At 34.7% G+C, this 130,228-nt stretch overlaps 12 protein-coding genes and 2 long non-coding RNA genes across 20 annotated transcripts; 7 read left to right on the top strand and 7 right to left on the bottom strand.

The window, feature by feature from the left end:
* Positions 1-3,893: 3,893 nt before the first annotated feature.
* On the bottom strand, positions 3,894-4,680 carry LOC108221313 (uncharacterized). Its single transcript, XR_010292339.1, has 2 exons — positions 4,402-4,680; positions 3,894-4,177 (listed from the first exon to the last, which is right to left on the bottom strand). It is a non-coding gene; the product is annotated as an uncharacterized LOC108221313 (long non-coding RNA).
* A 5,985-nt stretch (positions 4,681-10,665) lies between these two features.
* On the bottom strand, positions 10,666-12,157 carry LOC108223507 (phospholipase A1-IIdelta). Its single transcript, XM_017397807.2, has one exon. The coding sequence runs from the start codon at positions 12,014-12,016 to the stop codon at positions 10,781-10,783; it is 1,236 nt and encodes a 411-aa protein (XP_017253296.1). The 5' UTR covers positions 12,017-12,157; the 3' UTR covers positions 10,666-10,780.
* Positions 12,158-26,708: 14,551 nt separating this feature from the next.
* Positions 26,709-27,365, top strand: LOC108222046 (uncharacterized). Its single transcript, XR_010291827.1, has 2 exons — positions 26,709-27,019; positions 27,103-27,365. It is a non-coding gene; the product is annotated as an uncharacterized LOC108222046 (long non-coding RNA).
* Positions 27,366-28,059: 694 nt separating this feature from the next.
* LOC108220432 (uncharacterized) lies at positions 28,060-31,131 on the bottom strand. Its single transcript, XM_017394199.2, has 3 exons — positions 30,689-31,131; positions 29,644-29,712; positions 28,060-28,835 (listed from the first exon to the last, which is right to left on the bottom strand). Exons 1-3 carry the CDS (start codon positions 30,917-30,919, stop codon positions 28,227-28,229), a joined length of 909 nt encoding a protein of 302 aa, XP_017249688.1. The 5' UTR covers positions 30,920-31,131; the 3' UTR covers positions 28,060-28,226.
* Positions 31,132-33,721: 2,590 nt separating this feature from the next.
* LOC108220011 (eukaryotic translation initiation factor NCBP) lies at positions 33,722-38,552 on the top strand. Its single transcript, XM_017393643.2, has 6 exons — positions 33,722-33,973; positions 34,750-34,845; positions 35,474-35,578; positions 35,700-35,777; positions 37,622-37,741; positions 38,088-38,552. The coding sequence occupies exons 1-6, from the start codon at positions 33,857-33,859 to the stop codon at positions 38,217-38,219; spliced, it is 648 nt and encodes a 215-aa protein (XP_017249132.1). The 5' UTR covers positions 33,722-33,856; the 3' UTR covers positions 38,220-38,552.
* A 434-nt stretch (positions 38,553-38,986) lies between these two features.
* On the bottom strand, positions 38,987-41,142 carry LOC108221987 (tubulin alpha-3 chain). Its single transcript, XM_017395859.1, has 5 exons — positions 41,030-41,142; positions 40,603-40,811; positions 40,079-40,278; positions 39,441-39,949; positions 38,987-39,296 (listed from the first exon to the last, which is right to left on the bottom strand). Exons 1-5 carry the CDS (start codon positions 41,140-41,142, stop codon positions 38,987-38,989), a joined length of 1,341 nt encoding a protein of 446 aa, XP_017251348.1.
* Positions 41,143-41,931: 789 nt separating this feature from the next.
* Positions 41,932-49,764, top strand: LOC108222825 (superoxide dismutase [Cu-Zn] 2). 4 transcript variants are annotated; one of them, XM_064093463.1, is made up of 7 exons: positions 41,932-42,103; positions 42,185-42,286; positions 46,866-46,961; positions 47,079-47,110; positions 47,306-47,375; positions 48,560-48,613; positions 49,419-49,764. In XM_064093463.1, the coding sequence occupies exons 1-7, from the start codon at positions 42,022-42,024 to the stop codon at positions 49,481-49,483; spliced, it is 501 nt and encodes a 166-aa protein (XP_063949533.1). In that variant the 5' UTR covers positions 41,932-42,021; the 3' UTR covers positions 49,484-49,764. The 4 variants fall into 4 exon arrangements, with proteins under 4 accessions (XP_063949533.1, XP_017252238.1, XP_063949534.1 ...); XM_017396749.2 differs by having other exon boundaries at positions 41,936-42,103; positions 47,300-47,375; XM_064093464.1 differs by lacking the exon at positions 49,419-49,764 and adding an exon at positions 49,135-49,379 and having other exon boundaries at positions 41,936-42,103.
* A 2,817-nt stretch (positions 49,765-52,581) lies between these two features.
* On the top strand, positions 52,582-71,253 carry LOC108222824 (pre-mRNA-splicing factor RSE1). 3 transcript variants are annotated; one of them, XM_064093461.1, is made up of 15 exons: positions 52,582-52,916; positions 53,323-53,457; positions 53,645-53,724; positions 53,878-53,961; positions 54,089-54,176; positions 55,474-55,628; positions 55,776-57,762; positions 58,749-59,059; positions 59,322-59,637; positions 61,514-61,669; positions 61,849-61,990; positions 63,090-63,166; positions 69,211-69,350; positions 69,703-69,811; positions 70,631-71,253. In XM_064093461.1, exons 1-15 carry the CDS (start codon positions 52,746-52,748, stop codon positions 70,826-70,828), a joined length of 4,149 nt encoding a protein of 1,382 aa, XP_063949531.1. In that variant the 5' UTR covers positions 52,582-52,745; the 3' UTR covers positions 70,829-71,253. The 3 variants fall into 3 exon arrangements, with proteins under 3 accessions (XP_063949531.1, XP_017252236.1, XP_063949532.1); XM_017396747.2 differs by having other exon boundaries at positions 59,319-59,637; XM_064093462.1 differs by having other exon boundaries at positions 52,776-52,916; positions 53,638-53,724; positions 59,319-59,637.
* Positions 71,254-73,676: 2,423 nt separating this feature from the next.
* LOC108222547 (putative disease resistance protein At1g50180) lies at positions 73,677-77,275 on the bottom strand. 2 transcript variants are annotated; one of them, XM_017396458.2, is made up of 2 exons: positions 76,023-77,275; positions 73,677-75,622 (listed from the first exon to the last, which is right to left on the bottom strand). In XM_017396458.2, exons 1-2 carry the CDS (start codon positions 77,041-77,043, stop codon positions 73,881-73,883), a joined length of 2,763 nt encoding a protein of 920 aa, XP_017251947.1. In that variant the 5' UTR covers positions 77,044-77,275; the 3' UTR covers positions 73,677-73,880. The 2 variants fall into 2 exon arrangements, with proteins under 2 accessions (XP_017251947.1, XP_063949025.1); XM_064092955.1 differs by having other exon boundaries at positions 73,677-75,610.
* Positions 77,276-90,654: 13,379 nt separating this feature from the next.
* On the top strand, positions 90,655-91,315 carry LOC108221312 (uncharacterized). The gene is made up of 2 exons (XM_017395200.1): positions 90,655-90,950; positions 91,057-91,315. Exons 1-2 carry the CDS (start codon positions 90,655-90,657, stop codon positions 91,313-91,315), a joined length of 555 nt encoding a protein of 184 aa, XP_017250689.1.
* A 5,058-nt stretch (positions 91,316-96,373) lies between these two features.
* On the bottom strand, positions 96,374-97,812 carry LOC108219971 (F-box/kelch-repeat protein At2g44130). The gene has a single exon (XM_017393581.2). It carries the CDS (start codon positions 97,631-97,633, stop codon positions 96,608-96,610), a length of 1,026 nt encoding a protein of 341 aa, XP_017249070.1. The 5' UTR covers positions 97,634-97,812; the 3' UTR covers positions 96,374-96,607.
* A 9,638-nt stretch (positions 97,813-107,450) lies between these two features.
* Positions 107,451-111,813, top strand: LOC108220636 (histone-lysine N-methyltransferase ATXR4). Its single transcript, XM_017394448.2, has 7 exons — positions 107,451-107,868; positions 109,080-109,135; positions 109,446-109,572; positions 110,148-110,217; positions 110,317-110,496; positions 110,783-110,854; positions 111,342-111,813. The coding sequence occupies exons 1-7, from the start codon at positions 107,509-107,511 to the stop codon at positions 111,458-111,460; spliced, it is 984 nt and encodes a 327-aa protein (XP_017249937.1). The 5' UTR covers positions 107,451-107,508; the 3' UTR covers positions 111,461-111,813.
* Positions 111,814-116,881: 5,068 nt separating this feature from the next.
* LOC108221011 (fatty acyl-CoA reductase 2, chloroplastic) lies at positions 116,882-120,124 on the top strand. The gene is made up of 9 exons (XM_017394913.2): positions 116,882-117,490; positions 117,766-117,869; positions 117,945-118,144; positions 118,238-118,338; positions 118,543-118,756; positions 118,851-119,012; positions 119,115-119,196; positions 119,285-119,682; positions 119,820-120,124. Exons 1-9 carry the CDS (start codon positions 117,100-117,102, stop codon positions 119,983-119,985), a joined length of 1,818 nt encoding a protein of 605 aa, XP_017250402.1. The 5' UTR covers positions 116,882-117,099; the 3' UTR covers positions 119,986-120,124.
* Positions 120,125-120,695: 571 nt separating this feature from the next.
* On the bottom strand, positions 120,696-124,364 carry LOC108220272 (lipid phosphate phosphatase delta). The gene is made up of 8 exons (XM_017393999.2): positions 124,017-124,364; positions 123,777-123,872; positions 123,614-123,688; positions 123,386-123,516; positions 122,859-122,962; positions 122,644-122,772; positions 121,502-121,617; positions 120,696-121,264 (listed from the first exon to the last, which is right to left on the bottom strand). Exons 1-8 carry the CDS (start codon positions 124,179-124,181, stop codon positions 120,854-120,856), a joined length of 1,227 nt encoding a protein of 408 aa, XP_017249488.1. The 5' UTR covers positions 124,182-124,364; the 3' UTR covers positions 120,696-120,853.
* Between the last annotated feature and the right edge of the window lie 5,864 nt (positions 124,365-130,228).

The raw sequence follows: 130,228 nt of genomic DNA, 5'->3' as shown, positions 1-130,228 counted from the left end.
TTAAATCTGAATTTAAAAATTAATTAACCTGAAGGGAAAATTAAAGAACAATAAAATCTCTAGTGTTTCTTTTTATTTTATATTTACAAGAATGAGGTTACATCCACATAAAACAATCATTTGCATATTTATTAGGTTATGGATTTAATTAAGTATTTATTAAGTTAGCACAAAAAATAAAGTATGATTAATAATATTGTATTAGTATTTTGATTATGTTTTTGAAAAGTTGATCACACAAAATTTTCAATTTTTTCACAAAATTTAGATATTAATTCCCATCTTATTTTTGATTTTTTATTAATATAATGTAACTAAATTATTTTTTTCCAGATGTATACTTATACATATATATACTAGTATAAAATTGGGGGCCTCTTAACATTGGGGGCCTTAGGCGGTTGCCTAAATGGCCTGTACTATGAGCCGGCCCTGTTCTTGAATGCCAACTCTTTCTTAGTCTTGACCTCACAAAAATCATCCTTGATGGTGCATACTTCTTCTTGAGTCTTCTGCTGAGCAGAGTGTATATATTTGATCATTATTGTAGAAGCTTTGAGATGAGAAAGAATATCAGGATATGTAATGTTGCTCTCGGTTGTTTTTAGAAGTTCATGATTAATAATATGAGAGAAATGATGTATGAGGGTGCTTCTATATAGCTCTCCATTCCTCAAATCTTAAGTTAGTAGCCACAGTGGCAGATCTGACTATTAAGTTAGGGGGGTCAATTTTTTTGTAAAAAAAATTAAAAGGGGTCACAAAAAAATTAAGGGGGGTCAATTTCAATTTTACAACCTAAAAATATGTAAAATATTAACAAACAAAAAAATTAAGGGGGGTCAGTTGCCCCCTCTTGCCCCTTCTAAGATCCGCCTCTGAGTAGCCACCTTAAATTATTTAGTTAAGTATGGAAGGATTAAGGTATTCATAGTATAAATTACTTGTAATCCAAGCTGGGTTCAAGTTGGTTAGCTTATTTTCTTTTATTTTCTCCGCAACTATTTTATTTGATTAATTTGTAAATTATGTGACAAATTCGTGTACTTATGCACCTTATAAGAACTAATCTTGTATATTTTGCTTGATGTTACATTACCGTCTTTGGGAGTTGAGTATCGTTTTTCACGTATTTTAATTATTTTGCTAAGGCGTATTTAAACATTCTTATCTTCAATATTTCAAAATCCAAATAACATGCCAAAATTCGGGTCGGACTTCTTCCAGGTTAAATCAAATTTTGGATTTAGATTTTTAATGCAACTTCAGACATGAATAAACTACATAGTACCATAATATGGCTGATGAGTATAACATAAATAAATACAACAAAGTAAGCAAATCTTATTTTTTTTTTTGTTCCTGTTACGAATATCATGTGGCAGGCAAGATAGACAAAATGGACATGTAGATGTTAACATACAAATAACCAAAGTATTATTGATGCAAGTCAATTATAACCTATAGTGGGGACTTCAGATTCATTTAATATGAACATAATTCGGATTGGAATATTTTTAATCCAACTTACTAATTTGTTCGTGTTTCACGCCTAGTAAATTTAATTTTCTGTGCAATCAGTTGTATCCTCTTCAATTTTCACAAAAAAAAAAAATAAAAGTTTTTTTTTTTTTGAAAATGAGAATAAATCTTAACGAGAATCGGAAATTCACCGTGATAATTCTTTTATTTAAGAAAGTTTATTATCTAACCGTCGGACATGCAAGATGACTGGGGAAATTTAGACAATAAAACCATAATGTCCGAAAAGAAAAACTGGTCTTCTTCCAAGAATCCTGAAAATAAAACAAGAGAAACAAGAAGAATATAAGTCCATACATTTAGCAGATTATATCAAAATATTCCCACAATCATGATAACTCATAATTGAGACAATTAAACTCTGAATTAAGGCATGATAATAAAATATTAACGTCCTTAATTAAGACATAATTAACGCCCTCAAATAAGGCACAATTAACGCCCTCAATAAAAAGGCACAATTTACGCCCTCAATCAGGAGGCCCAATTTACGCCCTCAAGGCCCAATTTACAACCTCAATTAAGAGGCACGATTAATTAAGCAAACAAAGTTAAGCAGAATTGAAATGCTTTACTACACAAGCACAGATTTGGATCAAGACACAGTTAAAATCAAGTAGTATGAGCTAAATACAGAGTAGTCACACTGTACAAGAAATCAAAAGCAATCAGCACATAGGACATGTATATATAACAATACAGTTTAACTAGTGAATCCTTATTTAGAAAACAATAAGATTATAACCAACACACAATTAAGAAATTCACAATAATCAATACAATTTAGAGATCATAGTTAAAACTGCATTAATAATCCTGATACACTAGTAAGCTTGTAATAAATAAACAAAGGACAAATATTGTTTACTATCAAAGAAGTTCATCTAAAAAATTATCACATAAGCAGTTGAAAATTAGTCAAATAAAAAATAGTAATATACAGTGCTGCAGAGATTGTTGATCAAGGCAGACTATACACACACAATCCAAGCACATAGACATAACATATAACATATAGTAATAAGAAATGCGAAGCCAACAAGTGATCAAGTTTACTGCAAGAAACAAAACACACAAGCTGTCCAAGCCAATCTCAAGAAGTCCAATACCCAATCAGTATAACTTTATCAAACAAGAACACATTCTAATCACCAAAATCATAAAATTGAATATTAATACAAATTGATCAATAGAACGGTAACTCTATCTACAAGCCACTAAGGGTTTAGAACCCCTCACATAGGCCATGGCCTTACAACGCATGGACTCACCTGTATTAGCCCTTCAAAGGGCTAATAATCCAGCTGCGGCTTGAAATTAAACCACAAATGCATTACTTGTCTGAGTTGCCGAGTTAACTCGGTGAGTCGCCTTCGAGTTCGCCGGTTCTGGAATTACCACCTTCAGTTTGATCTTTGTGGTGGCTTGGAGAAGTAGGACTCATCGATATTTGACTGAAAACGTCGCTGGAGATCCGCAATCGCCGTCGTCGGAGAATTGAACTGATTTCAATTCGTTTGGAAGCAAGACGCTGCGTAAAATTTCTCTTGCACCAAACAAACAATGTGTTAATCACACAATCCATGAGGGAGAGTTAAGATAGAGATCAAATCGAAAGAAATAAAGAAGGGCGATTAGGGTTTTAGAGTTCGAATGATTTGGAAACGGATATATCGATATATATATATATATATATATATATATATATATATATATATATATATATATATATATATATATATATATATATATATATATATCGATTGAAAGCTAAAAACACAAGGAACTCGAATCCATGAAATGATTGAAGAGACAAACGAAAATGAAGCCTGAATTGTAATTAGATAAATCAGGGTTTGAGTCGCCTTCGATTTGGGGATCGAGAGAGGCTGGTGAATCCTTTCATATCTATCCACAGGTTCAGCTCTTTTGTGCCAAACACAGTCTGATTAAATTTATATAAGACTAAATTGCACTTTAATGGCTTGTATTATAAATTTTTTGCACGTCAATGGCCGACGTTTAAGAGTCAGCATTTGTGTGTCTAAAGAAGTGATTTTTAAGCAACCAAATGGCTCCGCACTCTCTCCGTTATAAGACCTTTAACGGACGTTTGGTTTAATTGAAATAAAACATAATTCAAAGGTTAAAGCTTCCATTTACCAAACTACCATATATAAGTTTATATACATACTCCATTTGTTCATTCAGATTCGTAAATATATTATCATTGAAGCCAATCCTATCTCTCAGCTCAACAACTTTTGCTATTGTTGTTGTCGAAACTTGATGAGATTCATCAAAAGATTTAGCTTTGCTCAGTGCTCCTGTTTCGAGCACATACAGGGACGGAACCAAGAATAAATTTTGGAGGGGCAAAACCATACATAAAAGTTCCTGTAATACATTACATACTTCAAAAGCCTAGAAAACTATACTAAAACATGTTATGCAAGCTGAGATCGACGATTTTTCATCTTGTAAAACATGTCAATGATAGAATCATTATCAAAATTTTCAGCAACTTCTTTCTCGATGTAAGTAATCAAGTAATTGTGCAGAAAATCATCCTCCATTTTGTTCCGTAATTTAGTTTTGACAAAGCTCATGGCTGAAAAGGCACGTTCAGTTGTAGCTGTCGAAACAGGTAACGTCAAAACCAACCTGATCAATCGATCAAGAAGAGGATATATATCTGACTTTTTTGTCTTGTTTAATAGCTGGCAGAGCTCAGATATAGTAGTCAGAATTTGAAACTCAGGATGTTGGCTAACATCAAGTATATAATGTTCAAGTTGAAATTTTAAATGGAGTTTATCATTCTCTGAAAAATCATCAGGATAGTAAGAACAGGCTAACCTGCAGATAGCTTCAATGTCAAATGATTTATAACAATCTGTTGGATCCAAAGCTGAGCTCAAAACAAGGAGTTCTACTGTATTTTCTGGAAATCTATGATTTAATTCATTTAGCTGAGAATCGATGGTAGCTAGAAATATATCAACACGAAAGTGATGCTCAATAGTAATAGGATCTCGTGAACGTCCTCTGCCAGCTCGATAATGATCACCCATTTCAGGAATTTCTATTTCATGACTTGCACAAAACAACTTCACTTTCTGAAACATAATATCACATCCTTCAAGCTCTACAACATCAGTATGCAAGGTTTCTACTTGATCTTCTTCAACATTTTGGGTCTCTGATTTTCTCTTATAAAAGGAATGTAGAGTAGTAGCTTTCCTTTTTGTTGTCATTTTCTAGTTGTTACAAATCTAATTAAGTATACAATACAAAACAATTAGGAATTGGATATCGAAACCCTAAATCAATAGGATTATAGTAATGATTTGATTAATTAGTAATAAAGATAAGAAGATCTTACCTTGATTTGTTACCGGAATGGAAGATATGTGTTCTTTAATCTGTCCTTTTTGTTATTTCTTGAATCTCAGACACAGAGTATCTGTTTCTTGAGTCTAGGAGAAATGGGTTATGTCATGTATGTATCACTTGTTCACTTGTCTCTACTTTACTGATAGTTTACTAGTTTGTTTTATAAGTATTTTAAGGGTGTGACCGTGTGAGTCTGTAGTATCTGGTTAGCATTGTCCCAAGTCCCAATAGATGTCCACATGCTTTTTTAATTTGGGGGGGCCAATGTTCATATATTTTATTAGTTTAAGTGAAGTATCAAAAAAATTTCCCAAACTTTTACATGTAAACTTGCAAAATCTATATGTTTTGGGGGGACAAAAGCCACCCCCTGCCCCCCTCCCCTTCCGTCTCTGAGCACATATCCTTTCTCTGCCATGGCTTTCACTGCATCTTGAGCCAATGACATTGCTTCTCCAGCAGAAGGAACTTAAAGAATGCCTTCCATAACATGCTGCTGAGATAGTTGTATAACATGCTGCTGAGATAGTTGTATAGATGTTAATAAAAGGAAACAAGGTTAACGTGGAATTATAGAAATGACAGAAAACTGTACAAACAACTCGCTCTCAGCAAAAGTAAGAATTAGCACTGCCAATAAACAGGAGTCTGCGCAAAAGAATGAAGATAGAGAAATCCATCATCCTGCGGTTTACTGAAGATGGAGAAACCCATCGTCCTGCGGTTTATTGAAGATTTATAACAAAAACTTCATAGATATTTCTGACTCAAATTTTATTCTTTTTGTAAACATTTTGCCTGATGCGGAGTGTTCAATATATGATAAAATGAGCACTGGAACAACTTCATACATCAAAACTTCTAGATTTGATCATCCTGGCCTTGACAAACTACTTGATTTTTTTTTACAATACAGTTTTTATGGAGTTGAGTTTTTTGCGGACTTATGTAGGCATGTAGCTGACAAATTCATTCTAACTTGAGAAAAAATTTGAAGTAAATCATTACTTTAGCACAACACAAGATAAAACACCAAGCATCTAGATCCTTGATTAGAATAGTGCCTTCGGTTAGAGTTGTTTAACTTCTGTTCTGACTAGCACCCTAGCTAATCAAAATCACAGGAAGGTAAAGAGTCACGTTTCCATCATCTGAGGGGAATTTAAGTAGCTGAGTGAGATTTGAGTAGTTTGAATCCTGAAACATATACTAGTTAATAGTTATTATTAAATTTTATATTATTTTCTACATCTGGATTCAGATTCAGTGAACATTTGAATGTTATTCATTAGCTCAGATCATTTTTTACTTTCAATTTTCTGAAAATCTTCTGTTTAACTCTTATACAAGGGTTATAGTACTAGGGAGGTGAGGTGAAGGTAATTTAGGATAGCAGTTGCATCTCTCTTTCGCATTTATACAGTGTGTTTAAAGAATGGCGGAATGGCAGAATATGAGGTAATATTCAATAATTTATCTTCAGTTTTCTGTTCTCCTGCCCAGTAAAACATAGGATTGTTTTGCATACTCAAGCAGATGACATATACATGTATATACACACAAAAATAAACCCGCTAAATTAAGTTCCCAAAACACCCTTCATTCCGTTAACGCCGTGTAGACGAATCATGTGGATCCATTTAATTGCTTAAAAAATATTTTTTCAGCCACACAAATGCTGACTTTTAAATGTTGGCCATTAACGTGCAAAAAAATTATAATACAAACCACCAGAGTGCAATTTAGTCTTTATATAATTCATCAAATTTTTATTCGTGAAGTGCTTCTTCATCATGGTCTAAAATTTGGTTAATCGACATTTATGTCGTTTGAGCATCTATTTAAGAATAACTCATGAAGATTACAAATTAATCTATAAATTTTAATTTGTTTGATCGAAACTTGCTCATTTAGTTTTTTGGAAAACATATGAAATGAATTGAATTCAAAACTGAACATTTCCCCCCGGATCCAAAAAAAAAAAGAAGTTGAAATAGCTTGTATAACATATAAAATTTGCCACTTGGTAAACCATCATTTCATTTAATTAGACAGAACAAGATCACATAGCAATAATTGAAAATAACAAAATTTTGCGGAATGTCAGAAATGAACACTGAATTAAGCAACATTGTTGGAACAACAAACATACAATTCAACATCAAATCTCTCTCATATTCAATGACCTATAGGAAGAAAAACCAACACAAGGACATAAAATATACATATCTTCGATGAACTTATCTATAGCATCTTGCCTATTTTGGGACATCTTTTGTACGAAGCTATGTACTTCACATAGATAGTTATATGCAAATCTGATGTTGGAACTCGCAAATGGACTCTATTTTTCAAGCCGAAAAAATCTACCCGTGAACCTGGTTGATGCATGCTCTAGTTCTTCAGTGAGAGATGCTTTGAGCTTAAGTTCCTTTTTCATCTTTCTCAAAAGTCCCTTTAATGGATCCGTGGGCAGCGGCGAATCCAGTTTCGAAAGTAAGGTGGTCGTACATATTATTTTGTAACAATAATCAGTTGGTTTACGTTAATTCGTTAAATTAGTTATGTTGAAATCAACTTTAAAATTTAATAAACATGTTATGTACAACTTGATTAGAATGTTCAATACCTAAATCATAACACAAAAAATAAAATTTTAATATTCAGATATGTGATTTTTTACCGTTGCACAACATTTCTTTATCGTATCAAAACATTTTCTCTACCGCATCACAACATTATCTATGATACTAGTAGTGTTATGTTTTTCCTCAAATTTAGTACTCTACTTTACTCAAAAAACTATTACAAAACAACTTATCATATGCTATTCATTCACTTAGAAAACTAGTGCAATTGGAGGATATTAACGAATACTGAAGCCCCTGAGCAGCCCCGACGAAGATCCATTCGATGATAAAAAAATGTCATTTTCTTGTCTAAACCACCACCCATATTTGGATTTCGAATTTTGCGCTGCATATTGTGCCTTACTCGAGGCACTGGAAGTTAATACACCTGAGAGGAGATCGTAGGTTGTTGATGTTATTGACGGTATTCCGATGTTTAAAATGATGCTTCGTGCTCCATGTCGTATGATAGCAGCAAAGGTACATTGCGTATATTATTCGGGTATGTGGAATTCGATATGATATAATTAAAGTGTCGGATTTGATGTTTCTTTTACAATATAAATTTTTGACATGGATAGAGTGTATTTTAATTATAGTAATTTGTATACAATAAAATTAAATATAAAACAAATTAAAATTTTATAACAATTGTTTTTAGAAATAATATTTTTTTGAATTTTAATTTTGATTATTAATTGAAATTCATATATTGTTGACACGGGTGAACAGCTGGCCCCATTATCATTAGTTATAAAAATGATTACGAATGTGGACATGATATAGAGGATTCGTTGATATATTTTTCTAATAAAAACGCGTGTCTTCCCCAGGCCTCACCCCTAGTCGTCTTCTTTGCCTTTACTTTGTTTTTTTTTGTTAAATTACTTTGTCTTTACTTTTTCAATGTACTCGTAGTCATAACCTTCATATTTTCCGAAATTTTTAATCTGTTGAATTCTTATCATCACCATTAAACTTCACAAAGAGCTTGTGAAGATGCATCTACTGTCATTTCCAGGACTTTTAAACAATATGTTGCAGTTAAAATGATGGTTTGGTTAGCCCTTGCACCAACTATGACGCCGATCCATGGTATTTGATTACGCCCAAAAAAGACCATCACCATACCGCTACTTAACTTATCGGCAAAATCTTGTATAGTGAAGTTGGGTGCAGGCCAGATCGTGAACGTTTTCGGGGCCCAATAAATTGAAACCGTTTCACGGTCATGTACAATCAGTTAATCATCAATATACTTATATAAAGGAGAAGCATAAGAGCATCTCCAATAGACTCTTAGAATCACTCTTAAATATAATATAAATTATTAGATATTAGCAATTTAGTGTACATGTACTCCAACAATGTTCTTTATATCCACTCTTTATTTATTTTTATATTATTAAAAGTACATTGAACTCATAAAAAGACAAAAGAAAGTGGAAAGAAAGAAAGTAAGTGGAACAAACTTATAATATAATATTAGTTAAGAGCTATCTAGTAGCTCCTACAATTGAGGAGAGAGAAGAGACTCTTAGGCTTTTAAAGAGCCTCTAGGAGTCTCTTGGAGCTCAAAATTTGGCATGACTCTTTATTTTTTAATTTAAGAGCTCAAATAAAGAGCTTATTGGAGATGCTCTAAGGCGTGTAGGTGACGCCTCTCAGATAGCTCGCTTCTATTTTTCTAATTTGCTAGAATTTTTGGATGAAAAATATCAAAGATAGCTCGGTTCTATTTTTCTAATTTTCTAGAATTTTTCGATGAAAAATATCAAAAATTAAAACTACCTTTTTTAGTTTCGGATATATTGGAAGCAAGTTTCAGAACTATCTTTTTCAAAATATCAACAATCAAATCTACCTACCTTTTTTATTATCAAAAATAAAAATTACCTTTTTTAGTTCGGATATATTGGAAGAAAATTTCAAAATTACCTTTCGCGATATATCAAAAAATAAAAACTACCTACCTTAATATATATCAAATCAGAATTTGAAATTTCTTTTCAATTATTTTGATACCAAAAAAGGCTTACTTCTTTTCCAAGACTGATCATATTTTTGGAAAAGGCGTATTTTAAAAACTGAAAATATTTCTGATAAGCCGGTATTTTTTCAAATCAAACCCTATAAATTAAGGCTGGGCATCATAAAATTTAGCATAAACAATGTTTTTGTGTCTATTTATCTTCGCTATCTAATACAATAATGAGTTACACTATGTCATATGCTTTGAATAGCGATAGAAATAATTGGCTGATAGGAGCAAGAGTTTGTCGGATGTGGGAGTCGACAAATCCAAACGCGAAAGGAGAGTATAATCTTAACATGATATTGATGGATGAAAAGGTCAATAAATTAACTGTTAGCGATATATGTCTGTTGGTTATTCTCTTATAATATTTGATTTGTTTATCGGACATGTTTGTTGTTATTAATTTTTATATGGTTTACTTTGTATACATGAAAATAGTATTCATGCGAATCGGACATGTTTGTTGTTATTAATTTTTATATGGTTTACTTTGTATACATGAAAATAGTATTCATGCGACATTTTCATAATATCTGTTTGCTCGTTTAAGCACCTTTTAAGTAAAGGCCGTTAGTTTATACAATATTAAAAAAACAAAGTTAAGGCAAACAATGGTAGTTATAGACCGTCATATCATAGATAATGATGTTTTTGTGCACAACCAATCCAAAAAAATTGGAGGAATGTGACAATGTTAGTGAGAACATGATTATTTTTTGGGAAAAAAACACAACTCAAATTACGATTCGTTGTGCTTTAAATCGTAATACATGTAGAAATTTATTTTCATTTTTTCACTCATGAATTATAGTCTAATTTTTAAATTTTACATATTAATATTGGTATTGCATCGATAAGTTTATAATATAAAATTTATTTTATTCTAATCATTAATATAATTTTAATAGACTGTCATAATTTTATTTTATTCTACAAATATTAATATCAAATAACTAAGTATAATTTTTATAAGACGTTGCAACGCGCGGATTGTCAACTAGTTATATTATACTATTACAACCTATAATCGCTTCCACGTAATTGAACTTGAGAAAACCATGAATTAAGATATGTAAAGGCATTATTAGAAACACAAACACAAAGTAAACAGGAAAGGAAATCACACCTTACAGAAGCACAACTTAAAAATTCACAACAGATTATTATTGAATGGTCAGAATTCAGGGACAGGCAAATCCTCGTCTGCAGGGGGTGCAAAACCCCATTCTCCATTCTCATCAATAGTCATCCCTTTGTTCTTCTCAACCCACCAAGACCCAGGAATCAAATACTCCTCTTTCAGGATTGCACTTGACTTATTCACCAGAGCCAGACTTCTCTTCACCTTCAACTCGAACTCTCCCTTGTCCCCATTCCATCCATCCACAATATGTAACATGGTCTGCAAATTATGCCAGTCACCCGGGCTCTTTGTGTCTTTCAAATTAGGTGATTTTCGGGTATCTATCAACAACTCCACACCTGTGTTGACATATCCGAGCAAAATACTGGGATACAAGGGAATAAGATCAATCTTATTCCTTATATGCAAAATCTTCACATTTGCAAACTCTTTTAGTTTATCATTAAAACGTTTGTCCCCAACTTGCGGAGAACCAAAAATGAATGCAGAAATAGGCACAGTAACACCGTTTTCAGCCAAATCAAAGGCGGATACCACGGATAAACTGGCACCAAGACTGTGTCCTGCAAAAGTGATGCTCACATTTTCACCTTCATATTTTTTCAGTAACTGCGTGATCTTGCTCATAAGCTGTGCTCTGGCACTCAGTTTCGTGAACTGAGAATTCGGATCGTCTGAATTGTAAATCGTCAGCCAACCCTGCATCACTTTCGGCAGATCATCATCCTCATCACTACTACTACTAGCATTTCCACCACTCAGCTCCTGATTCTTCTGGCTCAGCAACGGCCTAGCGGAGGCAGGCTTGGGATCAAACACATTGATCCACTCGTAGTCCCGTGTGGTCCCCCTCCAGGCCACGTAGATTTCCCGCCGGCCTAAGGCGGCACTGGCCTCATCAGTAGTGGTGGCTATGTATCCGATCCAATTCGACTCCCGGTCCCACGCTTCGCGGGACCGGGACCGGAGGAGGAAGGCCTGGCCGCTGCTAACCTTAGCAGTGGCGTAGAGGAAGCAGGCGACTTGATATTGAGACGCATTTGTGAGCATGACTTTCTGAAAAAAGTCCTTTTTGCCGTAGCGGCTGCTGCCGCAGTACTTGGAATTCTCGTCGTTGTTGAAGGCGTCGTAAGTGGCTTGGCAGAAGTCGCCGCAGCGGAGAATGAGGTGGCGGAGGCTGAGGTCCAGGGGGTTGAGAAGGCCTTGCCAGTCTTTGCTGCCCATGAGTTCCGGCCATGAGGTCTCTGTTTGTGTTTGAGTTGTCATGAAAAATGTGGAATGGTGTTTTTGTTGAGGAGAAAGCAGAGGTTGTAATGGTTTTGGGTGGATAAAGTTTATATGTAAAGAGGGGCAGTTGTGTATGGAGGATTGAAATTATGTGAATTGCATTATTGTAGTGTAATGTTCACAATAGAAATTATGTGAATTGCATTATTATAGTGTAAATGTTCGTTAGTGGTTTTGGTCAAACTAAGTGTTCTTGAGTAATAGTCTTGAGCATGGGTCAATTAGGGTCCAGATTAACTACGTAATCCGGATTAAATTATTCATCCACTGGATCAAACTAAGCTAAAAGCAGCCAGCAGGTTAGATGTATGATTAGGAGCTTGTTTAACTGAATTTAAAATTGTGAATTATAGAATAATTTCATGTCATTTAATTTATTATGATAGATCGGGAATTTAAAATATCAATGGGGATAATTTTACTTATTAATGATTTATAAGTAATTAATAAAATATCAATAAAATAAAAATGATTTATAAATTATTTTATCACAAAACTTTTTAATTATTTCTATTTTTTGACGAACTTGGGGCTTCGAACCGGACAAAACATGCGCTTTAGAACACGGCCGCGGACCTCGAAAGAGTCAACTTAATATGTAAAGGGTTAGCGATGGTTATAGTTGGTATAATGATGATGATTCCAATTTTAACCCATGATTTAAAAGTTAAAAAATAATAATGATCATATTTTTTGGGGACAGAAAATAATGACGGACAATAATCGAGAAACATCAAAAGAATGTCCGTCAAGAAAATCATTCATTAATTACATTTTTGACCATCCAGCCGCGTAAAGTTTTTTTTTTTTTTTTTTTTTTTTTTTTGACAGAAATACACTTGCTCGTATCGATATACGCCCAGTACTCCGAGGAGTTTCTTTCATTCAAAAAAGCTTATCATCTAACCGAAAGACATGAAAATGTCTCCGGAAGCTTAGACAATAAGACCTTAATGTCCGAAAAGAAATCGTCCCAATTTGTAAGACCACGCCACCTGAAACAAATACAATCCATTAATAACAAGAAAAATAATAATAATAAATTTAATAATTAAATCAATATAGATTATCAAAAGAGGGTACAAGTAGAAGAAATGATATATATAATATATTTGACAAAAAGAAAAAAAACAAGAAAGAAAACAGAATAAAAAATATATCTAACCAAAGGGAGACCCTTTGGCTAGATATATAACAAAATAAATAATAAATAATTACTGAGAATAATTAATAAAATGTAATAAAATAAAACTATAATTTTCAAAAAATATCTAAAATTTTTAATAAAATTTAAATTAAAATTAATAAACAAGCCAACAAAATGGCACCAAATTGCCGATTATTAGGCCAAGAATATACGCCATCAATTATGGCCACCCATATACGGTACGAACAAAACCATGAATCAAGACTGCAAATAAATATACACCGGTTAACAAATTGCAATAAACTCTAATCAATGAGAATTAAAGCATTTAGAGCATATATTTAAAAGCAATTACTCGATTAGCAACAATCAAGTGAGTCAAAATGGTAAACAAGCCACAAAATGGCATCCAAACTTGAACAAAACCATTAAAGGCACAATAAAGTCATAATTAATGACTCCCATAAATTGTAATAAATATTCATAAAGAATATTCCCAATTACAATCACAATTTAAAAGTAACTATTCTATTTAAAGAAACAAATAATGAATAGTCAATAAAAGAGAAACCCGTAACTAAGACCAATCCAATTTAAAAATAAATTATTGCCTAAAAAATCAACCAATCATAATAAATATGGATTGAAAAACGTAACGGATTCGACCTTCATTACATACATTATAACAAACACTAGTCCACCATCACCGCCGACAAAAATGTAAAAATCACATAGATCAATATCCCAGAGCAACAATCATCAACACTTCAACAGAGATCTTATAAGAATGAAACCTTTCTCAGAGAACAAGCCTGCTAAACAACATCCACTCAACGATTGCACAACCAATTCACAGCAATGACAAGAAACCAACAAGACTAGACTATAATCATCAATATATAACACACATAGATGGATAGAATACACACATAATATACATAAAAGATGCGCAAAAAAAGAAATTTTGAATACAAAAACACATAACAAAACCCACAATAAACTCATTAAAATCAACAGGAAAACCATGAAAAGATTGTACCTTGATCATGATCAAACATATAAATCCACTTACAAGATCAGCAGATGGATCTATGGTCAAAATCTTGACAAATCAAAATGAGGCCACCCCGCCCTAGAGTACCCGCCCCTGAGATAATCAGAGTGCCAAGTTGTGTGACCTGCAATAGTCTCTGAATTTCTGATCACCTATTATTACAAGATAATAACCCAGGTCTGGCCTTGGACCAATTGGATATCCAAGGTCAGAAAGTAAAGAATCAGGTGAAGGCAGGAGCTCAGAACAATGCTACTAGGAATAACAAGAAGAAGAAGAAGATAGCAGATGCATGTTTCTTTCACATCTGCAACAGAGAGAGAGTGTGTGTGGGGGAGAGAGAGATGGAGGGAGGAAAAATTGAGCTTCTTTTCGTTCAGATTTCATGAGATTAGCCGCGTAAAGTTTAAAGACAAGAATACGAGTCATTTGCCTTTATTTAAAAAGATATTTAAATACACATAAGTGAAATTTTATTTTTTAATTTATTTATTTGGATAATTTTATATTTATAATTTATGAGATATAAAAATTAAATTTATTTATATTATAAATTATATTTTAAAATAATAATATATATTTATATAAAATCAAATTTTAAAATAATCACAAAATAGTTATGATTTTCAATCACTCATTTTCATTTTCTGATCTTCTTGCTTACAAAAAATTGATATATACTTTAGCTTTTAAGCGACAGGAATAAATATATTCTAAATTCTAAAATAAGTGAAAAATTGGGCTTAAAAAGCCCAACCACAAATCATCAATATACTTATATAAAGGAGAAGCGAGGGGCGCGTATGTGGCTCCTCTCAGATAGTTCCGTTCTATTTTTCTAATTTTTTGGAATTTTTGGATGAAATCAATATACTTATATAAAGGAGAAGCGAGGGGCGCGTAGGTGGCTCCTCTCAGATAGTTCCGTTCTATTTTTCTAATTTTTTGGAATTTTTGGATGAAAAAGTATCAAAAATAAAAACTACTTTTTTGTTTCAAATTAATTGATATGATATATATCTTGGCATAAATTAATCTGATTCTGTTTCAGATTATTTAATTAAGGAAAAGAGTAGGACACAAGTCTCTCTGCGCCTATAAATACCCCTATAGGTTGTTGGGTTTTGAAACATTAAAACGCAACCTTCTCTCAGTACCACAACGCTATCCGCTTGTGGTGTCGTTCTTATGCAACGACATCGTAATCTATTTTATCGTTCTACATATACGGTGAGGGGGTGAATACGCATTATAAACAATTTTTCTTTGCCTATTTTTCTCCATCTAATACAATAATAAATTACACTATGATAGATGTAGGGATGGCAACGGGTCGGGTCGGTTCGGATATCTGTGATATCCGAACCCGAACCCGAAAATTTTCGCCAAACCCGAACCCGATCCAAACCCGTTTGGATTTGAAAAACGAAACCCGAACCCGATCCAACGGATTTCGGATCGGGTTCGGGTTTATCCGAACCCGAATTTCTAAAAGAAAAAATTACTGATAAATGAACTACAAGACCTGAATTGGAAATTGGAATCAAGGTGGAAGGCAAACAATAAAGCAACACCGAGTTTAAACATCATAATATACTCCATAATAACATGACACTGTACTTTATACTTCGAAAACAAACCACAAAATCAAAGTACAGTGGAGTTGGAGGCGGAGGCGGACATGGGTGTTGTAGGCGGAGGCGGACAGTGGAGTCGGAGCCGTAGCGGCGGAGCTGGACAACAGAATCTTAAGATATAGGGTTCTTGTGTTTTTGAGATAGGCGGCGTATGAAAATTGAAATTAGGGATAGTGTGTTTTGAGAGGGGCTCACTCACAAGTCTCACAGTCACGCTGAGAGTTTGAGAATTGAGAGTGGAATGGCACGTGACTAACTCATGAGTCAGTAGGCACTGGTAACGTACTATAATATAAATTAATAATTGAAAATATATTATATATGTATAATATATACATTATGGTCTAAAAAGTAATAAATAATATATATAACATCTATAATATATATAATATATAATATATATTATTCGGATTTTTTTTCGGGTTTCGGGTTCGGATCGGATTTGGATTTCGGGTCGGGTTTCGATACGGAACGCCTAATATCCAAATCCAAATCCAAACTCGTTCGGGTCTAAAAATCAAATCCAAATCCAAATCCAAATCCATAATATCGGGTTCGGTAATATCCATTCGGGTCGAAACGGTCGGGTATCCATTCGGATCGGACTTTTCTGCCATCCCTAGATAGATGTTTTGAATGGCGGTAGAGATGATTGATTGAAAAGAGTAATAGTTTGTCGGATGTGGGAGTAGACTGCTATCTCATTAATTTAAATTGATGTTTTGGCGGACAACCAATTCAAAGAAATTGGAGGAAGGAGTCACTAAAATACACCTGCATGGATTGGAATTCATACGTCCCCGACACGATTAATGTTCGTATAACTAAAATATAATGTTTATTCCTATTAAAATTAGGGATGGTTTTGGAGTTGCTTCTCAATATCTTTTTGACTTTTACGCACTTATGTTTTTGCAAGTTTACAGTTTGTTTTATTGGTCAATCAATATATATGGCTAAATGTCAATCACATCTATTAAAGAGCCGTATCTTTTTTACATGTAGGTCATGGTGTATATGTCTAAAAGTAGTGTTTGGAAATTAATGATAATGTTAGTGAAAAACATGATTACTTAAAAAAAACACAACTAAAATTAAGATTTATCATGTTTTAAATCGTTAATTATATGTAGAAATTTATTTTTATTTTTCACTCATGAATTATAGTCCAATTCTGTAATTTTATATATTGATATTAGTATTGGATCGAAATGTTTATAATATAAAATTAATTTTATTCTACAAATATTAATTTTGAATCATTAATATAATTTTAATCGACTGTCACACATTTATTTTATCTTACAGATACTAATTTTGAATCATTAATATAATTTTTATAGGCCGCCGCAACGCACGGCTTCTCAACTAGTTAGCTATAATTTTCTGAAACTCTATGATGGTCTCGTACTGTCTAAACGAAGTCTGCAGAATTTAAAAGGGTCTTGTTCCCTACCAATTGATTGTTGGAAAGGAGTTATTTAACACACTGTATGAGGGTTGTTAGATTTAGATTTCAAGAGCTCAGATACAATCTTGAGTTTTTAATATATCCGCAGATATTATCCGCGAAAAGGGAGTTGAAAGGAGAACTCCCTTTCCGCGGATATTATCCGCGGAAAAGAAAACTTCTATTCTCAAAATATTTATAGCGGATATATTAAAAACTTAGATTGGATCTGAGCCTTTGAAATCTATATTTAATGGCCGTTGTACATTGTGTTAGATAACTCCTTTCCGGCAACCGGTTGGTAAGGAACAAGACCCTTCTTAAAATACTATTCCCCTGCCATTTTTCTTTGTCTTATCTGACCTTCTGTGATCAAATTGACCGGTAAAAAAATATTTACTTCGATATATCTCTAAAAATTAAAAAACAAGTTTTAAAATAGAAATCCGTATTGTTGCAAGATAAATAATGGACCACAAACATGTAATATTATACTAGAAATCATGAAATCTAGTCTAGTTACGTGACTGAGGTCCTCTTTAAGGGCATTTCAACTAGTATATATTTGTGATTTATTAATTTAATTTCGTGAAACATACTTAATACATCGGTGATTAAGCTGTGATTCATTAGTGATTTGCGTAGTTTTCAAGTCCCTTGCTCGTGTATGTATCGTGTATGGATGGAGAGAGTCTTGTTCCTCGTTCCGCAAATTGCAAATTAAAAATCCAGTTGGAATATCACTTGATTTTAAACAGAATAACACTAATTATTCTGAGAACCTAACTCCGCCTCCATCTTCTCCGGTTTTGCCTCCACTCAACTCCATGTTCGTCGAGGAAAACACCAACACTAGATCTTCATGTTTCACTTCCCATTCACTTGCATATACTTTGATCTATACACACCTACTCATTCTCAATTCTACCTGATAGCTAAAAAACCTGTAAGCTAAACTACGGCTATGCATTCGGTTTTTCCTACTGCCTACGGCTAGACTGTAAGCCACCCCTGAAACTTATATCTATGGAGCTTCACCACCCTTGCGGGATCATCCGTAGGGTTACGAAGATGATCTCTGTCTACTTATCAAGAGCATGAACAAAGAGATACAGTGGATGATATTAGCAGAGCCATGAACCTTATAAACAAGTCTAAATGATGGCACGACATCTCCTACAGGGCACAACATCTCTTACGGGCTGCAACTCTCTACGGCGAGATCGTAGCCCCCTTCCCTACGGCAGCCACGTCACCTCTCCATCACCTGCTTGCTCCATCACCTGCTTGCTTCATCACCTGCTTCCTGTTAGTCATTCCAGAATTTCTGGAAAACCCGCCACATGTAATCCTAGCCTTTCCTCGTCACCTATTCTACCTCTACAAAGGAGACACTTGTCCTCTATTCCTGAAACTTCAGATGGTGACTCATCTCCATCATATTATAAAAGGAGAAAGCAAGAGCAAGATGAAGTCAAGACCGGACAATAGCCAAAAAACCTTAAGGTGATGGCCGTGATACGTTACAGCATATTGAGGAAGTTTTCATTGGCCATCAGTTGGCGCCGCTGCCGGGGATCGGCATGCTAACCTGGTATTACACACCACTATACTACAACGACCTCACTGAAATTATCTTGCAGTACCACAACGTCTAGGTACAACTTAGGCTAGAAATGAACCTCTTTGATCGGATACTCACCTGGTCATGATAATTAATATCGTGAGCATCACTATGCCGTGCCTCGAGAGAGGCCTCGTCGGCTTGGATCCCAAGCCGAACAGTAAGTATGATCTCTTCCTAACCAACCAATCTATACCACTTTGAAGCCAGACAACTATCAGTCTTTCTTTGAAAAACCAGAAAAACTAGTTCTTTCCGCAGCGGATCCTGATTATGCTCTAAGTGGTTTAATTAGCCCCTGTAGTTTCCCACCTTTACTTTAACATAACGATCAAGGCTTCCATTTACACCCATAGCGGGAAGATCTCCAACTTTCACCACATCGACATACAAGTAAGGCGATTTTTACTCTTTACGTAGCTCATATTTTCTTATTTCTTTCGTTGCTCTTTCTCCATGCACATATTTTATTAATTGCCTTGCCTGCAGTATTTTTTGTATATATATATATTTAACAATCAGGATATTTGTCTGGGGCTTTTACACAAAACTTGAATTTTATATTATTATGAACACACAGTCCGTATATATGAAATGACAACTTAGGACACACAGAGGTTACGACCAACCTTGCTGCTACAAGCTTCTTGTTACATGTATTTATATGCAGATGCTTTTTCTCTTATTCTTGTTGCGGATGTATTGTTTTTTGTTATTGTCGACATTAATATTACTTATCGCATTGCTGTTTAGTACATTTGCATCACTGCAGCTTCTTTCATTTGCGTGTCACTCACTGTTTTTTTTTTTACCTACTTTTATTATGTTATTTATTGCTTTACTTGTCTCATTGATATATTTTTGCGTCTGCACATTACTTTTCATCTTTTTATTTTACAACTTATTATTGTTTACGTGATATTTACATATTTTGTTATCACATTCTTTGTGTCGCATTTAATTTTCACGGTTTTACTTTGTTACTTGTTGCTGTTGCAATGTGTACATTTTTTTTTTTTTTTTAATTTACTTTTGCTAGTTGCTTACTTTGGCGCTTGGTCCTTCCATAACACATATTAATTTGGCCTCTTATACACTCAGTAGTTTTACATACATTTTGTCTTTACACTTTGACATGTGTTAAGAATATACATACTTGGTTAGAAGCTAGCTACAAGGTAATGACACTGCAGTCTATAAGTTTAGGTTGAAGGGTTTCCTAAGACAGTTCGGATGGTTCTTACGACATTCTATTAGTCTAAGAGTGTTCACATGGAGACCTAGTGAAGAGGGGCACATGACATGCTTAAATAATCCCGTAGGTTGTGAAGTCGTAGCCCGTGTGGGAGATGTTTTGCCAAGTTGCAGGCTAGCCATCTTTAAACCTTTCGGCGCATCGCAAAGACGTAATCCTGTAGTGTTACCATGGCAGTAGGGATGTGAGAGTTTGTAGGGAATAATGATAGGTTAGCTTTGGAGTTACGCAGGGGATTGGTTCAAAAATGCACGTACTATAAGGCAGCAATGCCTGAGGGAACGTGCTTCCCGTAGCCGTAGTGTATGGTTTCGCCGTAGGCCGTAGCAACACAAACAAACTGTTTACACTCACAGGATAGCTACAGCCTTTGTTATCTCACCAAAGCTACAGCTCTTTTTCCTCTCTCTAGTTTTTATTTTCTTCACTTCATTATGTTTTTACAAAACTTGTATATATTACAAATGCTCTGGAAACATGCTATTTATGGGCCGTAAAACAAACACATACATCAACTTAACCTATCTTATTTTACGCTTTGAGAATACGCATCCACGAGCACTGGAACCATGCAACACCCATATGTAGTGTTAGCTACCTTTTATTTAGCTAGCTCTAATGAACCGCCAATATGAGCAGGAGACTGCGGCTGTAATATTTGAAAGTCTTAAACTTGATCCAGAACTTGTGTACTTGAGCTGCCTACCTTGATTCCAGGTTTTTAGCTCTGTTATATGAACTGTACGCGAACTCTTTCGTATTATACATGAAGCCACCTTTTGTTATGTATTTAAAAGTTGCTACCTTTAACTATTACGTGTGAAAAGTTTGAATTTTAACATACATCACGTCCAGTGCCTCATTTCTTCACATACACACATGCAATAGCTAGGCTATATCCTTTCCTTCTGAGCTTTAACTCCTTTGCTATCTACCATCTTATTCACTCAACTGGTGTTTTCTCCTACAGAAAGACAACCTTATTTATAAGCTTTGAGTTCACATTTTTACATAACTACATACCTCCCATTTTTCAACCTTATACATATTAATGGCTCATCCTGTTTAAAGGACATCATTTCAACCTACAGCCTGTTATTTTAACCATGAGAAACTATCATATTTTTTTTCTTTTCTTACGCACGGCCACCTGTTATTCAGAAATTAATTTCTGTAACATTGTCTGCCTATATATAGTGAACTTTCCAATGCACAGCAAGTTCTTTATTTCATTGACATTCGTTACTTTCCATGATTTTTTAATGGTGTGCTTTCTTATGGCATTGGATCATTATACTCTTGGTCATGGCATTTTGGTTAAATGTTACATTCTTTAAGTAGTTCACATAATGTTATATATAATTAGTTAGTCTTAAAATCACTGGCATCGTTATTACAGCATATGTCATTTATTTTATTCAATTATGTAGCTTTTATACAATTTCCTTGTTATAATATATTTCATTTATAATCACATTATTTCTTATATACATTTGTTTGCATAAGTTATATTGTGGACATCCTACGCCAATATAAGTAGCAATAACTGCTACGGCTACGGACTGTTTCATCCTACGCCAATATATGTAGCAATAACTGTTACGGCTACGGATTGCTGCCTCCTACGCCAATATAAGTAGCAATAACTGCTACGGCTACGGACTATTTCATCCTACGCCAATGTAAGTAGCAATAACTGCTACGGCTACGGATTATTTCATCCTACGCCAATATAAGTAGCAATAACTGCTACGGCTACGGATTATTTCATCCTACGCCAATATAAGTAGCAATAACTGCTACGGCTACGGATTATTTCATCCTACGCCAATATAAGTAGCAATAACTGCTACGGCTACGGATTGTTTAAAGGCCCTGCGGCCATCAAAATATATACATATGTCTGTCCTGCATCAAAATATATGCAATTATTATTATTTAAATACCTTTTTGCTATATTCCTATTTATTCATGTTAAGTGTTAACACACCAAGGGGCAAATGATGATGCCTCCCTTTTTCTTTAAAATGGTGATGTGTTATGTTTTCTGCAGTGTATTTGCATGAGATTTATGTCATTAGAGTAACTCAATTATCTATAATTCATTTTAATGGTGGACCACTTTTACAAACCTTAATCATTTTGTATATAATGGTGAATTGTGTTTCGCTATAGTAAAATACTGATATCGTGACACACATATTTAGGCACTTTAGATTAGATTGAAATCTTTTATTTAAGAGGGTGCTTTTTTATATTCAATTTTGCTGATATCAAAGCATCATACAATTATCATGATAGGAAGAATTCCTTGCGTTCGATAAATGCAGATAGGAAAAATCATCTCCACTAATTTCTGCAAAAATTATGGCAAACTTTGAATTAGTACCCCTAGACCCTAAAGGCTGGATCGAGTGAGAGCATTCTACATATATAGATATGAGATGAATATTGCATTCATAAACATTTCTTTTTCTTGAACCAACTAGCTCGGTCATTGGAACACATCTTTCATCAGTAAGAACTCAAGACTTACATCCTAATGTTTTTCCTTCAGATATTGTTAATTTTGACAGGGCTTTTAATAAGGATATATAGTCTCGCACAGTCGCACAAATCACTAGATATTCTTCTTTGGCCGGCATACTTGCTTGTGGGTGTCACTACTATTTTTGCAGTTGGACTCATCTCAAGAAAGCAAAAAGACTTGTCTAATCAATGCATGAATGCACTTACGGCTTTAAGCATCGTGTTTGCAGCCTGCTCCTTTTCTTCCAGTGCACCTTGGTGTTTCGAGTCCCCTCATTACTTTTACCCTCGAGGATATTGAACTATGACCCAGGCATCTATCTGCCTTGTTTGCACAAACATTGCTATTGCTTACATTTTCTATGAGTCTATCCGACCTGAAAACATGAAGATTGTATCACTGCTAATGTTCCCGTGTTGAATCATCAAGTATGTCGGGCGCACATATGCTCTGTATCGTGCTAGTGCTAACACCTCCTGTGGCTCCATGCTGAAGGATCCTGATCCGGAGCCTAACTACGCGGAACTCACAAGGGAACACATTTTCAAATAAATAAATAATAATGAACTCCAAACCAGAATCAAAATGCTTCCGCAGCCAGATAGTCATAGAGTGATTAAAATAATCAACAGAATGAAAACAACTAAACAGGCGCCACTAAAAGTAGCACAATATGCTTCTGGCTACTTCACTAAACTTCAAAAAAACTGATTGTGGACCTCATTTTTAGTTTCCCTGGCTACGGACGTTTCCTTTATTTTCTTATCTAGAAGTCAGATTATATCATTATATATGGCTATGGCTACAAGTTGGTTTATCATGTCTTTGTTTTCCACACTTTCTTAACACCTATTTTAGCCAACATACGTCATCCACCAATAGCTACGACTTGAAATGGATTATTCTGCATTTTTAACTTAAGGTAATTTCGATATCAATTTATAGTAAAACCAAAGATATTCTCTCATGACTATAATTTTAAATCTTCATTACTAGTTTTTCTCGCGATTCTTGTTTACACATGAGAATCCATATATAATATATATATAAACTATTAATACTTAGGTTGTGAAAGATTCGATTAGAATACTTTTTTCAAGACAGAGTTTATATCATAGCTTTGTATCAGTGAGCTCATCAACATGTTGTCACAGTCCTATTAGCAATCGCAGAAAACTTTATACAGGTTTCTCTAGAGTGTCTAGAAGGCATGCAAACTTCTGCAACATATATTTAATTTTCACCTATTTATTTGGTTCCTACGGCTTCCTAAAGAAAGCCTAGCAACCATAGGGGCATCTGATAGCTAAAAAACCTGTAAGCTAAACTACGGCTATGCATTCGGTTTTTCCTACTGCCTACGGCTAGACTGTAAGCCACCCCTGAAACTTATATCTATGGAGCTTCACCACCCTTGCGGGATCATCCGTAGGGTTACGAAGATGATCTCTGTCTACTTATCAAGAGCATGAACAAAGAGATACAGTGGATGATATTAGCAGAGCCATGAACCTTATAAACAAGTCTAAATGATGGCACAACATCTCCTACAGGGCACAACATCTCTTACGGGCTGCAACTCTCTACGGCGAGATCGTAGCCCCCTTCCCTACGGCAGCCACGTCACCTCTCCATCACCTGCTTGCTCCATCACCTGCTTGCTTCATCACCTGCTTCCTGTTAGTCATTCCAGAATTTCTGGAAAACCCGCCACATGTAATCCTAGCCTTTCCTCGTCACCTATTCTACCTCTACAAAGGAGACACTTGTCCTCTATTCCTGAAACTTCAGATGGTGACTCATCTCCATCATATTATAAAAGGAGAAAGCAAGAGCAAGATGAAGTCAAGACCGGACAATAGCCAAAAAACCTTAAGGTGATGGCCGTGATACGTTACAGCATATTGAGGAAGTTTTCATTGGCCATCACTACCATATCTCACCTCGTCGAACATACCCCCGTCACCGCCATCGATGCCGATATCACCGCTCTCACTGCCAACCCCGGTGAAACTACGCCGCCTGAAACTACAGCGTCATCCTGTTACCTTCTTATAAGACTTTGCTCAAATAATAACTTGATCTCAAATAGATAAAATATTGAAGATAATATAAATAAAATAGTCTTGATATATGTAGTTAATGCATTTCAACATCAAGTTAAATATTTATGTAGCTCAAATTATTTGAATGATACATTTATATTGAAGAGGTCATTGAGTTTAAGTCTTTAAAATAATAATTTGTTCGCTAATTTGTTCGGAACTAGCTAATTTGTTCGCTCTCCATCAACATATATTTGTTCCGCCTAATATATATATAAGTAGATATTTGTTAAAGCACGAAAGTTACATTCAATTAAACAATATATTCACAATTAATTTTAGAAGAAAGTAAAATTGTAAAAAAAACTTATAAAAATAATATTTTTGATAAATACCGTCTTTTATATTAATCTTTCAAATATGTATACAATATTATAATCATGTAGATATTTTTCATTATTCTTTCAAATATTTTTTTTTTTGAGAGAATTCTTTCAAATATTTATTTATGAATGTTTATAAGATTTTTATTTCCATGACTATTCAGATAATATCACAGCAGGAATTTAATAAGTACACTGGACAAGCCAAACTCCACTAACATACTTTCCTTTCTGCAGGCCACAATAACCACATGATCGAATGTGAGTTTTTTCCTGGCCTATCAATTTCAAGGCAACAGTTAATTCGCTCAATATAAAAGTTTACATGATAGATCTAATATTGTTAAAAGAGAAAAATCGAATTTAACTGGTGAAGTCACGGAACAAATACTAATCAAAGATTAATTAGATTGATCAGAGATTAAGATTGAGATTAATAAAAAATTTAATTAATTTGACGAGTTACGTGACATGAATTAATTAATGATTAATCGCGATTATTCACCTACTTCTGAAATATAGAATAAATCCGACCAATTTTTTTTGGGGTTAAATAGCTAATTTATCACTGACCTGGCTGAAAACTTGCAACTGAGTCATGTTATTGAAAAAACTTTCAAATGCATTACCAAGTAATTAAAAACTTTCAAAAGTATCATTCTCCGTCAGTTCCGTTAAGTAATTAACGGAAAATTCAAAAACATTTTTTTAAAAAAAATGAAAAAATCCGAAAAACACTTAAAAAATTCAGAAAAATTTGGAGAAAAACAAAAAATTCATAATAAATTCAAAAAATTCTGGAAAAAAATTCAAAAGTTCCAAAATATTCTGAAAAAAATTCAAAAATCTTAAAAGAATTTGGAAAAATTTGAAAAAAATTAGGTGGCAAGTTTTTTCTTCGGATTTTAGAAAAATTGAAAAGAATAAAAAAAAGTTTTGTAACCTTCTGTTTTCCATTTTTTTGATTTTTTGATTTTTTTTATTTTATTCAATTTTTTTTAAAAAAATAATAATCATACTTTGTTGAATTTTTCATGATTTTTTTCAATTCTTTTGATTTTTTTCATTTCTTTTTTGAACTTTCCGTTAATTACTTAACAGAACTGACGGAAAATGATGCTTTTGAAAGTTTTTAATTACTTGGTGATGCGTTTGAAAGTTTTTTCAACAACATGACTCAGTTGCAAGTTTTCAACCAAGTTAGTGATGAATTAGCTATTTAATCCATTTTTTTTTTTACTCACCGTAAACAAGTGAGCCAAGAGGCAAAAATACATGGCAGCCGATGGAGTTGGTGGGCACAAGAATTGACCCCGTAAACCTGAGCTCAACTGCACACACGCCTTTTTTCAATTTATTCCACCTAATGCGTTACATACACACTGTTCTTTTTTTTTTTTGGAAAAAACATACACACTGTTCTTATTAATTATTTATTGACTTTTAAAATTATTTGTAATGTGATGCTCTCCTAGTCTTCCTTTATAATTAAAAAGAAAATAATAATAATAATAATAATAATAATAATAATTTATTTGGAAACATCATTGACAACACCAAACAAAGACTTTGCTGCATCATCTCTTTGATATCATTATCCCATTTTCTTCACATTCTCAATACCCAATCTGACAAAAACACACACATATATTCATATATTCGGCTCTTCGATAATCGCCGGAATTCAAACTCCGGGATCTCTCCGTCAGAATGTGTCCGATGAGGTTCATCTTGGTTTTTTTCTCCGCTATATTGGCCGGTTATATGGCGTGGAGGACCGTCCGATCTACCCCCGATTCCGATAAAGAAGATACCAAAGTTGCCAAAGTTCCGCGGAATAATTCCAGTTTCACCAAGGTGATTTAATTCGTCAATTCATTTTTGTACTCTAATTTGATAATTAATTATTGAAATCTGAATTTTCTTGAATTGGGTTCTAGATGATGCAAAATGGGTTCTGGGTATTCGTTGACATGGCAAGTGGAAGATATTTGTGGAAGAATCTGAGAGAGATGAAGAAAGATGATAAAGTTGTTGCTTCTTAGGAGGAAACTGGAATATTAATCAGAAATTGATAGTGGAGAACATGGTCTTTATGTTGTCTATGTATAATGCTATTATAGTTCAACCTCCTCTTAAGTTGTGTGTATCAACTTTATTGTTGTATGAATATGATGATTTTTATGTGTATTAGGCATTGAGACTTGAGAGAACATTGGTTGGATATATGTTTGATCAGAGTTTGTTAAGAATGTTATTATAAACCTGCTTGATCTCCAGGAGCCCTCTGAATATATGCTTGATCAGGGCTTGTTAAGAATGCTATCATAAACCAACCGTTTAAAATTTGTTTGAGTGGTTTTAACCAATTAATTGGATGAAGAAGAAACTCATTGGCTGTGTTGACTTGGATGCAATGAAACGAGAGTAGAATGGGAGGAACAATTATATAAAAATTTTATTAAAAAATAAGAAATATGAGATCACAGTAACAAATATGAAACGAGCAGAGAATGGAGGAAAAATTATATAAAAATTTTATGGAAAAATAAGAAATATGAGATCACAGTAATTAAATATGAATGAGTTTAAATTTCTTGTGATAACAAACATAAGGAACCATAATGTAGAAATGGAATTAGCATATTTATTCCAAATCATGTGGGTTAGAATTCTAGTTAAAATAGCAACAATGGAATGATTGAAAAAATGAAAATTATTGATCTTTTCTCTAATCAACACCATGTTAGAGTACAAAATGAATTCCATTCTCCTTCCATTCCATTCAATCCAAGTGAACAATACCTTAGCGAACTCTGTTAAATTTTAAAACTTGATGATTGTTTTACTTTTTCCAGAGAACTGATAGTCAGAATTTAATAGTAATCAGGAGTATGTAGAAACAATCAACTATGTACTACTATGACATATGATTTCCAAACAACATAGCGGTTATGTACACATATTTTAATCTCTAGAGCAGCAGAATACACTTGCTAATTCTCATGCTGCTTGTGAGAGGACCTGAGTACCATTACAATACAAAAGCTGAACATTTCATGTTTTAGTTTACTTCAGCTTGCAACTTAAGTGACATGTAAATCAGTGTAAGTAGTGCACCTTGTGGAATGGGGGCGATTCGTGCAAGATTTGAGCCAATCCACATAGCTACAACTACTACAGCAACTAGACTACTGCTGGTTTTTCCACAAACCCAACTAGCAAATGTGAGGCACATAGTAAGTAAAACACCAGTTTGCCCTCCCAACACCCATGCAATTATGTGACCCATCTTATATCCACTATCTAGCTTATGGTCAAGCAAAGCCATGAGGCTGCTAAACGTAAGAGATAATCGGGCTCCAATGGTTTGCATTAAAAATAGAGAGAGGAATGCAGACTTGAGAACTTCACCAAAGGATCCCCTCACTTCATTTGGAGTTCCTTCTTTCTCGTCTTCATCATCATATGTCGAATTATCCACTCCCCCATATCGCCGTTCCCAGTATTTTTCCCGTTGCATTCTTCGCCTAAGATCAGCCCACCTATATACCCTTACTCCATCTTCAAATTCAATTTCAAAATCCCAGCTATGCCCCCAGGATCTGCCAGGGCTCTCTTCGAATTGAAATGCTCTATCATACTGTCTCCTAGCTGTATCATTAGATAATGTCTGCAATATAGAAGGCATTTAATCATTCCATAGATCAGATCTTAACCCAAATCTGAATAAAATAAGCCACACTCAAGTCTCCTAGTGAAACCAATGCACCTAAAATAACGTCACTCCTTGCTAGCTACGTCTACCAGCAGATTACAAAGATGTATAACTCCCTTTTAAGGATCTTGCACACAATAGTTTAACTGAAAATGTTTGTAATCATTAAAGGCCAGCCATTGCCAACACAACATCTCTTGTCTTGCTATTTATTATGTAGGAACTACCAAGAATACAAGCAAGTGCTCTACTTGCATATCAATAAACAGGGTCTAGCAAGAGTATTGACATACATGTAAACATTCAGTATATAAGCTTATTTGATAATTGATGTAAAAACAAAGAGCAGCATAATTTGCTTAAGCTTTTTGGTCAAATGGCACCCACTAGATAACCTGGACGACATTCTGATTTTTTTTCTTATATAAATGAGTTCAAAATCAAAAATGTTATCAGCAAACTGTTAATGTTAAATGCTGCGTTTTCAAAACCATAAGTTCCCAGAATGCAAACTTCAACCTCCATTCTGGGAACATGTTTCTAGAAGATTAGACATCAGCTAAAACCTTCAATCAGATTAGTAAAATCTTAAAATTGACAGCAGCATAAGCCAGCATCGTGGTTTTTTTCATTTGACAAACTTAATCAAGATGCAAATATAGCCTGGTCAATTTATTTTAATATTAATCGTAAATTTAAAAGTTTAAATCATTTACTAAAAACATCAGTCGACAACTAAATACTCGGAGAACAGAATGCTCACATCATATGCCAGACGTATGCTTTTAAACACCTCGTCAGCTTGGGCCTCTTTGCTAACATCAGGGTGATACTGTTTCATGGAAAACAAGAAATGTAACTTCCCAACATAAAAGAATAGTCATCTTAGAATTGAACTTAATGCAGCATTATAAGAAACAACAAAATGGCATCAGAAAACAAAGAGTACGGATATAACGCCTACACAAGAGCATAAGCAAAATCACAAAAAGATGCCAAACTAGAGTTGAGAAAAATTATCATGATCTCGTCTCACGATACTGAATATCAAACTCGAACTTCGAAAAAGTCATCTGTTAGAGAAAGTCCAATAGGTTACTTAAATGAACTCCTAAACTCACATTTAGGTAATGTATAAAAAAAAAGCGCTCCAACACTATCCTAGTGATTACCTAGATCACTAGCACATCCCCAAATTTCCTAGCTATTACCTACTTTCAGGTTACCTCTAGTCATTACCTATTTAATATTTATGAATAAAAAATTCATCTCTCCTTCTTTCTTTATCTTTTCCCTCCTCTTCCCTCTTCTTTGTCTCAAATTTATTATTAAAATAATAATAGGGAACAAAAAATAGGGATTGCTTTAGGAGTTGACACTAATAATATATTCCATAAATCATTAGGACTCACTAAGACTCATTATTTTATATTGTTGATAGGTAATGAGAGAGGTAACCTATTGGACTTGCTCTTAGTTATTGATTAAACTAGATTACTGTTTCACCAGGTCCAGAGACAACACTTGTAGAGCTCGAAATCAGTTTTAGAAAAACCTATTGTTTCTCACTTGTAGAGCGAATAAGTGCTACTTAATTCGCTAGCTTAAGTGCAAAATGTACCTAAATCAATTAACAATCTTGAATTTTCAACAGTGTCCGTAATAAAGTTTAACAAATCAATCAAATTACATGAATTAACTGTGTACAAAAACAAGAACTAATTAGGTCTCAATAAACACACTAGCATAAGTGAAATATATATTCACAAACAAAAACTCATATCTAACAAATGTAAATACATGAATACCTTGAGAGCAAGAGTACGATACGCCTTTTTGATATCGGCAGGGGACGCATCGGGAGACACACCAAGCACGGCGTAGTGATTCTGATGAGCGGTGGCTGACGTCACCAGGGAGGAGCAAAATCGACGGTCACGCAGGAGCAGGGAACCAATCGGACGGTCACGATGAGTGGTGAATGAGGCAGAGCCATCGATGTAGGTAGGTGTGGGCCCTAAGAAGCGATAAGACTGCATAATTTTAACTGAATGGATTCAATTGATTAAAATAAGTGACGTCATAATCGTCTCGTGATTCTAAATTGTTCAGGAGATTGAGGAGAGGAAGAAGAAGACGCCGAGAAGGGGAAGCTAGTGTAACTGCGGGTCATTTATCAACGCATGTGTGCGATGTGCCAGTGCCACTAGCGTTCCCAAAACCACCTCCAAGACTCAAATTGAGGGAACATGATCTAAAATGTGATTTTAATATTTATTTTTTATTAAATTTTGAAATTATAAAATATCTTTATACTTTCGAGTTGGTTCTTATTTTTACATGTTACTGGTCATCTTCTATCATCAATCAATCATCAATATATCAATATAAAAGAGGATGTAGAGCGGTGACGTGGCGTCTCTAAAATTTTACGATTCAATCTTATAATTTTCCTAAATTTTGGATAGAAAATAAAATTATAATTAAAAAAATCAGGTTCAACGTTCAAGGATTCTAAAGATAATACAATTTTATTTGTTGATAGATTAACTAAACTGGATATGATATAAAATACTTATCATTAAATAAGTTTCCTATCAACGGATATTGAAGGCATCCTGATACTTTCGAGGGGTCGTTTGGTTGGGTGGTAGCAAAAATCAGGTATGGGAATGAAATCAACCAAACTCATACCTGGTGTTTGTTTGGAATTTTTTTATTCTCATACCCATACCTAAAACCCCTCATATTATGAGTTTTTGAGACTCAAGGGGAGGGGTGAGTATGAGATGGTGGTATGGTTTTCATTGTTAATGTTGTTTTTTTATTCTTCGAAAAAAATATTGATAATAAAAAATATTTATATATACAAATAAATGTTATTAATAATAATAAAAATATTTATAATTTTTTTCTAATAAAATGATTTAATTTAGTTAATAATATTTAAAATTAAACTGATTCATTCCAACACTCAACCAAACATGGTATCGGAAATGATACTCTAATCCCACACCACCCAAACCCGATTCCTCATTGCAAACCCATACCGCTCCACGAACCAAACGACCCCATCTTATGCTTGATTAATTTTTATTGGCTGGAATAGAATGAGTCATTTCATTTGATTATTTAACTATTCAATGGAGGGAATTTAATTTTATAATTTTTATAAAAAATTAGTTTTTAAATTTAAAATAGAAAAAAATAATGATGCAGAACACATAAAACAAATATCACGTAAAAATCAAAAACATACATAAAAATTAAAAAGGAAACATTGAACCAGAACATGTCTCAGGTTCACATTTCATAATAATATGCATAAAAGTGTTATTCTTCGGACCAAAATAATAAAGTCTAAGACGATTTGATATAATGTAACTAGAAAGATAACGGAAGATATAATCTGATCTCAGATCTTGTTATTTATAATGTCCTTGACAAATACTACATTGTTGTATTCTTCTGCGAGTGCTGTTTTCTTCTGCGGGCTGCAATAAACAATATCATCAAATCTTTGTGTGTGTTGTATTCTTAGCAAAATGAAGTTTTTGCAATACCTCGAATCTTAAATTTTTTGAAAGTTTTTCATTCAGTTGCTTCTTTTCAGCAACTAGAGAGGAGTACATCTCTATTATTCTCTGCATTAAGTGTGTCTAGTGTTTGAAAGAAATATTTTTTGTGGACTTTTGTGGTTGAATCCGTATATGAACCTGGTTTTTCCAGTGTTGTAAAAAGCGGGAATCGGACTTAGTCGGTGAAGGCACCGTCCGGCGATTAATCGGATAATCGGAGATTAATCGGAGTGATTAATCGGATCATTAATCGTAATCAATTTAATATTTTTTTAAAATTATATATATATATATATATATATTAATATAATTATATATAGTATAAATTTATAGTCATATAAAATCAAAAAATTAATGATTTTTTATAACACAAAACATGCCTTTATATACATATACAAGTCCAGTCATCTCATATATAAACTTGAATTTAATTAATTCTGCGAAAGAAGATATTGCAAATTTATGTAATTATAGTTTAGAAGCTAATATTAAAAGAATGAAAGATAATTAAATTTAAAGTTTTAAAAAAAAATTCTTTTTATTTTAATTTTTTTAAATTCACCGATTTTTGACCGACTTTTTCCGATTAATCCCGACTTTTGACCGATTAATCCCGATTTTGGCCGATTTCCTAAAAAACGATTTTTTCACCGATTAACGCTTAATCGAGACGGTGGCCGACCGAACAGCGATTAATCGGCGATTAATCCCGATTAATCGCCGACTTTTAGAACACTGGGTTTTTCTCTTTATTGTTCATTTCTGACGTATGTTGTGAATTATTTCATTATAATTCATCAATCTTGCTTAAAGTTTCATCTGAGGATATTAATTGTTTTAATTAATTAATTTTTAGTTGTTTTGTGATATTAGTATTGGCCTGCAAGACACTCATTTTCGATCTTTACAACCATTTGCAACTTATAATGCAATTAAAAGTTATTTTAACAAATTTTTTCAAAATTGTATTTGTGGTTACATATATAATTGACAATCATTGTAAATATGATTGTAAATATAATCTCCATATTTTTGTAATTTTTTTTTAGAAAATGATATTTTTATGATTTTTATTTGGAAAATTGTATTTTTATAATTTTTGTAAAAATTATAATATTTTTGGGGAAACAATTCTAGACTTAAATATTCATGAAAAAACTCCATGATTCTTACCTAATTTAGTTCTGCGGTGAATTTTCTCAAAAAGAGTTGAAAGGGGAAGGAAATATGAATTTTCAACAAAAAGGAAAGAAAATGAAAGATGAGAGGCTATATAATATTATATATCCAAACCAACCCTGCCCCAATGCTGTGTCGGGTTAATTTGGGTGTGAGCAAATTGAAAAGCTAGGGTTTTGGAAAAACAGTGACAGATAGCATCAATTGAATTCAATAGAAATGGAATTGATCGAGAAGAAAGAAGGCGAGAGCGGGGATCAGTCATCTCTCAACAACGATAAAGAAGCTGAGGAACGTCAAGCTCGTGACCTCAAAGCTGGTTTTCACCCTCTTAAGGTCCTCCCTCCCTCCCTCTCTCTCTCTCTCTCCCTCCCTCCCTCCCTCCCTCTCTCTCTCTCTCTCTCTCTCTCTCTCTCGTATAAACAGCCGTTCAAGCTATCATTTGTTAATTATTTATTATTTTTGACATTTCCGCAACAAATAGATGTGTTCAAATCTTCTTTTACATTCTTATTAATCAGAAAAAGGTATGTTTTGAATTTATTTATTTTGTTAATTCAGGGAGGCCGGTAAATATACTTTTGATGTTTAATTGTTATATTTTTTAATTAGGAGACTAGTAGATTCTAAATGCAGAGTAGTTGTTGATCGGTTTTTATTAGAAAAGTACCAGCTCGAATCTGGTCTTGTAAATTTTTTGGAGGAGTTTAAAGGATTTTTCCGGGGCAGTACATTTTGTCCGTCTTTGATGCAATACCTAGAATTTGTCAGATTTCCATAGAAACTGTTCAGGTCTGCATATAACTCAAACTATATAGATTAATTAGAAAGCCTGGATTATTAGTTATCTGTTGTACAGTGTAAATCTGTAAATATATTCAATGTTGTAAGGTTGGGACTGTTCACAGAAGATCTTCATAAAGCAGCAAATGATATATCTGTGTAAGAAGAATGTAAAGGGGATAACATTACATGTAATAGCATTGACTTTAATTATATTTGTTTTGAAATATTGAAGTTGCTGTTGGACTTCCATGTTCTGCCGATGTTTAGACACATCTCATATTATTTGTTGAATTTGCCTCTAATATATCTATTAATATGATAATCAGAACAAGTTTGTACTGTGGTACACCCGTCGAACGCCAGGAGTTCGAAGTCAGACATCATATGAAGACAACATAAAGCAAATAGTGGATTTTAGTACGGTAAATACTTTTTTGCTTCTTGGTTTTGTTAGGGCAAGTCCATTGGAGGTGCTAAAAGTGATGGTATATATATATAATGTAGCACCCACCAAAAAATGCACACTCCAATTAGATGCTAAACTTGGTTTTAAAATAGCGAGATTCTATGCTTGGTGCTAAATATAGAACCAAGTATAGAAGTTCTAATTTAAGATCACAAGTCACATTTTAGTGTTAAAATATAATACTCCCTCTGTTTCATAATACATGTCCACTTTTGAACAAATTACGCATATTAAGAAAAACTAACTTTTGTAGAAAGCTTTCATTTATTATCATATTTATTGCATTGACCAAGTATAATATGTGGGATATAATTGATCTAGGAAATATAATTTAGTAAGATGTGGTATAAACCTCATCTTGGAAATACAAATATTAACTACACTCCATTGAAAGTTGAAATGGACAAGTAATTGAAACATTTTTTTAGTTCTCAATAATGGACATGTAATATGAAACATAGGGAGTAATAGCTGAACATATTTTAGCACCGCCACTGGACATGCTCTTATCTTTTGTGCTACATAGTGGCATAACAGCATTTTGCAACTTGCTTATGTTGCATCTGAGAATGTTTGGACTCCAGGTTGAAGCCTTTTGGATATGCTACTGTCATCTGGCACGTGTATCATCATTGCCAAGTCCTACTGATTTGCATCTTTTCAAGGAGGGAATTCGGCCACTATGGGAGGTGATGATCTAGTTTATTTTGGGGATGTAATTTTTTTCCCTTCATATATTGAATTGAATTATTTTCTTTAGCTTCATATGTTATTTGACTGTAATATATTAATCAAAAAAATTTAATTCAGGATGCTGCTAATTGCAATGGTGGCAAGTGGATAATAAGGTTCAAAAAGGTCGTCTCAGGTCGCTTCTGGGAGGATCTGGTGAGTAATTAATATTGTTACCGGGTTTTTCGAGCATCTGATTTTTTCATTTATAAGTGAGTCGATGAAGTCGAGATCATGTTAATAATTTCCTTTAAAATGATTAAATATCTGAAGATTGTATGCATATGCAATGAACCACGTGGATGTTTTGGATTCGGTTGCACCTAGTTCTTATGAAAAAGTTTCTGCTTGTGAGGTTGTGATCCATTTGAATCTTAATGAGGATGTTAGATCTCTCCTAAAGCAGAACTTGGTCATTTTAAACTTGCTATATTTCTCGAGCATCTGAACTTTTCATTTACAAGTCGATCGATGACGTCCTAGAACATGTATATGATATCTTTTATGTTTTAAGCGATTAAAATTTCTTTAGATCTTATGCATATGCAATGAACCCCTTGGTTTCAGACTTGTTTCCACTTAGTGGTTATGACAAAACTTCTGTTTGTGAGTTTATGATCCATTTGAATCATGATGAAGACGTTAGACCTTTCCTAAAGCTGACTAGTCTTTTTAAATTTATGAGATAGTAATGAAGCATATTCTATCTATGTTTTTAATATGCTCTGACCCCAGTTATTGGTTTTGAACTAGATTACGGAACAAAGTTGCTTTAGACATGTACCAACTTTTTACTTTTCAGGGATGTAAACTATGAATATCATATCTATCCAGAATGAACCTGTTTTTGACATCAATTTGTTTTGCTATTGGACCCTTTCTTATAAAATTAGTCAAAATATACACATAAAGAAAATCCTTAAAAGTAGGAAGAGGTTTCAATAGACAACCAGGGTGTCTTGTCATGAAGCCTTGATCTGTAGAGCATACTATAGTTCTATTGTTGCAATTGCATGTTTGAGCTTCTTGAGGTCTACGGGGAATTATTGGATCCTTCATTATGATCATGATTATGCTGATTGTGAAGATTGGACAAAATGTTATTCTTGTTTACTGGGTGCAACAACTGTAGGTTTCTCAATTTTGGCATATTAACATCAGACTAAACTATACGTAGGTTATTAGTCCTTCGGGTGATATAACCCACCACCATTTCTATTCTATGGTATCTAAAATCTTGGGAAGTAGTGCTGTAAATGCTATTCCCTCCGTTCCTCCCATTTCTTTACGAATGTGTTGGGCATAATGCTATTCCCTCCGTTCCTCCCGTTTGTTTATAAATGGGTTGGGCATGAAGATTAAGAAAAAATATATAAATTAGTAAGAAGGAGAAAGTAAAGTGGTAAAGTAGTGGGACTGATTGATATATAATGTTTAAAGTGAGTATAGTGGAGGAAAGTAGTGTATGTAGTTAATTTTTATATTATAAAATTTTACTATTTTTGGTAAGTTTTGAAATGTAAAGAAGTGGAGGGGACATTCCGGAAAGGAAAGTGCAAAGAACTGGTTGGGACAAAGAAATTAGTAGTTCTCTAATGTGCCATAACTGAAAAGTGAAATGCGGAGGATAATAATGATAAAAGGCTGGAATCCTGACTTCATTGGAGAATCATTTAGATTTTAATCCTTGGATAACTTGCATGTTCTATTGTAGATTCACATGGTCCATATGTTTCTGTATTTGCACCGTCCATATCTTTCTGTAGTTACAAGCCGTCTGAAAAACAGATTTTTTTTATATAACCGAAGTTGATTAATATTACAAGCTGATACTGGTAGATGTGAAACCTGTATCTTAAGTGCATTATGTATGCACTATATCTGCTTTTAATTATGTGCCACTTGTTCAGAGTAAAATGTGACAACCAGTATTAATTATCTTTTTAAACATCTTGTGAAGGTTGTTAGTCTTTATGTACTAACAAATTTTGCACGTCTAGGTTCTGGCTTTGGTAGGTGGGCAACTTGATTATGGTGATGATGTATGTGGAGCAGTATTAAGTGTCCGTTTCAGTGAGGATATATTGAGTGTGTGGAATCGCAATGCATCTGACAATCAGGTCAACCATTGTTTTAGCAATTACTGTGTAGCCACTTTATTTAATCCGTCCCACTCATTTCTTTACGGGTTTTTTTTCACTGCTTGACATGTATTTTAAGGTGTATATAAAGTATAGTTTCATATCTTATTTTTAAAATTTTCTTTTTTTCGTGAAAATTTGAACATTAAATTTTTATTGAGAAAAAAAATTTGAAATAGTTTATGAAACTATACTTTATAAGAGCTTTAAAATGCGTGTCAAACCCTTTGTCCCAAATGTAAACAATCAAATGGGACTGAGGGAGCAACAATTAGTAATTCATTCCTTTTGAACGAATATACTAAACTTATTTTAAATTAACCAGGCTGTTATGTCTTTGAGAGATGCTATCAAACGACACTTGAAGCTTCCTCACAGCTATGTTATGGAATACAAGCCACATGATGCTTCTCTGCGAGACAACTCATCGTATCGGAACACTTGGTTGAGAGGATAGAAAGGTTCTTGTCACTTGGTCACCGGGATACGAAAACAGTGTTGCCATATTCAATCAATATTGTCCTGGGAAATTGTTATGGTAGTTAAGGAACTATAACACCACTACCAAATTATTTTTCCTGGCCAGATCTGCATCTTCATTATTAAGAAAGGCATGCGTAATTTAGATCTTGTTATGCCTTGATGTGTACCCAACTACCGTGCTTTCAATTTCATATTTTCAATGAACTTATTTTTCTGCAAGGTTGTCTATAGTATTCTGCTTGGTTGCTTGGAATAATACATACAATTCTGGGATATTAAGATATCTTTACATAATGGTTTCTCAGTACTTGTGCCCTAAATAAGTCTTTGCATATCGTGAATTACATGCACTGTCTATTTCTTTATGCTTTCCTCATTCCTATTCATCTCTTTGCACCTTGTTTTTTGGATGTCTTATATTTTCTTTTCATTTAGAACTTTTTAAAAATAGTAATATTTTATAATATAAAAATTATTATGACTCCCTATTTTTCAATTGATATTAATGAGTCTCGATATTACATTCATTTTTTTTACTCTTTCAAACTATTTTATATGTTTTTATTGACTTCTGTGCTCAACCTCAATATAGAGAATTGGGTGATATGGCAACGTTTATGTTGTATCCCTTGCAAACATATCTGAATCCAAAGTACTAAATTATCAATGCGATACCCAATTCCCATCTGTTGAAAACCACTTAAATGGTGACCAATGTCAAACCAACAATCACTTGAGAAACTAGTACTCTTCAGCTTCCTCTTCATCAGCTCCTTCTTGCCCAACTTCCTCATAGTCTTTCTCGAGTGCAGCAAGATCTTCACGAGCTTCCGAGAACTCACCTTCCTCCATGCCTTCACCAACATACCAATGCACAAATGCCCTCTTAGAGTACATGAGATCGAATTTGTGGTTGATTCTAGAGAACACCTCGGCCACAGCTGTGTTGTTACTTATCAGGCAGACTGCTCTCTTCACACTGGCAAGGTCACCCCCTGGTACCATTGTTGGAGCTTGGTAATTGATCCCACATTTAAATCCCGTGGGGCACCTTCAGTTTTTCAAATTGTCAGGAATCATCGTTTTCATGATAATCAAAACACAATTTGGCCTATGAGCATGCAAGTTCATATACATGACATGCTGTTGTATACTAGTATTAATAAAGATGGCTATTTGATCCATGAGTTCTTACCAATCGACAAACTGAACAGTCCTTTTCGTCTTAATGGCAGCAACAGCACTGTTAACGTCCTTCGGCACAACATCTCCACGATACATCAAACAGCAAGCCATATACTTGCCTTGCCTAGGGTCACATTTAGCCATCATACTTGAAGGTTCAAACACATCATTTGTGATTTCAGAAACAGAACCTTGCTCGTGGTAAGCTTTTTCAGCAGAGATCACCGGGGCATAAGAAGAGAGCATGAAATGTATACGAGGATAAGGTACAAGGTTAGTTTGGAACTCGGTGATGTCTACATTTATGGCTCCATCAAACCTTAAGGAGGTGGTCAGAGATGAAATAGTTTGAGATATTAGACGGTTCAAGTTCGTGTAAGTTGGCCTTTCAATTTTCAGGGCTCTTCTGCAAATATCATAAATTGCCTCATTGTCCAAGAGCATTACAACATCTGCATGTTCTAGGAGGGCATGAGAAGACAAGACACTATTGTAAGGCTCCACAACTGCAGTTGAAACCTGCAATATCAAAATTATCATCAACAACTATCTGAGCTTTAGAACATGATCTGTGAAAAAATATGATTTGGGATCACTTATATATAAAGTACAGATTTCTTCCAAGACCACTAAGAAATTAACTATCACCTGAGGGGATGGATAAATATTTAAGCCCAATTTCGACTTTTTCCCATATTCTACAGACAAGCGCTCTAGAAGCAAGGATCCTAGCCCAGAACCAGTGCCACCACCAACAGCATTGAATACCAAAAATCCTTGCAAACCAGTGCAATTATCGGCCAGTTTCCTCACTCGATCAAGGCATCCATCCACAATCTCTCTGCCCACTGCACCAAATGATATATATCATCATCTATATAAACTAAAAAGAGATATTAATAATGTTCCAGCTGATATTATGTATTGTGTTGAGGCAGATTTGGCCTAAGTTTATGAAAACTTTGATTTCAAAAAAAAATTGAGCACGATTGGATAGCCCAAGTGGTGGGGTTTATCCTCTGTTGTGGACACCCGGGTTCGACTCTGACTCATCCCGAGAAGTATTAGAACAGATACTCATTTGTAATGCATATAGGCCTAAATTGTCAAAAAAGAAGAGATATTAATTGGTCCAGAGCTACAACAATTTGCGCAGTGGAACAGAACATCACCTGTATAGTGTCCCCTTGCAAAGTTATTGGCTGCATCCTCCTTGCCAGATATAAGTTGCTCAGGATGGAATAGCTGCCGATATTTTCCCGTCCTAACCTCTCCGATAACCGACGGCTCCAAGTCCACGAATACAGCTCTAGGCACATGCTTGCCAGAACTGGTTTCGCTGAAGAATGTACCAAATGAGTCGTCTGTTGACGAAGCTTCGCTGGAATCAAAGAAATTCAATCATTAAATAGAGATAATAAACAAAGTGCTAGAACCCCAAAATTCTTTTTCTTGCATTTGAGTTTGATATGCCATCAAAAGTATAAAAAACTACATTAATACATAACACATTTTTTTGCTATCAAATACAGAAGCTCAGGTGATTAAGAACTTATCCGCTTATGAAATTAACATGGCAACGGGAAAAGGGTGACAAACCTAGGCATCTTGCCATCAGGTTGAATGCCATGTTCAAGGCAATAGAGCTCCCAACATGAATTCCCTACCTGAATACCAGCTTGTCCTATGTGTAAACTAATGATCTCTCTCATTTTTTATTTTTTTTTAAAGCTATCTAGTTCTTTTTAAAATATATACCTCCATGTTATTAATGTTGAAGCTGGAAAGAGCTAGCACAAATGAAAGAAAAGAATATAAAGATAGTTGTTTTTGTATCAAGCACATTCATTTTCATATCAAAGAATGGAGGACGTGATTTTTTATCCGGACATTGAGACCGACCCACCACTTGGCGCCAACTTCACTATTTCCTTAATTCTTTCTCTTTCCTCTTCTATATTTACTAGTCTTTTTTTTTTTGATGAATTTCTAGTACTAGCAAAAAGATAGATAGTAATTGTTAATTATGCACGATTCATAATATTATTGTTACTAATTTAATTCTATAATCGAATAAATAAATCCAAATTAACCACTAAAGGTGATTTTTTAGATTTTGATGATACAAATAAAATACAGTATATATAAGATTGCACTTCACAAAATATTTTTAAAAGAAAATCAATCACAACCGTTCATTCTAATTAAAGACACAGATGGTGGGATTTACCATCTTAATTAGTGCGGAAACCATTGTCCGCACGAAATAAACAGTTTCAATATAAACCTCGATTCTACTGTACGAATTCGAGTTATATGAAAATTTATCTATTATGTTGAATTAATCATGAATTTTATTGGTTTATTCTAAGAAATTATGTTTAAATTATTATTTTTCAAGAAACAACTCGCTTATTTTACAAAGTATTAGTAAAAAGTTCAGTAGAAAAATTATGAACAAACATGTGAAAAAAGTCAATAATATTATATGGTTTAAGCGGCCGTTTGAGGGGATAGGGGGGAAATAATAGACACATACATACGCAGAGTGGGACAGAAAATAGTAAGAAGTTTGAGGAAGGTGTGAAGAAATGGGGAGTGTAAAAGCAGTGGCGATCATCTCCGGCGATAACAACGTCGGTGGGTCCCTTCAGTTTGTTCAGGACTCCTCTGGTAATCTAGAATCTCAACTGTTAAGTGTTTGTATATACTCAATCACCTGGTGAGCTCAAGTAAACTGAAATTGAAAAACAGGGGCCACCCACGTGGAAGGGAAGATAAGAGGACTATCTCCAGGCCTTCATGGCTTCCATATCCATGCTCTTGGTGATACTACCAATGGTTGCATCTCCACTGGTACACACACACTACTCTTTTTACCCAATTTGCATCGAACTGTTTGTTAATGCTTCAAATTATTAACTGTATATTTACTGTTTTCTATTACTAGTTGTATAGCAATTAATTGTTTATGTTAGTTCTGAGCACGATTGGATAGCCGTGGGTTTATCCTCTGTTTTCCGAGGACATCCGGGTTCGACTCTGGCTCACTCCGAGAATTATTAGAACATATACTAATTTGTAAGATATATAAGCCTGCATTGTCAAAATTGTTGATGTTAGTTTTATGTTCACTTATTTACCTTCCTAGTTTGGAGTTAACGGGCAAAATAACAGTGGAACGCAGTCTTCATCTCAACCTTTGATTCCAATGTTTAAAGGGGATAAATATCATCTTTGGAGTCTTAAAATGAAGATTATGTTTAGGTCCCAGGAGTAATGGGATTTGGTGGAGGACAGACATAATGAACCTGATCCATCACCGGCTGTTCGAGTATTTCTTGAAGTCAAATCTGAGACTTTCGAGTATTTTAAGAATATAAGGCTATAAGGGAGAAAGAGCCTGGATGTTATATTAAAACTTTTCGTACAAACAGAGGTGGTGAATTTGTTTCTAAAAATTTTAACAGCTATTGTGAGATGTATGCGGAATTCGAAGAGCTAACTGCACCTTATACTCCACAGCAAAATGGAGTAGCAGAGCGCAAAAATAGAACAGTTCTTGAGATGGCAAGGAGCATGAACATTTCATGCTCATTATGAAGTATTTTTGGGCAGTGGCTGTAGCAACTTCAGTTTATTACATTTCTCCAACAAAAGCAGTCTTTAACAAGACTCCTTATGAAGCATGGAAGAGAAAGAAACCAGTGGTAAGCCACTTAAGAGTATTTGGTTGCATAGCTTATGCCTTAGATTTGTCAAATTCTCGCCAAAAACTTGATACAAAGTCAGTAAAGTGTGTCTTTCTCGTCTATAGTAATCCCTCAAAGGCATATAGGCTATATAACCCCATAAATGGTGATGATTATTAGTAGGGATCTGAAATTCAACGAAGAAAAAGCTTATATTGAATGACAACAATCGAAAATCATCGGCAGTTCATATGGCCCCTTTTTAATGCAGATCTTTTTGATGAATATCCGGAGCCAGAAATATTACGCATAGATGCAAGCAATAGGGTTTCACCAGTGAGATATTCTCGAGATACGCCTCAAAAATTTTGCTCATTAAACAAGATATATGCTTCATGCAATTTTGCTTTATGTGCTTCTGATCCGGAGTATTTTGATGATGCTGCAAGTAGTGAGATTTGGCAGAAAGCCATGGCTGAGGAAATGTTAGCAAGTCAAATGACACATGGGAGCTGGTGGAATTATCAGAAGGGAAAAATATCATCGGTGGCCTGAAGTGAGTATATCGCACAAAATATAATGCTGCTGGAGAGGTTCAGAAGCATAAAGCTCGTTTGGTTGCTAAGGGGCATGCACAAAAGCCAGGTGTTAAATGGAGTGTTTTCTCCTGTAGCACGTTTAGAGACAGTGAGAACTTTTCTTGCTTTGGCAGCCCACCTTAACTTTTCTTGCTTTGGCAGCACGACTATAGTGGCCTGTTTATCAGTTTGACGTCAAATTGCCTTCCTCAATGGAGATTTGGACGAAGAAGTGTATGTTTCTCAACCTGATGGATTTATTTTGAGTGATGAAAAGCATAAGGTTTACAGTTAAAAAAAGAGGGCCTTATATGCTTTAAGGCAGTCTCCACAAACTTGGTATAATAAGTTGGATTTGTACTTTCTTGAGATCGGATTTGAAAGAAGTCCAAGTGAGCCTACTCTGTATGTAAAAAGACAAGGTAATTCTGACTTGTGTGTTTATATGCTGATGACATGATTTTTATGGGGTTGAATGAAGCTATTGTTGTCAATTTTAAAGCTTGCATGATGGAGCAGTTTCAAATGACAGATTAGGTTCACTTCGTTATTTTCTTGGACTTGAGGTGATACAGAACTCCAGTGGAATTTTTATTTCACAACAAAAATATGCTACTGATCTACTCGAGAAATTTAATATGCTGAACTAGGGCTGTCAAACGGATATTTAGGATACAGATATAGCTATATCCGAATTCCAATCTGGGAACTGAAAACCGTATCCGAATTCGCATCCGGATCCGGAAATATCCGGGGAAAAAGAATCCGTATCCGATGGATATTATCCGGATACGAATAATATCCGAATCCGAACCCATTACAAAAGCAGACAACACCCACATAATCAGAACACAAATCACTCCAGTCTTTTAAACAAGCAAATAAATTACAAAAAACAAATCAAACATCGCCGATTATACAAGCACAATTCACGGCTCCATGTTCCAACCTATAGCTCCAGGATATAGCCGATTATAACTGCATAGGACAATAGATATTGTTGGTTAGATACTAACCTTTTTCATTAATAAGAATTTAGAGTTAGGCTTGGCTCTTGAGATAGGATGAGATACTGAGGGAGACGAAGCGGGTTTACAGTGGCGACAAAGTTTTGTGTTTGCGGCGACGAAGTGAGGCTTTTTCGGGGATTGTTAAAGACTGATACAGGGGTAGGGTTTTTGTCCTTTTGGGCTTTCGGGTTTTAACTTTTCAATTTTTATTTTAATGACTTTATTTTTTTAAATGTTATATTTTTGAATAGTAAATAAAATGTTTTAATTTTTAAAGTTGAATCTCGAATTAAGTTTAATAGAAGATGAATATGCTTAGTTTATTTTATAATACAAATATTATTATAAATATATTAAGCCAAATAAAATATTATATTATATATAAATATAATATTTATTTATTTATTTATTTTTTGGATTTGGATATTTTTGGATTCGGATGTGCCTATATTCGTATCCGTATCCTAAATACTCGGATTCAGATACGGATAATATCCGGTTCATGTCGGATACGAATTGTATCCGGGTTTTTTTCGAATACGAATACAGATATTCCGGACGGATATCGGATTTTTCGAATTATTTTGACAGCCCTATGCTGATCTGTAAGCGAGCTCCTATTACAAATGAATATTAGCGAGAAAGTGGCAGCAGAAGATGTTTAGGAATGGCAGATGCAAGACGTTACTGCTGTTGGGACAATCAGATCGTGATGCTGAGTTTATGATATCTAATTAAAAAAGTTCGAACAGAAGATTAACCTTAATCGCTACGGTGCAAGCGATTCAAATCCACATCTTCTGTTGTATTCCTTGTGTGTTCCTTGATTCCCCTTGAGTGAAGTGTGATCTTCGATCGTCTCAAGTTTTACCTCTCTACTAGCTTTGGTATCTTGGACCCTAGTTCTTGGTTGCCTCCTTGTATGGATGTTCTGAAAACCCTTTTTTTTTCCAACTTCCAAGACTAATAGAGAATAAGAATATATATAGGCTACAACAGGTATCCTGGATAATTAGGTCGGGCCTTCCAAAAACATTCCGGGCCAAACCCAATGTTATTACATATTAATTCAATCCACTAAAGAATTAATATTTGCACTACCTCTCCCACCATAACCTTTATTTCAAACCGTAGTATTATTGGAGGTATAAATTACTTGCGTCATACTAGGCCAGATCTTGCGTTTGTTGTAAGTGTAATTTCTAGATTTATTCATAATCCTACTCAACATCACTATGGGGCAGCAAAACAGATTTTGGGGTATGTTGTTGGAACTATGGACCATAGAATTTGGCATAAGAAAGTGCCAGACTTCAAGTTGGTTGGTTTTACTGATAGTGATTGGGCAGGATGCCTTGACGATAGGAAGAGTACTTCAGGCTACATATTTTTCCTAGGATCTGCACCTATTTCCTGGTGCTCTAAGAAGCAAGTTGTAGTTGCATTGTCGTCTTCAGAAGCAGAGTACATTGCTGTTACAGGAGCAGCTTGTCAAGCTGTATGGTTACGCAGATTACTAGCTGATTTGGTTCAAGTGCAAGAAGGTTTCAATGAGATTTTCTGTGACAATGAAACAACAATTTCGATGACGAATAATTCCGTTTTTCACAGTAGGACAAAGCATATCGATATACGTTCTCATTTCATCTGTAACTTGGTTAATGATAAAGACATAGTTCTGGAATATTGCAATATGAATCAGGAGGTTGCTGATGTTCTTAAAAAGTCTATGTCACTTTGGCAAAAAAAGAAAAAAAAAAAGTCTATGTCACAAGCTAAGCATCATTTCTTTAAGTCTCAGATGGGTGTTGCAAATATTTGAAGCAAGGGAAGTGTTTGTTAATTCTTCAAATTATTGACTGTATATTTACTGTTTTCTAGTACTACTAGCAATCTTGCCCGTGCATATAGTAGTAATTGTTGATGTTAGTTTTATGTTCAGTTATTTACCTTCCTAGCAGCATTTGTAGCATTTATTTTAGCAGTTCATTTCTGAACTTAAACAATATATATTAGTCTGATATTCTCTCTGCAATTCACTTTACTTCTCCAACACAAACAACTCTATTTCAGCTTCTTTGTTTTCATATGTTTAAGGGTCTTGCTTACTTTTTTTCTTTTCTAAGTGAGCTGATTTTTGAGTTTATACTTTCAGGCCCACATTTTAATCCACTTAAGAAAAACCATGGTGCTCCTACTGATGATGAGCGCCATGCTGGTGATTTGGGGAATGTCGTTGCTAATCAAGATGGTATTTTGATATTTTCCAGTTTTACATGCCCGCACACAACTTGTTAATATAGAATCTTAAGAAAGTGAATAGTTTATTTGTTGATTTTACAGAAACCTATGTTGTTTAACATTTCAGGGATTGCTGAGGTCTCCATCACAGATACCCGGGTATATTATGTTGTGTTTATTCCGTCTATGCTTCATTTTTTTATCTATAAGATCAGCATCAAAAGATGTGTACATAAAGTGAAAATACTATTAAATGTTTATGTTTAGAATGTAAGGTTAAACACTCCGTATTTTGATTGACTATTTCACATATTTCCCATGTTTTGAAACTTCTCTTTTACACTGTAGATTCAGTTAAGTGGACAGTACTCTATATTGGGGAGGGCAGTCGTTGTGCATGCTGATCCTGATGATCTTGGTAGAGGTAAATGCTTTGTTAGTATTTTTAATTATACAACTAGACCACTTTTTACATGTTTGTGAGTTTGATTGTGAATACTATAATCAAAATAGATACTATTGTTACTTTGTTAGCTGATAGACAATCGACTTTGCTGCATTGAACATAATAAAAAAAGGAAAATAATCATCTTTAACGAGATAGTTTAGTTTGATAATTATTGCTACTGTATAGTAAATTTTGGATAAGTGTAGAGGTTTCAATATATCTGTGGAGTCATTTGGATTTATAACTTAATGAAATGGAATGCTGTTTCACTTTGCTTCCTGTCTCAGTTTTTTTCCCAGTTCCCAGAGTTCTATATGTAGTGGCAAGGGTGAATCTTTAGACTTTCAAGTCTGTGCTTTACATTGCAACTTGTCATCTTCTTCCCCTTTCTCTTTTTTCCTAGTAATACCAAAAATCATTTTTTTTGCTAGTTAATTTACCTTTGCTCCCATTCGTGTACTCCTTAATTCTGGATGCTTTTAGTCTTTGGAAAGATTCGAGCAAATACATAGTTGATTTCCGGAAAGACAATAAACTAGCAATTTCAAGAACCCTGTAAATGACCTTCTACTTGTGAAGAGCATGAACAATCTATTGACTTGAAATTTGTTGTTTTACAAGCTGATGCGTTAACTAACTCTTCATATTAGTCTCGTTCGATCATAGAAAAGAAATTACAAGAGTGCGAGCTTAAATTTCAATGACCTAGTATTGGCATTTAGGGTATAGTTTACAAAGTTTTTGTAAGAACGTGACATTTTTTTTCCAGAAAAATCATTGTATTTCGACTTTAATGAAATTATTTTACAGCAGAAAGTTCTTCACAACCAAAGTTATCAAAGGACAGGTTTTATTCTTCCCATACCTCTAGGAGCATCAAGATGTTGCTCTACATACAGTTTTTTTTTATCATGATTAAAAGATAGTGAGTTCTGCTTGAAAACCCCGCCCAATAGCTTCTCATGAAATAGAAATCCATTCCTGTTTTCCTATTAACATATGATTGCCACAATGTCCAGAATTTTGTTGCCACTTGAATTTACCTATTTTTGCACTGCTTTAGTGCTTTTAGGAACCTAGAAAAAGTTGTACCTTTCACAATGAAGTGGCAAAGTGACACCATTTACTTACTTGATCTATGATTTTTACTTTTTTAACAGGTGGCCATGAACTCAGCAAGACAACTGGGAATGCAGGTGCAAGAGTTGGATGCGGTAACTAAGTTCACAACTGGTCCTATGGCATTTTTGTTTATACTTCTTTATTTAGATATCTATTTCATGTGGTGGCTCAAACTATGATCGGGAAAAACTTTAGATGTGGCTAAATGGAAATCTTAGATTTCACCTTGAACTGGGCGGCCCCTTGGGAATAAAATTGATTTTAAATTTGAACTAGTTGCCAACGTAAAGAACTTTGCCAACATGAAGAACTTTGTCGTCACTTCTGTCTTCCTTTTGTGGCATCATGTTTCTGATTGTATATTCTGCTTTGCTTCCTTTCCCAAAACATTAAAATTCTAGAGCCAAAAATGCAATGCTCTGACAAAATCTCACTTTTTCTCCATTTTCTGCCACTATGAATCCTATAACATGTTCTAAACCTAAAATCAACCTAAGTTTCCCCAGAAGTACTTGGTAATTTGGTATGCGCCTTATCTGCTACAGCTAGTAGAAGTACTTGGTAAACTGGTATACACCTTATCTGCTACAATTATTATGTCAACATTTGGCAGGTATAATTGGGCTTCAGTCAGCCGTGTAGGATTCCTTGCATGGATAGTGGATTCATGAAGTTTCATTCAGGCTTCTTGGAATGTTATATAACAATGTAGTAAACTAATTTACCAAGTGACTGGCAAAGTTCAAGATAATAAAATAGATGAATACCAAAATACCAATTGTTGCATTGTAATGGGCATACAAGTTTGTGCGCTTGACCCTGATCTTTCTTTAATACGAGCTCGCGAGCATTTCTATATGTACATGTCTAATGTTCACTCGTTTTCTCCTGTCACAGAGCTGCTTACTTTTGAATGTGCATTCAGAGTACAGAATCCATTTGACTTTGGCATTGGCCTTTAAAATCCCAACATCATTAATATGGATGCGTTATATTTGTGGCTTTCATGAATCGTCTGCAGACTGCAAAACTGTGTAAGATCGTCTAACTGATGCCAGTAGTGTAATTTGGCCTCTCGAATGGCGCTTCGTTTAGCCATTTTAGCCAGGCAAAGGCAATGATTAGGATCAGGCAAAAGAAAACTAAGCCTTCGTTATCAATCAAAGCATTATGATCTAAAAATCCAAATTTGACTTATCAACTGATATGAATATTATAAATTCTAATCCAAAATTTTAATTAATTCCACTAGTGTGATTGAAATTACTATATACTTATTACATTATATAAATATTATATTAAACGTTTTAATCTTAAATTTAATATTTAATCATCGTGGACTAATTTTACTTTATTTGATAATGTTTAATTCTAATGTTCAATGTATATGTGTGGTTGTGACATTACCAATCAATAATAGTGATGATGATCAAAATGCTAAAACAATGTCTAGCATAGAAGTTGTGTAGAATCAACCATAATTTATGTAGTGAAGTTTGTTTTGTCATATTTCAACAAAAAGCTCATCAGATAGTCTATCATGTGATGATAAGAGTTTGTCGATGAAAGTTTACCAGACTACCGGAGCATGTATGCTTGAAGAGTCTGTAAAAGTTACAGAAAAGGAAAGTCCTATCTAGAGATGGAAAGTCTTGTAGATAAAGTTGAATTTGCTATTCAGAAGAAAAGATGTGCTAGAAGATGGAAAGATTGGTATTACTGATAATTATCAACCAATATGAAGTAACGTAGCTTCTACATACATGGAAATGATTAAATTTGTTGTTATTAGTTGATGTGTAGCTTAGTATATAAATCCTATTATGTTATTGTAATTCGTGTATAAATCTGTGTGAGCGAATACAATTTTGTAAGAGACTTGAAGTTTTGTATTTTTACAAAGAGAGGGTCGGTGTAATGAGTTTTTAACTACAAAATTTGTAGGCGCATCTGCTAAGATATTTGTATGTCTTACTAGAGAAAATTTGTACCCGTTCAAGTTAATACAAACGAGTGTTTTCATCGTTGAATTTATTGTTTTTCTGCTGCTTAAATATTTGTTTTAATAATCGGAAAACAGACATGAATCAAAATATTGTATTCAACATCCCCTTTTACAAGTACTTCGTGAATAACAATTACAAGTATTATTAGAAAACAAATACTTTACATTTTTATAATTAGTAAAGATAGCTCCTATGCAAATTCTTTTAGCTCCTGCATTTACGAAGTATTTGTCTTGGGATAGATTACATTTTTAAATACTTTGTTGGTTGTATAGCTAGAAATCGCAAGTTTCGAGTTTTTTAATATGAAACTAAGGCGCCGTTTGGCTGGGCTTAAAAGAAGTGACTTATTGCTTAATGTAAATAAGTGGATTATAAGTGAAAAGTTGGTTTGGACTTATAAGCTATTATAAGTGTTTGGATACCGTGACTTATAAGCTTTTTAAGTGTTTGGATAACTTAACTTATAAGTTGGTATAGTTTCGTAATTTTGTAATATAATTATTTGATATTCACGAAATAAATTGAGAAAAGTTGATGAAAATATTATAATAGATTAATATCTATATTATATAAAATATGGTTTTTGGTTTGTTTTGTCTCTCATTTTGTAACTATATATTGAGAAAAATGATCTATAAGTGTGTTTAAAAATTTATATAAATATTAATATATTTGAGTATTTTATAAAATTGAAGACAAAAGTTTAAATAAAAAAATTCATATATTCAATAACATCTAGACGGAGATAACATGAAGCAAATAGCAGGAATAAGAAATAAACAAAAGAAAGTGAAGAGGAGAAAGCAGATGAAAGAAGTTTAAGCTGAGCCCTGAAAAAAGCCATGTTCCTTAGCTTTTTCCCCGAACTTCTTTTACTTTTTATAAGTGTTCGAGATCATTTGCCAAACGGTTGGCAGAAAAGAGGAAGTGGGCTTCTGAGCTTTTAAGCCCAGAAGTTCCATTCCCAAACACCGGCTAAGTCAAACAAGCGTGCTTAGCTTCCAAAATAGACTACACTTTTATGATCAACCTATGTAACTGTTCTCTTATTTAGTATGCTGTACTTGTGCCACTTTGAAAAAATCTTTTGAAAATTACATTTAATTGTATAACAAACTGCAAATTGTTGCAAATGACGAAAAATGAGTGTCTTGCGAGGCCAATACTAATATCACAAATGCAACCATGAAATGAACCAAAAACTAATCAAAAATCGCCATAAAAAATCCAATCCACCTACGTTCAACCGCGATAAACTCCGGCAATTCACCGCCATCGCAGCTCCGTCAAATAACATGTTATTTCAACCCCACGTCATCAGACTCCGCTTTCGGTCGAGACCTTATCAACACCTATGATTCAACATCCAAACCTGTTTCTTCAACCAACAACCACACCCAAAACCACACCCAAAATATAATCCAATCCAACATCTTACGCAGATCCATTACTCATGTCATTCACAAGTCAATCAACACAAAAGTTTTATAATCCCTAATATTTTTTCCCAATAAATATGCATGATTATGTATAGAAGATGTAGATCGAGATCAGAAGGATATTTTTGTTATAATTTGAGAGACAAAAGGAGAGATAGAACAAGAATTTTAATATTTTTTTGATGAAAACGTATATCTGCAGTGATAATAAGGAAACAATATTAATGCAATTAATTTGTTGAAAAAGGATATAATTGTTAAATTTCCTTTAATTTATTACACGTAATTTAAGTTGTCAAAAAGTATGATTATATTTACTATCTTTGTCCGTTCATTTGTTAACAGTTTTTTCACTACTATCTCAAGAGAATATTAAGTATAATTTCGTAACTTATTTTTAATTTTTTTTAAATAAAAATATTAAGTATTTTGATATTTTTGTTGAAATAATAAACGAAATTATATATTGAAATTTAAAATATGTGTCAAGTCTTCACAAAATGTTAATATTTGAAGGAAAAAGGGAGTATTATTTTTGATTTTTATGGAAAATGCAAATGTTTAAATTTTTGTTGGGAATTATTTTGAAAACAATGCTATTATTGCAATACTTACTGCACGATTTTACGTAGAGAAATCTGTGTCTATATATCTTGGGTGCGGAGAGCAAAGAGATTATACAGAAATTGATGCGATATCATCCAATTTCAATTCTCCGACCAAACTGAATTTGAAAACCCTAGCTCAGTAAAATCAATTTTGAAAAATCGTAAAAAATGGCTGTATCGGAAGAAGAGTCATCTTCATCGAGCAGCAGTAGCAGTAATTACAAGTCCCGATCGCCTCCTCACTATCTCGCTAAATCTGTTCTCCGCGGCACCGTTGTGCTTCAGGTCCTTCCCGGCCACTTTCGCTCCCCTTCTTCCAACGACGTCGTTTTCGGCAAGGTATACATATAGCAAAAACGATTCATAACTTTCTTCTTCACCTTAGTTTATTCAATTAGTTTTCATGTTTGTTAAGTTGCTCTAAACAAAGACTGTAACTTGGGGACGGTTAAAAATGCATTATTTACCCATTTTTAGGATATTTTGGTAGTTGATCTTAGGCGTACTTTGATTAAAATGAAGACAGTCACCTCATTTCCAATTTATTCATGTGATTACTTTGTATGTTTGTTATGTTGCTTAAAAATGACTAATATTTGTGCAAGACTGAAAATTTGGGACACTACATTATGATGGTCGATATCTACTTATTCTAGGCCTACTTTGATTAAAATGTATAGGCAAGGATTAGTGTTTCAAAAATTTCGACTGTTAAAGGTTTTCACTACTTGTGTTGTTTATACAGGAAACGTCAATTGAGTTGGTGATTATAGATGATGATGGTGTTGTGCAATCTGTTTGTGAGCAGCCTTTGTTTGGTATAATCAAAGATATTGCTGTTTTGAGGTGGAATGGAAATCGTCATCAACAAAGTCTCCAGGTTTGGTTTTTAGTCGTCTTAATAGTAAGACATGTTTTGTATGGCCCAGGGAATGTTAGATACGATGTTCCTATGTGGCTGGTTTATTTAGTTTTGCTGGCTGAATGAAGTGGAGGGGGATTACTATCTATTTCATAGATGAAATTTTTTCTGAAACTATTACTTCCTTTTTCTTTGGAGGTTAAAGATGCAAGGAAGGGATGCTTTGGCCATTATATCTGATTCCGGGAAGCTCTCAATTCTTACATTTTGCAGTGAAATGCATAGGTCTGCCCCCCCCCCCCCCCCTCTCACCCACCCACCCACCCACCTGCCCCCTCCCTTCTTCCCTTCCTCTATTTTGCACACCCACAGGTACAGTTGGTCAAACAACTTTTATCTTGGAAATGATTTACTCATATATTTATGTTGTCAATTTAGGTTTTCACCACTGTCACAAACTCAACTCTCAAGTCCTGGGAACTCGAGGCATCAAATTGGTAGGATGCTGACCATAGATTCCAAGTAAGTTAGCATAGTTGATTCAAGCACGTGTATTTCATTTTTGAGTGGGATTCAAGGAGACGGTGTTTTTTTTATCAAGTTCAACTTGTCTCTTCCAATATATTTTGACATAACACCCCACATGCAGTGGTTATTTTATTGCGGTTAGTGCATATGAGTTTCAAGTGGCCTTCTTCAAAATTTCAATGTCTTCCGGTAATGATATCATTGAAAAGGTAACTTTATTACTTATTCCTTTTACCTTACCATTATTGCATACTATAATTGTGTAGAATGGTGAATACCAACTAACTAATTTGTTAGGCTAATATTCAGTTAATCATCATTTATTGTGTCTTAACTACAATCGAATCTCTACTATTCGAAGTCAATAAGTTATTAACCTTTTTAAAATGATAATTTTCTTTAGTCCCAGCTCTTGTTAGTGTATAAACTTATTACTTACCATAGCATAATAAGATGATACTTGAAAGATCTCTATATAAATGTATAGCCCATTTAACACGAGAAATTAATAAATTATTTAAATTTTGATTTTATATATGTTAAATCAGTAAATATATTTTAATGGTTGTCTTCTTAAATTTAATTTTTTTTGGAATTTATATCTAACTTTTCCAGCCGACATCTAAGTTCTTGTATTCTAACAGGTGTTTATAGAGTCATATTAAATTTTTGGAGATAAGTGTTCGTTAATCTTATTTAAGTATAAGGCACTACTAGCCTACAAGTGCGTGATGCATCGGTTACCTTTGTTATAATTTTCTTGTTTATGTATTATATAAAAATTTAAGAAAATTCTAATGTAAAGGATAAATATAATTTGAGTTAAATTTTGATGTAACTATTAGATTGTAATTTGGGTTAGCTATAATCTTTTTCGATTCATATAGAATATTATTATATGTCGTTGATGCGTTGATAGGATTTGAACCCTATACTGTTGTTTTTATCTTGGGAACTAATAATATAATTACAATATGTCATTGACATGATTCGGAATTGATTAATTAATATTTCTTAGAATTGAAAAAATCATATGGTCCCAACAATATTAATTATGTAAAACATCAGCTAATTTCCTATTTCTTTGTGATTACATTTGTTGATAATTTTTTTTTTAAACAGAAGTAGTGATAATTTATTAAAGAGTCTACCACTACATTGAACAAATGTTCAATAGAAAATACGTGGAGCTTGTATTTGCATCTAGTAAATAATTACTTTATGAAAGGTTGCCACAATCTAATTAGAACTCTACCTTAATTGAAAGCAATCCATGTGTTGTAACTACGACTTGCTTTCTCCCTAAGATATATGCAGGTAAGATTGGCATAACAATTATGAGTTCACCAAAATTTCAGGAAAGAGTTGAGTTCTGCTTGTATATAAGAAAACTAATACAGCTTGCAATGTTATTTGTTTTATGTTTCTTAATAAAATTAATAAAATGAGAACCTGGGTTTCCAATCAACAACAGAAATGTTCAATGCTGTCATGTGGTTATTTCAGAGAATATCTTATCCTTCTGAAACTGAAGGAGATACAAATACTAGTGGACTAGTTTCCAGTATTGGTGGCACAATTTGGAGCATGTGCTTTATTTCAAATGATCTACGGCAATCATATAAGGAGCACAACCCTGTATTAGCCATTCTTCTGAGTAGGTATGGTAATTGGACAACTTTACATAGCGAATTCGCTGTTCTGTTTTAATTAGGCGAAAAGAGTAGAAATAGAAAAGTTTCTATGCTAAGCAATTGGTAACTGATAAACACTCAAATTATTGTAAATATTTTGATCTGATACTGCAGGAGAGATTCAGTAGTCACAGAATTGTTATTGTTAGAATGGGATATTGAGGAAGATAATGCACATGTGTTGTCTCAGTATTCAGATGCCGGATCCCTAGCCCATAACATAACTGAAGTTCCGGGATTATATGGATTTGCGTTTCTGTTTAGGGTTGGTGATATCCTCTTAATGGATTTAAGAGATGCTCATAATCCCTGTTGTGTTTTTAGAACGAGTTTGTGTTCTTTATCCACTGCTGTCGAGGAGCTCAATGATGCTGAAGAATCGTGTAAAGTACATAGTGTTGAAGAAGAATGTATATTTGACGTGGCTGCCTCTGCTTTACTGGAGCTTGGTGACATACATAAAGATAAAGATGATGACCCCATGAATGTAGACAGTGAATGTGGGAATGTCAATTCAACCTCCTGCCATGTGTGTTCATGGAGCTGGGAACCAGAAAATGTGAAAAACCCAAGGATGATTTTCAGCGTAGATTCTGGAGAGCTATATATGGTTGAGATTTATTCTGATTCTTCTGGGCCAAAAGTTAACCTATCCGATTGTCTCTACAAAGGCCTTCCATCCAAGGCCCTTTTGTGGGTCGAAGGTGGATTGGTCGCTGCATTTGTGGAGATGGGTGATGGAATGGTACTGCAACTGGAAGAAGGGAGGTTACTCTACAAAAATCCTATCCAGAATATAGCACCAATATTAGATATGTCAGTTGTGGATTACATTGATGAGAAACATGATCAAATGTTTGCCTGCTGTGGAATGGCACCAGAGGGGTCTTTAAGAATCATTCAAAATGGTATTAGCGTAGAAAAATTATTGAAAACTCCTCCTATTTATCATGGCGTTACTGGTACCTGGACAATTAAGATGAAAGTTACTGATTCTTATCATGCTTTGCTCGTACTTTCATTCGTTGAAGAGACTAGGGTGCTTTCTGTTGGTGTAAGCTTTACTGATGTTACTGACTCAGTTGGTTTCCGACCTGATGTCTGCACTCTTGCATGTGGTCTTGTTGGGGATGGTTTGCTAGTGCAGATTTACCAGAAAGCAGTTATACTTTGTTTACCTACTACAGGTGTCCACCCTGAAGGTATTCCATTGTCATCTCCAGTTTGTAGTTCCTGGGTCGCTGACAATATGAATATTAGTCTTGGAGCTGTTGGACATAACGTAATTATTGTAGCTACTTCAAATCCATGCTTATTATATATTCTTGGTGTAAGGTTTTTGTCAGCTTATCGATATGAAATATATCAGCTGTACCATGTGCAATTGCAGAATGAGTTGTCCTGCATTTCCATTCCTGAAAAACACTCTATCCTAAAGCCTTCAACTCCTCACTCCAGTTGCCCAGACAGTACCTTTTCTGTTCCAGTTGACATTGGTAATACTTTTGTAATTGGTACTCATAAGCCTTCAGTTGAAGTCATATCCTTTATACCAGATAAAGGCATAAAGGTTGTTGCGATAGGAACCATTTCACTAACAAATACCATGGGCACAACCATCAGTGGCTGTATTCCGCAGGATATAAGGCTTGTACTAGTTGATCGACTCTACGTTCTTTCAGGATTGAGGAACGGAATGTTACTTAGGTTTGATTGGCCTTCTACCTCTATGATGTCCTCATTCGAGTCAACTCTTCAGAAACCTTGTAGTGGTTTGTCTGTGCCTCCTTCAATTGCGCACACAAACAGAAACTCCTCGGGCCCTGTATCATCTGAGAGAATGAAGGAGAATTGTCCTGTATACCTGCAGTTGATTGCAGTACGCCGCATAGGTATTACTCCTGCCTTCTTGATTCCGCTGACAGATTCCCTTGACGCTGATATAATAACTCTCAGTGATAGGCCTTGGTTGTTGCAAACTGCAAGGCACAGTCTCATGTATACATCCATATCATTTCAACCTTCAACACACGCCACCCCTGTATGCTCCGCTGAGTGTCCTAATGGAGTTATGTTTGTTGCAGAGAACAGTCTCCACTTGGTAAGGACCGTAAATATGTAAATATATTGATCATTACTAGTGGCTACTGTTTTAATTACCCAGTAGAGAGATACTGCGTACACTTTAGCCTACAAAGATCATGCATGCACTTGAATAGTTGATGATAAAAGAAATCACAGCATTGGTTGATAGTAATTATTCCTAAATAAACTGATCGCGAATCTCATCTCAGTTATTCTTCTCTCCCCCTACTTCCTGTCTCCTCGTATATTGGTTGCTTATGGAGTCTGGATAACAAACTACCAGTCTGTGTGTGCACTCTAATTTGTTTACTAGTATTTTTAGAACTTTATATTGTACTTTTGGAATGATTGGGTCATGATATACATTTGAGTCGAACTGGTAAACCAGATATATTAGATCTAAAAACTTTCTTGAAAGGAATGTTTATTGTTTTCGGACAGTAACATATGGGCCATCGATATGATCAATGTATTCTATTCTCTCATTGGGATCAAGTACTGTAGAGACATAATCGTTACCAGCAAGTGTCAAGGTATTGCATTGCTTGCATGGAAGTCATATAAATGGCTCAATTTGGCAATTAGCGGATTTAATAACCTGTTTGGTACAACTATTGAATCAACTTTTTTTTTTTATCTTAAGTAGACACATGAGAATCCTATAACTGAAAAAGTTCCTCTAAGTAGCTTTTTCAAAATTAGCTTATTGAGTGTAACTTCCAAACAGGGCCGATGTAACTAGCAAATATATCCTAGGGTTAAACATTTATGCTTTTCACAGTTGTCTCGCTTCTTATGTTTTCTGTAGTGGCCAAGTACAGAAATATGATTGCTCACACCCTACCTCAACTGGGGGTCGAACAATCGACCTCTTATTACAAAGAGGGGAGGGTATCAGCTATGCCGGAAGTCGACGGATATTATCTCTCTTCTTTTCCCCGTTCTCTCGATTATAACTTCCATTCGTATATTAGACCAAAATAATAGTGGTTACTAATGCAGGTGGAGATGGTTCAAAGTAAGAGACTTAATGTACAAAAGTTCCCTCTTGGAGGTACTCCGAGGAAGGTTCTATTTCATAATGAAAGCAGGTTGTTACTTGTCATGAGGAATGATCTTAGTAGTGACTCTTATTCATCAGACGTATGCTATGTTGACCCTCTCAGCGGGTCAATTCTGTCATCATTCAAACTTGACCCTGGGGAAACGGGAAAATGTATGGAGCTGGTGAAGGTTGGACACGAACATGTGTTGGTAATTGGAACTAGTCTTTCTGTGGGACCAGCAATGATGCCCAGTGGTGAAGCTGAAAGGTTAAACCTCTGTCTGCTACATCATAGTCAATTTAGTCTTCCTGTAATTTGATCAATCTCAGTTGCTAATAACATTTAGTTTCTTTAAAGTTTTCCTGGTAAAAAGGTATCGTCACTGTTGAACTAAATTATATATCTGGATGATCGCTATTTATTTTGTTTATGGTACTGGAGGTGGAATATTAACATATTTTATGTATCTGGTTATCTATCTTTGTATAAAGGAAATATGCATGTATTGATAACATACTTTCTACAGCAGCTCACAGGGACGACTGATAGTCCTCAGCCTTGAGCATAGACAACATTCTGATGCTGATTCCATGACACATGGTTCAAAGGCTAGTTCATCTTCTCAAAGAACTTCACCTTTTCGTGACGTCACTGGGTATGTTGCTGAACAGCTGTCAAATAGTAGTATGTGCAGCAGTCCGGATGAAAATAACTTTGACGGGATCAAGCTTGAAGAAACTGAAGCTTGGAGTATAAAATTATGTTATTCAACTAAGCTGTCTGGAATGGTACTCGCAGTTTGTCCATATCTTGATCGTTATTTCTTGGCCTCTGCTGGTTCTGTTGTAAGTTGCAAAATTCTTCCGTATATTTTTCCTACTGAATAGTAAAATAAAAAATGCATATCACCATGCACAGATAGGCTATTCTGTAATTTTCCGTTTGATTATTTGAATTGCTTGAACTGCCACCTTTTTTGGAATAGACTATGACTTAAACAGACCAAGCTTCTTGATGGTTGCATAAATATCCTTTTTTCAGAGGTTGAATTATGGTCAACTAGTCGTTTCTATATGGTAGGAAGAGGTACACAACGACCATGGCATACCTCTTGATAGATAAACTGAGCAGAAGTAAGTTCCAAGAACAAGTGAGAAGTAATATTATTGCTATCAATGCAAAAAACATAATAACAATTTGTAATTCTATATCTGTGTCACTTTGAGAGGTAATTCATTCTGTCTCGGAGGATCAATGAATAGAGAAATGAGTATCCACAGAGTTGCAATTTAAACCAAATAAATGCTCTTTTATGGAGGGGAAATGCCCTAGGTCTAATAACTTCCCAGAAGTGAGAAGCTTTGAGAGAATGGCCTCCAAATTTTTTCCAGGTAACTTTACCTACAAGGTTCAGGTTGGAGGCGTGAGAATATTTGAAGCTAGGTTTCCAGTGCATAATGTATGAGCTATTTGAATCTGGGAGATGCCAAGACCCTAAGACATAATCTTTTGAGGCGCTTTGGGCGCCATCCTATACCAGGGATCAAACCAGGAATTGATGGTTTTACCACTAATAACAATGATTTTAATTTGAGGAAGTGCAGTAGACCTCAAACCAAGCACTTCGTTAAGAATCCATGTGCAGTTACAGGAAATTTGATATCCTTGGAAAACCTTTTAAGATGGTTTTATGAACAGATGGCCAATAAAAAACCTTATAAGTATAAATTATAAGCTAAGATAGTTAAGTATAAATTATAAGCTAAGATAGTTAAAAATCCAGGCCCTATTCCCAGAGAAGATCAAGGCTTGAAGCCAAGCCCTCCTTCCTGTATTGGTAAGGTTAAAAGATGCCAAGCTACTTCTTCATCCTGAAGCAGACACCGAACCTATTCAAAGAAACTGGAAAATAGTTCCTGCACTTGTTGAGGATGATTGACGGATAAAGTGAGAAGATCTATTAGTCCTAGAGTGCGCATATGGTTGACAAGTTGTAATCGACCAGAATAAGACAAGAAATGAATGATCCAGGAGCATGGCTGTGATTTAGCAACAAGAGCAGAGCTCTCAGAATATTTGAGGTTAGCGGTTATGATAGAAAATCCTAAAAAGGTTGCTGAAAGTTGACATAAGGGACACCAAAATATAAAGTGATTCTAGGTACGGGGATAGGGGATTTTCAGGAAGCATGAACTCTTACTAGGATTAGATTTTAAACCCTAAAAGACAATTTTAAGAAATGAAGTGATTCCATTGTAATAGTAATTGTGGAATTTTTCTCTGAATAAGATCATGAGATCATATGCAACGAATAAAAGGATAATACCAGCCTCTTTGGCTTTTCTGTTATAGCTAGCTTCTGAGTTATCAGGGATGGATGGAGTTAAGGAAGATAAGCCATCCATAGCATAATCTTAGCTTTCATTATAAATTTGTGTTGTATAAGATAGTGAAGGTTAGCCTGGGAGTGCTCAAATGTAATACTTGTCCATGGACATGTAGCATATAATCATATTCTTTGGTGTAATTGATAGAGGTCATCATTTGAGAGAGTGCAACAAAAATGGAACCATAGGTAATCTGGATTTTTTGAAGCTAGTGGTTTTGAACTACAGGGGCCAAACCTTGGTTAGCTGTGTGCACTTTTTCAAGAATTTTGTAGTTATGATTTGTCCATGATTCCATTTGCTAACTTCGATTTTATGTATTGTTGAACCTCAGTTCTATGTTTGTGGTTTTCCAAATGATAATTACCAAAGGGTGAGAAGACTAGCTGTTGCGAGAACCCGATTTATGATACGGACTTTGACTGCACATTTTACAAGAATCGCTGTTGGTGATTGCAGAGATGGCATTCTCTTCTTTTCGTACCATGAGGTATCTCGATATGATCAACTTTGATAGTATTATTAAATTTACATGTAATAGCCTTTTGTTTTCAAGTGCATTTGTGGATATCTCATGATATCCTAGAATAATGGTAATATTGTTCGGAGCTGGCTTTTCTGTGTTTAATAATCACTCAAATTGTGTCCTTAAATTTAAATCTAATTTAGGATGCAAGAAAACTGGAGCAACTTTATTGCGACCCAGTCCAGAGGCTAGTTGCTGATTGCATGCTTATGGATGCTGATACTGCTGTTGTGTCAGATCGCAAAGGGAGTGTTGCTGTTTTGTCGCGGCCGAGTCATGTAGAAGGTATATATTCTTGATTCTGTAAATATTTTGATAGTTTGCCTGGTTTTCCCATCTTGAGATGGATTTACTCAAGTGTTATAGACATACGTTAATATGAAGCTAAGTTATATATATTGCAGTCTGTTTGCCTGTGTGTCATTTTCAAAGTATGTTATCAATGTATTAGATATAAAATGAGGAGCTTATAATTAATATCAGTTCCCAAGTTGCAACGTTTTTACATACAGTTCAAGACTGTAGCAGTAATAATGCAAAAGCTACAATTAGAATGTCAAATTCAGACACATAATATGTACTTTTTCACATTGAGAAACAAAAAGCATATGCACATTAAGACTATCTCCAACCCATAACACGAAAATTGTGTGAAATTACATAATTATGGTGTAAAAAGCACACTTTACACTTTAAATCACATAGAAAAAATCTTGTCCGTAAAAAGACATATTCCTCCAACTCTTCCAAAAGTAGTTGTTTTGTTGGGATATAATAGAATATAAATGGCACATAGAGGGAATAAATATGGTTGTTAACAAACATGGGCGTATACTAAGAAGCGTGAAAGACTCCTGATCTGGTGCAAGTTGACACCAAACGAATATATGACACCAATTTTGGTGTCACACTCACACTATTCATTTGGTGTAAATTTTTTTACTATTGTAGTGTTGGGTTGGAGTTGATTTTACAGTATAATAGCGTAAAAGTTGCACTATTAAAGTATAATAGTGTAAAAATTACACTATTATAGTGTTTTGGTGTTTGGTTGGAGATGCTATAAGTGTGCCCATTGTGCTTAGCGATTCTGATGGTAATATTATGTGTTATGAATGCTGTTCTTCCATAAGTTACTACAAGGTGTCTGCTGTAGTACTTTACCGAACCCATTCCAGTAAAACTACTCTCTGTGTGATATTTGTAATATTGCATTAGAACTTACTTTCCTGTTGCTTAAAATGTCATAAATTCATTTTGGCATGCGTGGAGATTTTTGCTTTGTCATATATTGACCTCTACATCGATTCTTCATTGTATGAGTATTGTTTTTGTATTGCACTCCTTGTGGCCATGCTTATATTGATGCTGATGCCTTTTCCAGATAATGCTAGTCCTGAAAGCAACTTAACACTGAATTGTTCCTTCTATATGGGTGAGATTGCGATGAGCATCAGCAAGGTAAGTCCTCGGTATAATGTATTGTGGTAACAATATATTCATTCTTATTGATTGATGTTTGCAACAATGTTATTTTTTGTAATTTATAAATTAAGGCATATTCCTAATGGCACCAAATTGGCTTTTGGTGTAGGTACTATTTCATATTTTTGACTTGTATTATGCGTATTTGACTTCCTTAGTTTTGCACTCTTAAGGTTTGCTAAAGTAGGAAACATGCTGACAATCATTTAATATTACAGAATAAAAATCAAGATACATTCCTTTCTAAAACTCTTCATCTCGTAAGCAGTAAACAAGAAGTTTGATATATTCATGTTCAATCATTTTATCTTAATTATATTCACTACAAATTGCGTTTTTCACATTGTTTTCTCTTATTTTAACTTGCAATCAAAGTTCAAGCATTCTCAATAATACCACTAGTACCACTGATAAAAGCCCATGCATTAAAAAATGTTACCCAGAGTGGTACCAAATAAGAATTTCCCTGAATTTAAACAAAACACTTAATTTTTCATAAAAAAATGATTTGTGAAAATGAGAATCATTAAGTTTAACAATTAAGCTTAACATGTCAAATTTATCATGGAATCTTGTCAAAAGTTTAAAAATCAAATGTTACGAAATCTTGCATAGAATCCAACATAGAATCTTATATACATTTATTGACTAATAAAATATACACAATATCAAGTTATATTTAATAAAAATTTGTTGTTAAATCTCGAGCTGTAAACGAATTGAACTGTTCGTTTAGCTCGCTCGGTTTGCTCAGTGTTCCTGTTCAATAAACTTGGTTCAATATCTTGTCGAACTCGAATTCGAACAACACTTTTTGTCCGATAACCTTGATGAACCGACCCAAACTTTTAAGGTGTTCTACTCGAGCTCGTTTGTTAAGCTCGAGTTCGTCCGATAATAAAAAAGCTGAGAACATTTAAGAAAAATTTGGAGGCTTATTTGTTTGCATTAACTAGAAGTTAAAACTAGCCTAAAAACATTATGAAAATATATATTGTAAGTTTGTAACGAACTGTTCGTCTTCGGGTTGGTTCGGTATGTTTGTGAACAGTTCATGTTTGGTTTGATTGTTTGCGAACTCGAGTTAGGACAAGGAAATTTGTATGATAAGGTTATCGAACATTGTCAGTTCATTAAATTTTTGCTCGAGTTAGGTAAAAGTTCGTCGAAGTTCGATTCCTTTACGGCTCTAGTTATAAAAAGATTAACTGATTCAAAACTATAATCTAAATGAAATTTTAGGTTAGGTTCTATAGTATTTATTATTGTTCTTATACATTCTTTACGGAGAAATGACCCATATATATAGTGAGCTATATAATCCCCCGACCATTGATGGCGGCGGCTAGGGAGCTTGCTCTTATTTGGCTAGCTATTTCTCTTCTCAGCCATTAGGTCGTGAGTTTACCGCTCCCGTTAGTGCCACAAAAAAGTTGCTAGAGGCCAAATCTCTTTTCAGTAACTTTTAGCTTTTACCAAAGCCCAAACCACTTAAAACAGTTTTCTTGTTCTGGCAAGGAGAATACATAATAAGGCGAGAGATGAGTTCATATATATACATATATTAGACATGTTTATAGAATATATAAATAGTCTACATCCATATAAATTTGTTTTTTTATAATAAATCATCATATTTTATTATCTACCATGCTACTTGATATTAAATGTCTAAGGTTCAAATCCATTCAACAACATTAAAATTAAATATTTATATTATTAGTTCAAAATGTATTTTATGATACTAATAATAATACACATACTATTCTAATATTAATATAATTTTTTACAAAAATATATAATGACATATAAATAATAATATAAAATATCTATTATCGAAGCACGAGATATAAGCTATTATAATTGATTGAAGATATATTATTAGATATGTAGAGAATAATATTTTATTATTAGTTCATGATATGATTTGTACAATTTAATGGTAAGATCATTTATCATATAGGTTTTGATTATAAATCCCCGCTGGCTGATGAATCTCATAAATATTATTGGGTGGCAAACCGGGACTCCTTTTCGCAGTTCCATTCTTTACATATGGATTGAGCACGGAGGATAAGAAAAACAAGGATAAGATAAACAAAAATTGGATAAATTGGTAGATCAAAGTAGTGACCCGAATTAAAAAGTAAATTTTGATTTTTTTTTAAATGTAAAAAATTGAGGGATACTAAAAAAAGAAAACATAAAGAAAAGGGTGAGATTGAGGGATTAATATTTAAAATACAATAGCTGTAAAGTTGTAGATTATTGAATTTACATGTTACTTCTTTTATCTTTTCTTTAATTGCGATGCATTGGCTCTTGGACCAATCATGGTTGTCATAATAGGTCTTTTTATTATTAATCAATAACATTCAAATACTTTTGCACTTTCTTTTTTTAATTATTGTTATAACTATATCCTTATTTGTTTTTTTTTTTGGGAAAGGTAACTTTTATATTATGAATTGCATCGAAAGTTGCAAAACAATATCTGAAGTGCGAGGATTCTTTCGTTCAAAAGTTTATTATTTAACCTCGAGACATGCAGAGATGTTCCCGGGAAATTTTGACAGTAAAATCTTAATGACCGAGAAAAGAACCAAAAAAATTGCCATATTAATCTTAGACAATAAATTATTAATAATGATGATTTTAATGTTTGTTTGTATGTGCCTAGATTTGAACGTTAGACCACTTTTAACAGCAAAAAACTGAATACCATATTACTCGGACTGTTCATTTTGCCTCGAAGTACCCGCGTCGGACACTCGAAACTCGGACATGGACACTTGAACTAGGACATAGGCCAAAAACGTGTAAATTTTTCATAATAGTCTCGAGTCCGACACATGGACCCATGTCGGACACTTCTAGCTGAGTCCGAGTAACATATACTGAATATTCTTGACGAGTAAGAGTTAAATTTTCTCATTGTTTAGTAACAGATCTAACGGGTTGATGATCCATATTACACTTATATGTAGAGGATATATATATATATATTTTTTTTTTTGGGGGGGGGGCGCTTGGATAACCGCTCCACAATTGAGTTCTTACTTCATATACATCATCGGTGTTTAATCTGGCGCCGGCTCATGTTACCAGATTATTTTTAATTGCATCGGAGGACTGACTTCAGAATTGAACAAGGAATTTTGTTTACATGTCATGATTTTTCTTTTGACAGTAACCATCTTTTACAATTGCCATTGATAAAATTATGGTAGTAAATGTTGTCTATAGCATTGATAAAATTGGTAGTAAATGCTGTCTAGATTCTCTTTTTTTCTTATCTGTACTCAGATGTGGACAAAATACTAAAATAGTAATGATATGATAAAACAAGAATTTGAGCAAAGATTATATAATGTCCCAAGAATAATTGATCAATATTATACCCAAGAAAAGCTATATAATCCAAGTGATTGATACGTGGTATTACATCATTAATTCATTATATATATATATATATATATATACATACATATATGTGTGTGTATACACACACACATACATATATGTGTATATATATAATATTATACATAATTGGAAAATCTAATGGGGTAAGGAATCTCGCCATGTGGTACGAATTGCATGGCAGGCACCTGACTAGTTCTCCGCACTACGTTTCAGCAGTCGAAGATTATCATGCCATTTTAATGAAAAACCGGCCGGCTCTGGCTACCTTGCGCGGAGCAAACAGTGTTATTAAAATGAGTCATTTTAATATGCGCATCGAGCGGTTAGCGGTTCAAAAGCGCCAAAAAAGTGTGCTGCTTTTAAAATGAGTCATTTTTAAAGAAAATGGGTTTAAAGAAAACCCTGTAGATCTTATAGTAACCAACTCAAATAGATACAAACTAGATTTACATGCAAGAACGAGAGATATCGAACCAGAGATAGATTAAACTCATCTTATTTTATGATTATTGCATATAGATTCCCACATATATAAGATACACATATCTTGTATACACTGATATGTTTTACAAGTGTTGTATATACACATATGACTTGAGGATGATGAAGAAGACTTTGTTATGTATCAGAATTATATTAGTAAAAATGATGATTTCCTGAATATTGATGACGAAGAAGTAGAAGAATGGACTAAGTTCGGAATTCTTTTGTACTTTGACTTTAGAAGAATTTGGGAATTTGGTTGCTCTCTCAATTAAATGTCATGTTACCTCTAAATTAACAATATTCTCCTTATATATCATTTAAATATGTATATCTATTTGTCTTCGATGAATTCGCGCCTTTCGCATTGCTCTTTGCACTTTTGTGCGATATCACGTTTAATAACACTGGGAGCGTAAAAATCTCCCCAAGTCAAACTGCCTGTATGAAAATACAAAATTTGGACAACTAGCTTACGTGGAAAAGATTCCATATTTCATGCCAATAGACTTGTGACATCCATGTACCAAGACTATATAAACTACTAACCCCACGTATAAAATATAGAGATAGATATATTATTTCTCTCTACACTAAACATTCTACTCCAAATATATGTACACTAGAGAATAAAAACTTAAGGTCCCCATTAATACCTCTACCAATTACCTCCTCACCAGAAAATGTATATGATTCTTGTAAATTGAAACTGTGTTCTTGAAGTTTCTTAAGAAAAAAAAAAGAAGAAATGAAGTTGAGAGAACAGAAAAGAATCAAAGTTGTGTATAATTTTCTTTCTTATGTTTCCAAAATTTTTCAAGAGAAACGATAGTTAATATATATTAAATAAATAATACATTTATTGCTTAATGGGAAGAAACTTTTGAAGAGAAATCAACTCATTTTACCTCTCTTTCCGTTTGCTTTCTATCCTTGAAAATCCTGGGAACATGAGAGATAAATATATTATTATATTTCCATTCCGTTTCACCCTAAAGCTAAGCTCAGGGAATCAGTGTTAAACTTCCAGTACTGCCTAGTTTCAATTTTATAGCTTGCCTTCATGTAGTAAGGTCATTTACCATCAAAAGTTAAACTCATTACATTCTTCGTTCTTGACTTAAGTCTGTCAAGCTGATTTCGTGCCTCGTCTTTTGGTGGTTTAATACAACATAAAACTTGTGTAATTAGTTTCCTTAGCTGTACTTGCGTTTTATTCTTATTTTTTCTTTTTTGTAATTTAAATTCGTCAAGTCGTCTCTTTCTGTTTTTTTAATGGTATTCTGAAGATTTATATCCTTCCTGTGGATCAAGCTATTCACTGCTTCTGTTGGAGTCCTTCGATGATCTGGAGCTAGTAGAATTCCCTCGATATATAGAATTAGTTTCATAGCCAATCACTTCAGTTAAGTGGACAAAAATTCAGAGCCTTGCGAATTCAAGCTTGTACGAGTGTGCTAAAGATTTGGGATCTTATTTAGCCAAAAAAAGAGAGGAGATTTTTGCTCTTAGTAGAGTGATACTAGGCTTCCAACTTCCAAGAATGATTTAGTCTGCTTTTTTGCCCATAAGTTTTTCCCATCTTTTATGTTATTCTTTACAGATAATAGAAACTCCCCAACCAAAATTAGCAACACTCTTAGACGAGTAATCTTCCTGCAACATCCTCCTCGTACATAAATAAATAAAAACCTGTTCCTCTATAGTGTATAACTGTATATACTTCATTATAAATAATAATCGCAATTTCTTTCTGTAGTGATTTAAGTGTAAATATGTACATTCCAGGAGGATTTGCCGTAAAATTTGGAATGAGTTGCACATGTGACATGTCTAGCGAGAGTGAACATTATTGCAAATTTCGGTTGCTAATTTAAACACCTAAAATTGCCTTTGACAAGGCTTGAACCCACAACCTATGGTAAAGGGAATGAGACTGATACTGCTAGAGCAAGAGCCTTTTGGTTTGCACTTAATATTGAGGAACAATGCAACCCACGACAATACAGGAATATAACTTTTCCTTTCAATGAATTTAAATGGGCTGTTTGTTCGCATTTTCTTTCGGATCTCTAAAAATTATTACTGTTTGCTGAGAATAACTTTTATTTTAGGGTTCACTTCTGTACAAACTCCCCGCTGATGATGCATTCAGAGGTTGTGATGTTGCCAATACAGTGTTCAATGTTTCCTGCAACAGCATCTTGATCAGCACTCTGTTGGGAAGCATAATAAGCTTTGTTCCTCTTTCAAGGTATGATTATTGCTTGTAACTAGGACCTGTTTGTGTAGTGCATATGGTGTTAGGGGTACTGATGATCGTTGCTTATATGTTTTTTGATGTAAAAAGTCTGCTATAAATAGAATGAGACTTCTATCATCCTATCTGCTTCTTAATGATTTTGAGCTGTAAAGTCATTTTAACCTTATACAATAAGGATAAAGGCATTAAATCTAGAATGTTTCGATATGCATATGCCATAGAAGCAGCCTACAAGGGTTATCTATGTTTGATGCTGAGTGGTTATGTGTTCGTTATCCCTCTTATTGTAAAGTAGCTAGCTACTTGAGACTAGATACTAATATCATATTGCTATGTTTTGCAGGGAGGAATATGAAATCTTAGAAGCTGTTCAAGCTCGTCTTGTTGTTCACCCTCTGACAGCCCCTATTTTAGGAAATGATCATAATGAGTTCCGCAGCCGCGAAAGTGCGGTAAGAAAACTTGTTTTGTACAACAGAATTGTACTTTATGTTCGCAGTTGGAAATTTTCCACTAAAACCTATTTTAACTGGCACAGAGTTGGTAAAATGCCACCCTGAACACCTTTAGCCCAAAATTAATAGTGGTTATTGATCTGGAATCAGGGAAAGCGTTTACTTTTTAGTTCTCACCCCTTCTGCCTTGCTACTTCTCGGGTATTTGGCTGCTGTAACGTGCATCTAAGTGTATACTAATCAATTGCCTTTAGACCTGTACTGTATTGTAAAAAACCTTGTATAATTTGATGCTTGTACAAAGACAAGGCCATTAATAGGAATTGGATCAAATATATATACAGGGTTGCACTCCAGAAAGAACACGTTAAAAAAAGAACAACAAAGAACACTATCATGCTTCATTTTTTATGGAAAATGATTTGGTAAGATTGTAATTATATAGTTATACACCAACTAGACTTGATATATGAATTGAAATCTAACATCCAAGATCATCTAAATTATTAGTACTCCATTAATTATTACAGAATCTAAAATACACACACACACACACATATATACATATTGCACAATGAATTTTACATAGAATCATGATAGTTTTAATACATGCATATTCTTAAACATGTTAGATACTATTATTATTCATAATGAAAGGTTAATTAGCTCAAAATTAGAATTTAATTCAAATTTTAGATGAGATTCTATAGTATTCTTTATTCTTCTTTTAAGGGTGTTCTTCTTTGAGCGATGGCCTGTATATAAGGGTGTTCTTCTTTTAAGGGTGTTCTTTTTTGAATCTTTCTTTATTGACAGGTCACTGTGCCCAGAATACTTGATGGTGATATGCTAGCTCAATTTTTGGAACTCACGAGTATGCAACAAGAGGCAGTGTTGTCCCTTCCGCTTGGTTCACCAAAAACTGTAATGCTGAGTCTAAAGTCATCTCCTCCACCAATTACAGCTAATCAGGTCGTGCGCATTCTTGAACGAGTTCATTATGCCCTCAATTGAATTCTCGTATATGTACTCCCTAGATCGTCAGTCTGCAGCTGTGGAATGAGGATGTCAGCTTTTCAGGAATGAAAAATGGTCAGACCAGATATAATGTCATCTGCCAGATTACATTGCTTGGATGAAGCCACAGAAGCTAGGTTCATCATCCAACACACATTCTGAATTGAATGCATTTGGAACTTGGACAGGTGCATCGATCTTGTAAACAGAAATATCTTCCTTTATTTTAGGTGGTAGACAGAAGCAATATTTGGTAGTGTGCAACCTCTTTCTTGTATAATGTGTAGCTAGACTTTGTTGTACAGTAGATAGGGTAAATAGGCATCAAAGAAAATTTTTTACCTGGCTGCTTTCTTTGTTCAAGACGGGCCACTAATGTATATGGTCATCAGTTAATAGACAAATTATACAACTTGCTTCTCTTCTTTTTTGTTAATGCCTTTATAGATTTATTGTTTGTTGTACTAGTCAAATTAGAATTGATGGAAAAGAGTATGTGTTTTGTGGTTGGGGCAGACAGTATGTTTATGTATTATTTAGATTAGCGTTTGAAGGGGGCATGAGATAAGTATCAGTTGTGATTACGGTGATTTATGTATTTGACAATAAACTGAAGAGGTTGAGTTCAGAAGAAATGGTCATTAATTGTCACAGCTTCCCTTCATGATTATGTACAGGGAGGGTCTTAGCTTTCGCTAGAAAACCGAACATGTGCAAATCTTGGCTTGAACCGTATTCATTGTCAAGTGAATAAGCTGTGAATAATTGTGACAACCCGGGTCAAATCCCGAGCTTTTTCCGAAAATCGGGTCAAGTCCCGAAATCCGAATCAGAAAATAAGCCCAAATAAACTGGTCCAACTGCAACAACTTGGGTAATACACAAGCCCACCACAGGCCCCCAAAAGATCATGATTTGTTGGTGCAATTAGTAGTAGTACTTATGCTTATAAACTGAACTAAAGTCTCCACACTCCTCGATGTGGGACTGGGGTGTTACAAACTCCCCCACTTAAATTCCTGACGTCCTCGTCAGGCCGAAACGGATAGCCCATAGGCCCAGATCGAACCTCTCTAGCCATTGTGGGATAATACCGGCTGGCTTCGTGTCCCCGCCTCTGGATCTCTGTCCATTGCGGGATAATACCACCAGCCTTCGTGTCCCCACCTCCGGCAACTTGACGAATCAAGCTTTTGAGAGCCTGCTCTGAATACCATATGTGACAACCCGGGTCAAATCCCGAGTCTTTTTCGAAAATCGGGTCAAGTCCCGAATTTCGAATCCGAAAATAAGCCCAAATAACTGGCCCAACTGCAACAACTTGGGTAATCCACAAGCCCACCACAGGCCCCCAAAAGATCATGATTTGTTGGTGCAATTAGTAGTATTACTTATGCTTATAAACTGAACTAAAGTCTCCACACGACTCGATGTGGGACTGGGGTGTTACAAACTCCCCCACTTAAAATCCTGACGTCCTCGTCAGGCCGAAACGGATAGCCCATAGGCCCAGATCGAACCTCTCTAGCCATTGTGGGATAATACCGGCTGGCTTCGTGTCCCCGCCTCCGGATCTCTGTCCATTGCGGGATAATACCACCAGCCTTCGTGTCCCCACCTCCGGCAACTTGACGAACAAGTCCCGAAATCCGAATCCGAAAATAAGCCCAAATAACTGGCCCAACTGCAACAACTTGGGTAATCCACAAGCCCACCACAGGCCCCCAAAAGATCATGATTTGTTGGTGCAATTAGTAGTATTACTTATGCTTATAAACTGAACTAAAGTCTCCACACGACTCGATGTGGGACTGGGGTGTTACAAACTCCCCCACTTAAAATCCTGACGTCCTCGTCAGGCTGAAACGGATAGCCCATAGGCCCAGATCGAACCTCTCTAGCCATTGTGGGATAATACCGGCTGGCTTCGTGTCCCCGCCTCCGGATCTCTGTCCATTGCGGGATAATACCACCAGCCTTCGTGTCCCCACCTCCGGCAACTTGACGAATCAAGCTTTCGAGAGCCTGCTCTGAATACCATATGTGACAACCCGGGTCAAATCCCGAGCTTTTTCCGAAAATCGGGTCAAGTCCCGAAATCCGAATCAGAAAATAAGCCCAAATAAACTGGCCCAACTGCAACAACTTGGGTAATACACAAGCCCACCACAGGCCTCCAAAAGATCATGATTTGTTGGTGCAATTAGTAGTAGTATTTATGCTTATAAACTGAACTAAAGTCTCCACACTCCTCGATGTGGGACTGGGGTGTTACAATAATTCTTCGGCCTTTCTGCAGAGTAAATCCTCGAGTTCCTCTCCTGCCAAACTTCATAGATTACAACCGATACTGATAGCCAAATATACCACTTTCGAGTATATGGCTGTAACCAACTTAGCCAGGGAATTGTTACTAAACTAACTTGAAATATAACAGAATTTAAAGGAGCCAACTTAGCCAGAGAATTGGTACTAAACTAACTTGAAATATAACATAATTTAAAGGAAGACCATAAAATTAGAATTAAGTGAAACTGGATAGGAAATATTCAGATGATTACAGAGGAAAATTAAGTGAAACTGGATAGAATTGTAGTCCATATTTTATATTTAATTCGTTGTCTTTCATTCTCATATCTTTTCTTAAATGTTGTCTACAAAAAAGTATTGATCCTTTGTGATATGCGAGAAAATATTAGCCAAATGCAAATTACTCGTAATATTTAACATGTTAATGAAAAAGTTAGTATCATATAGTGTACGCAGAAAGGAACTGAGTATTTATACCTCGACTTCAGCTTTATTTAACAATCACATTTGCGAAATTTTGAGAAAAATCATATATAGCTCCATTCCTGATATTGTTTCATATAAGTCCAGGAAACCTCAAGTATATCAATACCAGACGAAGAAGAAATCTGGGATTACAAAAGAACTCACCTCTCTTGCTTGAAAAAGGAGAACAGGCGAGACTAAACAAGTAAACTGATTTAAACCAAATGAGATTCAAATCATACAAGTTGAAAAGAAAATACAGCACCTCTACCAATTAAAAGACTTCAATATTGGACACTTGAGAAACTTTGTACATATCTACACCTTCTGCTCCTCCTATCCCATTAATCCTCTCTATAAATGCACCAGGCATATTTCTAATCCTGAGGGATTCCAAGGCCGCGAGGCAACTCAACCCTTCGGGAAGCATCTCCAACTCTACGCAACAATCAATCTCTAAAAACGATAGATTTGGCATGGCTCCTTGTTCCACCCTGCATTGCTTTAAGCCGCTCAATGAGTACATATATAACACTTGAAGTTTGGCGAAGCCTTTTGCTGTACATGCCATTTCGCTTCCCAAATATGCATCTCGAAGCAAACCAAGTTTGCGTAGATTGGGAAGTTTCTCCAGAAACATCATCGGGTCTTCCTCCATTCCACAACCGGACAGCATCAAGTAACTTAGACAAGAAGAAGAGAGGCTCGTGGGGTTCGGAAATCTGCATATAGGACCATACATGACTAATACATTAATGAAAATACACTCCAACCATGATTTCAAACAGAATTCATCTTTGCTGCCGATAAAAATTTCAGACTGGCGCAATTCCCTGGATTCGATATAATCCAGGACAGATTTGCCTGAAACAGTATCCTTCTCTGTGCAGAGAACTGCTCTCAAAACTTTAAGCTTCTTTAATCCAATCAGGTCACTTATATCGCAGTAATCTGAGTCAAATTTGTGGATCACTTCCAACTCATCTAACCCTTCAAATCTCAACTTCTCAACTTGAAACATTTGAGGAAGGTACAAGTACTTTAAGCGCTTCAACTTGCACAGAACATTTGCCATCTTACCTACTTGAGAACCCGCAAGATCAAGGATTTCCAAATTTCTCAGCTTACTTAGCGAAAATGGCAACTCTTCCACCTTACATCCGTGTAAACTCAAACACTTAAGATACACCAGCTCTGATATCATTTTCATATCATGGTGACTCAATTCAAATTGCTTCACTGTCAAAATTCGGAGCAATTTAAATTTTTGAAGACTAAGGACCTTGTCTGGCCACAAGAAGAAACCTTTAGAACAACCCGGGATGCCTTTAACAATGAAAAGAGACCGAACATGTGAAATCATATCTTGATCACAAAGTTTCAACATTGATTCATCATACGAATTAACACATAACCTTCGCGCTATGCTTGCTCTCAACTCATCCTTAGACAGGGGCTGCTGCGAATGAACAACCTTGATGAAATTCTCCTCCATAGCTTTAGACAAACAAAAGTCTCGAATAAGATCATGAACACTACATGTTTTGTACTTTGACCATGACTTGTCTTCATTTTCTCTCTTCTTAACTTGAACAAGACTTCGATGGGCTAGTTCATCCATAAAACTTTCAGCAATGTCTAACAACATCTTTCGTTCTGATTTATGTTCCACGGATATCAAACCTTCTGCCATCCAAAGGGTATAAAGTTTTTGAGTCTTGATAACTTCATCCTCGTTAAAATTCGCAAAACAGAGGAAACAGTGTCTCAAATGAGGAGGTAAACTATCATAGCTCAGCCCTAAAACTTGTCTTACTGTGTAGTATCTATCATCTTTGCTTACTGATCCTTCTCCTTGTAGCAAGTAAAAAGAAATATCTTTGTTTATCGTCTCCCAGTCTCGCAATAATTTGCCGTTAAGAATTCCTCCTATTGATGTAATAGCTAATGGCAAATGCTTGCATTTTTCAACCATGCTCTTTCCTAATATTTCCATTCTAGAGGCTGTCATTTTGTCTGTAAACATAAATAGAATATAGACAATAAGCAGTGTTATAGAAATCAGGAATCGAACCTAATCGGTTGATTTACTGATTAAAGATTAATCGAAAATCGGAGATTAATCGGAAGGATTAATTGATTGAAAATCGGGTGTATTTTAATATCAAAATATTATTTAATATTTAGTAATTATTGTATTGGTTATATTTATTAATAAATAAATTTTTACTGTATCATAAATTCTACAATCATTCATATTTAAAATGATGATATAATATTTTAATTTTAATAAATTATCACACAAATTTCGATTAGGAAAAACTTGCAAGGATTAATTGGATTTCAAAAATCGAGTATGTGGGCAATATATATACAAGTTTGTCAATAAGCAGAAAAATAGGTATTAGAAGCTAACCTGGTAATATGTCACTTATGCCTGCCTTTTTAGAAAGAAGCTGCCAGCCCTCCTCTGTCGTCAGATCCTGGATTCTATGAACAAGACCTAGCTCCGCAACTGTTTCATTACGAGTTGTGAGTAAAACTTTGCTACCACTAGTACTCTCTCCAACAGGAAATGCATCCCTTAGTAGTCTCCAAGAATCCATTGCCCAAATGTCATCCAAAACAACCAGACAATTACATTCTTTCTGAACTTGGTAAAGTTCTCTCACCAGTTCTCCATTGTCCATATTAATAACTTCTTGCTTTCTTGTATCAGAAATAAGTTGTTTCAACGCTTCCTTGAGAATCTTTTCGCGGTCAAATTGTTGAGTAACACAAACCCAGGCTAATTTTTGGAAATGAGCTTTCACTTCGACATGATTATAAAGTTTTTGAGCAAGGGTAGTTTTTCCTTGTCCACCCATTCCGCAAATTGAAACAACTTCAGAACCCTTGTCGTCTCTCTTCAAACTACAAATCAATTGCTTCAATTCCTTCTCCATCCCCACAAAATCTTTTTCAACAATATGAGAATAGAATATCCTCTTACTCGTTAAATTTGAAGTTTCTCCTTCTTGCAAACCTTTTGTAATACCATAACTGGGAAGACTTGTTCTGAGATTAGCCATCTCGTCGTTTATAGCATCAATCTCTGAGGAAATGTTGTGGCGACTTACGCCTTCACTCAACATGCAAGCAAATCTTCTTAACATCTTCTTAAAGCCTGATTTTTGGGTCTTAGTCGGAACTTGAATTGCAAAAGTCTCGATCACATCTTCTATTCTAAAAGCAAGCTCCCTCATTTCCGCAACCCAATTCTTTACTCTTTCATCTTGATTTTGTTTCTTATCGGCTTCCTTCAAGAAACATTGCATTCGCTTTAGCTCACGTTGAATTTCCTTGACTTTGTCGCTCACTCCATGTAAATGTTTGATTTCGGAAATTAACAACTCTCCAAGTCTTTCCACAGCGAAAGAGACCACTGTCTCGGCCATATCAAAGTTAGAAGAGGATTAACAAAAGAGAACTTCAAAAATTCTTCGGGAAAAAGAAGGTGATATGCATGATGAATATCGTATTCACAAAATGCACATACCTATGAATTGATAAATGTTATTGATCTTGTCGAGAGGATGGGGTATTATAAATGCGAACAAGGGGTCCTTTAAATGAACATGGGTATCCTTAACCAGTTGATCGCACGATTGAAAATGAAACTTTGGCCTTGTTGACTTTTACATCGACAAAATGTTTTCTTTTATGCAGTGAATTCGAAAGAGAGGTCAATTGATTTTAGTATAAGTTTAAATTAATTTTAATGTTAAATTAAATTAATGTTAATTATATAATACATCGTTTAGTCCTCTTTTTTAATGTTACAATATTCACTAGCAATATATTATATGATTTCCTAAAAGCAATCAAAATTCATAGACATAAACAATTGAATGTACATTTTTTTTTTTGGAAAATAGCATAACAATTATTGTAATTATAATAGATAATAATACTATAACTGTTTTATAATTTCACATCAAAACTTTGACATAATAATCGGATAAAGAATTATGTCCGACAATTATATGAAAATTTTGGTGTGAACCTGGATAAAGAACGTGTCAAAAAAAAAAAATCAGATAAACAAAATCATAAATTGCCCAGAATTAAGCGTGTTAAATTAAATTTGAATGAGTAGAATATTTACTACATCAAAATCTATACTATACTTATACTATAATAAGCCAACATGGTATAATTTGTAATCCAAGATTTTAGTTATATTTTTTGGTTTGGTACTCTCCTTTTGGTACTACAAGTCTACAAATGTGGAGTCTATCTATTAGTCTTACATTGTTAAACAATTTCAAATACTAAAAACACTCATAACAATATATTATCATATAATATTTCATTAAAAACATTATAATGATGTTATAAATAAATTTATAAATATACAATTTTGAATATCATTTTTTAACAAGAACTTTTATATAACTTTTTTTTAAATTTAACGTGTTCTATTTCAATATAAACACGAACCATTACATACCATTTCTAACTTTAATCTTGAAAGTTTCTGTTGTCAAAAAAACCAAGATTACAAAATTATGTTGAAATTCGATTGATTAGATTACTGAATCTTTCAAAAGTATTACACGATCGTCTATGTTTGGAAAATATTTGAATTTTCTGTTTTTTTTTTATTTTTAAATCTACGTGTACTAAATTCGGATTAAATGTACTAAAATCCTAATATAAATTTTTCAAGTAATCGGGAGAAAATATAGTCAGTTGAATAATATAATTTAATTAAAATTCAATCCATTAATATTAAAATACTAATAAAATGATGCTGAAATTTATATTATAAATGATAAATTACGAATTATATATCAGCCCGTGCTTCGCACGGGTTAAAGGCTAGTATTAATGAAAAATACAAACTCTTGTTAGCAATAACTTTTATTTAATAATGAATTTAATACTAAGGCGTAGACGTAACCATTGATATTCAATAGTTGGCTTAAAATAATTGTTATGGATTAATTTTATAAAGACATGTTGGCCTTAGAATATTTATAGTGAATAAAAATATTTTTAAAAATTAAAAGTCAGATGTATTAGTTTAGCTATCAATGTGAACTAGGAGAGATCGTGAATTGTCTGTGAGTTGGCATAAGCTGGTGGGGACTTAAAAATACATTTTGGTGGGCCAAACCTTGTTGATCACCTTGATCAACCAACGAGATGCCCGATTAATCGATGTTCGGTCGGCACCGTCTCGATTAAGCGTTAATTGGTGAAAAAAATTATTTTTTCACAAAATCAGCCAAAGTCGAGATTAATCGGTCAAAAAGCGGGATTAATCGGAATAAGTCGGTCAAAAATCGATGAATTTAAAAAATTTAAAAATTATAAATTTAATTTCAAATAAAATAAAAGGCGCGAAAATGACAAATCATTAAAGTTAAAATTGTTTTTATTACATTTCACTCTTTCAATATTAGCCACTAAACTCTAATTATAAAAATGTACAATATCTTTCTTCACAAATTCAATCAAATTCAAGTTTGTATATGAGATGAGTGGACCTATATATGTATATAAAGGCATTTTTGTGTTATTTTAAGTCAATAATTTTTTTGATTTTATAACACTATAAATTTATAGTACATAGAATTATATTAATATACATATATTTTGTTAATATACATATATTTGAAAAAATAATGTTAAATTGATTACGATTAATGATCTGATTAATCATTCCGATTAATCCCAATATCCGGTTAATCGTTGGACGGTGCCTCCACCGACTAAGTCCGATTCCCGCTTTTTATAACACTGGGATCAACAAATAATTAAGCATTACTCTGTTTTTTACGCGATGTTTTAATTTTTTGATAAATATTTTTTATGTGTTTTGACCGGATAGTTAAAAATATTATTTATTAATTATTTTTCTAAATAAAAATGTATTATTAAAATTTAATTCACAAAAAAATTCAATCAAAAATTATAATAATAGCCTTTAACCCGTGCGAAGCACGGGCGGTTATATAGTTCGAAATTTATTATTTATAATTTAAATTTTAACATCATTTTATTAGTATTTTAATATTAATGAATTGAATTTTATTAAATTATATTAACCAACCAATTATATTTTCTGACGAAAATTTAGCTTTTACAATTTATTATCCATTTTCGTGTTTGTATTGAAATAGATAATGTTATAGTTAAAAAAAGTTATATGAAGGTTTTTGTTAAAATAAATACTCAAAATTATATATTTATAATAACATTATTATATTTCTTTTATGAAATATTATATGATAATGTATTATCACGAGTGTTTTTAGTATTTGAAACTCTTTAATAGCGTAAGTGTAATATACCTCGACATGTTGTAGACTTCTAGTTGCAGATGGAAAGTAACAAACGTCCACAGATTATGAAATGCTTGAAAAAGAAGTAGAAGTTATAAAGAAAATCTTGTGTTTTTTACTTCCAACTTCTTTCTCACGACTTGTTAAAACTTTTTAAAAGTGATTTTTACTTCTTCATACAAATAGGTCAAGAAAAACACAATTAAGAAGTAACTCCTACTTCCCTTGCCCAAACATGGACTATGTATATATTTTTCTAAATAAGCTGGCTTGCTCGACCCGTTAAAACCGACTCTCGTTTAGCTAAACGAGACGGCTCGTTTAATGAAATTAAACGAGTCGAGCTTGGGTAAAGATTTAGTCTCGATAATTAAACCGTTTAATAATAGATATTTAATCACTTTTCTGTATTTTTACTAGACACATGAATAATAATCTAATTGAAAAAATTCTTTCAATTAGTATTGTCAAAATTAACTTTTTAGCACAAAAGGTTATTTAATTTGCTAATTAGAAGTTTTGGATTTTGGTGAAGACTCTAATCTAATTCAAAAAGTTAATTTTTTTTCCGGGAAATTAACTTTCAAAAGTAGCTCAACAGGACAACCGTAAAAATTTAGAATGTGCATATCCAGAGAAGACCTTAAATTATATACGGTACCTTGCCAAAATTTATGATTACTCTCTTGTTTTTCTATACTATGTTTTCATTTTGGCACATATTTTTAGGTGGGTTGACTGGATAGTAGTAATCTATATTATCTATAATAAGTCAACATAGATATAACTTATAATTATTAATTCACCTCTCATTTCTACTCCACTTCTTTACTTTAACAAAGAAGTTATTTTTATTAAGATAACCCAAACGGCACCGTATATTACTTATATTTTCAGAAACAAATACCCTATCTTAAAAGAATAAGATAAATTAAACATACCAATGGATCTAGTGACACAGATATGTATATTGGTGAGGGGGTTGAGTTTCACACCTGGTTCGAAAGAGTCATCGGTGCAAGTAACAATGAGCGAAGGGCTGGGATTGTCACTCTTTGTTGAGCAATCTGGAGAGCCCGTAACGAGCTTGTTTGGAACAAAAAACCATCGATGGTGAACAGAGTAGTTGCAGCAGCCAGAGTACCTTATACTACAATGGAAAACAACCCAGGGTAGGTCTTCACATGTTCTTCTCCAGCCGGTGGCAGATGGGGATGGAGCAATGACCTGGGTAAAGCCTCAACCGGACTCAGTTAAGGTTACGGTAGATGCAGCCAACTTTGAAAACGAGCGTGCTTTTGGGATTGGAATGATGGCCAGGGACTGTGATGGTGAGCTTTTACAAGCGAGATCGAAGCTGTTTCAATGGAATGCAAGGCCAGAGGTAGCTGAGGCAGTAGCGATCACGGAGGCGCAAAGTTGGATCATGAGCTCGACGTGGTCTAATGTATGTGTGGAGTCTGACTGCCTTGTTGCATGCAGTACATGCAATTAGAAGCAAGACGTCGATACGCTCCCAGTTTGGTGAAATCATTGCGGAATGTCGTAGACATATTCGCCGGCTAAACAATATTCAATTGTATTTAAAAAAACGGTCTGCAAATATGGCTGGCCACGAGCTTGCTCGGGTTTCATATAGTCATCCTGATCATAATTTTGATAGGAGGTCTGTTCCTATTGAGGTGCTTGATTGTATTGGGGCTGATTTGAGAAGTTAATGAAATTCCCACATTTCCGTCAAAAAAAATAATGAGACTTCCTTTATAGATATCAATCATATTATCACAATTTTTCACGTGTCTGCCACATCATTTGGTAAATAAATTTTGAAAATTTCTTCGGATTCGTAACATTATCTTAAATAAATTATACGTGAAAACTACCAAATCTGATTTGAATGCGCTCTCCTAAAATCAATAGTAACAAAAGTTTAAAGGTATGACATTCTATATTTGATTTTTCCTACTATATATTCATTTTGAATTTGGTTTTTTTTAATATTATATATATAATTCACAATAATGTGAGTTAAAAGTGATTATCATCAACAACATATTAAATTTGAACTAGTGTAATATTAATTTTATAAATATAAATAAATTTAAAATTCTGAAAAATATATTATATAATTTTAAAATTATTATAAATATGAAATATAATAATTAGAAAAGAGCTAATTATCAAATTCATAATTGAAGTCGTGTAATAATATCAAGTAAGTTAGTGATCTCCGTTGGATCTCACTTAAATAAATCAATGATATCAAGTAGGTCACCATCATTAAAATTATTCAAATATTTGATAGAATATATAACGAAAAGATCATGATGTTAACATGGCGGCGTGACGTGGTGCTGAGTTAGATATTGGACAAATAAATTATACAAAAGATTCATACATGAGTACTCCCTCTGTCCCATTTAATTCTATACGTTTCTTTTTAACTGCTCGACACGCATTTCAATGCTCTTATAAAATATAGTTCCATAACTTATTTTTGAGATTTTCTTTTTCTGTATAAAAATATAACATCCAAACTTTAATTCAGAAAAGAAAAATTTTAAAAATAGATTGCACAACTGCATTTTGCAGGAGCATTAAAGTCCGTGCCGCGTCCCCGTCCCCCAATGTATACTACTCAGGGGGACGGAGGGAGTAATAGTTAGGTTTCTTACCACATACAAAGTATATTCACTTTCAAAATATTTTATTTTCACAGCAGTGCTTTTAATATAGCATTTATTTGTTCAATATCTAATTCAGTACCACGTCGGTGATGTAGTTGATATCACTAATTCATTTTGGTGAGTCGAGTGACCCCGAAAAGATCGATGACCCACTTGATTAACCCAATTAGAAAAACTGAAAAAGTAAATAATCATCTAAATTTAACCATGTTTTGCATAGGTTTTAAGCCTCTTTGAGCATGGACACCTCCAAGGCTCCGACGTTAGAAGAAAATAAATACGAGTACTTCTTTATTCCAGAAACAAAAAGTGAATCACAGTATGACACAAACAAGATACGAATACAAATACCACTGTTTAATGACAAGCCTTATAAGTAGGTTAATACAGTACAGATTTATGTAGCCGATTAACAAGCACCCAACTTGACAACACGAAACCCATTGCAGTGTGCTTCCTCGCAACCGCAGCCGTAGGTCACCCCATTGGAGCCACAGACTGGATCCTCCACAAAACACTGGATATTGCAGTTATCTTCCGGCGTCAGAACAGCAGGCGAATTGGGGCAGAATGCTGAGTCATCGGCTGATCGGACGGCCGGAAGTAGAACAAGGGCCGTCATAGCAACAAGCATGAAGATGAAAAGCGATCTGCGGAAAGCCATTGATAGTAGTTGGAAACTTGTAGTAATGTGTTTGAGATGATTTAAATTAGGAAGTGAATGTACTATTTATAGGAGTTCATACAAGATAAGAGTATCGTCTTAGGAAGCAAGATGTGCCGGAAGTTTTGACTTGCTACGTGCGATGTCCATGTCCATGCATGAGCCAATTTTACTAATACTACTTCAAGAAATATAATTTGTATACCTTGAATTGCTCAGAAGTTAAATAATAAGGTTTGTCAATTTTGAAAAAACAAATATAGGACGATTATTGATACAACTACATCAAAAAATTTAAGATGTTGGAGAAATGTCCAAATCTCTTTTTTTAAGAGCTGACGGAGAGTCGATTTGAAATCTCTGTATGAACATGTCTCTGATATCATGTGGAGAAACATTACAACCATTACATCTAAAATGTTAAGGTGTTTTGAGAAATGTGCTAAATAGATCTTATGCTATATTTCAACCACGATGAGTGTGACGTATTCCTAACACATGATCGTAGCAAATCAAATTTAAATATTTATCCGATTATGATTTAATTAAAATTGACCAATATAAATCTCTCATATATAAGTTATATACAAATTACATTGTATCAGTTACAGGTGAATTAAGATATTTGTGTATGAAAATCTGAATGAGGTAATATGAATATTATTAGTTGATTTTTAATTTAAAATTATATTTAATATTCTAATAAAAGCAAATATATCATAAAAATTTAAATTTGTATATTAATCTTAATCAGAATAAATAATATTAAAAACTATTTTATGAATATAATGATATTGCCATGTACGAATGATATGAGAGCGGTTAAAAATTAATCTGCACTTCAAAGTATAGGAAATCTTTCTGTCATGATGGTTAACACACACAGACACACTAATTATCCCTTAATTTATCTTCTGATTCAATTAACTTTAGTTTTACACGTTGTCATTGCTATTGTTGAGAGAATTTTTTCTACTATAAAAACAATCAAAACTTATCAGCGTGATAGGATGATATATATTGAGAAAGCTAATACTAGTATAGATAAAAAAATATTTCAGACCCCCTAACTTTTAGTCCTGGTTCCGCCACTGCATGCAAGTAATGAATCTCGTCTTAGGAAGCAAGCTGTGCCGACTGCCGGGAGTTTTGACTTGCTAGCAGGCTTCTACGTGTAATCTCCATCTCCACGAGCCAATTTTTCTGGTAGTAATTCAACAAATACAATTTACAGACCTTGAATATTGCCCAAAAGTTGAATAATACGGTTTGTCAATTTTGAGACAAAAATAATGCGAAGATGAATGCGACTTCAATGAATAGGCTCTCTGTTTTGATATTGTTGCACCGATGAAGGGACCAGTCGAGTTGAAAAAATTAATAAGTTATATTACTGAAAATATTTTGTTCTTAGAAATGTAACCCGGAGAACTTCTACTTTTTTTTATCCGTTTATGTAAAGAAGTAGAATTACTTTTAAAAAACTGAGAATGCTAAATTCTCTCGCAACTTCTGTTTCTTTTCCAAACACTTCATTTACCTATTTACTTCTCATTTCAACTCCACAAATAATCATTCTTTTTATGCTTGGCCAAACGGCCGTAATATAATTTTTTGTTCAAATCCAATCTAATACTCCAATGTCCTGTGTTGGATTTCTTGGTCAAAAATGTTTTATGACCACTGACCAAGTTAGGTGGAGAGAGCCGCAAACGGAAAAGCGGCGATACGCGCGCACAAAACTTTGACAATACGTACTTCCTAAATTATGTTACTCCCTCCGTCCCATTTAATTCTATACACTTTCTTTTTTTTTATGTCCCGTTCAATTATATACATTTCAAAACTTTCCCAAAATAGTCAAGTTTTATAATATAAAAACATCACTCACCCACTACCTTCAACTATTTTTCCAAATCTATCAATTATATATTGATGGGTCCCACTACTTTACCCATTTTTCTTTCTCTTTCTTCCTACTTTGCATTACTTTATACACTTTTCTTAGTCTCCGTGCCCAATCCATATGTATACAATTCCGAGGGACGGAGGGAGTACCATTTTACATTATTTTTTAGCATTTATTTTGAGGCAATACATTTTGAGACTTTTATAAAGCATAATTTTATAATAACTTTTTTCTTAAATAAAAGTTTGAAGTTTCAAACTTTTGTTCCAAAAAAAATGTTAAAAAATATTAAGAAACTATACTATATAAGAATTTCAAAATGCGTGCCAATATTGAACGTAAACAATCTGTTGAAACTGATGGAGTATTATTAAAATCTCCTAAAATCAAAACAATATTTTGATTTATATTTTTTCCCTAGAAAATAAATCAAATTCTGTCGTATTTATGTATGCAAGAGTGGGCGAACGACAAGAAGTTAGGGTTGTTTAGTGTTCGATGTGTATAGGGAATATGCATATAAATTAATGAAATTTGAAAATATCAAGATTTTTGATGTAGGACGATTAGCTGCACCTATAGAAACCCTATAGAAACCGTAATGGAAACAAGAGCGTCTAAGGACGACGTGATCATGCTAAAGGCTTAGCATGAACATGCCAAAACTTGCGTGATCATGCCAGATTGGCAAAACCATCCGGTAGCACGTGGGAGGGCTGGAGAGCTTGATTGCATGATCATGCTCAAAGCAACATGATCATACTTACTTTATTAATATTTGATTATAATTAGGACTTTCCTATTTTATTATTATTTGACTCTAATTAGGATTTGTCTTTATTTTTTTGTAGGATTTTTATATCCCTGTAAAAATCATATTTTGATGGATTGGATAAATTATTATTGATATCGAAAAAACCCTTGAGAGTTTTCTCATCATTCTGGTGGATTCCAAAATTATTAATTGAAATTAGAGCATGCTATATCCTATCTTTTGTTACTTGATTCGTTATGGGGAACCTGTTACCAAGGAAGATCTATAGGTTGAATTTTTTTTAATTTTTTTTTGACTTCTTCTATATACAAAATAATAAATTTATTTACAAAGAAATATTTGATTAAATTAAACTGAAACATAAAATTAAAAAAATCAAACAAGTAAACCCGCGAATCAGTTCACGGGTTGATTGGCTGGGACTCAGCCCGGAACCAGACTGATCCACGTAATCAAACGGACCGATTATGAATCATGTCATGTGGCCGTAACTCCGCCCGTTGGCAACTCGGTCCCGTCCCGGACTGCCCGAGTGGCCAGCAATACCACATTACCGTGTGTCTTGGCATGTGTTAGGAGAGGGAAATGTTGTTATTTAGTTAGAAAGTTGGAAGAAGAGTCTAGAATAGCTATTAATACCTAGAGCACAGCAAGTAGAGAGTAACTTTTGGGTTCATACATTTCATTCTGTTCTCATTTGTGAAACAGTCTCTATTCTTCCTCCATTCTTGTAGTTCATTTCTATAGTCAATATACTTTTATCGTTACAAGTGGTATCAGGAGCGATACATTTCTCACCTGTCCATGGCGTCTAGTACTCGTTCTCGCGCCTCTGAGGATCAATGGAAAGATTTAGATAGCCGGCTTAATGAGATCAACAATTGCTATCATCGATTGATTGAGGCAAGCAGTAATTCTCTTGAAACCAAGCTTATAGATAGGATTGATCAGTTGGTCCCGCTGGTAACAAAGTGTGATGCAAATATTGAGTCATACACTGAAAAGATGCATGATCGAATTAGAAATCACATGATTGGGTTCTTGAAGAATAAAGGGTTGGAGAGAATGGTTTCTAGGGATGGGGAATTCGTGGTGGACAGGACACCATTGTTACCAAGTCCAGAGGGAGGACCATCTCGCAAGGAAAATGACAGATCAGGATCAAATGAGAGAGGGCCTAGAGACAAAGCAGGCAAGAACAACTTGCAGCAGCCAAGAATTGAGCTCTCTTCATTTCAGGGGGAAGATCCAAGAAATTGGGTAAGGAAGTGCAACAAGTTCTTTGCAGTTAATATGGTTAGTGATCTTCACAAACTTGATTATGTAGAAATGTTTATGGATGGTAAGGCGGATATATGGTTTCAAAGCTTTAAGTTGTGTAAAGAAAACATTTCTTGGTCAGAATTTTGTGAGGCAATTACCAAAAGGTTTGGCAAGAAAGGGGGTTTGGATGAGCAGGAAGAGTTTAATAAGTTGCTTCAAGTGGGGTCTGTTTTAGAATATGTGGAGAAATTTGAGGAACTTAAGTTTGTGCTTATATGTAGAAATCCACAGTTAGATGAAAAATATTTTATATCTAGTTTTATATCTAGCTTGAAAGCAGAATTAAAACCAATGGTTAGATTGATGAAACCAAGAAACTTGTTGGATGCTATAGAAGTGGCACAGTATCAAGAACAGACCATTGAGGTGATGATAAGGAAGCATGAGGTTAAGAAAACTATTGGTAATATCAATGTTAAATGGAATGCCAGTGAGAAGAAAGGAGAGGCAAAGATGATAGAAGAGAAAAGGGAGGGAAGTATTAAAGAAAACTTCAAGAAAATCTCACCAGAAGAATTTCAATATAAAAGAAACAATCACTTATGCTATAAGTGTGGAGAGAAGTTTAGCCAGGGTCATCAATGCAAGAATCAGCAGTATACATTTATGCTGTTAGAAGAAGGAGAGAACGATGAATTAGAGGAAGTTTTAGAGGGGGAACTAGAGGGAACTGTGACAAAGGTATCTCTAAATGCTTTGTCAGAAAGAATGGCAAGAAAAACAATTACTCTAGAGGGAGTTGTTCAAGGATATAAAGTACAGATGTTGACTGATACTGGCAGTTCATTAAGTTTCATTGATAGTAAGGTTGCAGCCAACTTGGGGTTACAGAAACAAGTTTGCAAACTTATCACAGTTAAAATGGCAGATGGAAGAACTGTAGTCAGTTCATTTTATATTCCCAGAGTGAAGTGGAGAATTCAACAGTATGATTTTGAATTTGATTTGAGGATGATAGATATTGCAGGATGGGATATGATCATTAGAGTAGATTGGCTGGAGAAATTTAGTCCTATCATGTTTGATTTTAAGAAGCTGTATTTGAAGTTAAATGCAGATTCTGAAAATGGGAATCAGATGTTGTTAAATGGGAGAGTAGAGTCAGCCACTATACAGTTGGTTAGAGGAAAAGAGTTACAGGTAATGAATAAAAAGTTGGCACAACAAGCATTGAAGGAAAATGTGTGTGTTGCAGAGAATGTGCAGGTGTATCCAAGGAAGATCAATGACATATTACAGCAGTTCTCAAAAGTGTTTGAAGTACCAGTAGGGTTGCCTCCTAATAGGAATGTGGACCATGAAATTCCACTACAGCAAGGCTCTGTACCTTTCAAAATGAAACCCTACAGATACCCCCATTCACAAAATACAGAGATTGAATCACAGGTACAACAAATGTTAGAGAGTGGAACCATCAAGCCAAGTAACAGCCCTTTTGCTTCACTAGTAATTTTGGTAAGAAAAAAGGATGATACATGGAGATTCCGTGTAGATTATAGACATCTAAATAAACTCACAGTAAAGGATAAATTTCCTATTCCAAATATTGATGAGTTACTAGATGAATTACATGGAGCCAAGCTGTTTTCAAAGCTAGATTTAAGAGCAGGGTATCATCAAATTTTGGTGAAGCCAACTGATACCTATAAAACTGCCTTTCAAACTCATCATGGCCACTTTGAGTTTGTAGTTATGCCCTTTGGGTTAACTAATGCTCCTACAACTTTTCAAGGTCTCATGAATCAGGTTTTTAAGCACTTGTTAAGGAGGTTTGTACTTGTGTTCTTTGATGATATACTGGTTTATAGCTCTTCACTGGAAATGCATGAACAGCATCTGGCAACTGTATTGGAGTTACTGCAAGCAAACCAGTTATATGCCAAGATGTCTAAGTGCAGTTTTGCAGTAGACTCAGTAGAGTATTTGGGGCATCTGATTTCAGGTAAAGGAGTGAGCATGGACCCTGCAAAGATTGAGAGTATTATGAAATGGCCTGTTCCTGATTCAGTCAAGACTTTGAGGGGATTTTTAGGCTTATCTGGTTATTACAGAAGGTTCATTAAGGGATATGGAATGCTTACTAAACCACTAACTGATCTGCTGAAGAAAGATGGGTTCCAATGGGGACAACAGGCTACTGAAGCTTTTCAATTGTTGAAGAAAAAATTATGTGAGGCTCCAGTTTTGGCAATGCCAAATTTTGAAATTCCCTTTGTGGTGGAAACAGATGTTTGCTCTACTGGTATGGGTGTTGTACTTATGCAGCAGGGAAGACCTATTTCTTATTTGAGCAAGGCTTTTAATAAGAAAAATAAAAGCTGTTCAGTTTATGAAAAAGAGATGCTAGCACTAGTTCTTGCTGTTGCTAAATGGAGACACTATCTAGTTGGGCAACACTTCATTATCAAAACTGATCATTAATCATTAAAGTACTTGTTGGAGCAGCCTTTACACACATCATTACAGTAAAAGTGGCTTTCCAAGATGCTAGGAATGGATTATGAAATACAGTACAAAAGAGGCTGTGAGAACATTGCAGCAGATGCACTCTCTAGAGTAATTGAGGATCATCATGTTGAAACTACTGTAGCAGCTGTTTCAGAGTTACTGCCTGTTTGGTTACAACAGGTGGGAGAAAGCTATGAGGGAGATGGGGAGTGCCAGCAGTTGATGGCAAAATTGATTTTGCTGCCAGATGAAACTTCAGAATACCAGTTGGTTCAAGGCATATTAAAACGAAAGAATAAGGTATATCTGGGGAAGGGTGGTGATATCAAAACAAGAGTAATTGAGTCCTTACATAACTCAGCTTTAGGAGGGGTTATTCAGGTCAAACAGCTTGTTTTTATTGGCCTAAGATGAAGCAGGATGTGGTCAACTGGATACAGCAATGTGAAGTGTGTCAAATATATAAAAATGAACATGTTATGTCTCCTGGATTGCTGCAACCACTGCAGATACCTAACAGCACTTAGAAGCACATCTCTATGGATTTTGTGGAAAAACTTCCAATGTCAGATATAGCAGATACAGTTTTGGTAGTGGTCGATCGACTTTCAAAGTATGGACACTTTATTCCATTAAGTCATCCATTTACAGCTGAGAAAGTTGCATCTTTGTTCTTGGATAATATTTTTAGACTACATGGGTTACCAGACACGATCGTTTGTGACAGAGATAAAATTTTTACCAGTGTTTTCTGGAAAACCTTGTTTGAAAAATTGGGGGTCACTTTGAATTTTACATCTGCATATCACCCCTAAAGTGATGGACAGACTGAGCGCCTGAATCAATGTTTGGAGGCATACCTCAGGTTTTTTCTAGTGACAGACCTACGAGCTAGAAAAATTGGTTAAGCATGGCAGAATATTGGTACAATACAGCTTTTCATGCCAGTCTGGGAATCACACCTTATGAAGCTTTGTATGGAACAAAGCCAGTGCCTCTGAATTTAGGCTCACTACAGGATATGATTATACCAGCAACACAGGATTTATTGATACAAAGAGAGAGTGTCATGAAACAGCTCCAGGAAAACTTAGCCAAGGCTCAGCAACGGATGAAATATTATGCTGATCAAAAACGAACCGAGAGAGCATTTAAACAGGGTGACTGGGTATTTCTCAAACTCCAGCTTATAGGCAGCATTCAATGGTGGGAAGAGTCTCGTATAAACTATTAGCCGAGTTTTTGGACCATTCGAGGTTGAGGAAAGAATAGGTGAAGTTGCATATAAACTTAAACTGTCACCTCATTCAAGGATCCACCCTGTATTTCATGTGTCATTGTTAAAGAAGTTTGTAGGCAATGCACCTATTACTGCAGGGGAATTACCTGATTATGATATAGAGGAAGTATTGATACTGGTTCCTGAGAAGATCTTACAGCGCAGACAAATTGAGAGAGGGGGAAAAAATGTCAACCAGTGGTTGGTAAAGTGGAAGGACTTGGATGTATCAGAAGCATCATGGGAAAATTGCACTTTTATCAAGCTTCAGTTTCCTCAGTTTAAAGCTTGAGGACAAGCTAAATTTCATGGGGGAGCTATTGTCAGGAGCGGGAAATGTTATTAGTTAGTTAGAACAGTTGGAAGAAGAGTCTAGAATAGCTATTAATACCTAGAGCACAGAAAGTAGAGAGTAACTTTTGGGTTCATACATTTCATTCGGTTCTCATTTGTGAAACAGTCTCTATTCTTCCTCCATTCTTGTAGTTCATTTCTATAGTCAATATACTTTTATCGTTACAGCATGCATGTTAGGGGTGATCGCGGTGCGGACGGTGCGGTTTTTCTTTAAAACTGCAAACCAAACCGCGTCGGCGGTTTGGTTGAAAACTCAAACCGCAACCGCACCGCGCTAGGATAAAAACCGCGTAAACCGCACCCTAAAAACCGCAACCGCACCACGAAAATTAAAAACCGCGTTTTGTGGTGCGGATTGGTGCGGTGCGGACTAGGGGTGATCACGGTCTGATTTAAACCGCAAAATCCGCATAAACCAACCCGATATTAATCCGATCCAAATCGAAACCGAAATGAGGTTTACGGTTTTGGTTTGACTAATTTAAAAATCTGTGGTTTGTGGGTTGGTTTCGATTTTATATTAAACCAACCCGTTATAAAATCGAACCGCTAAATATACAATATACAATATAAATATTTAATATTATATATCTACAAAATATTAATTTTATATAAATATATTAATTGTTTTAGTTTATACTTGCTGGGTTGTTGTTTAGTTACTTACCTTATAAATACCAACTACAAATCTTATTAATTCAGTAATCCACGACTTCGATTCAAGTTTATGCATTTTATTAGACTAAAGTTTGTATTTTAATTTAACTATGTGAAATTGTGTAAATGGAGACAAAATGATATTTTATTTTCTAGTAGTATTCATAAATTCTTGTAACTGATTATGAGCCTTATTCATAAACCGATCAATCTGCTTAACCGAACCATAAAAAACCGCACCGCTTGGTCCGAGTTAATCGGTTTGCGGGTCACGGGTTGGTTTGAGATTTTAAAAAACCGCTAATGTATGGTTTGGTTCCGTTCTACCTCTAACCCGAACCAAACCGGACCGCGATCATCCCTAATGCGGACGGTTTATGCGGTTTGGGCGGTTTTTGATCACCCCTAATGCATGTGCCTTTTATTGTATTATTATTAGTTTGGCTCTTGTAAGCAGCCGGGCCTTTATTTTTTGGACTAGAAGCTTTGTTAACAGGGCTCAGGCCCAACAAGACAGTGTGAGGTCGGTTTTCTTTGGAACCTGCTGGCATGCCCTGGATTCTGGAAGTTTGGCCTTTTTAGGCCTGAATTATTAAGCATAGCCACACAGCCCTCTCTGTATTTAGCAAGGTTGTAAAAATCGGAAATCGGTCCAACTCGGTTTGGTTCCGGAAAAATGAGTACTCGGAACTCGGGGGAGTACTCGGAATGAGTTATCGGATAACTAATCGGGTATTTTTTTAATTAATTTTTTCTCTTATATATAGTTATATACTGATTAATAATAAAATTATCTAATAATATTAATATATTTATAACACACTTGAAATAATGAAGTCCAAATAAAAGTTACTTGTTTGATAGTGTTTGACATAATAATCATTCACAAGTTTTAATGATAAGACACATATACTTTCTAATTAATGTCAATACTTTGCAAAAAAAGATCAAAACATATATAAATTTACGTTTAGTCTCTTTTGAAATAATTTTCAAATAAAATAATAAAAAATTGATAAGTCAAACTCGGATTTGACCTCGAGTACTCGGAGTCAAACCGAGTTTTGACCGATTTTTTAATAAATCGGTTTTGAACCCGATTACTCGGAACTCGGATCGGACGAAGGGTTAAAAACGAGTACTCGGAATGAGTACTCGGCCGACTCGGCGATTTTTAGAACACTGGTATTTAGTTACACTCCGAGCTCTTAAATCAATTTCTATAAAACTTTTAATATTTAATTTTTAATAAATTAATATATTCAATATCATGACAGTCTCTATATTATTTTTTATACTTGTTCTCTCTTTATATTTCATTATTTTTTAGAAAAAATTCAGAAAAGAATTAGAGAGAAGTAAATATAATATTCATGATAATAAATTAAAATCATTCAGATACTTATTTAAAAAGTGGAGAGAAAAGACTCTTAAATTTTTAAATAATTATTTTAAAATTTATTGGAGAACTATCTTTTTATATCCCTTTTAAATTTAAAATTAAAGGATTTTCTGAAAAATCTTCTCAGAGATGCTCTAGCTAGTCCCATCAGTTCAGTTGAAGATCTGTCTAAAAAGTAAAGAAATGTATTGCAGTGGCACATTTTAATGTAATCTACAGGTTGGTTGAAGCGTTATATCCTTGTATGGATAAAATCTGTATCTTATGACTAAGTTAAATGCCGTCCGACAGAACATAAAAACTGTATGAGCCTATCCAATACCCATGCTCTTGATTGAGAATGTTCAACAAGGCTTATCTGTATATCTGTTTTCAATGTGTGTAGTCGTGCTGCCAGCTCTCTACATGTCTCATGTCTATCTATGCATATCCAGACGACAATTCCCAATTGGATTCTTTTGTCTAAGGTTGTAAATTCATTTTGTTGATTTTCTTTTTAATTTGCTTCATATAAAATGTAATATATATTATGATTCTCAAAGATCCCTTCTGTATATTTTAAAATTCATCTTGTGATCTATTTTTGATAGAAATTGAGTTTTCAGATGATTAATGATTTTAAAAATTCAAAATTTTAGTCTAAAATGTACTCCTATCACAAAAATAAGACGGATAATGTTGGAATATAATACATTCACGATAAGTTTTCTCAAATAAGAAATGAAGAACAGGGGATTTATGTGACTCCTTGGTGTTCAAGAACTGAATTGGTATTAAGTTTTGTATGAAGAAATTTTAGTAGAATCAGTAGACTAACAACGTTAACTCATAAAAATCATGAAAATCTCTCTTTAGTCTTTTGAAAAATAATTCATGTGAAAATAATGATTTTAACTTATATGTCTGCATAAAAACATTTTGAATATCATCGTTGTACACAGGAAGAATAAACAAGAATCACAGTTTACATGCACCAAATTATATCGTGGCCCCTAAACAAGGTCCTTAATTATATCATGACCCCTAAACAAGGTCCTTATCTCGATAACGCGATATAAACGATCAAGACTAATGTCTAAGTACTAGTTGGGTGTAACCGATCCGAGCCGGGTTGAACACTGTCAGGCTTGGTTCGAACTCGACTGAAAAGTTTGGGGCTGGAACTCGAGTTCGACCGGGATTTTAATTTCAAGTTCGAAACTCGGTCGTAAACAGTTCGATAGGCTTGAGTTCGGCTCGAAAGTTCGAACCGAGTCACTAAATATTGATAAAAACTCGAAATATGATTGGTTTAGCTCAAGTTCGATTCGATTAAATATATCAATTATAAATAAAATATTAAATATATTTATCAGAAAAAAATTGAAAATAGTAGAGGCTCGATAAAGCTCGCGAACCTTACGAGCTGAGTAATTTGAAGCTCGAGCTCGGCTCGGTAAAACATCCAAATAGCTCGAGCTCGAGCTCGGCTCGATTATTACCAAAGCAAATTCGTATATGTTATGAGCCGAGCTCGAGTAGCTCATGAACAGTTTGGTTTATTTACGGGTTAATTATCTAATTGGGCACTCACTTCACATCAATATATCATCTGGGGCACTCTTAAATTTTCGGTCTCATTTGGAACACCGTTTTCAGAAATTGTATCAGTCTTAAAAATAAAACGCTAAATTCGAAAACAAATCAACAGTTTAAGAAGTGTTACTCATAGGGTTTTAACACATTAGGCTATAGAGATTATGTAGATAAATTTATTGAATTTCCGCGTCCAAAAATGGGTAAAATTGATGGTGGAAGAGATGTATTATAAAGAACCCTAATAATCAGTATATAGCCCTTTTTTGGATGCAGAAATTCAATTAATCGTACTTACATAATCTCTATAGCCTACTGTATTAAATCCCCATGAGTAACACTTCTCAACCTATCGGTTTGTTATTGAATTTAACCTTTTACTTTTAAGACTGATACAATTTCTGAAAACAGTGTTTGAAATGAGACCGAGAATTCGAGAGTGTCCCGAATGATATATTGGTGTGAAGTGAGTGCTCAATCAGATAATTAACCCGTTTATTTACACCCCTATTGTCTGGGTACCATAATTCCGGAGACAACAAAAGATCTATAAATATATACTCCCTCCGTCTCTAAATTCTTTTCCTGTTTGTACTTTTCACGTTTGCCAACACACACTTTTGATCGTTCATATCTTTCATTTCGTAGTAGCATTAAATATAAAAATTTCACCGTATTAAAGTACTCGTGAATACGAATCTAACAAGATCACTCATGACTATATTTAGTTTTATAGATTAGATGTAAATTAGTAAGTTGTCTCATGTTATGAACGGTACCGACATCACAAACATGAAAAGAAAAAAGAAACGGAGGGAGTATAATATATAATTATAAAATACGTATTTATATATTTATATACATTTGAGTCAATTGTGTTGTTAAATGATGTTCGTATTATGTCCCTATATATTTGATTTGAATATATATAAAATTTTTCTTTATATTTAAAAACAGAAACATCATTTTCAAACTTATCTAGGATACTCAAATTTATAGGACCGGTACTGCCAGGCGAACAGATTTCACCGCCAGTGTCCCGGTTAGAATAAGAAAATGGATAAAACGATTAAATTGGAATAAAAATCGTAAAATGAAATACAATAGCTTAACACACTGGGAATCATGTAAAAGTACAAGACATTCAGAAACAAGCCATATCCTCACCGAAAAGAACACTATAGAAGAAAACAAACTATATTCACCCATATCTCGCCTTTATTCCAACTGTACTAGTTAATTAGTTATAACTTTTCAACTCAAAAATATCGATATTGACGTATCTAAAATTCAAAATTTAAATAGTTAAATGCAAGTGACCCAACAAGGCATCAGCATAACTGCACAAGCACAAGTGAGTAATTTAATTATATTCTGATATTCATATTAATCATACTATCATACAGTACAAAAGAAAGATATGGTGTGTATATATATATAAACAAAAGCAGAAAAAACAAAAAGAAACGCAGCCCAAACAAGATGTTCCCGAGGGAAAACCCGAACAAGAATCGGGTCAACCCGAAACCTCAGTTACTCCATTTCCGAAAAAAGTTGGCGCTGCCATGGGATCGGATTCGGAACTAACGACATCTAGATTTCGACACAGCAACCTGATTGGACGAAGGAAGAAAAATCACTAGGAACCTCAATTTTGAGCAATTTACCAATCTGCCCATTGACAAGAAAGAAGGCTTGAGGGGCCCCTTGGTACTCTGAACCAGTGACCAAGCTGCAGTCACCCAAACTGACCCCACACGCCCCAACTCGTACAGCCGAGTCACACTCAGCCCAACACATGAAGCCCCCATTCTTCCCCACCCCAACACACGACCTCGGACACTGACTCGCCATCCACGCCTCCTCCACTCGTCTCCACTCGCTCGTCTCCATATCAAACGCCTCCGCATTGCTCTTGAACTCGCCCTGCCCATCCGTCTCGTACCCGCTCACCACCCAGAACTCGTTCCCAATTATAACCCCCTGGCACTCGTCTCGCTCCTCGCTCATCGGACTCAACTCGCTCCACTCGTCGCCGCATATGTCGTACACCCACGCGCTCTTCAGCGCGTTTTTGCTCTCGTCGTGCCCGCCCGCCACGTAGACTTTCCCGTCTTTGGCTCCGACGGCGAAGAATGAGCGGCTCGACGGCATGTCTTTACGCTGGGTCCACCTCCCGGTGGTGAACTCGTACATGAACACGTCCTTCACGGGCTCCCAGCTCACCGGGTCCCACCCGCCCATCAACACCAGCTTGCCTTCCGAGCTTGCCAGCTGGCAGAACAGAGGGATCCCGTCCGGGTACTTCGGGACCGGGTCGACCCGGTCCCAGGACATGAAAACCGGGTCGAAAACGGAAACGCCGTAACTCGGCTGCCCAGCGGGTTTCGTCCGAGTCGACTCGGTCGGACTCGGGAGTGACTGAACCAAACAAGCCATCTTCCGGGTCTGACCCGCTTGCTTCCTGTGATAATAGAACTCCTTACTCTGGAGCAGCTCTCTCCAACGGTTACAGACTTGAGAGCCGACCCGATGAGCAGAGAAATGTAAGCGAGTCAAGCACTCGAGCGCGATATCTTCGGGTAAACTCGGTATTAACTCAGTGAATAGCTGAGACATGGTTTTGTTCTAGAAGGTTTTGGATAAGAAAAGGAGAGTGTATGTAAAAAGTAGTAGTCGCAGTAGAGAGGATATAATAGTTTAGTTTGTGATGTTTGTATCAAGGCCCCTTGGGTCACTTTACTTATTTATAGTCAAGCTAGGTTGCGCACTTGCGAGTTGCGATTCAATTATTACACTCTCATCCAATCGAATTATTACACCTGTTGCAACGGATTTATACTCCCTCCGTCCCAATCAATTCTATACAGTTTCCTTTTTGGGATGTCCCATCATTTCTATACATTCCCAAAATAGTAATTTTTTATAATATAAAACACTACTACACCCACTACATTCTCCCACTATCTTCATTCTATAATAGTAATATAAACACTATTACACCCACTACTTTTCTCCACTATCTCAAATTTATTATTAAATATAAATGGGTCCCATCACTATACTCACTTTTCACTCACCTTTACTCATTTTTTTACCCCTTTTCTTGGTCTCCGTGTCCCAGCCATTTGTATACAAATGACTGGGACGGAGGGAGTAACAGTTTAGTAGTATAATAATTGTCTCGGAAATAGCCCCAGCTCTCGCATTTTCTAATTAAACTATCGTTGTACAAAAATCTAGAATTTATCACTGTGGGCTTTCTCTTCGTTCTTCTCCGGTTCCGCAAGGATTGAAGACAGTTTCTCTCACCATGGCTTATTTATTGTAATAAAAATGTATTATTAGCTATATTTGCGACGGAATTAGAATAGAAATGTTAAAGTTTTAAATATTCAGTTTTGGTAAACTGCGCTTATTGTATACTACATGATTACATGGCGTGGCTTGGGAGTTGCAAAGTCCGCAGTGTGGTGCTGATGAATGATAATTAGTGACATCTTCTGTATAATTATAAATTAAAAACAAAAGTTTTCTGTGACCGCTGGTCCGCTGTAACAATCCGGAGACTTCGAGCAACAAATTTCTAGTTCTGGGAAATGAGCCAAACTTGATCAAAGGACTCGACTATATATGGGAAGCAAAGACAAACTTGATAAGCTTCTTATCTATTGTTCTTTCCGTTATATATATGGGATAATTAAAAACCGACATGTATTTTATTATTTTTATAAAAACATATTTTATAAATTATAAAACTATTTAAAATAATATTCTTCTGCCTAAAATTTTATATTTATACTTCTACTTTACATTTAAATTTAAAATTATATAACATAATTATTTTAGAAAAGGTTGAAATATGTGACTCCCAGTGTAATTAATTGAGATGAAGAGAGTACTTAATTAGTAGCAAATAATCGTCTATATTACTTTATGTAAAACTAGTTGAGAATCTGCGCGTTGCGGCGGCCTATAAAAATTATATTAATGATCCAATATTAATATTTGTAGAATAAAATAATTTTATGATTGTCTATAAAAAATATATTAATATTTCAAGTTAATATTTGTAGGATAAAATAAATTTATATTATAAAAATCTTGATGTAATACAAATACTAATATATAAAATTGCAAAATTGGACTATAATTCATGGTGAAAAAATGAAAATAAATTTATACACGTAATTAACAATTTAAAGTATGACGAATCTTAATTTTTTTTGGAAAAATAATCATGTTCTTAAATTGTCACCTTCCTCCAATTTTTTTAGATTGATTGTGCACAAAAACATTTAACTTAAATATAACTACCCTCTTAAAAATTGCTTGAACGGAGCAAACAGATAATGCATGAATAAATTTTTCATGTATACAAAGTAAATAATATAAAAATTAACAACAAATATGTCCGATGAACAAAACAAATATTATAAAAGAATATTCAACAAACATACATCATTAATAATTAATTTATTGACATCAACCATCAATATCCCGTCAAGACTATATTCTTTTCCCGTGTTTGGATTTGTCGACTCCAATATAACGGTCTATAACTACATTTGCTTGCAACAACCTTTACTGTAACCGCCTTCACTTATCGTTGCAGAAGAACGACACCTCCGAATTAGAAATCGAGCAAGAGAAAGGTATTTCTAATTTTTGATATTTTTCATCCAAAAATTTCACAAAATTAAAAAATAGAACGGAGCGATGTGAGAGGCGCCATCTACACGCCCCTCGCTTCTCCTTTAAAAATCGAGTAAGAGAACTATCAGGTAGGTTTGTGGTATTGAGAGAGGAGGTTGTGTTTAGATGATCCAAACTCCAAAGTCCTACGATCTATACGGGTATTTATAGGTGGAGAGAGACTTGTTTGCTACTCTTTCCCATAACTAAATAATCTGAACAAAATCAGATTAAAATTTTCAAGCTACTATATTCCATAAATAATCTGTCTTTCCCATAATTGAATAATCTGAAACAAAATCAGATTAAAACTTTCAAGCTACTATATTCCATAAATAAACTGAAACAAAATCAGATTCTGAAACTTGCTTCTAATATACCCGAAACTAAAAAAGGTAGTTCTAATTTTTGATATTTTTCATTCAAAAATTCCAAAAAATTAGAAAAATAAAACGGAGCGATGTGAGAGGCGCCACCTACACGCCCCTCGCTTCTCCTTTATATAAGTATATTGATAGCTGATAAAAGTTATCACCATAGTTTACTTGTAAGACTAAAGAATTCAACTTTACAAGTAGTTTAGTAAATTGTTTTTAAAAAAGGAATCAGATTACAAATTTGATAAATTTTTATTTCCTTTTTCCTTAACATATAAAGATACATATGTTTTGATTTATCATATGAATAATAAAATTTCAAATATAAATAATATTTGTTCATCAAATTTAGATTTAAACGTGGTTGTATAAATAAGATTCGGAACTAATCAATTCAACTACTAATTAAGAAGTTATCAAAAATCATTTTTCGAAAGATGAGAATTTTTTTATCAAATAAATATATAATGAATATATTAGGATATTTTCTAAATAATTAAAAATTTTAGAACACCGACGTTAAGACAAAAAAAAGTTGCCTTGGTTGAGCTGCTAAGAAAAGGTTATCCTAGACATTAATGCAGCAAGACCCACAACTTGATTCTCCCATACTTGATTCTTCTGTTCAAGCGAATAACAAGTGCGAACTCAGCAAAAGTAATTAAATATATACTCTACAAATATCATAAAAAATAATTGACATGACTAGCTTTGGATAAAATTGGCGTTAGAGAAGATAAGGTCGGCTTACCTGTGAACCCCACCTGCAATGGGTCCCTTTGGAATATCATGTGCACAGCGTAGCCGTAGCCCATAGTTTTATCGTTCTATTATTGAGAAATTAAATATATATATTCATAACAATTATAAACAGGTAAATAAATAATGGTAGCCTGATGATTCTGAACATGGATTTTGTCTTCTATACTATTTCATTGTAACACAAAACAATGGAGGTTGAGAAGAAGATAAGCAAGGGTCCAGTTGACAAAGACCTCAAACGCTGGACCTAAATCTTGTTTGGCTGTCTTATCGGTCTTGTGAGTCTCTAATAGATCGCAGTTTTTTGTTTATTTTTATTTTTTATATTTTCTACAATAGAATATAAATTCTACCTTATGCAAACAGAAATGACATCATTTTTGTTTATTTTTGATATCTGCGTCAACTCGTAAAGTTTAGGAGAATTATTCCCCTCTTTTTGAAATTTCACGGAAAATATTTCCTTTTTTATTATATTACTTGCCGCTATACTTCAATCTGAAATATAAGGTGATGTTTGGCTCTTTTTTTTTTGGAAATTGATATATCATATCTTCTAGGTATATATTTTCACAAAATTGTTTTTAAATACTAGATAAAACATGAGATCTTTATTTCTATAACTATTCTTCAATTTTAATATACAAAAGTAAAATCAAACAACCAGCAATAAACTCTATTTCAAAATCGATTAATCACTAATTAATCACCATTCTACAAAACTCATCGAATTAATTAGATATCTGATTATTTAATTAATTATTCAATCAATTTTCAATCAATTATAATTCTTAATTAACTATTGTTCTGTGATTTCAACTATGAGTGATTTTTTAAATTTGACCGCTTATATTACGGTGAATGTTGAAGAGAAGGCTAGTTATATGATATCGACGACTGTTCCCGCTTTCTTTCTATCTTCTGAAAGATTGTTTGTATATATACGAGAGAATGCATTACTGGTTGATATGCAAATTGCAGAAGCATGGGGGCAACAAGAGTACAAGACTCATTAATGATTCATCTCTTTGCCAAATAGTCGGGTTTAAGATAAGATTGGCAAAATTTTCAAGCTCGTGGAACTTTCATCATGCTTTTCGTTTAATGTTCGAAGTCCCATGAATTTAAATCTGAACTTAGATCGGTTAACAGGAGAATCCAATTAACTGACTTTATCAGTTTATTGTATCAATTAATAAATTATCATTAATATGTAATAGTAATACCAAGGCAGGTCAAGTAGTCCCACCATAATAATGTAGCATTAATACGTGTATAAGTCAGGTCAATGCACTGTATAGGTATATAAAAAATTAGAAGAATCTTTTACCTTTGAAAGTAAATAATAATTTTAAGAATATATATAATAATAAAATCTGGAAAACATCTGACGGCTGGCTTATGTATAAGAACTTAAAGAAATGAGACTTACAATCAGAATAGTAATAATTTTAAGAAATTACAAATAAAACAAGTGAGTTTAAAATGTAAAATGAATAGCTTGATATGTCGATGTAATTGTGTTGGTGGAACAACTGTTACCTTATAAAATCCTGACCCGGCATATAAGTCCTTTCATAATAATATAATAATAATCACTATTAAATAAAAAATTATATGATGATAATCAGATTTTGATATTACTCTTTATTTGTTTGAATTTTGAAACATGTTAGGAGTTTTATAGACATGTTTCTTAAGAAAAATGAGACTTCCAATAAGAATTATAATAATTTGAAGAATTTACAAATGAATAAATATCAAATGAAATTTAACATACAATCAGAATTGTTGTTGGTGTTATTTGGGTTGGTCGGATCATTTGATGAAGGATTTAAAAATTTAATCATGGACGGGTAAATTTCTAAGACTCCATATAGAAGACTGCAGTCTTGCTGTTACTCCCTCTGTCCCATTTAATTCTATACGTTTCTTTTTAACTGCTCGACACGCATTTCAATGCTCTTATAAAATATAGTTCCGTAACTTATTTTTGAGATTTTCTTTTTCTGTATAAAAATATAACATCCGGACTTTAATTCAGAAAAGAAAAATTTTTAAAATAGATTGCACAACTACACTTTTCAGGAGCATTAAAGTCCGTGCCGCGTCCCCGTCCCCCAATATATACTACTCAGGGGGACGGAGGGAGTACTATTATGGAAAGGCTCTTCTAGGCTGTGTGGTTCAAGTAATCAAATGAATTCCAAGTTACTCCCTCCGTCCCAGTGAATTATATACAGTTTCCTTTTTGGGACGTCCCATCAATTGTATACATTCCAAAATAGTAAACTTTTATAATATAAAATATCATTACACCAACTACTTTCATCCACTATCTCTATTCTATAATAATATAAACACTATTACACCCACTACTTTCCTCCACTATCTCAAATCAATTATTAAATATTAATGGGTCCCACTACTCTACCCACTTTTCATCTAACTTTATTCATTTTTTACGTAATTTATTGGTCTCCGTGTCCCAGCCATTTGTATACAAATGACTGGGACGGAGGGAGTATGACTATTAGGATTTCGACCAACAGGGTTACTGTCTCCTGGCTAGTAGACCGGTGTAGTCAAACTAGGACTCATTGAGGATTACGTTTGCTGAACGTTTTGAACTTATTCTTAACTGAGGTTTAAACCTATTAATGAATTTTTTCACTGGACGAGTACTCACTTTAATTAGCTGGATTTTTTATTTATGTACATACCCGATCTCCAAGCTATTGTTTCCTGTATTATATTTATGTATTGTCTCATAGGGGTGATCACGGTCTGGTTTAAACCATAAAATCCGCATAACCCAATCCGATATTAATTCGGTCCAAACCGAAACCGAAATGAGGTTTACGGTTTCGGTTCGACTAATTTAAAAAACCGTGGTTTGTGGGTTGGTTTCGGTTTTATATTAAACCAACCCGTTATAAAACCGAACCGCATATTTCTATATATACAATATAAACATTTAATATTATATATATACAAAATATTAATTTTATATAAATATATTAATTTTTTAGTTTATACTTGTTAGGTTGTTGTTTACTTACTTATCTTATCAATACCAACTACGAGTCATATCAATTCAGTAATTCACGACTTCGAATATTCAAGTTTATGCATTTTATTAGACTAAATTTTTTATTTTAATTTAACTATGTGAAATTGTGTAAATGGAGACAAAATGATACTTTATTTTCTAATATTATTCATGAATCCTCATCTCTGATTATAAGCCTTAGTTATAAACTGATCAATCCGCTTAACCGAACCATCAAAAACCGCACCGCTTGGTCCGGGTTAATTGGTTTGCGGGTCACGGATTGGTTTGAGATTTTAAAAAACAGCTAATGTATGGTTTGGTTCCGGTTCTACCTCCAAACTCAACCAAACCGGACCGCGATCACCCCTATTGTCTCATGCCTTTTTATTATGTTGAGTTATCAACATTACATTATATGTTACATTATTTACTAAAGATACGGGTTCGATTTCCGCTATCTGTCTTCGATGGAATAATTTTTTTATATGATTAGTAGGTAAAGAAAGAGTTCACTATAAAGTTGACAATAATAGTGTGGTATTGTCCTCTCTATTATATATCGGATCAGAAACTTAATACTTTTTTTTATTAATTAGTTATTAGGCGAGACTTTATGAAAAAAATTTATATGGAGTGAAGTGCTAATCTGGATTCTCACAAAAAAATATTTTTCGATAATAACAATCCTTATTAGAGTAAATAATCAAACTCATTGGATTTTTATCTTTATTCTGACAAGAAAAAGATATTCAAATATAATTTTTTTTAATCGAACGACTATTCATCTATTGTATATTTATGCAAAAGCAAATAGGGGACAATAAAAATCTAGAGTTAATTGCAATTGGCACCCCTTTGCTTTCAGCATATTGCACATTGCACCTAATAGTTTTGAAAAATACACTTTGCAGCCCCAAACTTTTACCCCGTAGACACTTTGCACCCTTTCCGTTAATTTCTGCCGTTACCGTTAACTTTTGAAGGGGCATTTTGGGAAATTTAATTATATTTAATTAAAATTAGACTTTTATTTAAATTTTCTGACCATCTAAACGATATTTTTCGGAAAAATTTAAAGAACGAAAGTTGTAGAAAGTAAAAAGATCTTTTTAGAACAATTTGGTTCAAAATTTAAATAATTATTTAAAAACGATTGTTCATTTTTACAAGATTGCTAATTTTTGAATTTTTTTAGAATAATTATAATAAGAATTACGAAAATTTTGAACCTTATAGTTCTAAGAAGATCTTTTTATTCTCTACAACTTTCGTTCTTTAAGTTTTTCCAAAAAATATCGTGATGGTCAAAAAATTTAAATAAAAGTCTAATTTTAATTAAATATAATTAAACTTTCCAAAATACCCCTGCAAAAGTTAACGGTAACGGTAGAAATTAACGGAAAAGGTGCAAAATGTCTACGGGTTAAAAGTCTGGGGCTGCAAAGTGTATTTTCCGAAACTATTAGGTGCAATGAGCAATATGCTGAAACCAAAGGGGTGCCAATTGCAATTAACTCAAAAATCTATGAAAAGATGATGGTTCGATTCAACACTGTTTAAGAAAGGAGTTGAACACACGTGTGGTCTAAATAAATCTAACATGGAATCTTGATCTTATTGAAAATATTAGTGAAAGTGAAAAACTGAATAGAAATGATAAAAAATAGTCATAATTGGAAAGTCGTGACAATTCAAATTACAACAATGTTGATAATTTAATTGGTGTCAAGGACAATTGGAATTTCATCTCAGATGAAACCTTTCTAATTACAACAATGTTTTTTTTTGAAGGCTTCTAATTACAACAATGTTGATTATTTAATTGGTGTCAAGGAGAATTGAAATTTCATATCAGATGAAACTTTTTTAGTTATCGATTGGAATGAGAATAATTATTTCATATTTTTGGATATTGAAAGAATATTTTTGAGATTGATAATGATCATTTTTCTCAGAGGACTAGAACTCTAGAAGGTTCTTTTTATGGTTATTGAAATTTTAGTTATCCATATGATGGATATAAAACTGATGATGATGGCCACTAAATAGATGATATTCAATATAATCGGAATAAGCACATATATAATTGTATTGCCATTTATCTTGAGTATCAAATCTTTACATAGACTTACATTATGAATGAAGTCACAATTAGTGCTGTAATCCGATCCGGGCAGCTCGCGAGCTCGCCCGGTTCGAACTCGTTTTGATGGGCTCGGCTCGGCTCGTTTAGTTAATCGAGCTCGAGTCCGGACAGAGGTTTTGGCTCGTTTTGTTAAACGAGCTGGCTCGGCTCGACTCGTGAAAATTAACGAGTCGGATTCGGGTAGCATTTTAGGCTCGATTTAGTGTTAAATTAAACGAGCCGGCTCGCCCGACTCGTTAAACTCGGCTCGTTTAGCTAAACGAGCCAGCTCGACTCGACTCGTAAAAATAAACGAGTCGAGTTCGGGCAAAGGTTTAGGCTCGTTTTCTTAAACGAGCCGGCTCGGCTCGACTAAATAAAACTCGGCTCGAATTATGCCCGGCTCGAAACTCGGCTCGCCCGGACCGAATAACAGCCCTAGTCACAATTATAGTAACAGTTATATTTCGATAAAAAGTGAAAGTAAGTAGTCCAATACAAATAAAAATATGAATGATAACATCATAATAAAAAATTCCAATTATCTAATATAAATCGAAAATTTGTGGGTTCTATGTGAATTTTTTATAGATTAAGTTAAAAGAAAATTTTGAAATCAAAAATAAATATGCATTCGCAGCATATGTATGCGCAGTTTTGTGGATAGTAATATATTAGTGCATATAAATTTTATCGGCTTATATTTGTATTTTTTTTAAACAAGCTTATATTTGTATTTTAGATATATGCTTTAAGATATTTGAAACATTATTTTTGGATATTATCATATTTTAGTTTTAGTATTTCTCTCTATATATATTGTGTTATATATATAATTTGTTTTAATTTATTTTGTATCATGTATGAATAAGTTATTATTTTAATTCTCATATTTTTATTTTACATAATTGCATATGATAAAATGTTGTTATTGAATGTTTTCTATTAAATATAAAGTATTTTATGTGAATATTATTTTTTCAGAATATCTATATTTAGTACAATGAGATATAACATAATCATGCTATATTTTATTTAGAATTCTGAATACAAAGTTTTTTTTAATAAAATTATAAGTATTTACAATTGAATGTTTATTTTCAAAAATTCTAGCAAATTTGAAATATTAATGCAGCAACTTTAGAATTGAAATTAAATAAATATTTCTATAAATATATTAGAATCACATGAAAACTTTTTTTGATAAATGAATTAATTAAATAATGAAAATTCATACGAATATTTATGTGCAAACAATGAAGGTGAAGGAGTACTCCCTCTGTTTTGAATAAAAATATATAATTGATATTATTATTAAAAAAATCAAAAATAATAATTTTAAGCATGCGATAAAAAACACTTAAAAATACATGTAAAAAAGTCAAAAAAATTTAAAACGGAGGGAGTATATAATTAAGGGGACAGAGGAAGGAGTACCGTTTAGATTGACTCATGCTCAGAAAGGTAAAAACCCCAGAACATGTTGTTGACACTGGCGAGTCGGAAACAACGTTGGACTTCTCCGTTTAAACAGCTCCTACTAAATTCATATATATTCAACCATTTTTATTCTACTACATCAAATGACATTACCGAGTCGCAACCGAGTCAATCAACTCCACCACCGATTCAAGTCTTACTTACTGAGTCAACTGGCCGAGGTGTGTTCGCAACTCGCAAAATAGGATCCGGCGAACTCATTCACACTGCCCAACCATTCGTTTGTCATCCTTATTTCAGCTCACTTCACACTGTTTGTTACTTTTGCCTCAAGAAACTGGCCAATGGGGACAATTCTGGTGTCAATTTTTGCGGTGATTCGTGTCGAAAACAAGCTATGGTTTGTCGAAATTTCTTTATTCCTTTTTTTTTTTTGATATATGCACACCATGTGTTTGAATTGCGGTTTATAAGAGTGAATTGTGTATTTTGCATGTTAGGGTCTATTTGGCTCAAACTTCGAATGGAGTTATTTGCTGTATGAGTTAGTTTCGAATTTGTAGGTAAAAGTAAATTGCTCTCTGTTCAGGTAGCTAAATTCATACGCATAACTCACATTTTTTTAAAAATAAGGGAACCACATTAAAAATACTAAATATTTATAGTTAGTTCGAAAAAGAATTGATTTTCAAACAAGTCACTCAATAATATCAAGTTGGTAACTGATCTCCACTAGGTCTCACTCAACTCACTATGAATTAGTGATATTATTTTGGTCATTGTTATTAAATTCATTCAAATATTTGACAAAATTCGTCGGACACATGACATGACTGTGATTAGTTGGCAAGTAAGGTTTTAGGTGGCTAGTAACATCTCTTTTACAATCAACATACATAACTTTTGCATAGGTTTGTGCATATATACATGCTCTTTCATTTAGGGATTTTTCCCTTGAATCTCTTTTCGAATTGCACAACTCTGCCTCTGGACTTTTCTCAGCAGATAGAACGACAAAAAACCTTGGATTTTGCTGTATGTATTGACAAAATTCTTCTTATTTTATGTATATATTTATCCAATATCTGACTGTACGTACATGTCATGCCTTAGCACCATGTCATCACTGTTACGGTTTCTGTATTTAGCACTATTGATCGTAATGATGTCATTAATTCAGTCTAGTAAGTCGAGTAAGACCTCGTAGAGATCAGTGACCAACTTGATACTATTGAGTGACTTTAGTAACTAGTTTGATAATCAACCCATTCGAAAACATTATTGGCATATTGAATTTTTTTGAGAACGACTTGATACTGCAAGTCAGTTATAGGTTATAAAACTAATTTAACTAATTTGAACCTAGGAATTGGTTTGAACTTATAAGCTGGTTTGCCAATAGGTGTTGGTATGTTTATTGTCACATTTTAAACAAGTATACATTAATGATATGATCTTCAGATAAAATCTGTAAAAATTATACAGAAATGCACCTTCCAGTCATCGTTTTCTCCTTTGTTGGATGGTTCAGTCTACTACTTTGAAATTTCGACATTGAATATAGACCCTGAAATTGTTGGGAGATTCACTAATCTTTGTTGCATATATCAGGGTTTCTGTGAAGTAGAAAACCAAGCAGATTGGTCAGCATTCGATACTCATTGTCGGTACGAGATGTCTGTCACACTTTTTCGTATCATAGCAATTTTCTTACTGCCTTTATATAGAATCCGCCCTTAAGTTTTCTCAACTTCATACAGAATAATAATGCAGTATAATATGATACACGTTTTGCGTCATTATTCAAAATTTGCGTAAAACATATTTTCTGTTTTGATGACTTGACTAGTATAGATACCTGGGATGGTATGGTTTTTGCTTCTTCATAAGCTTTAGAAGTCAATTTACCCCTAATTTGCACATTATATTCAGTATACTAAATATTTCATCAGCTAAATTTTTATACAATATTTGAAGAACTCGCGGCTTAAAATATCCTCTGCTCGTAAGACGGTTGGCTTGCATGGTTTTATCAGGAGTTGCATCGTCAAATAGTTTGGATATACTTCAACCTGCCATTCTGTCTCCTCAAATGATTGCTCTGGTACTCATCTTGCACCCTCACTATTGTTGCTTTCACAATTTTAAGGCGGGTCATGAAAACAAATATTATCAAGTTGTTAAATTGGATGGAATTACTTGGTAATATTAAAAATGTTAAAATTTGGTAGATTTTTTTTTTAATATTAAATTTCTTTAGCATGCGGTATATTATGGAGAGAACGTGTTTTTATTGATCAAAGTTAACTGGATATGAACCAGATCACTGATATTATGGGATGGGATTACTGAATCGATAATGAAGATTACAGATTTCTAGCAGCCCTTTTTCAATAACTGAAAATCAATTTTAAAATTAAATACCGACATTATTGCATTCCAGGTACTGGATATACAAGCTAGAATTAAATCTCAACAGGGCATGCAGTCTTTTAGTCTTATCTAATCCGTAATAAGTTAATTAATTTATCAGCTCTTAGACCTACTTATAGGTCCTTTACTTGTGACATTGATATTGTATTCTATCTATTTTTAAATATGGCATGTTTCTAAGGTTTCAGAACACTGTTGTATTCCTTTTATTTTCAATCTTCATGCCATGCATCATGATATTTTCAGATGGAAGAGGAATTCGGCTTGCTAAGATGTGCTCTCTTAGATGCAGATTTGACAGGCGAAAAGATGGCTTGTAACTCTTTAAGCTTGATATATGTATATATAATTTTCATTGTGACTGATGCCTTACTCTCAAAGGGAGTGTAATGGATCTATTATTTTACTTTTCTAGTCTTAACCAAGCAATGGTACATTGGTGTTCTGGCACGGATACGTATTAATGCATTCCGCATTGAATTGGTTGGTGGATCATATGAAGATCTTTTACTGTCAGCATCATCATCAGTAAATGCCGAAGCTGCTGTTGGCAGTGCCATCTATATGCTTCCATCCTTTTATAATCATGATTGTGGTGAGAATCCTCTATTTTAGTAGAGTATTCTTCTCAAAAGTGATAAATTTTTTACAATGTTTATCATGTTCTCATCCGTGGATCAAATCATAATAATAAGAAAATATCACTGTTCATGCCGAACACTCTGTATTCATATGTTGTTCCTTTTCATATATGATATATTCTAATCTTCTGTTTCTTACATAACACTCATTTGATAGCGCATTGGAGTAGACATAAAATATGCAATGATTATCAATCAATGTTAACTTGCTAACTTTAAGTTTTATTTTTGTGCTTATAGATCCTAATGTACACATTTTATGGATTGAAAATGTAAATGCAAGAGTGAAGGCTCTTCGTGACATTGAAGAAGGTGAACTCTACTATCCTTTTTCGTTTCCCTCTAACATTGTAACTTGATCATCTGACTGCATATTGACTAGTCTTGTTTTCATTCACAAATTACCATGTAAAGAGGGGAGAGAGGGATATTGATGTAGATTTAAATGTACCATAATCTGAACTGCCAAACTTGACAAGTGAATGAAATACATACATCAAAGAGACCCGTCCCTGAATATGGGCAGGGGGCGACCTCTCCTAGTCTATAAGTTTAGGAGTGCTTGATTTTGGAAGATATTATATATAGATAGTAAAACGTTGTTCTGTATAAGAAAAAAGATTAGTGATTAGTAATGAATAGTTTTTATTATCAGATGTGCGAATTGTGTTGACACAAAGTTCAGTATGTATTGGGCATACTTTGCGTTATCAATAAATTATTATAGTTTTATTAAAAAAATTATTGATCATCACTTGTAGGGCTCATTATGTCTTCTTTTTGCTTTGTTGCTTTGCAGGAGAAGAACTACGCATATGTTATATTGATGCTAGCATGAATTATAAAGCCCGGCAAACTCTCCTGTCCGAAGGGTTTGGTTTTCAGTGCCACTGTCTTCGCTGTCTATCCTACGATTGAGGAATGCTTGTTTTGTTGATTTAGATTTGCTTAAAAAGAGTGATGATCGTGGTTGACCGAAGGGTTGTATTCTTTCCTTTACCATCTTTAAGAGCAAGTCCAATGGAGGTGTTAAAGTAGGTGCTATTGCTATAATATAGCACTCAAGCACAAAACTCAACTCCAATGGGATGCTAAACTTGAATGTAAAATAGCAAAATGCTATACTTGGTTCTAAATATAGAATCAAGTATAGATGGTGCTATAATTGCCACATAAGCATGCAAGTGACAAAATACATTAATAAAGTAATAATGACAAATATAGTTATGTACTTTAAGATCATGTAATGAGAATATAGCTTTATTTGGATATGTTTGGTTCTATTTTACATTTACCATTGGATCATAAGTTCTATTTTAGCATCAAAAATCACTTTTTGGTTTCAAATTATAAAAATAGCTACATCTATTTTAACATCATCATTGGACTTGCTCTAAGCTGAAGAATGATTCTTTAAAATGGCCCACAAAGGCTTCACAATGGAGAGACCATGATCCGATCCAAAGATTCAGTCGCATTTGTTTTGACAGTGCCCCCCCCCCCCCCCCCCAAAAAAAAAAAAAAAAGCCTGGTATCTAAAGGTTGGCAGTTGAACTCAAAATCAGTACTTGGAAATTCGAGGAAACATTGCACTAAGAATGCTATACACGTTGCTACCAGTAACAGATTTTGCTCTTTTAGGTTCCAGTATCTATTAGTGTAATGGGCATGTATTTTGTTGTTGTGTAGAAGGTTGGCGGTCTCTTTCTTTTCCAATGAAATTTTTCATTCCGATTGACAATGAATAAAAACAAGAGTTCACCAATAGTAACCATAGTTTCTGTGACAGCAAATATTTTCAGTTTCAGGTTCTAGAATTGGAAGAATTTTCGTAGTCCATTTCTTCGGCATGCTTTTGAGTGATCGACGTTATTGATCTAAAGCTTATGTTTTATGATGAGGTAACCAAACTGGATATAAATTTAACAAATTACTACCCCGTCCACCTTTTAGACTTTTCTTAGCCAAAATTTTATTTTTGACTGACTTTCAAAAGTTATTTTTATATTTTTGTGTAATACTTTCTATATTAGTTATGATTATATATATATAATTGTTTTATTTAGTAAATTCTGGATTTATTTAAAATTCCTAAGTAATCCTTAGAATATATTTTACCGATTTATCGATTATACTGAGATTTGACTAAAAATTTCTAATTTATAAAAAAAAAATCCCTAATAAATCATGAATCGGTAGGTCAACCGATTAGTTTGGATTCCTGATAACGACCATAATTAAATGTAATATCTGTAATATAGATTATGAGATTGATAAATCTAATTAAAAAACTCGATAACTGAGACTGTCATAATATTAAGCGGAGCTTTTTTTAAAATACCCAAAGTACTACTAATTCATATTATATTACAGCACAGGCAACCAGTGGCGGAACCAGGAATAATATTTAGGGGGGCTCAAATTTGGAAGCAAGTGAGATTGTGAGGGACCGATTGAAATTTGAATCGAACATTGATACCACATTCATTAAAGAGATACGACCATCTCTCTAGGTTGCATGTATTTATTGGTTAAAAGGCCTAAAAGAGAACGTTGTCCGAGTGCATTAACATAAATACAGCAATAAGAAGCGGCGTCGAAAAAAAAATTTGACTCATAGTACATCGACTTTTTTATGCCATTGTAGACCTCCGAAAAATCGTAAACAACCAATTTTAAGTGACATGGCCGCCAGAAAGGAGAGCGCATTTGAGCATATTGTCGCTGGTTCACGGCGGAATGAATTTATCGCAGTGAGAAGCTGAGTTAGAGTAGTGTTGTTTCTCAACGGTGAAGTAAGACCAAGTTCATGATGAGAGTGTGTGCGTATGACTTATGAGTGTACCTGTTTGAATGTATTTGTTAATCAGACTCTCTTTAGACTAAGAGCAAGTTCAAAGCAGAGAGAGAAAGAGAGTATGTATAACTATTATAATAATATATAGGATATAACAAGAAGAGATATGCTTTATAAATAAGGTTTCAAGAGGTTGTTCTAGTGATAGAAGGCATCACTAGGATATTGTTGGATCAACATTTTTCATCAAATATCCCAAATTTTGACTTAGGACGTGTTATAAGACATCTCTTGAACTTGATCTAAGTGCCCTAAATTATATTGACATGAATAATTCAGCGGGGGCTGAGAAAAAAATTAACACTGTTTTTTCGAGGTTAGGGGGGGCTCTAGCATCCCCTAGCCCCCCTCTGGTTCCGCCACTGCAGGCAACACATATGCATTGTCTTTTTTAGATATGCAAGTTAAAATCATCTTTCAATCTTTCATTCTTTCGTTCTGTTCTAATCCTTATGTTGATTTGTTAGCTATTGGATGTTAGGTCCTTCCATTTTGAATCGTAAGTTGTTGATATCATGAACTGATCTTATTGAAAGGTGCAACCTATTTTCTAAAAATTTATATACGTCCCTGTTATAGCCGAAATTGGCTACAGAGTTGTGGTACAGGCTTCTCGGGGCAACCCGGAAGGCGCGGCCTCGGTTCGAAAAAGAGGTCTGACCTCTATTACTGGTAAGAGCTAAGGAGACAAGATAGCGAAGACGAAGGGCGCGCCCTCCGGGGTCGCGCCCACAGGTAAATTCATTATGTGTGAGGATGAGTGAGTCTCGATGACGACCCTTCCGAGGGATACGAAGACCTACCCTTCCGAGGGATATGAAGACTAGTGCCAGGCTCATCTGGAAGTTATCAGGCTCATCTGGTAGTTCCCGGGTTATGACCGGACGTGATCTATAATCCCCAATCCTGCTATCTGCCGGGTTGTCCTCGTGCGGGGGCTTGGGGTGATCATGGTTGTAGAAGGCCCTCAGGGGTGACATGAAGGCCGATCATATGTCTGGGTCCTGTATTCTGGTGAGTTAGCCCTCATTGGGGGACTGAGACGATCGTGTAATTTGGCTCCTCAATAGTCTTACCTCTTAGTGAGAACCTTCGCTAGGGGGTAAGGACGCGTCCCTACACCTCAAGGAAGTGGTCACGGCTCTATCCGATGTCTCCTCCATGCTACGAAAAGTAGCGGTTAGTGTCATCTCTCGTAGTGGAGATGATGCCGTATCCGTGATGTACTTGGACTAGGAGTCTAAGGTAGTTGTCTCAAGGCTTAATTCTAACTGGAGTAGAACTCTAAGTGATAAGTCACCGGCCTAAAGTTGGTCTTATCCCCAAGAGGCCTAGTCTTGATCAAACTAGGAGTCTTGGTTCAATAGAACTACGTATGGCTTGATCCTCTATAAATATAGGGGTACGTAGGCACATTAGGGGATCATGAGTTGAGAGCACGTGAGACCAACTCAAAACCCTAATCTCAGCCACCCCCTAAAACACACAACCACCACACTTCGGCGACAAAAACCACCGTCACAGATCTTGATTCCGGCCATGAACCTCATCTTTGTTGATTACCAAATTCCTCCATCAACAGTCCCATTTACCATAAATTGAAGATCAAGCCCGAGGATATGTCAAAAACCGCATTCAAAACCAAGCACGGGCATTATGAATTTCTAATGATAGTGTTTGGATTAACTAACGCACCAGCAGCTTTTGTGGATCTAAAATATAAATTTTTTAAGAAGTACCTGGATAAATTTATGATAGGGTTCAATGACCATATTCTGATTTGTTTTAAATCTGAGGGTGATCATGCTGAACATTTAAGAGCTACATTAAAAATATTGTACAAAGAGAAGTTACATTCTAAATTTTCGGAGTGTGAATTTTAGTTAAGAGAAGTTCAATTTTTGAATCAAGGTGGATTCGACCAAGATTGAAGCTGGAATTAATTGAGAAAGATCCAAGACTCCACCACAAGTTTTTGGGGGTTAACAAGTTATTATCACAGATTCGTTAACGGTTTTGCTAAATTAGCTACACCATTGACTAAACTCAGCAAGAAAAATGAGAAATTTAAATGGAAGGAAAAGTGTGAAACAAGTTCTCAAGAACTAAAGCAGAGGTTAATAATTGTGTCTATATTGGTATTACGAGACGATCATGGTAATTTTGTAATGTGTCTCTGTACTCCCTCTGTCTCATTTAATTCTATACATTTCCTTTTCACTGCTCGCACGCACTTCAATTCTCTTATAAAATATAGTTCCATAATTTTTTTTTAAAATTTTTCTTTTTCTGAATAAAAATATAACATTCAAACTTTTATTCAGAAAAGAAAAATCTTAAAAATAAGTTATAGAACTATATTTTACAAAAGGATTAAAGTCCGTGCCGCGTCCCCGTCCCCGTCCCCCAATGTATATAACTCAGGGGGACGGAGGGAGTAAGAGATTAGAATATGTACTGATGAAATACAATAAGGTGATTGCGTACACTTTTCGATAATTGAAGACCCACGAGCAAAGAGATCCAACACATGACTATGAATTGGTAGCTTATAGTGTTTGTCTTGAAATCTAGAGACATTGTGGGTGCTTGGATGTGGCGTTTAAGCCCCGCTTCTCAAGTTTTGAATTAGAAGCATTGTATTGTTTGCGTAAAATGTCAAGAAGCACTTATAAAAAGTTAGGATTCCTAATTTTTGTTTAATTACTTATAAGTCTTAACTAACTTCTAAATTCTACTTCACTTTTTTTATTTTAAGCAAGAAGCACTTATTTTAAGTTCACCCGGATGGCACCATTATGTATATGGGAAATGTGACCAACAAAAAGAGAAATGTAACAACTAAAAAGAGACGGAGGGAGTACTTATTTCTACGAATAAGAAATGTTAAACGGTTCTTAAATACTTAATAGTATATAAATGTCAAAAGAAATTCTCAATTAAGTCTTTAATTTTGTAGAAAAAGGCCAAACAAACACCTTCATTTTGTCATTTTGAAAGGCAATAGAAACATAACAGAATATATACAAGGGCCGTTTGGGTTAGGTTAAAAGAAGTGACTTCTTACTTAAACTAAAGAAGTGGAGCAGAAGTGGAAGTGGGAAGTAAATAAGTTAATAAAGTGTTTGGAAAAGAAGTAGAAGCTCTGAGAGAGAAGTTAGCATTCTCAGCTTCTTGAAAGTACTTCTATTTATTTACACAAACGGGTCAATAGAAGCAGAAGCTAGAAGCGACTTATGCTTCAGTCTGCCAAACAGCCCCATAGTCTTGCCTACTTACATCACCTACTCAATTCTCACACCCTTTCTTTTGCTTAATTTTTTATACAGCTTCTTAATTGATCAAGTACGAGAATAAATAGAGTTCCCGCCATCTTAGCCATTGATGAGAAGTTTGAGAAGGATGGCAAAAAGAGAGCCTTTTGTTACCTAACTCTCATCTCCCTCCCATAAAACCTCAGACCAACCCATCTTTCTCTTCTCATCCCAACTTCTTTGTTTAAAGTACAAAAATAAGGGGGCAAAAAGCTTGTAGATTCTTGTTTGTTTACTTGTTTTCATTATGTTTTTGTATTTTTTATTTTGTGATTAGGAGGTGATTAGCTAGACTTACCACCTTCCAACCTTTAACCCACCATAATCGCACCTGTAAAGGTTTAGTTTGTCTCTAGTTCTCTTCTAATTTGCCTACCTCTCTTTGAATGATGGAATCTTTATCGCTATCTTCCATCCCGGTTGCACCAAAAGCATCTACAAGATTGTCTCAAATGCAAAGCCGGTGCCTTTTGGCAAAGAGGAATGGCATGATATATTGTCAAAGTGGAAAAAATGTTGTAAAGACGAGTAAGGTTTCATCTGTTTTGACAGATAGGTCCACTGTCATAAGCCCGGATAATGGCTCCGCTCTCTTGGATGCAGCAGGGAGCTTGGTTTTGAATCCAAATAGGAACGGCCAGGCTGAGATTGTCGCAAAGGATTTGGTGCCTTATAATGGAACCCTTATAGATGTGCATGAGAAGGGTATTGGGATTGTTAAGTTTCTTCAAGGAAAAGGGCTTCTCATAACCGGTGCAACTGGATTCTTGGCAAAAGGTGCCTTCTCCACTAGTAACAGTAGACTTGCTCCCTCTCCCTCCCCCCCCCCCCCCCCCCCCCCCCCCCCCCTCTCTCTCTCTCTCTCACACACACACACACACACAACTTATTCTCTCCCTTTCTCCCTCTCTCTATCTCACAGACACACAGTGTTTTTATCAATGAAAATTTCTAAATCAGAAGTTAACTATAGGATCATTATCATTTATAGCCTTTTCTTTTCCAGAACCTCATATTTATTTCTCTATTTGTATCTGGTTACTAATTTGCAGTTCTTATAGAGAAGATACTGCGCACTGTTCCTGATGTTGGTAAAATTTATCTCTTGATCAAGGCAAAGAATAAAGAAGCTGCAAATGAAAGAATGAAAAATGAAGTAAGCCCGTATTAAATGGAGCAATTTCCTTTTTTTCAAGTGCAGCTGTAACTTCTAACTCTACTTGCATTGCAGATTATTAACACCGAGCTGTTTAAGTGTCTCAAACAAAAACATGGAAAATCCTATCAAGCTTTCATGTTGAGCAAGCTTGTTCCTGTTGTTGGGAATGTTTGTGAATCTAATCTAGGTTTAGATGATGATATGGCAACTGCAATTATGCATGACGTTGACATAATCGTGAACTCTGCAGCTAATACCACTTTCGATGAGAGGTTATTAATATATCATCTATCTTGTACACCTAAAGCATGATATAGCAAACTCTCTATATGTACATAAACCACAGTGTTGTGATGAAATTGCAGATACGACGTTTCTCTTGACATAAACACCGGTGGACCTAGTCGTGTTATGACTCTGGCAAAAAAATGCACGAAGCTCAAACTCTTCTTGCAAATCTCCACAGGTAAAAAAGTAAATATGATTGTTTTCTTTCTCCATTTTTTGTATCATTAGATAAGAACTTGTAACCGTATTTGCACGAGACAAGACCATAAATTGCATTTGAGAGTAATCAACATGCTGACTATATAACAACAGCACGGTATTATTTTTCATCTACAAGTGAGAGTTACTTACAATGTAGATAGTCTGAATATGTTTCATGCAGCTTATGTTAATGGACAGAGACAAGGAAGAGTCATGGAAAAACCATTCTGTGTTGGCGATAGCATAGCCAGAGAAAGTCACACATTTGGAAAACCAGGAACCTCTAATCTTCCAAAACTGAATGTCCGAGATGAATTAGAGTTCGTCCTGGACCCCAAACAAGGTTTAGAAGGCAATGCATTGGCTCAAAACATGAAGGCTTTGGGATCAGAGAGGTGATGGCTTCTGGAGAAAAACTTGTTTCTTGTTGAATTACTGATTTGCATCATACTAATCACCAAACACGCGATATCTGAATATGATTTCCAGAGCAAAAAAGTACGGGTGGCAAGACACTTATGTATTTACCAAGGCTATGGGGGAAATGCTGATTGATAATCTGAGAGGAGATATACCAGTAGTGATAATTCGACCCAGTGTCATCGAAAGTACGTACAAAGAACCATTTCCTGGTTGGATGGAAGGAAATAGGTGTGTTTAGTTTCTGAACTCATTACCAGTCCTTTAATTATTGAGCAAGATCTGAATGTGAACTATGTGCCCCTTCCTTTTGTTTTCTTCTTCTTCACCCAGGATGATGGATCCAATTGTTCTGTACTATGGGAAAGGGCAGCTCACTGGATTTCTAGTAGACCCCAATGGAGTACTTGATGTTGTAAGTAGCGTATCTGTTTCAGTATTTCCCTTTGATGGAAATTTTCCTGTTTGATGCTTTAGAAGAATTTAAAGAATGTGAGTTGTAGGTTCCAGCAGACATGGTTGTGAATGCAACCCTGGCAGCAATGGCGAAACACGGGTCTGCGGCAAAATCAGAAAGCAACATATACCAGATAGCTTCATCTGTTGTAAACCCATTAGTCTTTCAGGACTTGGCTGAGTTGTTGTATCAACACTTCAACTCCTTGCCCTGTGTTGACAGCAAGGGGAGGCCGATCCACGTGCCAGCCATGAAACTCTTCAAGTCTATGGATGATTTCTCTTCTCACCTCTGGAGGGACACGATCCACAGAATTGGATTGACAGACTTGCCCAATCCTAATAAGAAAGATTCTCGGAAACTTGAAAATATTTGCAGAAAGTCAGTTGAACAGGCAAAGTACTTGGCAAAAATATATGCTCCATACTCATTCTATGGTGGAAGGTAATATAAGCATGCTCCAAGAACAATCAAAATTCATCCCCTTCAATCTTTACTTTCATATGGTAGCAAGTTCACTAGCATTAACTTCAAATTTACCAAGTGCCATAATCTAATTCTGTGTATATCTTCACCAACAGGTTCGACAACAGCAACACAGAGCGATTGATGGCATGCATGTCCGAGGAAGAAAAACAGATATTCGGGTTTAACGTGGGAAGCATTGACTGGAAAGATTATATCTCAAATGTTCATATTCCAGGGCTGAGGAGGCATGTAATGAAGGAAAGAGGGATGTGCAGCTAAACATATACATGAATACATGATAACTATATATTAAGCCATTCTACTACAACTCCTAGGCTTCAGCTCATATCTCTTGCACAGGGGATAATATGTTAATTCCAAAAAATAATTCTAATGAATTTGTGTTCTTTTCTTTTCTTGTTACTATCCTATGCTCAAATGTTGATTCTGGAAATATAGAAATCTAATGCCTCTAGGATGAAGAAAAAAAAGTGTAATTTGGCTCCCCAAGTTGAAATTTTATACAGCAAAGCACTTGTTAGCTTTGTATATCTTATACTAGTACATCGTTATCATCCGGGCACCGGGCATACCAATCTTTAAGGCTTTTGATTACAAACATGAAGATAATTTAAGCAGACTTATAAACTGAAAAATGCATGTAATTTCAGCTTATAAGCTACTTATAAGTCTAGTCAAACACCAAATAACAATATACATTATCCCAAGTACAGATTCATCAATATTTTAGTTGAAAATTTTGATCAAAATTCTTTAATTTAATGGAAAATTTCACAAGCTCAAAACTTTTTTGTTTTCCAAGAGATGGTGTGCCATATAATCTTATACTCTGAGACAAATTAGAAAAGAAGATTTCTTATTACACAAATGATACAAACAGTATATCATCAAGCAAAGATGTCAACTAAGTTAATGGTAGAGACATTCCAAACTCTACTTGTAAACATCTACGAGAATGTCTTCCAAAATAGGAAGCGTAAACTGTCATTTTCTCATCTATGTGTAAGAAATACCGAAACTATATACAAGCTAAAGAGGTTTGCTAGCAAATACAATAATCGAAAGTTGACATAATTATACCAACTACCAAGCAAAATAGTAGAAAACTAGTTAACTACCTAAACTATTACAACCTTAGGTGAGAGAAAAGGGAGGGAACAAGATCTACCACAGACCAGGCAAGGCCAGCATATTGAACGAGTCTAATACCAGTGTCTACATCAAATGAATCCTGATTGACGAAAAATAAAAGCTTTTGAAGATAACCTGTCTGTTTTGCTTCAGCAGGCTTTTTACCTGTTGGTGAATAAACTAGAGCTGGGATGTAGTTAGTTGATCGAATTGGGATGCCCAAGGCATTTGCTGATATAGGAAGAGTCCATTTTGCTATAGTCTTGCTACAGAACTTGACAAGTAGTATAGTAGAGATACCCACAACTACTCTGCCCGCATACAAAGGTATTGAGAGCTGGGAGGTAAAGATGCGTGGAACACTTTCGTGGTGAAACTGATGGTAAGTTTGTTGGACCCCAGCTACCTGCCCAACATGATAAACTTGCTCTGTAAAATTTTATGACTTGTTTATACAGACATAATGCATACATTTTAACAAAGAAATACTTGAGAATTGTCCCATTGATTTACTTCAAACAGTTGCATACACCACTTAAAACAGGCAAGACACTCGCAACAAATTAAAGCAAGGGCATTCCTATATAAAGGCACACAGTTATATGAAATATAATTTGGTAAGACCATATAGTTTTTCGCTTACAATTCCCAAGGCCACTCCACTGAATGCTGTATGATACTCAAAACTGGGGGTTGGATTCTCAGGTTTCGGATACGCAAAGAGCAACAAGAAAGTAAGTGCAGACCAAAATGATGTGACTGCAAGGAAATAGAAATTAGTGTAAAGAACCAATAGAAACAAACAGAATCACAGAAACAACTGATATCTATTTCTAGCGAAATTAGACAAATTCAAAAGAGCACACCAAAATTCAAACTTCGATTAGTTGACTATTGTAAAATGGAGTTCTAGTTCACTTGTGTATAATCATCAAAGGATTAAAAATATATACCATCATTTTTGCATTTTCATTCAATGCAACAAAGATAGAATAAAGAAAAATCTAACACACTTTTTTGTTTGAGATTATAAAACTCAGAACTGACCCATTGACAAACAGGTGACACACCTTTCCTTTCAGTTATAAAACTTGGGAGGCTGACCCATAGACATCGAATTTTATCTTAAGTAAATGGCAAAAGACCATCATTACTGTAACTACCACAGCAATCTTTTACATTGTTCAGGACCGTAGTAGGCCTCTATTATCTTTACTGTTGACATTGTACACATATACTTGCATTTGAGATATGGTCGAGCCTTGTTAGATACCCTCATATTGCAAAAGAAATTTCAAGAGAAGCGTTTGCAAAAGCATACTGCCATGTCAAATTCTACAAGCATGCCATGAATCGACCCATTAATTTGTCTATTTCCATATTTTTACTCTTAGTAGTCGAACCATTGTTGCCCATTTAGGCCACCATCTCAATGATTGTTGGTCAAAGTTAAGCCACCATCTCAATAATTGTTGGTCATAATTAAGCCACCATCTCAATGAAAATGATATGAAATATTGCATGCATTTATGGTTTGAAATTAAAATGCAAGATAGTATTGTCTGTGTCCTGCTCTGCACCACAAACTAGGTAAACAACATATTCCATTGGCAATAATATCCTTGACTTTTTCTGTGATATTTTAGCAGCTCAACTATTATTGAAGATTCTGTGCAAAATTTATGTGACCGAAAGGACAATTACTGAGAAGCCGTTATACTAAACCGCTAATACAAGAAACTCCATACACAATCAATTTAATATATCATTTAAATGTTCACATACCGTTGTGTCCTGAAACTACAAAACTATCAATGTATTCATGAACAAGAAGCCAAAATGTGAGTATTGTCAATCCAAAACCAAGACCGCCTATAACATCGATTAAGCTGTGCATCCCCAGGTAGATTCTTCCTGAGAAGAGAGTTAAATTTTAACTTGAAAAACTGGGAAAACTAAAGAAGGGGACCAAAAACTATAAGGGGTGGACAAAAACTCACCACAGCCAATGAGGCCAACAAGCAAGAAAACAATTGCAAAACCAGCAATTTGGATGGAAGCATCTTTACACTGAATGTATGATAAAACATAATGCAATAGATACCTGAATGCCCCAGATGTAAGAGATTCAGAAGGTATATCAACGATTCAGTACAAAAAGATAGCCATGTTCTTAAAATCATCTGGTGCTATAGTTTAGAACATGAGATTAAAATAGAATATATAAAACAATATACAAACTGACATGTATAAACTTTTACAGCCCGTTCTTTTTGACTTTTACACTCTAAAATCTGAATCAAACAGAACTCCTTGACTATTTCATATATATTTGACAATCTGAGCTAAGATATCCGGGTAAACAAGTTATTACTTTTTTGTCCTGTAACACATCATCCAAAGACATGAAAATAAAAGCTATAATGAAAAACTTCTTGATATTTATTAAGAATACTGGATGAATTTCTAACAAAGCTACCAAAATTGTGAAGCAAAAATGCAAATGAAGAAGAAAACAGCAATATACCCTGATAAGCAGACTGTGTTAAGAGTGTGCGATGAAGGCAATCCATATTCTAATGCATTTTCCTTCTCATCTTCAGTGGCCGTTACTCTTCTGACAGGAGGAGATTCTGGCCTAGGAGCTGACACTAAATCCTATGAAACATGAAAGATAGTAACAAAAATCAACATCATGCTGACTAGGTATGACTCAGGAGTCATGAATGATGAAAAAGAGTATACTTTACATTACCTTCACACAATTTCCCATGTAATCACAAAAAGCCATCAGAAGTGTCATCTGTCTAGCCAATTTGCCATGTCCACTCTACAACATAAAACCACAAAATCAAACCCCAAATGCAGATAAATCAACAGCAAAACCCATAAAAAATGGTAAAAAAAAGTAGCATTACCCAGAAGAGTAAGGGAAGAAAAGCAGTGTAGAAAGGCACAGAAACAAAACAAGACAAGGCAGAGAAAAAAGCATCCAGAGCTCCATTTTGGTACCTCTGCAGATCCAACCAGCAAAACAAGCTAAAATCAACAATGAAACACAAGCAAAAACCACAAAGCACAACAAATACACACACACACACAAACATACATATCTGAAATTATAAAAATGCCCATCAAGAAAAGACTAGTTTAATCACCTGAATGGCAAGAATGATGGGGATATCAGAGCGTACACGGGCTAAAACCCAAGGTTGTGTTAAAGATCGAAGCTTTTGCGTAAGATGAAGAAAAGAAGAAGCATATATCCAACAAGCAATTCCACACAAAATTGTCACCTGCCATCCTGCTAAAATGCTCTCCATTGCTTGTTTCTTCTTCTTCTTGGGCTTGTTATTTTAGTTTAGACAAGACCCAATTAATTAAACAAGGGGAATTGGGTATCTATCATCATCATGTTTATAACGGAGAAATCAAGACAGGAGGGATGAAATATGAATAATGTTAGGCCCCCCTGTCTCTTGTTCTCTTGTTTCTGAGGTTGTGTTGTTTTTGGTTCATTAATGTTTGTTTATTTATGCCTCCAAGTGGATTTTTCAATAGCGTCTACATGTTTTCCACTAGGCTGGTAATGGATTTGGAAACAGGTCGGCCCTGTTGATGCTGCTCAAATATACCAAATTCTTCAAGCAATTTGTAATCCGTCCTTTTTTGTGGAGCCAGTCACGGTTCAAAACGGAGAAAAGGCCCAAAATATCACGATATACATAAATAATGATAAAAATAATAGAATTAAAAAAATATTACAAATATCATAACTTGGGATAATCTAGTCGTTCGATATTTGAACAAAAACGTTAGATTGTTTTACGTTTTGGTCCGAAAAACTCTACATAAGACAATGTTGCATTTTAAGAGTATAACACTACATGAATAGCGTTTAGAATTTCAAAAGTCTAGATCGTATAGCGTTAAAAATGAATAAATGTCAGACCTAGCGTTTTGCATTGTAGAGTGATAATTGACGATCTTGTCCAACAGTGATATTTGAGGCCCTTCATACATGTGACAATAAGTGCCAACACCCTCCAAATTTGTATTATTTCAAAAATAAATTAATAAATTTATCATATAATCATAAATATTTATATTTATAATTTTTTATGTAACATTTTAATAATACCCACCACTACCACTACCGACCTCAAAACTCTAATCAACGACCATTCTTTTTTATTTGAGAATCTTGTTCAACTCATTTCCCGCTCAATACTATCTCTCTACTAATGACAACTCCAATCCATGGTATTAACGCCTCAGCACAGGGGCGGATCCAGGATTTAATTCTTGCCCGGGCTGGAGTTAAAAAAAAATCACAAACTCAATGCAAAAGAATCGAGTAGCAGACTAGTTGAAAATCGACATATGCATAAATCATGTAAAAACGAAAACTAGTTTACAAATGAAAGTAAAAGAAGTTTTACTTACATCATTTGAGTTGTACTCGCCGATTTTTTGAGTATAAAATTTGTCTATCACTTCATCTATAATACTCCCTCCGTTTTAAATTACATGTCCACTTTCAAAAAATCACATAGTTTAAGAAAAGTGAATTTTGAGAGAAAAAAGGTGTAATAAGTCATTAATTGAACCTAATATGTGATATAGGGTTGATCTTGGAAATATAAATTTGAAATATGTGGAGGAGAGTTGATTTTGTAAATATAAATTTACTTTGAAAGTTGAAGTGGACAAGTATTTTGAAACAAAACTTTTTTTCTAAAGTGGACATGTATTTTGAAACGGAGGGAGTAATACCTTCAGCATACTCTCTCTCAATGTTAATAAGCATAGAATCTCGCTGATATTCTTCATCCATTTTGTTTCAAAGAACGGTCTTAACTATTTTCATAGCTGAAAAAGCTCGTTTTGTAATAGCTGTAGAAACCGGCAAAGTCAAGACAAGACAAATCAACCAGTAAATCAAATTGTAATGTTCAGCCTTTCCTGTATCAATTAGTTGTACATATAACTCAGAGATGGTAGACAAATTCTGAAATTTAGCATGCCTAATCACATCAATCTTGTAATGATCAAGTTGGAGTTTCAGATAATACATCTTTTGTTGACTAAAATCAGCAGGATAAAAGATATTAGTAAGGGTACAAATCTGCTCAATGTCAGACAAACTAAAATTACACTTCGGCTCCAATGATGAACTCAATCTCAAAAGCTCCACTACATTATCATTAAACCGTGGTTCAACTCTTCCGACTAAAAATCATAAACAGAATTAAATATATCATAATGATAATGATGCTCAACTGATATATCATCTCTTTGTCTCACTGAACGAATATCATCCATATAACGAGCATTCATATAAGGTACATCAATTTCAAACTTTTCACAAATTGATATAACATATTCCAAAAGAACATCAAAACCATCAGCTCTCAAAGATTATAGCAATTCCTTTGTTGTTGAAACTAAATCAACGACATTCAAGATATCAATTGATTTAGTTGGTAAGGCTCGGCAAAGCAAATTTGTCATGCCCATGATCTTATGCATCAAGTGGAGTACAAATAAAAACTTGAATGATTTGAGTGAAATTAAAGAATCTCTAGCTTCTCCACGTATAGAGTTGGAAGATGTACTACAGTCTACAAGTAATAATGCTTTCCAACATAGTGAGTATTGAACTATACTTATCAATCAAACTACAAATAGAGCTAAAGTGAGAGCTCCACCTGGTAGATCCTGCACGTTGTAAATTCCAATCTGATTAAGTCCCCTCCCAGTCTGACGTTCCCCACTAGCCACAGAATGATCAACCTCAATGCCATGTAATATCTATAAATCTAACAGACATTTAGAAGAACCAATAACAACATTCATAACATAGAAAAAAAACCCCATATAGAATCCTGTCTCCAGCAACTCCAACCAATGCTACCAGCTGTAAACGGTGAGTAAAACAATGTACATATGCATCACCACACATATTACTAGTGTCGTGCCATAAAATCTCCCTGGGTTTATTTTATAGCCCATCATATTATTTGGGCTTTACTTGGGCTTGCTGGAGTTATTTGGAGAATGGTATTGGGCTTCACCATGGTTGGGTGAACCAGTGAAGGTGTGCAAGAAGATATACGGGCTTGCACTGGAAGCATAATGGAGGCTGCCATCAGAATGAGGTTGCACCTGAAGGCGCTTTAGGGGTTACCTCTGGTAGGGGTTACCGCTAAGTGCATCCTGGCTTGCAGCTGCAAGGCTGCAGTTAGGGGATGCCGCTGGCAGGGCTTCCGCCGCCTGGGCAGAACGGCAGGTAGACTCCAAGCATGACTCTTCTTCCTTGTTTCTAGGAGGACGAGTTGGAAGTATATTGGGAGTATATCAGCTATCATTCATCTACAAATTAAGGGATAAATACGTGCATTATGGAGATAATTACAATGAGGTGGAGATAATTCATGAATATTCGGATATATATTGAAGATGAAGGCTTCAAGTGACCTACTTGGAGTGGGATGCCGCTAGATAATCACAAGAGTAAGTTGTTTTATCCTAAACTAGAGGGGATAAGAGCTTATCTCTTCAGAATCCTAAATCGAGAACTACATGGGCTTGATCCCTATAAATAGGGTATGTAGGCACCTTGCAAAGGGACGTATTCGGATTCATTTACTCACGAGTTCTACACTCTAAAGAGAGGCACGTGTAACCTTTGTGACGTACATTTCCGGACAATTGCAGGACGGAATTCCATAATTCCGGCCTCGTTGTTTGGTTCTTTGCAAGCTCAGCCCTTAAACACATTTGTTTTTCTTTAGTTTATGTTAACGGTAGCCCCTAAAAGCTAGCCGTGATTTTCGTAGTTGTAATAAATATCCCTATAATTGTGCTATACGGTTCTGGGGGTGTTGTATCAATTCCTCTCACAACACTTTTTGGCGCTAGAAGGAGGGGATTACTGATCTTAGAGAGGAGAGATGTCAGAAATTCCCGAAAACACTGAAAATCCCAAGACGCTGGAAGGCGCTACGCAAGATGAAAGCAACGTTCCGAGCGGGGAATTAACGCGCGAGGAGATGAAGGCAAAAATGAAGAGAATGAGTAGGAGGATTGCCTCCTTGAAAAGAAAGTCAGCAAGGTCGAAAAAGGCTAGCAAGGTGACTCCCACCAAGCTAGATTTTGATGGAGAAGGCGGCAGGAAGGAAGGTGGCAACTCTGAGAAAGAAGCTAACCCCGAGATGAATGATGGAGAACACTCACAGGCTGCTAGTGTGTTCGATCGCCTTGGAAGGAAACTGACCGAGCAGGACTTGCGGCACAGGCTTGGCAACAAGGCCCCTAACGGGGATGAACCTGAAGGCTCGCAACGCAGGGCTCCTACCAGCCAAAGACAGGAGAAGCCTGTGTCTGAAGCTCGGTCAAAGGATAAAAACCAAAGTTATCAAAGTTATCTCCATTCATGATGATGAGGAAAGCTCAGGGTCGCACAATGATGAGGAAATAAGTAAGAAGAGAGATCAACCCCTGGATGGTGACTATGAGGTTGCACTTGATGATGGGGATGATAAATGCAAGATGGAAGAGCTGCTGGAAGCCTTAAAGAAGGTGAAGGCCGATAAGAAGTCGAAAGCCGAGCTTACCGTCAAGTCACCCTTTACTAAGAGGGTTAGGGAGTCACCCCTGCCGCGTATCTACAGGGGGGTTGGCGACCTGCGATTTAACGGAACCATGGATCCCGTGGAGTATCTTAGCCGGTTTGACACTGAGATGGAGGTCTACCAGATTCCAGACCTCACAAAATGTCGCTTATTGGCTGCAACCCTCAGGGATGACGCTCACCACTGGTTCAAGAGGCTTCCTGCTAATTCTATTAGCTCTTGGAGGAAAATGTGTGAGCTGTTTGTGGGACAATTCAGGGCTTCCGTTACTTATGTCCCACCTGCCAACACTCTAGCTAATGTTAAGCAAAAGGAACACGAGACATTAAGAGAGTATTTCAAACGCTTCAACTCAGAGGTACCCCGAGTTAGGCCAACATCAAAGGAAACCTTGAAGAATTTCTTGATAGCGGGGGTAAGGCCTGGAACAGACTTCTGGAAGGAGTTGCAAGGGCGGGAGCCCGAAACCCTGGCTGATTTCTTTGCTAGGGCAGAACCCCATAAAGTGATTGAGGAATCTCTAGCTAAGTTGAAGAAGGAGTCGAAGTCTGAAAGCCGTAGTAGCTGGAAAAACAAGAGAGACAGGTCTTACAGCCCAGATAGGAGGAACACCTATAAGAGGAACCCCTACATAAGGCCTGCTGGTGAGAAATCCTCGAGCCGGGACGGCAAAACCTCACCCATTACTGTGAATACAATCAGCTCACAGGGCTTCGACAAGTCAAGGTTAACGATGAGGAAGACAAGAGAGGCAAGGTACCATGAATACACGCCTCTGACAGCTCCCATAGATCATATTTTCGAGGTTGGAGACAAGGCGAGACTCTTCCGGAAGCCCTTTCGAAATGGACCCCCTGGAAAGAAAGACCAGGGGAAATATTGTGCTTTCCACGACTTAAACGGGCATGACACGGCAGAATGTGTGCATCTCAAGGACCACATAGAGGTCCTAATCAGAACTGGGTACCTGACCGAATTTTTAGCCCAAGAGGCTAAAAAGTATAAGGAAAAGAAAGCTGAAAGAACAAGTAACCAGGAAGCCAACCGTAGCACTCGGGCTGGCAGTGTCCGAATGATTATCGGGGGACCCTTCGTGGAAGGCCAGGGACGCAGTGCTATGAAGAGATATGTACGGGAAGCCCGAGGGCCGCCCTTAACCAATGTGTGCCATCTGTCTGAAAGGCCTCCCAAAATGTTCAAAGGGGAGACCATGGACATTACCTTTACTGAGGGGGATGCACTCGCGGTACACCATCCTCATAGCGATGCCCTGGTGGTAACAGCCGTGATTGGAAATGTCAATGTGCACAGGCTTCTCGTCGACAACGGAAGCTCTGTCAATATCCTGGCCTACAGTGCGTACCAAAGAATGAAAATGGCAGATAAAGACATGATGGCCTGCTACAATGAATTGTATGGTTTCACGGGGAATGCCGTCCAGATTGTTGGAAGGGTAAGGCTCCCAATCACCCTTGGAGTAGAACCCCGGGCTACCACTCAAGTCGCAGAGTTCATGATAGTAAATGAGAACATCTCATATAACGGGATCCTAGGCAGACCTATCCTAAGGGACATGCGTATCGTAACCTCAATCTACCACTTATCGATGAAGTTCCCAACCCCCAACGGCGTAGGATGTGTGCGAGGATGTCAGGCTGACTCCCGAGAATGCTATAGCAGAGCTTTGAGATCCGCAGTGAAGGCCTGCAAAGAGATCCAATTAATGGACGGAG

This window comes from Daucus carota, chromosome 5 (genome assembly GCF_001625215.2).
Source record: "Daucus carota subsp. sativus chromosome 5, DH1 v3.0, whole genome shotgun sequence".
In the NCBI taxonomy this organism is placed as follows: Eukaryota; Viridiplantae; Streptophyta; class Magnoliopsida; order Apiales; family Apiaceae; genus Daucus; species Daucus carota.
This window is presented reverse-complemented; position numbering and strand designations above follow the sequence as displayed.

What these genes read in the sequence shown, in the direction of transcription:
- LOC108222825 (XM_017396749.2), top strand. Translation starts at nt 42,022, where the DNA reads ATGGGGAGTGTAAAAGCAGTGGCGATCATCTCCGGCGATAACAACGTC. An exon ending in TCCTGATGATCTTGGTAGAG is followed by an intron (nt 47,376 to 48,559) that starts GTAAATGCTTTG and finishes CTTTTTTAACAG; the next exon opens with GTGGCCATGAACTCAGCAAG. An exon ending in AGGTGCAAGAGTTGGATGCG is followed by an intron (nt 48,614 to 49,418) that starts GTAACTAAGTTC and finishes CTCCTGTCACAG; the next exon opens with AGCTGCTTACTTTTGAATGT.
- LOC108219971 (XM_017393581.2), bottom strand. Translation starts at nt 97,633, where the DNA reads ATGTCTCAGCTATTCACTGAGTTAATACCGAGTTTACCCGAAGATATC.
- LOC108221011 (XM_017394913.2), top strand. Translation starts at nt 117,100, where the DNA reads ATGATGGAATCTTTATCGCTATCTTCCATCCCGGTTGCACCAAAAGCA. An exon ending in AACTGGATTCTTGGCAAAAG is followed by an intron (nt 117,491 to 117,765) that starts GTGCCTTCTCCA and finishes ACTAATTTGCAG; the next exon opens with TTCTTATAGAGAAGATACTG. An exon ending in AATACCACTTTCGATGAGAG is followed by an intron (nt 118,145 to 118,237) that starts GTTATTAATATA and finishes ATGAAATTGCAG; the next exon opens with ATACGACGTTTCTCTTGACA.
- LOC108220432 (XM_017394199.2), bottom strand. Translation starts at nt 30,919, where the DNA reads ATGCAGTCTTATCGCTTCTTAGGGCCCACACCTACCTACATCGATGGC. An exon ending in ATCGTACTCTTGCTCTCAAG is followed by an intron (nt 29,713 to 30,688) that starts GTATTCATGTAT and finishes TCCATGAAACAG; the next exon opens with TATCACCCTGATGTTAGCAA. An exon ending in GCATACGTCTGGCATATGAT is followed by an intron (nt 28,836 to 29,643) that starts GTGAGCATTCTG and finishes TCTATATTGCAG; the next exon opens with ACATTATCTAATGATACAGC.
- LOC108220636 (XM_017394448.2), top strand. Translation starts at nt 107,509, where the DNA reads ATGTTGTTGACACTGGCGAGTCGGAAACAACGTTGGACTTCTCCGTTT. An exon ending in GCATTCGATACTCATTGTCG is followed by an intron (nt 109,136 to 109,445) that starts GTACGAGATGTC and finishes CAATATTTGAAG; the next exon opens with AACTCGCGGCTTAAAATATC. An exon ending in TCTTCGTGACATTGAAGAAG is followed by an intron (nt 110,855 to 111,341) that starts GTGAACTCTACT and finishes GTTGCTTTGCAG; the next exon opens with GAGAAGAACTACGCATATGT.
- LOC108220272 (XM_017393999.2), bottom strand. Translation starts at nt 124,181, where the DNA reads ATGGAGAGCATTTTAGCAGGATGGCAGGTGACAATTTTGTGTGGAATT. An exon ending in AACACAGTCTGCTTATCAGG is followed by an intron (nt 122,963 to 123,385) that starts GTATATTGCTGT and finishes TGGGGCATTCAG; the next exon opens with GTATCTATTGCATTATGTTT. An exon ending in TGTTGGCCTCATTGGCTGTG is followed by an intron (nt 122,773 to 122,858) that starts GTGAGTTTTTGT and finishes CTCTCTTCTCAG; the next exon opens with GAAGAATCTACCTGGGGATG.
- LOC108221987 (XM_017395859.1), bottom strand. Translation starts at nt 41,142, where the DNA reads ATGAGAGAGATCATTAGTTTACACATAGGACAAGCTGGTATTCAGGTA. An exon ending in CCTGATGGCAAGATGCCTAG is followed by an intron (nt 40,812 to 41,029) that starts GTTTGTCACCCT and finishes CTTTGATTCCAG; the next exon opens with CGAAGCTTCGTCAACAGACG. An exon ending in ACTGTTCAGTTTGTCGATTG is followed by an intron (nt 39,297 to 39,440) that starts GTAAGAACTCAT and finishes GAAAAACTGAAG; the next exon opens with GTGCCCCACGGGATTTAAAT.
- LOC108221312 (XM_017395200.1), top strand. Translation starts at nt 90,655, where the DNA reads ATGGCAGAATATTGGTACAATACAGCTTTTCATGCCAGTCTGGGAATC. An exon ending in CTTATAGGCAGCATTCAATG is followed by an intron (nt 90,951 to 91,056) that starts GTGGGAAGAGTC and finishes ACCTCATTCAAG; the next exon opens with GATCCACCCTGTATTTCATG.
- LOC108220011 (XM_017393643.2), top strand. Translation starts at nt 33,857, where the DNA reads ATGGAATTGATCGAGAAGAAAGAAGGCGAGAGCGGGGATCAGTCATCT. An exon ending in AAATAGTGGATTTTAGTACG is followed by an intron (nt 34,846 to 35,473) that starts GTAAATACTTTT and finishes TTTGGACTCCAG; the next exon opens with GTTGAAGCCTTTTGGATATG. An exon ending in GAATTCGGCCACTATGGGAG is followed by an intron (nt 35,579 to 35,699) that starts GTGATGATCTAG and finishes AATTTAATTCAG; the next exon opens with GATGCTGCTAATTGCAATGG.
- LOC108223507 (XM_017397807.2), bottom strand. Translation starts at nt 12,016, where the DNA reads ATGACAACTCAAACACAAACAGAGACCTCATGGCCGGAACTCATGGGC.
- LOC108222547 (XM_017396458.2), bottom strand. Translation starts at nt 77,043, where the DNA reads ATGGCCGAGACAGTGGTCTCTTTCGCTGTGGAAAGACTTGGAGAGTTG. An exon ending in CATAAGTGACATATTACCAG is followed by an intron (nt 75,623 to 76,022) that starts GTTAGCTTCTAA and finishes TTATGTTTACAG; the next exon opens with ACAAAATGACAGCCTCTAGA.
- LOC108222824 (XM_017396747.2), top strand. Translation starts at nt 52,746, where the DNA reads ATGGCTGTATCGGAAGAAGAGTCATCTTCATCGAGCAGCAGTAGCAGT. An exon ending in AGCTTTGTTCCTCTTTCAAG is followed by an intron (nt 69,351 to 69,702) that starts GTATGATTATTG and finishes TATGTTTTGCAG; the next exon opens with GGAGGAATATGAAATCTTAG. An exon ending in TCCGCAGCCGCGAAAGTGCG is followed by an intron (nt 69,812 to 70,630) that starts GTAAGAAAACTT and finishes CTTTATTGACAG; the next exon opens with GTCACTGTGCCCAGAATACT.